This window comes from Lethenteron reissneri, chromosome 61, assembly GCF_015708825.2.
Source record: "Lethenteron reissneri isolate LAM-NWPU_2019-01 chromosome 61, ASM1570882v1, whole genome shotgun sequence".
NCBI classification, from domain to species: Eukaryota; Metazoa; Chordata; class Hyperoartia; order Petromyzontiformes; family Petromyzontidae; genus Lethenteron; species Lethenteron reissneri.
Window position 1 is genome coordinate 6,476,069 of NC_083839.1, and position 136,105 is coordinate 6,612,173.

General features: G+C 53.1%; 5 protein-coding genes across 7 annotated transcripts in view; 3 read left to right on the forward strand and 2 right to left on the reverse strand.

Moving 5' to 3' along the window:
- Positions 1-5,087: 5,087 nt before the first annotated feature.
- On the reverse strand, positions 5,088-14,042 carry PYM1 (PYM homolog 1, exon junction complex associated factor). Its single transcript, XM_061576706.1, has 4 exons — positions 13,839-14,042; positions 11,657-11,750; positions 7,513-7,813; positions 5,088-6,023 (listed from the first exon to the last, which is right to left on the reverse strand). The coding sequence occupies exons 1-4, from the start codon at positions 13,867-13,869 to the stop codon at positions 5,784-5,786; spliced, it is 666 nt and encodes a 221-aa protein (XP_061432690.1). The 5' UTR covers positions 13,870-14,042; the 3' UTR covers positions 5,088-5,783.
- Positions 14,043-24,444: 10,402 nt separating this feature from the next.
- On the forward strand, positions 24,445-42,232 carry LOC133358398 (myosin light polypeptide 6-like). 2 transcript variants are annotated; one of them, XM_061576717.1, is made up of 7 exons: positions 24,445-24,702; positions 35,676-35,703; positions 37,475-37,618; positions 38,354-38,527; positions 39,044-39,121; positions 40,333-40,374; positions 41,658-42,232. In XM_061576717.1, exons 1-6 carry the CDS (start codon positions 24,556-24,558, stop codon positions 40,359-40,361), a joined length of 600 nt encoding a protein of 199 aa, XP_061432701.1. In that variant the 5' UTR covers positions 24,445-24,555; the 3' UTR covers positions 40,362-40,374; positions 41,658-42,232. The 2 variants fall into 2 exon arrangements, with proteins under 2 accessions (XP_061432701.1, XP_061432702.1); XM_061576718.1 differs by lacking the exons at positions 24,445-24,702; positions 35,676-35,703 and adding exons at positions 34,856-34,987; positions 35,276-35,300.
- A 19,262-nt stretch (positions 42,233-61,494) lies between these two features.
- LOC133358374 (insulin-like growth factor-binding protein 2) lies at positions 61,495-68,043 on the reverse strand. The gene is given in 5 exon segments (XM_061576679.1): positions 61,495-62,073; positions 63,189-63,329; positions 64,423-64,781; positions 67,410-67,557; positions 67,559-68,043. Coding segments are annotated over 5 exon segments (1,065 nt in total). The 5' UTR covers positions 67,832-68,043; the 3' UTR covers positions 61,495-61,929.
- An 8,052-nt stretch (positions 68,044-76,095) lies between these two features.
- On the forward strand, positions 76,096-99,017 carry LOC133358332 (zygotic DNA replication licensing factor mcm6-A-like). Of its 2 annotated transcripts, none has more exons than XM_061576601.1 (18): positions 76,096-76,328; positions 79,054-79,200; positions 79,304-79,417; positions 80,355-80,442; positions 81,224-81,385; positions 81,981-82,146; positions 82,685-82,830; positions 83,154-83,304; positions 83,698-83,839; positions 84,116-84,257; positions 84,487-84,594; positions 84,834-84,989; positions 86,142-86,270; positions 86,403-86,564; positions 88,285-88,405; positions 96,539-96,775; positions 97,118-97,257; positions 97,729-99,017. In XM_061576601.1, exons 1-18 carry the CDS (start codon positions 76,231-76,233, stop codon positions 97,852-97,854), a joined length of 2,535 nt encoding a protein of 844 aa, XP_061432585.1. In that variant the 5' UTR covers positions 76,096-76,230; the 3' UTR covers positions 97,855-99,017. The 2 variants fall into 2 exon arrangements, with proteins under 2 accessions (XP_061432585.1, XP_061432586.1); XM_061576602.1 differs by having other exon boundaries at positions 88,285-88,404; positions 96,547-96,775.
- A 33,740-nt stretch (positions 99,018-132,757) lies between these two features.
- LOC133358268 (transcriptional regulator ERG homolog) overlaps positions 132,758-136,105 on the forward strand; it is a gene marked incomplete at its 5' end in the record, with an annotated part of 16,119 nt that continues 12,771 nt past the window's right edge. The window contains 2 exons of the mRNA XM_061576506.1: positions 132,758-133,021; positions 135,556-136,049. Of these exons, the coding sequence (XP_061432490.1) occupies positions 132,758-133,021; positions 135,556-136,049 (758 nt within the window). The remainder of the gene's footprint in view (positions 133,022-135,555; positions 136,050-136,105) is intronic.

The window sequence follows — 136,105 nt, forward strand, 5'->3', positions numbered from 1 at the left end:
ACCTTCTCTCGCTACCACCACCACACCCAGTGGGCCTTCTCTACCACCACCACACTCAGTGGGCCTTCTCTCGCTACCACCACCACACTCAGTGGGCCTTCTCTCGCTAGCACTACCACCACACCCAGTGGACCTTCTCTCGCTACCACCACCACACACAGTGGGCCTTCCCTCGCTACCACCACCACACACAGTGGGCCTTCTCTCACTACCACCACCACACCCAGTGGACCTTCTCTCGCTACCACCACCACACCCAGTGGGCCTTCTCTACCACCACCACACCCAGTGGGCCTTCTCTACCACCACCACACTCAGTGGGCCTTCTCTCGCTAGCACTACCACCACACCCAGTGGACCTTCTCTCGCTACCACCACCACACCCAGTGGGCCTTCCCTCGCTACCACCACCACACCCAGTGGGCCTTCTCTCGCTACCACCACCACACCAAGTGGGCCTTCTCTCTCTACCACCACCACACACAGTGGGCCTTCTCTCGCTACCACCACCACACTCAGTGGGCCTTCCCTCGCTACCACCACCACACTCAGTGGGCCTTCTCTCGCTACCACCACCACACACAGTGGACCTTCTCTCGCTACCACCACCACCACACACAGTGGGCCTTCTCTCGCTACCACCACCACACCCAGTGGGCCTTCTCTCGCTACCACCACACACAGTGGACCTTCTCTCGCTACCACCACCACCACACTCAGTGGGCCTTCTCTCGCTACCACCACCACACCCAGTGGGCCTTCTCTCGCTACCACCACACACAGTGGACCTTCTCTCGCTACCACCACCACTACACGCAGTGGGCCTTCTCTCGCTACCACCACCACACACAGTGGGCCTTCTCTCGCTAGCACCACCACACACAGTGGGCCTTCTCTCGCTACCACCACCACACACAGTGGGCCTTCTCTCGCTACCACCACCACTCAGTGGGCCTTCTCCCGCTACCACCACCACACTCAGTGGGCCTTCTCTCTCTACCACCACCACTCAGTGGGCCTTCCCTCGCTACCACCACCACACCCAGTGGGCCTTCTCTCGCTACCACCACCACTCAGTGGGCCTTCCCTCGCTACCACCACCACACCCAGTGGGCCTTCTCTCGCTACCACCACCACACCCAGTGGGCCTTCTCTCGCTACCACCACCACACCCAGTGGGCCTTCTCCCGCTACCACCACCACACACAGTGGGCCTTCTCTCTCTACCACCACCACACCCAGTGGGCCTTCTCTCGCTACCACCACCACACCCAGTGGGCCTTCTCTCTCTACCACCACCACACCCAGTGGGCCTTCTCTCTCTACCACCACCACACCCAGTGGGCCTTCTCCCGCTACCACCACCACACACAGTGGGCCTTCCCTCGCTACCACCACCACACCCAGTGGGCCTTCTCTCGCTACCACCACCACACCCAGTGGGCCTTCTCTCGCTACCACCACCACACCCAGTGGGCCTTCTCTCGCTACCACCACCACACCCAGTGGGCCTTCTCTCGCTACCACCACCACACCCAGTGGGCCTTCTCTCGCTACCACCACCACACTCAGTGGGCCTTCTCTCGCTACCACCACCACACTCAGTGGGCCTTCTCTCGCTACCACCACCACACACAGTGGACCTTCTCTCGCTACCACCACCACACTCAGTGGGCCTTCTCTCACTACCACCACCACACCCAGTGGACCTTCTCTCGCTACCACCACCACACCCAGTGGGCCTTCTCTACCACCACCACACTCAGTGGGCCTTCTCTCGCTACCACCACCACACCCAGTGGACCTTCTCTCGCTACCACCACCACACACAGTGGGCCTTCCCTCGCTACCACCACCACACACAGTGGGCCTTCTCTCACTACCACCACCACACCCAGTGGACCTTCTCTCGCTACCACCACCACACCCAGTGGGCCTTCTCTACCACCACCACACTCAGTGGGCCTTCTCTCGCTAGCACTACCACCACACCCAGTGGACCTTCTCTCGCTACCACCACCACACCCAGTGGGCCTTCCCTCGCTACCACCACCACACCCAGTGGGCCTTCTCTCGCTACCACCACCACACCAAGTGGGCCTTCTCTCTCTACCACCACCACACACAGTGGGCCTTCTCTCGCTACCACCACCACACACAGTGGGCCTTCTCTCGCTACCACCACCACACACAGTGGACCTTCTCTCGCTACCACCACCACACCCAGTGGGCCTTCCCTCGCTACCACTACCACACCCAGTGGACCTTCTCTCGCTACCACCACCACCACACGCAGTGGGCCTTCTCTCGCTACCACCACCACACCCAGTGGGCCTTCTCTCGCTACCACCACACACAGTGGACCTTCTCTCGCTACCACCACCACCACACTCAGTGGGCCTTCTCTCGCTACCACCACCACTACACGCAGTGGGCCTTCTCTCGCTACCACCACCACACACAGTGGGCCTTCTCTCGCTACCACCACCACCACACTCAGTGGGCCTTCTCTCGCTACCACCACCACTACACGCAGTGGGCCTTCTCTCGCTACCACCACCACACTCAGTGGGCCTTCTCTCGCTACCACCACCACTCAGTGGGCCTTCTCCCGCTACCACCACCACACTCAGTGGGCCTTCTCTCTCTACCACCACCACACCCAGTGGGCCTTCTCTCGCTACCACCACCACACCCAGTGGGCCTTCTCTCGCTACCACCACCACACCCAGTGGGCCTTCTCTCGCTACCACCACCACACTCAGTGGGCCTTCTCTCGCTACCACCACCACACCCAGTGGGCCTTCTCTCGCTACCACCACCACACCCAGTGGACCTTCTCTCTCTACCACCACCACACCCAGTGGGCCTTCTCTCGCTACCACCACCACACTCAGTGGGCCTTCTCTCGCTACCACCACCACACTCAGTGGACCTTCTCTCGCTACCACTACCACACCCAGTGGGCCTTCCCTCGCTACCACCACACCCAGTGGGCCTTCACTCGCTACCACCACCACACCCAATGGGCCTTCTCTCGCTACCACCACCACACCCAGTGGGCCTTCTCTCGCTACCACCACCACCACACCCAGTGGACCTTCTCTCGCTACCACCACCACACAGTGGGCCTTCTCTCGCTACCACCACCACACCCAGTGGACCTTCTCTCGCTACCACCACCACACCCAGTGGGCCTTCTCTCGCTACCACCACACCCAGTGGGCCTTCACTCGCTACCACCACCACACCCAATGGGCCTTCTCTCGCTACCACCACCACACCCAGTGGGCCTTCTCTCGCTACCACCACCACACCCAGTGGGCCTTCCCTCGCTACCACCACACCCAGTGGGCCTTCACTCGCTACCACCACCACACCCAATGGGCCTTCTCTCGCTACCACCACCACACCCAGTGGGCCTTCTCTCGCTACCACCACCACCACACCCAGTGGACCTTCTCTCGCTACCACCACCACACACAGTGGGCCTTCTCTACCACCACCACACCCAGTGGACCTTCTCTCGCTACCACAACCACTCAGTGGGCCTTCTCTCGCTACCACCACCACACACAGTGGGCCTTCTCTCGCTACCACCACCACATCCAGTGGGCCTTCTCTCGCTACCACAACACACAGTGGGCCTTCTCTCGCTACCACCACCACACACAGTGGACCTTCTCTCGCTACCACAAACACTTTTACGCATTTTTCTTCCGCCCACCAGTTTGCACGATTTACATTTCAACACAGAAGATTGTACTTGGGGGGGGGCGCTGGACTTAGCGAAGGCTACAGGGGGTCACGATTGTTGAAGCAAGTCCGCTAAGCCGTCACCGTGGCAGCGTAAAAGCATCTCATTAACTCGGCGTGACGGAATCTCCCCCCATCGCCCATCTCCCGTTCCCATCTCCCGCACGCGCCCACCAATGCCCCCTTCTTCCCCCACCGCCCTCTTCAGGAGGCGAGTCTCAGCCCCGACATCGAGGGCCATCTCACCTGACCCTCACCCCACCACCGCATGCCGTGGGTCGTCAGGATGATTACTTCCGGCGGGGAGTCTGTTTGCTTTTGTAACGCATCAGGAATTAATTGGTCGTCTCTCACGACCGGTGACCGACTGCGTTTCTCTTCCAGAGTCAAAGCCCCGGCTAGCTGTACGGGTAGCCTGTGACTAAGAGGTACGTGTGGCCAGGCAGCTGAGCAATACGCGATCAGAACGCAGGCAGGAAGGGCCTCTTTCTGTTCCGACTACGATGCCAGTCGGGTCAACAGGCCTTGCGAACCGTTCGTTTCCAAGCAGCATTTGCTTGAGCGTCAAAAATCCAAAAAAAAAATTTCTTCTCCGGGTCTCATCAGCATGTTTGTTTCTTTGTACGGGTGTATTGGGACGTCACCTCACGTGTAAATGTGCAGACCCTGCAATTGCCTGCTCACGCTACCGCCCGCGGCAGGGCCTCCGCCGTACGGCGTGACCCTAAGATGTGTTCGGTCCACTCTTCCGCGCCGGTTAAACGCGTCGCGGGACGATGAATCACATTTCCGCAGTGCACATGGGGGGGGGGGGGGTTGCACTGGTCAATCGCACACGTGACAGTGGGTTGAAGTGAGTACGCCCACCCCTCTCTTCCAGCACGTGGGGTCAACGTGGGGGTCAACGTGGGGCTAAATGTCACCCTGAAGTTCACTCTCCGTGGATGGAGACCCCCTCCTCGCACCTGTGCACCTTTCACCTCACCCCTCTGCACGCAATGTCACGCGTGAACTCCGCGGAGATCGGTGGCAATCGACAAAGGCGACGGTGATGTTGATCCTGTACGAGAAAACTCATTATTAAACAATGGTGCTGTTTACCAACACCGCCGAGTCTGCGTTTGTGACCATCGCTCAGGCGCCAATTCTCGCGGCATCGCTCCGTCAAGAGCCCAAATGACTTCCTGGTCAAATGAGCACCGAGACGGCGGCGCTTACCTCCTATTGAGAGCCCTCCGTGTACGTGTGTGTGTGCACAAGTACGTGCAGGAGCGTGCGTGCGTGCGCAGCCGTGTGTTTACAATTGAAAGGGCCGGAGGAATCCGCAGAGGTAAAACACAGCGGGGCGTGGCTGCCTCCCTTTATTTCTCGACGAGCAGCGGCGACCGAGACAGCCTTCAGCGCATCGCGACGAGGTGGGCCGGCTGCCGACCGAGGAGCGGCGCGGCGGCCCGTTCGGGAGACCGTGTGGTCAAGGAGGGGGGGGGGGCTCCGTGGGGGGCGGCGAGGACGATCGGCAGCAGCGGTCAACCGGTGGGTGGACCGGTCGACCGAGGTCGCAATCGGCGTCTTTCGTCACGATCGGTTACGCGAGAAGTTTCCAAAACCGCGGCTGACCCCCCCCCGCTTCCCCAACACGCTGCCTTCCGAAATGCTGGAAACCTCCACGCCATCCCCCCCCCCCGCCCCCACCCCGCCAAGCCACAACCGCACGGCGCGATGAGCTCAACGACGACGACCTCGTCAAGTGCCGCCCCCGTCGCCCCTCAGTCCAGCGGCGGACGCGATGCGACCGAGTGGAGCGATGATCGGACCGTGATTCGGCTTACTCGAGTAATCGCACGTGTCGTGGGGCTGTCGACCGAGCACGTGAAGGGCCCCCGGCCGGTGGAAACGCGACGCCGAGACGAGCGGCAGGAGGAGAGCGGGAGAACCGTGGCGGACAAAGGTGAAATAAAGTAAAAAAACAAGAAAAAAACGCGACTCTCCAGAGACAACGGATCCGGACTTTCTTCCGCCTGGCAGAGTTACTCCAGCGATGCCAGCTCCTGTTCCAACGCGGACTTCCGGGCCAGCTTTTCCTGCTGTTCCTTGCTGGGCTGGAGCAACTCCCCGCACTGGATCTTCTGCTCCAGTTCCTCGATCTGTCTCAATTTCTTCTTCAGATTTTTGATTCGTTTCGCCAAATCCGAGGCGCCCGCCGCGTGGGGCTCCTCGGTGGAGGCGGGTGCCACCGCTTTCCGCTCCTCGCCCGGGTCTCCAGCATCCTGACGAAGACGGGAGGGAGGGCGCGCACACGAGGTCCTTTTAAGCGCGGACGTGGAAGCGGCAGCAAAAAAACTAAAACCCCTCCCTAGGTCTCAAGACTCCCATTGGGGAGGGGGCCCTGCTAGGTTTAAGGAGAAAAGCGACGACCGCAATGAGTTTAATTTGGGGAAAATTCAGACCGTGGTGCCGGCAACCAGAGGTCGCAAACGGGTTTTGATTCCTTACCCGTACCCGGCCGCACCAGAGTCGCAAACCGGTACCCGTACCCGGCCGTACCCGTACCTGGCCGGGTACGGGTAGGGTACGGGCATCGGGTACCTGATTGCGACCTCTGGGATGAAGCCATGTTGCAGGCGCGGGTGGGTTGATTCTAGGAACTTGAATTGTGAGAAGAGACAAGACGTTGGGAAATGAGTGACAAACAGTTACTCACCAGTGACTCACGGCCTACCCGTACCCGTACCCGGCCGCACCAGGGTCGCAAATGGGTAGGGTACGGGTATCGGGTACCCGGTTGCGACCTTTGCCGGCAACACAATGGCCGGCCCCTCTTTTAAAGACGTCACGGGACCTTTTAACATCCACCGTGAGTGGAGGAGGCGGCGCCGAGTGTGTTGTGGTTAATTCCACGCCGCGGTGTTAACCAGGGTGGCCCGCGGAAAACAAACTGCAAACTTCTACCGCTCGACCTCGCGCAGAAAGTAATGTTCATCACACGACAGTCAAACCGGAAGTTTTAAATATCAGAGCAGGAATTTAGCCAATGTGTGTGTGGCACAACCAAAATCAAACGCGACGCTCTTTTATCGCGCGGTCACTGGTGACCGTACTGAGACCGGAAATTCGCTACACTTGAGCGCTCATGTTAGTCATAAGTAATATTTTTAAAAAATGTTTTAAAACTCGCTTTAATGTAGCGTACTAGTAATGGCAGAACTCCACGACTCCAGGAAGTGGCCCCGAAGCTTGCCATAACGTAAGGGACCGTGGCCAATTACAGCCAACGTCAGTTGAGCGTGGACAATTAGACCCAAGCCGAAACATAACATATAAAATATCTTTTTCAAAAAAATATAATTTTTTTTTTATGATACAATATAGTATTGTCATCAGTATGACATAAGTATACCAAGTTTGCAGTCGATAGCACATTAGAAAGTGGGTTAAAATTGAGTTATAAGATTTGAGGACAACAACAACAGACAGAATGAGTTAATAAAAAGCACGTAAAAAAATCAGCCAATGCGAGTTCATGGGAACTCTGTGCGGGTCCATGGGTGTCACCATCCACTCGCTACACTTGAGAACCCGGTTTCACCACAGGCGGCCGACACCCGCACTCGAACCCAGCGTCTCAGCGGCACCGGCTCAGCACCGCCGTGACTGCCGAGCCACCCGGCCACCTCGGCTCTCTCTGTGGTTTAACGGTAGAGCCGGCGAGCGGGAGCGACTAGGAATGGTGGTTGCGGTAGTTGCGGTGGAGCTCACCCGTTCGGCGATGCTGCTCCTGTGCAGAGCCTCGCTCAAGGCCGCGGTGTCATCGTCCCCACCGCTGTCGTGGGCAACGTCGTTCTCATCGTGCTCACCGCCGCCCTCGTGGGGCTCCTGCTGCTGCTTGCGCTTCTCTTTGCGTCGAAGGTTCTTCTTGGCGGTTTTGGAAAGCGCGGCGCCGCTGGACTGGTCGCCCTCCTGCTGCGATTTCTGCTTCAGTTCGTCGGCGGCAGCGACAGAGAGTCCCGGCGGCAGGCTCGGCTTGCTCTTGTAGAACTTCACGTACTTGTTCTCGTAGCTGTGCGGTGCCAATGACAAAGCAGCCACGCAGTCGTGCGGTCAGTCAGTCACTCCTTCAACAACACCAAGGAGCACACATATGTAATGCGAGCAAGCATTGAGGGGGGCGGAGTCTGGGTCACATGAGGAGAGGGAGGAGTTAGGGTCACGTGGGGGAGCGGATTTAGGGAGAGAACCGGAAGGGGATCGGGAGTTGAGACTGAGTGAAACGGGAGGAGGCCACGCTGGGCAGTACGGGGAGGGTGGCGCGATCGCCACGCGGTGGGAGATGTCGACACCGTCAGCCATTGGTGTCAGGGCGCAGAGGGCTAGCGGGCTGTGGAAGGCTTTGCCGTGAGCGAGGAGGAGCAGTGTGGCTGGAGAGCGCAGCAGCAGGGTGGCTGCAGGGCGGAGCAGCAGTGAGGCTGCAGAGCGGAGCAGCAGTGTGGCTGCAGGGTGGAGCAGCAGTGAGGCTGCAGAACGGAGCAGCAGTGTGGCTGCAGAACGGAGCAGCAGTGAGGCTGCAGAATGGAGCAGCAGTGTGGCTGCAGAGCGGAGCAGCAGTGTGGCTGCAGAGCGGAGCAGCAGTGAGGCTGCAGAGCGTAGCAGCAGTGTGGCTGCAGAGCGGAGCAGCAGTGTGGCTGCAGAGCGGAGCAGCAGTGAGGCTGCAGAGCGTAGCAGCAGTGAGGCTGCAGAGCGGAGCAGCAGTGAGGCTGCAGAGCGGAGCAGCAGTGAGGCTGCAGAGCGTAGCAGCAGTGAGGCTGCAGAGCGTAGCAGCAGTGTGGCTGCAGAGCGGAGCAGCAGTGAGGCTGCAGAACGGAGCAGCAGTGAGGCTGCAGAGCGGAGCAGCAGTGTGGCTGCAGAGCGTAGCAGCAGTGAGGCTGCAGAACGGAGCAGCAGTGAGGCTGCAGAGCGGAGCAGCAGTGAGGCTGCAGAGCGGAGCAGCAGTGAGGCTGCAGAGCGGAGCAGCAGTGTGGCTGCAGAGCGTAGCAGCAGTGAGGCTGCAGAACGGAGCAGCAGTGAGGCTGCAGAGCGGAGCAGCAGTGAGGCTGCAGAGCGTAGCAGCAGTGAGGCTGCAGAGCGTAGCAGCAGTGAGGCAGCAGAACGGAGCGGCAGTGTGGCTGCAGGGCGGAGCAGCAGTGAGGCTGTGGAGTGATCGTCGGAGGAGACGCGGGCCTGAGCGAGGACGCCGTGTGAGCGAGATTTATACGAACCCAAATAAAGGACAACGGAGATCGACACTGAGAAAGAGTCCTTTATTACACATGTACAGTAAAAGCTTGGATTGCGAGTAACATGGTCTGCGAGCGTTTTGCAAGACGAGCAATTTTTTTTTATTAATTTTTATTTGATAAACGAGCGAGTTCTTGCAATACACGTAGTACGTGATCACGCTTTGTCTGCCGAGCGTCACGTGATCATAACGAGTGCTTTGGATTACAAACACATTTCTGGAATGAATTATGCTCGCAATCCAAGGTTTTACTGTATAGGATTACTCAGGGCTGCGATAACGCGGCACGTAGCTATCAGCTGACGCTACGGGGGATACAACTGGAGGAGAAGCGGGAAGAGAGAGGCGGGGCGAGGAAGAGAGCGGGAGTCGCGGGGAGAGAGAGGTGCATGGAGATGGCCGTGTGGAGCCAAGCCGGAGCGAGAAATAAAGAGGGTAACATACTTTTTGATTTAAAGCTTTCGTGACTGCAGGGATTCATATTCTTGGTTCTTTCGGTAAAGTCACGTAGAAGGGAAATAATAAAAATATTAAACAATACAAATTCTCACGACGTTTCGACTGCAACACAAGCAATCATCATCAGGTGTAAATCCACAGCAAAGAAAATTGCTGTGGATTTCACACCTGATGATGATTGCTTGTGGCAACACATAGGATGGACGTTTTGATGATGATTGCTTGTGTTGCCGTCGAAACGTCGTGAGAATTTTTATTGTTTTATATATTTATATTTTATTATTTCCCTTCTACGTGACTTTATCGAAAGAACCAACAATAGGGTTGATACTTGTGGATTTCATTACACAGACTGTACTCCTGCCTCCCGTATCTGCCCCCACGCATTATGTGCAGGTGGATTGTCTTGATGATTTATTCACGATAAAAGTGTTTTTGTTGTTGCGTTAGATCGTGCACATGTAAATGTATTGTTAAACCCGCCACCACCCAACACTGCCAACCAGGAAGAGCTTGTCACCTAAACACAATGTGCCAATTAGTTACTACTATCATTTCCTGCCTAAAATATTTAAAATTCACTAATACATAAGATGGACTTTTAATTTATGTTTTACAATAATGTCTAAGTGTATTGTATTACATTGCTCTGTTTTTACTTTTTCATCTTTTCTTGTTTCATTGTATGTAATGGCAGAGATTAGGGATTAATAAAGTACAACCATAACCACAATCATATAAACAGAAATCTATTTTACAGCAATATATTGGGGGGGACATTTTGAGCATATTTTAATATTGGGGGGGGATGTGTTCCCCCTAATATTATAATTACGGGCTTGGAGTAAATCCACAACATTTCCAACCTTTATTACGACTAATATAATAACAATAATATATGGTGGCGAAAGCCTACGTGTGAACTGATCATTCATCTTCTTGGTTCTTTCGGTAAAGTCACGTAGAAGGGAAATAATAAAATAATAAAAATAAAACATAATAAAATATTTATTTTATTTTATTATTTCCCTTCTACGTGACTTTACCAAAAGAACCAAGAAGATGAATCCCTGCAGTCACGAAAGCTTTAAATCGAAACTTGATCATTTATTGTTACTTATTTGTCTCACAATGATGCTCACGATAATTATTCTGTGTTGTTTTTTATAGTCATGCGTCTACTAGCAAAGGGCCCTGCTTATAAACAGCTGGCAGCTCATCAGCGTTGGCTCAGCAAGCCTCACTTCTGTTGAGACACTGAATATCAAAACGGCCCACAGTTTGCTTGTTCTGAACCCATGCTGCTGAAATTGACTCCCAGAAGGCCGAGCAACTGATGGGATACGTAGACATTTAATTTCTTTCATTTGCTAAGAAAGGATATGGGAAGATGGCGAACGATCAAATATATAATCTGACCGATAACACTGGTCAACAAAAAAAAAAATCTGGCCTGGACTTTTGCAGCCGTTTTAGACTATTTTCAGGGTGCTGATTCCAAATCTGGTCTCAGATTTAATTTCTCTATCACATCTCATTTTATGCTATCGGCATACCCCATTTTCATGGATTTTACCCGAAATTAACTCTGTCACTTATGATTGCAAGTTGCTGCGAGTCAGTGACTGCATTAGTGTTAAAATACGGTGCTGTATTTTTAGGATAGTGTGTTTAAAATATAGTTTTATGTAGATATCCACATTTATTTAATATTTTTTTTCTGCAGTTTTTATTGAAAATGCAATATTTGATATCTCAAAAAACTGATGGGATAGACAAAAACTGATGCCAGATTTGGAATCAGCACCCCAAAATAACCTTTAACCCGTTGGAATACCTTATGCCAGAAAAAGTATGTTGACCAGTGTAATAGAAACACAGAATTCATTCGAAACTCTTACAAAGCAGTGCAACCCAATCATCAGGGACAGCTAGTGACGTATGGGACGTTAGCAATGGCTAGCGATGGTTTGCTATGGTTTGCGATGGTTCGTGATGGTTAGTAATGACTAGCAATAGCTAGCAATGGTTAGAAATGACTTGCAATGGCTCACGATGGCTTCGGATGGTTAGCAATGACTAGCGATGGTTAACAATGGCTAGCGATGTTAAGCGATAGTTACCGATGATTAGCGATGGCTAGCGACGGTTAGCGATGTTGGAACTCACACGGGAACTTCCTCCGGTGGCACGTAGCCCTCCTTCACCCTCCGCGGTTTCCTCCACGTCCCGTCGGCGCGGCGCGACGCGGGGATAAACTTCCCTGCGGAGAGACAGAGAGAGAGAGCACGCCAGCGCTGACGTTTCGCAAACAGGCGGACAAGCGGGCGAAATCGCCTCACTCACAAATCCATGCCATCGTCGGCCACACGGCAGAGGTTGCAAACGGGTTTTGATTCCTTACCCGTACCCGGCCGCACCAGGGTACATGTACCAGTACCCTACCCGATACCCGTACCCGGTAGGGTACGGGGGTAGGGTACGGGTACGGGCACCCGATTGTGACCTCTGGGATGAAGCCATGTTGCAGGCGCGGGTGGGTTGATTCTAGGAACTTGAATTGTGAGAAGAGACAAGACGTTGGGAAATGAGTGACAAACGGTGACTCACCAGTGACTCACGGCCTACCCGTACCCGGCCGCACCAGGGTCGCAAACGGGTACCCGATACCCGGCTGGGTAGCCGGGTATCGGGTAGGGTACGGGTATCGGGTACCCGGTTGCGACCTCTGCCACACGGCCTCCCCTGCTGGGAGTGCATCATTTCAGCGGCGTTGGGCTCAACACCAGCAGGGCTCGGCACCGGTTTCCACATTCAGGGTCTCAGCAGCAGCAGCGTCAGGCTCGCTTGAACCAAAGCTGACCAACTTCCAGGACAACTCTCCACACGTCTGGGGGGCAACGTGGAGGAGTAGACCAAACGCCCCGAACCCCCCTCTCCTCGCGCCCACCCCAACCTTAGAGCTCCCTCTGGTGGAGGCCCCTTCAGACAGCAACGGCGTGCGCGGCACTTGCGGGGCTGTGCCTCTACCCAGGCCCCAAGAAGTGATTCCGGAGGGAACTCCTCACCGTCGGTCTTGAGGGGGGCACGGGGCGAGGAGGGGGGGGGGGCAAGGGGCACAGAACGAGGTGGGGGGGGGGGGCACGGGGCGAGGAGGGGGGGGGGGGCACGGGGCGAGGGGGGGGGCAAGGGGCACAGAACGAGGTGGGGGGGGGGGGCATGGGGCGAGGTGGGGGATATGGGGCGAGGTGGGGGGGCACGGGGCGAGGTGGGGGGGACGAGGGGGGCACGGGGCGAGGTGGGGGGAGCGAGGGGGGCACAGAACGTGGGGGGGGGGGCACGGGGCGAGGAGAGGGGGCACAGAGCGAGGGGGGGCACGGGACGAGCGCACGAGGCGAGGGCACGGGGCTAGGAGGGGAGGGGCACAGGGCTAGGAGGGCACGGGGCGAGCAAGGGGGGCACGGGGCGAGGTGGGGGGGCGAGGGGGGCACAGGGCGAGGTAGGGGGGGGCACAGGGCTAGGAGGGGGGGGGGGCACGGGGCTAGGAGGGCACGGGGCGAGCAAGGGGGGCACGGGGCGAGCGAGTTGGGGGGGCGAGGGGGGCACAGGGCGAGGTGGGGGGGGGCGAGGGGGGCACAGGGCGAGTTGGGGGGGGGGGGCGAGGGGGGCACAGGGCGAGTTGGGGGGGGCGAGGGGGGCACGGGGCGAGGTGGGGGGGGGCACAGGGCGAGTTGGGGGGGGGCGAGGGGGGCACAGGGCGAGGGGGGGCGCACGGGACACGGGGGGGGGGCGAGACCCCCACCTCACCTCGGGAGCTGAAGCAGGCCCACGGGTTGTACTGTATTTCTATGCTTCCCGCTCACACTGCCAAGCGCGGTGAAGTGATGGTCAAACGAGCCCGTCGGGACCGACACGGCGTGTGGAGCAGTGGTTTGACGCAAAACTCCCTAAACTAAACCGCACACGTCGTGTGTTAAGACATTATAAAGCCCCCCCTTTACTGGCTAAACCCTACTAATGTCTAATTTCACCCAGAAAAGGGGGTCCCACGTTGTTTTAACTCGGGGTCCCGTACCCCTTCCACACGGACCCCACCGGCGGCCCAGGGAGCGACTCCCCCGGCCAAGCCGAGCAGGAAAGTGCCGGGGCCCGAGTGCGGCCTAGCTCCAAACCGACCCGCGCACAACAGAATCTCGCATCCCCAGACCCCCTAAGGGGGTCCCCGACTCAAGCGTGGGGCCCTGGGGGTTCCAGGGTCCCCTTGGCGGGTCCCCTTGGCGGGTCCCCTTGGCGGGTCCCCTTGGCGGGTCCCCTTGGCGGGTCCCCCTCGCCCCCCAGCGGGATAACTCACCAGCATCGCTCTCCTCGTAATTCGCGGCCATGAGCGCCCGGAGCGACCCGGAACGGGAAAAGGAGGGCAGCCAATCCCGGTGCCAAACAGGGACCCCCTTTCTCTCCTGCAGGGGTCCCTGTTCCTTCAGCCTGGACCCCCTTTCTCTCCTGAAGGGGTCCCTGTTCCCTCAGCTAGAGACCCCCTTTTCTCCTGTTCCCTCAGCCTAGACCCCCTTTCTCTCCTGCAGGGGTCCCTGTTCACTCAGCCTGGACCCCCTTTCTCTCCTGCAGGGGTCTCTGTTCACTCAGCCTGGACCCCTTTCTCTCCTGCAGGGGTCTCTGTTCACTCAGCCTGGACCCCCTTTCTCTCCTGCAGGGGTCTCTGTTCACTCAGCCTGGACCCCCTTTCTCTCCTGCAGGGGTCTCTGTTCACTCAGCCTGGACCCCCTTTCTCTCCTGCAGGGGTCTCTGTTCCCTCAGCCTGGACCCCCTTCTCTCCTGTTCCCTCAGCCAGAGACCCCCTTTCTCTCCTGCAGGGGTCCCTGTTCCCTCAGCCTGGACCCCCTTTTCTCCTGTTCACTCAGCCTGGACCCCCTTTCTCCCCTGCAGGGGTCTCTGTTCCCTCAGCCAGAGACCCGCTTTCTCTCCTGCAGGGGTCCATGTTCCCTCAGTCAGGACCCCCTTTCTCTCCTGCAGGGGTCTCTGTTCCCTCAGCCAGAGACCCGCTTTCTCCCCTGCAGGGGTCTCTGTTCCCTCAGCCAGAGACCCGCTTTCTCTCCTGCAGGGGTCCATGTTCCCTCAGTCAGGACCCCCTTTCTCTCCTGCAGGGGTCTCTGTTCCCTCAGCCAGAGACCCGCTTTCTCCCCTGCAGGGGTCTCTGTTCCCTCAGCCAGAGACCCCCTTTCTCTCCTGCAGGGGTCTCTGTTCCCTCAGCCAGAGACCCCCTTTCTCTCCTGCAGGGGTCCCTGTTCACTCAGTCAGGACCCCCTTTCTCCCCTGCAGGGGTCTCTGTTCCCTCAGACACGACCCCCTTTCTCTCCTGCAGGGGTCCCTGTTCACTCAGGACCCCCTTTCTCCCCTGCAGGGGTCTCTGTTCCCTCAGACACGACCCCCTTTCTCCCCTGCAGGGGTCTCTGTTCCCTCAGACACGACCCCCTTTCTCTCCTGCAGGGGTCCCTGTTCACTCAGTCAGGACCCCCTTTCTCCCCTGCAGGGGTCTCTGTTCCCTCAGACACGACCCCCTTTCTCTCCTGCAGGGGTCCCTGTTCACTCAGTCAGGACCCCCTTTCTCTCCTGCAGGGGTCTTTGTTCCCTCAGACACGACCCCCTTTCTCCCCTGCAGGGGTCTCTGTTCCCTCAGCCTGGACCCCCTTTTCTCCTGTTCCCTCAGCCAGAGACCCCCTTTCTCTCCTGCAGGGGTCCCTGTTCCCTCAGCCTGGACCCCCTTTCTCCCCTGCAGGGGTCTCTGTTCCCTCAGCCAGAGACCCCCTTTCTCTCCTGCAGGGGTCTCTGTCCCTCAGCCAGAGACCCCTCTCGTTCCCTCAGCAGAGACCCCCTTTCTCTCCTGCAGGGGTCCCTGTTCCCTCAACCTGGACCCCCTTTTCTCCTGTTCCCTCAGCCAGAGACCCCCTTTCTCTCCTGCAGGGGTCCCTGTTCACTCAGCCTGGACCCCCTTTTCTCCTGTTCCCTCAGCCAGAGACCCCCTTTCTCTCCTGCAGGGGTCCCTGTTTCCTCAGCCTGGACCCCCTTTCTCCCCTGCAGGGGTCTCTGTTCCCTCAGCCAGAGACCCCCTTTCTCTCCTGCAGGGGTCCCTGTTCCCTCAGCCAGAGACCCCCTTTCTCTCCTGCAGGGGTCCCTGTTCCCTCAGCCTGGACCCCCTTTCTCCCCTGCAGGGGTCTCTGTTCCCTCAGCCAGAGACCCCCTTTCTCTCCTGCAGGGGTCTCTGTTCCCTCAGCCAGAGACCCCCTTTCTCTCCTGCAGGGGTCTCTGTTCCCTCAGCCAGAGACCCCCTTTCTCTCCTGCAGGGGTCTCTGTTCCCTCAGCCAGAGACCCCCTTTCTCTCCTGTTCCCTCAGCCAGAGACCCCCTTTCTCTCCTGCAGGGGTCCCTGTTCCCTCAACCTGGACCCCCTTTTCTCCTGTTCCCTCAGCCAGGGCCCCCTTTCTCCCCTGAAGGGGTCCCTCAGTCAAGGCCCCAGCTACCCCCGTGGGTATCATTGCTATGGAGGTGGAGACACTGGGGATGGAGCCGACATTGCTGGGAAAGGATCTATTTGTTTCTATTTCTTAATTTCTTACATTTCACCTGGAAACACCAGAGCCTCGCATGTTCGTGTTTTTGTTCTGGTCGCTTTATAAACGTTATTGCTGTAACTTGTGTTTGCTTTGTCTGTTGGGAGCCAGCTCAACACTTGCGTAACGGGCCCTAAAGGGCCGTCCATAAATGACGTCACGCACCTAGGGGGGGAGGGGGGGGGGTGAGACATTTGTGACGATGTGTGACGAGGGGGGGGGGGTTTAGAAATGTGACGTCACATCAAAATGCGCAACTTTAAATAAATATAGACAACACGTTCTACTTAATTAAATAGACTTTTTTAATAAATGTTTTCTCCTACAACATCAGAGTGCAGCGCCGCATTAAATACGCACTACAATGACAATAGTTTAAAGCGATTTGAAGCATGTTTATATATTTTTTGGGGGGGGGCAGAGCTTTGTGACGTCATATTTGAGGGGGGGGGGGTCTGACTTTTGTGACGCCGTGTGACGAAGGGGGGGGGGGGTCAAAAATCGTCCAAAATCGCGTGACGTCATTTATGGACGGCCCCTTATACAAAGATCAAGGCACCAAACGTGATGCTTTGGCCGGGGCAGTCGCGTTGGGTTCGTAATTCCAACGTTTCGTTGTTCCCCCGTGAGGCTTTTGCGAAGATCGTAACTTTGTCCCACGTTTCTTTAAACCAGTGGTTCTTAAACTGGGGGTGCGAGACGGAGCCAGATTTCGTTTTAGAAGGTAAATCGTCGAAAATACTATTTAAGCACGGGCACGTAAGTACAACTACTTTGTTTCATCAAACCTATGTGTTTATTAACGTTCCACTTTGTTTTTACCATTGAGAACCAAAGGAGTTGCAAGGTTGCAGTGAAGGGTTAAGAACCACTGACTAAAAATGTTCCGTAAGGAGGCGGGGCTACCCAGCCAGTGGGCGGAGCTACCTGGGCAGGGGGCGGAGCTACCTGCGCGGTGGGCGGAGCTACCTGCGCAATGGGCGCAGCTTACCTGGGTAGTGGGCGGAGCTACCTGGGTAGTGGGCGGAGCTACCTGGGCAGTGGGCGGAGCTACAAGAGCAGTGGACGGAGCTACGTGGGGAGGGGGCGGAGCTACAAGCGCAGTGGGCGGAGCTACGTGGGGAGGGGGCGGAGCTACAAGAGCAGTGGACGGAGCTACCTGGGCAGTGGGCGGTGCTACAAGCGCAGTGGGCGGAGCTACAAGCGCAGTGGGCGGAGCTACGTGGGGAGAGGGCGGAGCTACAAGACCAGTGGGCGGAGCTACATAACCAGTGGGTGGAGCTACATGACCAGTGGGCGGAGCTACAAGCGCAGTGGGCGGAGCTACAAGCGCAGTGGGCGGAGCTACAAGACCAGTGGGCGGAGCTACAAGCGCAGTGGGCGGAGCTACATGGCCAGTGGGCGGAGCTACAAGCGCAGTGGGCGGAGCTACAAGCGCAGTGGGCGGAGCTACATGGCCAGTGGGCGGAGCTACAAGCGCAGTGGGCGGAGCTACAAGCGCAGTGGGCGGAGCTACAAGCGCAGTGGGCGGAGCCAGCGTCAGGCAGGGCCAGGCCAGGCACACGCATCTCACTTACATGCATCCTCTCCACGCCGTGGCGTTGTTCGTCCATACTTCACCTCGCTGGTCAGTGCGGGTTGATGCAGAGCGGTGGAGCAGCAGTACCAGTGCAATGGATTTCAACGTAGCCCCGCGGCAGCCTATAACACCTGTTATGCATCCAAGCGCGAGCCAGGCTCCAACCTGCTTAACTTCCAAGGTTTCACCAGAGTCACATAAAATGTTGCACATCCAATCAGCCACACAACCTTCTCGAGGTGCATAAGTTCAGCAGCATTAAATTTCGATGTAAAGCTTTCGTGACTGCAGGGATTCATCTTCTTGGTTCTTTCTCCCCGACAGACCTGGTCTTCATCTGATGACGGCTGCTTGCGTTGTGGCCGAAACGTCGTGAGAATTATTTTATGTTTTATTTTATTATTTTTATTGTTTCAGCAGCATTGGTTCAACACGAGCAAAACTGGACTACCGGTTTCAATATCCAGTGTCTCATCAGCAGTCAGTCTTTGCTGGAACCCCTTTGTTGGTGAACTGCCAGATGTGTGAGATGCGGGTCTTAGTTTAACACGAAACTATCATTACAGAATAATGAGTGAGCAGCGTTGTGGAGAATATAAGCAACAGATATCAAAGTTACTTATATTCCTTGAAACTGTTATGATTGCTTTGTAAATAACTAAATCTATATTATTTTAAAACCCCGAGGCACTATTCGGCTCTTGAGTTGCTTTGGCTCGCAGCATTCGCTCACTTTAAATGTGCCTTGCGCAGCCGCTTCGCGTGTGTGTCCTTGTATGTGTGTGTGGTTGTGTGTGTGTGTGCTGTGATATCCAGTGTCTCCAGCCCCCCACCTCCTCTGCTCCCCTCCTCCTCCACCCCCAGGGGAATCGCTCCCTCCCCAGTGACGGACACGCGTGGGGAGCGGTGGTGTAGCGGTTAGCGCTACGCTGCGACACGGGTTCGATTCACGCTCACGGCCAACACCAGTGACGATTATCTGAACCCGTCCCGGGCCTCCCCTAGGTCGACTCGGCCTCAAATGAGTACCTGGTGCGGTGTGTAAACATCGCCACCGGGGAGACAAAGGCGGTCGGGCGTGGTGCTGGCCACCCACCCCCTCGTGTACCGTTACGGCCTTCATGGGTGCTCGCTAACAGCACTTGCCCCTACAGTCTGTTAAGGCTACACGGGGGATCTTTATCTTTGTGTGCTGTGATATCAGTGTCTCCAGCGTCCACCCCCCCCCCCCCTCTGCTCCCCCCTCCTCCACCCCAGGGGAGTCGCTCCCTCCCCAGTGACGGACACGCGCAGGTTCCCGTCTATACACGGGCATCTCAAGGCAACCGCGCCACCTGATACCCCGGGGACTATATTTGACTCCGTGATGCCTCAAGACAATGTCTATAATTACAACTCGCTCCGCACTCCATCGCGCACTCTGCTGCCCCACACCCTCTCCCCCCTCTGCCCCCCCCCTCCGCCCCGCTTATTCTGCCCCCCACGATGCGTCGTATCATGCACAGACCCCCCCCACACACACACACACACTGCCCCCCACGCACTCGCCAAAGTGAAAGCCACACTTTGGAAATGTTGGGTAGGGCTTGCTATTGTAATTTCAATTATTGCTCTATGTATAGGCTCGACTCCCTCCCCCTCCCCCCCTATAAGAATGTGGAATTTCCACCAACGGGAGATGAGAACCGCCTCGATTCTAGATTTGAAGTTTTCGTGACTGCAAGGATTAATACTCTTAGTTCTTTCGGTAAAGTCACGTAGGTAAAAAATTCAATTGAAATTAATAAAAAAATAAAAAAATAAAAATCACGACGTTTCGGAGGCAACACAAGTCTCCGTCATCAGGTGGGACCGTCACGGCCAGATTTGCTGCATCAAGTATTTAAAGGTTGCGTCATCAGCAGCATCAGCATCATCAGCAGCATCAAGTGATGCAGCAAATCTGGCTGTGACGGTCCCACCTGATGACGGAGACTTGTGTTGCCTCCGAAACGTCGTGATTTTTATTTTATTAATTTTAATTTCATTTTTTACCTACGTGACTTTACCGAAAGAACTAAGAGTATGAACCGCCTCGATGTCCATTGAACAGAAAATCACTCGGCCGTCAACTTTCGTAATTTTTTGGCGACGAAATTCACTTGAAAAGAGGAACGCATGGGTTGCCTGTGGTTGCTGGGTAGACTGACCCACGCTGTGTTCGACCACTACACCACAGGTGACGCGACTCACAAACTCACTCAACCGCCTACTCGCTCACTCGCTCGCTCACTCACCCATCGACTCACCCACCACTCTCTCCGCTTCTTCGCTCACGCTGCACCACGGTGGAATTCCCTCCCGACGTCTCTTCCCCACCCCCCCTCCTCCCTCCACCACCAAGTTCTCAACAACAATAAACTTGCTCCATTCTCTTGCTACGACTTTGATAGTGCTCTTTTGTTGCTGGCCGCTTTGGCGCGTTGGGCCTTCACGTCTGCGCTCAGACGAAAGCTTGTGTTGCCTCCGAAACGTCGTGATTTTTATTTTATTTTTATTGAACTTTTATTAATTGTAAAAAAAAATGTACCTACGTGACTTTACCGAAAAAACCTAAGAATAAGACACGCAGTGTATCAGTTGCGCTCAGATACCGACTGCTGACTCTGCCACGAAGCCTTATGCGTGCGGTATTTAAAGGTTGCGTCATCATCAGCATCAGCAGCATCATCAGCAGCAGCGCTTGTGTCGCCTCGTCGAATGTAGAAACCACGCGGACTCGCAAATAGCGAGACGCAGACGCGGTGCAGCAGCTCTTTCTCCTACGTCAGCAGTCTTCCTGCTGTGTTTGTTTCGCACCTGATGACGTTTGCTTGTGTTGCGATCGAAACGTCGAGATCTTTTATTTTTTTTTCTACCTGCGTGACTTTACCGAAAGAACCAAATAGTATGGAGTGCTCTTGCCAATGGAACATTTGGGTAATGCAGCAGCAGCAGCAGCAACATCATTTGTTTCATAAGCATGCATCGGCTGACCGAGACCCGATCGATGACCCACAAACGCGGCTGCGTGATATTGTTCTGGAAAGCCCATGGTCTGATGGACTGATTGATACCTTGAGGTGGTCCTGGGTGGTAGCAGAGAAATGTATGTTGCTTGTGCGCAGTTTTTTATCCAAAGTATCAAAAAAAACATTTGTTGGAGGAGTCTTATTAGACGCATCTTCACACGACACCCACGGTAGCCGCGCCTGCTTCTAAGTCCTACAACTTTGCTCCGTCTCCCACCTTGTCAAGGCTCCCACCTCCCACGAACCTCGCACCCACTGCCCATCTCACACCCATCTCCCACTGAACTCCCACCCACTGCCCATCTCACACCTCCCACCATCTCCCACCCACCTCCCATCTCATACCCCCCACCCACGTCAAATCTCCCACCTCCCACGAACCTCCCACCCACTGCCCATCTCACACCCATCTCCCACTGAACTCCCACCCACTGCCCATCTCACACCTCCCACCATCTCCCACCCACCTCCCATCTCATACCCCCCACCCACGTCAAATCTCCCACCTCCCACCCACTTCTAATTTCACATCTCCCACATACTTCGCATCTTCCACCCATCTCCCTCTGACCTCCCGCCGATCTCCCACCCATCTCCCACCTCCCATCTCGCACCCACATCCCATCTCCCATCTCGCACCCACCTCCCCCGTCTCTCATCCACCACCCACATCCCTGGACATGCCACCAACGTTCCTGGAAGGGTCCGCCGCGGCATTGATGTCATCGTGACTGGATTTACGGATTCCTCGCCCTGACCAAGACACGTGGGGAGCGGTGGCGCAGCGGTTAGCGCACCGAGAGATGAATTCCCGACAAGCCAAGTTCCACGACGAATATCAGTGGGCTAGTGACACCTGGACCGGTCCTGTACCTCTCTTAGGTCGGTTCAGCCTAAAATGAGTACAATACTTGGCGCGCTGTGCAAACGTGTGGTATTGTGCTGCGACTTGAATGCCTTAATAGGTGCTCGCTGACAGTGATGCAATTTTCCAACCGGCACCTGCACAATGAACTAATTGCATCGCTCCATCTCCTCAAAGTACGCGCTCTCAAACGCATTCCATTCCTTTGCTGTTGCTCCCGTTCTATGTCAGAGGCTGCTGTTAACACGCTTTGTCTATTCAATGTCGGACGCATTCAATTGTAAGCGATGATAGCGGACTGAATGGGCAATCACGTGCGCTGAAATGAAACTCGCTGAACGCGAATTGTTTTCCCAGGGGTCTGATGAAACCGCAGACGTTTGAATAATAAGATTGTGTATTCTTCGTCATCATCATCATCATCATCATCAATCAATCACGGCGTGGTTATGTACCCTACGCATGCAGTCAGTGTAATCTCGAATCATTGACTCATCGTCGGTAACCGTTTTGAAAATCGAAACCCATAGTCAAAAAAACAGGAATTGTTCCCTTAACGAACCAGCGGTGTCTAAATCGGCCTCGGTGGAGGAGGCTCGTGAAGGACGCTACTGGGCAGTCGGAGACAGTCGCCATCCAGCAATAACGGAGGGCAGAGGAGCGACGCTCACAACAGAGAGCGGAGCGCCGGGCGGCTAAAACGCAGCGAGTTGGCGCAGTGGGGAGCACAGGCGGTGCGTCTGCCAGTCGTGCCATGCAGTCAACCCATGGCACCACCCGTGACCCTCTGCCAGGGAGCATCCGACACTGCACGGTGCACAGAGTCTAGCACAACCGCCGTGGCGACATCACCACCGCTTAGTGGCGAATGACGGCTGTTGTTGTTGTGCATATTATGGAATGACGTCCCTTGTAACCTAGTGGCAGTGCCTTAAGCCGATATAATCTGTATAATCCAAGCCTGCCTCCGATAGCAGCGTTCCGTTCAAATATCGAGTGAGCGTTTGGCCACTCAAACGCCACCTGCGGAGGTCCACGGATTTACGATGCGTTGCGCGTTCGCTGCGTGTCCGCAGACAGCCCCACTACCCCCCTTGCAAAACGAAACGTCCCGTCGCATGGGACCTTCCAAGTGCATCGTCAAACAATGATGTGAAGGACAACGGTCGCGTTCGGCAGTTAAGAGATACGTGGAGGAGAGAGGAAATTACATAGAAAACAGGGGGAACATAGACATAGAGGAGGGATAGGGGGTACAGAGAGAGGGGGGGTAGAGAGAGGGGGTACAGAGAGAGGGAAGGAGTAAGAAGGAGGAAAGCAGAGCTTAAAATCTTTCGTGAAATCTTTCATTTACAAAGGAAGGGGGGGGGCACATAAAGCAAAGCATTGGAGAAAACAACGAAATGATGAACGAAGCAAAGTGCCGACTACACCGAGCATCTTCTTGTTTCCTCTGATCGTAAAAAAGGAGAGAAGCGAGGAGAGGAAGGCGAGGCAACGCAACTAGGAGAGACAACGAGAGGGTAAGGACAGAGAAGGAGGGAGGCAAAGGGGAGAGGGCAGGAGAGATAATAAAGGTGACGAGAGTGGAGAAAGGAGTGACTAAGTGAGGTGAGGATACGAGGAGAGAGAGAAGGAGACGCGAGGTAGGGAGGCGATAACAGGGGGAGGAGAGGAGACACGGGGGGGAGGAGGAGGAGGAGAGGGGACAGAGGAGGAGGCACGCGAAGGAGCGAAGATGAGCGTGGACAGGAGCTGAGAAGAGACGGGAGAAGATCAGCAGAGAGGCGCGGAGATAGGAGAGTGGGATAGAGTGGGACTGGGACAGAGTCGGATAGAGTGGGACAGAGAGGAGGAGGTGGAGAGAACGAGGCAGGCGAGCGGCAACCCGCTCGAGTTGACTCTCTCGTTACGCAGACATCGACATCAGGAACCGCGGGCGCTCTCAAGTGCGCAGTGAGGGGACAGGGGACCGTGCAAAGGGGTCCGGAGAGAATGGAGTCTCTGGGGACGGTTGCTCGGGGTCTGCGGGGCACGAGGTCTGGGGAAGGGGGGGGGGTGCCCAGCGGGGGCTCGTTCCGAGGTTATTTCTGGAGGCTCTGCGATGGGGCTGATCTCATTCGCTCGCTACGCGTTGGCACCAGGTGCCGTCCCTGCTCCCCCTCCCTGCTCCCCCTTCCTGCTCCCCCTCCCTGCTCCCCCTCCCTGCTACCCCCTGCTTCCCCCTGCTCCCTCTCTCTCTCTTGCTTCCCCCGACCTCGTGGCTCCGTGCGAGCGCACAGGGCGCGCGCGAACAAACACTCGGAAACTTCATCGGCGCAACGAAGCGGTCACTCGCGAACCGCGGTGGATGTCCGCGTCTCGTGATAGGATCCGAATATTGACGCTGGGAATCTCCGCCGGAGATGTCAACCGCGGAGCTCCAATATACGTTGAACTTCTTGTCTCTCACACAGACACACGCACACACAGACACACACATAGACACACACACAGACACACATAGACACACACAGACACACTGGCACCACGAGCACACTCAATGAGCTCCACCACACCCCGCACGCGCGAGCGACTCCCCTCCCCACACATCCAGCACCATCCACCGCAGCACATCCCCCTCCCATCACCACCACCAGACCCCCCCCCGACCCCCCCCACCCCCCCCCCCCAAGTCCTCGCCATATTTAGCCCAACATTATGATCCCCTTGGAAAGCGCCGTCCAATAGAGACGCGAGATTTCCGGCGCCTCCCTGGTCGAACCTATAAAACGCAGGTGAGCGGCTCGCAAAGGCCCAGGGTAGCTTCGGTTGGTTCGTGCTGTTGCTGCTGCTGCCGCGCCTTCGTCCCTCCCTCCGTGGACACTTCCCCCCCACCCCGCCCTCATCGCCGTGTCCGCGTCTCGCTCGAACGTGTCGCAAGAGTTGATTTTGTGAGAAGCACCAGAGGCCATGGCACCCAAGAAGGACGTGAAAAAGCCCGAGCCGGCAAAACCCGCGGCAAAGGCAGCGGCACCCGCCGCCGCCGCTGCTCCGGCACCGGCCCCAGAGCCCGCGCCTCCACCACCCCCGGCCAAGATCGATTTCTCCACCGTGAAGGTACCGAGGGTTGGGTTGGAGAGGCGGCGGTGGGGGCGGGGGTGGGGGTGGTAGTGCAGGTAGAGGGGAGGTGGAGGAGGGGGGGTCCGGTTCTTAGGATGGGAGGGAGGAATATGGGGTGGGGGGCGAGAAAGAAGGGCTGAAAGATTGACGCGGAGGAGGTTGTGGCGGTGGGAGAGAGAGGACGGGCGGACGGACGCAGAGACTCGCAGACGAAAGAGACGGAACGATGGGCAGACGGGCGAATGGATTGGATGGACGGGGAGAGCGGGGGCACGGCACGATGGACGCAAGGGATGCACAAAATGACCGACAGACCGATGGGCAGACGGACAAAACGATGATGAGCTACACACGAGCCGAGGGATAAACTGACCGAGGAGGCAAATTTGCCGAGCGAATAAGAGGATGGACACGGGAGGGCGGCAGGACGTGTGCCCGGGCTGGTGGCAGGACGCGTAGGCAGAGGGTGCACGTTGGGACCCGGGTGTTCTTTGACGAAACGACGAACAGTCAGTGTGGAGGGGCTTGCCGGCACGAGCGGCGAGGAGAGTTAGAAACTCACGCAACGCGCAGATCCACGTTACGATTGCGACGACGACGAGCAATGTTTTTGTTGTGCCGCTCACCACGCGGGCCGAACGAAACATCAATCGCGCGTGGCGACAGACGGACGCGCGGAATGACAGCGCCACGCCAAGAGAGACTTGCGAGCGGACGCGCGGACAGAGAGACGAACGAGCGGACAGAGAGACGGACACGCAGACACGCGGACAGAGCGGCAGACACGCAGACAGAGAAACAGACACGCCGACACACAGACACACAGACAGAGAGGCAGACGCGCAGACAGAGAAACAGACACGCCGACACACAGACACGCGGACAGAGAGGCAGACGCGCGGGCAGAGAAACAGACACGCCGACACACAGACAGAGAGGCAGACACGCAGACAGAGAAACAGACACGCAGACACACAGACGCGCAGACAGAGAGGCAGACGCGCAGACAGAGAAACAGCCACGCCGACACACAGACACGCAGACAGAGAGGCAGACACACAAACAGAGCGGCAGACACGCCGACACACAGACACGCGGACAGAGAGGCAGACGCGCGGGCAGAGAAACAGACACGCCGACACACAGACACGCAGACAGAGAGGCAGAGACGCGGGCAGAGAGACGGACACACGCGCACAAGAGGATGTCGCTCAATGCGGAGAGATTTGGCGGCGTGGAGAGAGGTGGGAGGGTAGTGACGGTCGGGTGAGGTGGGGGGGTCTTTGGGGAGAGAGTTCAGTGGGACGAAAGCTTGAGAGACGGCCGCCCCGTGGCTACGAACTCTGGACGCCTTGTCCGCTGCCTCCAGACCAATAGACGACAAACTCCACGGAATAGTAGCCGCGCAAGTCCGCTCTGTAAATTCCCTTCACACACTAAAAAAAAGGCAGCGTGGCTTTCTCTGCGTCTCGCGCCTCCCTCGCTCCCACCTTGGCAGGCTGTAGAATGAGGCTTTGCTCGCTGATGAGCTCCAGCGATGGTGAAAACCCGTGGACACGCTCGGCGTTCCTCCGTGACAGCCTTACAGCTTTGCTCGGCTGAGATTAATTGGATTAACACGTAGTATTAGGACTTTTTTCGCGACCGATATTATCCGCAATAGAGAATTTCTGTTGTTTCGGTGAGATCGCGTTGAACATTTAATGCGTCGTGAAAAACCCGCCGCCTAAAACGGCACAGCCGATGAGTAAACGTCCGTGGCGTGAACACAACGTAGCAACGCGTTACGAGGTGCAGCGCACCGCTGCGTTGCAGAGTAAAACCCCCGACAGTTCGAGCGACGTGGCGATTCGCCAGCAATTAGCCCTTACAATTCTGTTGGGGGAGGGAGGCTGGGAGGCGGGGAGGTTACGCGTGACATTAGACGAACGCGCATCGACACCACAGACTCGTCACGAAGTGAACGGGTGCGCCCGTGTGCAGGGAACACCTTTCACTCGAGGGGTGGTGTGGGTAATGGAAGGGGGGTCCCTTCCCTTTATACCGGGGGTAGCAGAGTGGGTGGTGGTTTTTGGGGAGGAGGTAGTGATGTGGGGAGGGAGTGACCCGCTGCTCTGCTCAATGACGTCGGACACGTGACACAGGTTGTGCATGATGTACGGACACGTGACACATGTGTGCTTGATGTACGGACACGTGACACATGTGTGCTTGATGTACGGACACGTGACACGTGTGCTTGATGTACGAACACGTGACACAGGTTGTGCTTGCTGTACGGACACGTGATGCGCGCTGTGCTTGCTGTACGGTCACGTGGCAATGGCTCGTGCATGCTGCTATTGCTGCTGTGACTGTTGGTGCTGTTGTAATTATAAATCCCTGGTCTCGCGAAGCGATTTCAGAGCCGGTCCAGACTCAGACATTGACCCCGACACACCGGCGTAAGGCACTACCACGAGAGTACATGGTGGGTCTGCCCGTCATAGTAATGCCATTGTTCCAGATATTTCTATGACCCCCCTCGGAACAGATTCACAGTAAACAAGACGAGATGGACGTGGCGTGTCAAAGTAACCCCCGCTGCAGACGCCGATTTACCGGACCTTTGCGGCTGCAATGCATGAACGAGCGAGTGAGGCTAACTTCACGTCGCTGATTGATACGCGCCACGCTGAGTCACACACGACACGGGCGCGGTGTCGAACTTATCCGAGCTGCTGCTGCTGCTGCTATAGCTGCTGTCAAAGCCAGTTGCTATCGCGCTGCAAAATCGCTAAAAGTGCGGACCGGGATTTGTAGAGTTTGCCTCGATCTGGTCATGCGACGCTGTGGTTGCTGCGGAGAAGTGAGAGAGTCCCGTGAGCTGTCAACGCATACGACACGAGTGTGTGACCGATCCGAACCCTGTCGCGCCGCTAACTAATTAATTAATGGAGAAGTTAAGAGGTGAAAATAAAAACAAATCATCACTCAACTCCCACACCCCCCATCTCCCCTCTCTCCCTCTCTCTATCTCTCTCGCCCTCCGTACAACCACGTGACCTTGACCGTGACCTCCTCAACCCAGCCCACGCGGTGACCCCCTCCCCCCAACCCCAACCCCGTACGATAGGAGGGAGGTCTCCACTTAGGTCACGAGTGCCCGTGGCAAGCCTTGCGTTCACCTGCCGGGCCTTCGCTCGACCCACACGGTGATCCTTCACTTTGCCTAGAGGGCCCAGCGTCGGTCTGGGAGAGTCCGTCAACTTTCCGATTGGATGGCCCCTCGATCCTCCAGAAGATCCATCGCCTTCCTTGCTTGGTCCTTCGCCTTTCCCGGTGGATCCTTCAACCTTGAAAAGTTCTTCGTTTTCCAAGAACTCTTCCTGGTGGTACGTGTTTACAAGATGTCCTTAATTCCCGGTGCCTCTTTCGTTCCTGGTGCTCCTTCTGAACTGGAGGTCCTTCAGAACGAGGTCCTTCAGAACTGGAGGTCCTTCAGAACTGGAGGTCCTTCAGAACTGGAGGTCTTTCAGAACTGGAGGTCCTTAATTCCTGGAGGTTCTTCAGAATTGGAGATCCTTCATTTCTGGTGGTCCTTCAGAACTGGAGGTCCTTCAAAACTGGAGATTCTTCAGAACTGGAGGTCCTTAATTCCTGGAGGTTCTTCAGAATTGGAGGTCCTTCATTTCTGGTGGTCCTTCAGAACTGGAGGTCCTTCAAAACTGGAGATCCTTCAGAACTAGAGGTCCTTCATTTCTGGTGGTCCTTCAGAACTGGAGGTCCTTCATTCCTGGTGGCTCTTCATTTCTGGTGGTCCTTCAGAACTGGAGGTCCATCAATCCTGGTGGTCAGGCTCTTTTCCTGGTGCTCCTTCATTCCTGGTGGCTCTGCATTCCTTGAAGTCCTTCATCATTCCCGCTGATGCTACGCCCCATTTGATTTTTTCTGTCTCTCTCTATCTCAACAATGAAGCTGCGAGCTTAGCGCGTGTCTGGCCGCGTCACCCCTCCCGGCTGTATCGCGCAGCGGCCAATTCGCAGAAGCATCTCGACTCCGACCTAATTAAAAGCGAGTCTTCTTCTCACGAGCTGAGAATTTTTGGTTATTTATTTTTTGTTTCTGTTAAGTTGAAATATCTCACCTTTTAGTTTTCAGTTTCATTTATTTGGTGTAGCCCTGTGAGCCATGCGGCTCTTGACTCGGGTGCAACTGCAACAAACAAGAACATGAACAAGGAACATATTCAAGGAAATTACAGAAAAGTCTTCCAGAAAAAGCACCGTATATCAACGTTGTGTGCAGAAATCCCAGTGGGATGCAAGTCAAACAATAACAACTATAAGACAATTTATATTAAAGTTATCAGTCCAATTCTGTACTACAAGAAACAAATATGGCTAAACCAAAACGTTTTGGAAATCACCAAAATAAAGCTATAAAAACAATCTAACAGTGATCGTAGGAACTGTGATTCAAATTTAACAATAAACGATATACACACAACGCGTACGACCAAACTTTGCAGCCATAGCTGGCAGCACGAGTCACTCCATAACAGCAGGAGCATCAGTAGGCGTATCAAAATCACTTGGAAAGTCGCCTTGAGATGGGATGTCTCAGACGTCTGCTGGACGTCCAAGGGCCTCAGCGACGACACGAACCGTGAGCCCTGCCACCCCCTTGACCCCCCCTCCTGCCCACTCGTGCTCCGTCATCTCCACCGCGCGCACCTTGCAGTTATCCCCTTCGAAAGCGCCGTCTTGTCCAGGCTGCCGGGGGTCGCCACGACGCAGTTTTCTCTCTCCGAGCGTCGCGCGCCGCCTGGCGTCCGAGTCGAGTTTCTCGTCGGCCGTGGCTGAGACCCAGAGGTCGCAACCGGGTACCCGATACCCGTACCCTACCCGATACCCGGGTACGGGTACGGGTAGGCCGTGAGTCACTGGTGAGTAACCGTTTGTCACTCATTTCCCAACGTCTTGTCTCTTCTCGCAATTCAAGTTCCTAGAATCAACCCACCCGCGCCAGCAACATGGCTTCATCGGCCAGAGGTCGCAATCAGGTACCCGATACCCGTACCCTACCCGTACCCGCTCCCATTCAAGAAAGGCGTTACACTCTTAAACATATCCCCCCCCACCACCAACTCTGACGGCGCCGTTTGTTGCTGGCCGCCTCACGTGTTGGGCGAACAGAGCAGCGCCCCTGTTTTTTAGTTGTTGCGAAAGCGAGAGCCATCGCTCACAAGCCAGCTTTCTCTCGCGGAGAGCATCACTCTCCGCTGGCGGGCGCGCGGGGGGGGTGGGGGAACGGGGCAAGCTACTCGGTCTACCGCACGGCGCAGGGTGCGCGTGCGAGCCGTCAGTGGCGAGACCGAGGGGCCAGAGGTTCGGACCTCTTCCCCCTTTGAGCGGAAGGCTTCTCTTACCCCGCGGCCACGCGAGGAGCGGTGGCGCTTCGGTGGGGCGATTCCGAAACGCGTTGGATTCGGATGTTCCGAGGGAATGTTTTCCACGTGGCGGTGCTGATTCAACAAGATCGTGCGACTTTTTATGTTTTTGGAGGTTTTTTTTGTCGCACGGCGAGGATTATTCACGTTGCCGTCTGTGCAATCGGTGCTGCTTCAGGCACTTGAAGCGTTCTGCAGCAGCAGTTGCCCCGTGGCCCGAAACGTCGGACGGGCAGCAAAGCGCGGCACTGTAGTCACAGGTAACGCGCTTTTCGAATTTAGTTTCTTTGAGAAACACAAACGCAATAGTAATAATTAGTAGTGGCGGTGTTACTTATTGCGTTTGTGGACCCAGGGAAGCATCACCGTTAGTCTCAAGGGGCTTTTTTCAGGAGGGTCCTGCCAAGTGTCTGAGACAGCAATCTTGGCGGGTGTGATTTTACAAATGCGACACTTTTTTTTAAGGGGGGGGGGGGGGCATATGAATTAAAGAAGAATCATCTTCTTGGTTCTTTCGGTAAAGTCACATAGAAGGGAAATAATAAAATAATAAAAAATTAACATAATAAAATAATATAATAATATAATATAAAATAAAATAATAGAAAATAATATTTTATTATGTTTTATTATATTATTTTATTATTTCCCTTCTACGTGACTTTACCGAAATAACCAAGAAGGTGAATCCCTGCAGTCACGAAAGCTTTAAATCGAAAAATTAAGAAGAATCATTCAACAACAAACCAAAAAAAACACACGTGCAAAAAATCCAACCCCCCCTACTCCGCTGTATCAGTTGCGCGGTCTTATTATTCTTATTATTATTATTTTCTGCGGCTTAATATCCGGCAGATTAAAGAGGCCAACTTTAAATTTGCAAGTCCATTCAATTGACTGTTCGGAGGCGGCGTGGATCTTCGTCCAATTCATCCTTTAAAGGAATGGAGAGAGAACGCAGGGGGGCAGGGATGTTAACGACCTCGCCTGGTATGCAGGAGGTCGTGGAGTTCGAAACCGACCCTGACGCCTGCTGCTGCTGTAAATTTGGAGCTTGCGTGTCTGTCTCCCCGTGGTCGCGTGGAATTTTCTCCCAGTCCTCCGGTTTCCACCCCCCCCCCCCCCCCCCCACATATTTTTAAAGATGCGAGGACTCGATTTAAAGCTTTCGTGACTGCAGGGATTCATCTTCTTGGTTCTTTCGGTAAAGTCACGTAGAAGGGAAATAATAAAATAATAAAAATAAAGCATAATAAAATACAATTCTCACGACGTTTCGGCCACAACGCAAGCAGCCGTCCTCAGGTGAAGAACAGGTCTGTCGGAAAGACAGCGATTTCGATTTGAAGCTTTCGTGACTGCAGGGATTCATCTTCTTGGTTCTTTCGGTAGTCACGTAGAAGGGAAATAATAAAATAATAAAAATAAAACATAATTAAATAATTCTCATGACGTTTCGGCCACAACGCAAGCAGCCGTCCTCAGGTGGTGAAGAACAGGTCTGTCGGAAAGACAGCAGTCTGAATGAACGCTGTCTCTCCGAGAAGATGCGAGTACTTAGCTGCTATAAACGCCCACAAGTTAAGCCGCCACGCCGTTGATTGAGCTATCATTTGTGGTGGCCAGGTGGCTTCTGAAAAACTAGCTACACGGCTCGGAGGGCCCACACCTGGCCAATCAATTTGATACAACATCGTTGTTTGTTTTGTGGACAACGTGGTCGACGGTTTTTTTTTTGGGATTCATGGCCGCACTCGTGGTGGTGGTGGTGGACCAGAGGTAGACGCGATGTCACCCGAGGCTTTCGCGCAAAAGCAAAACATTTTATCTTTAAAAAAAAAAACGCCGTCCTCCTGTGTAACTGCACGCGACTAGGCGCCGTTCCTCTTGCGAGGCACCGCGATGCAATGGCTCAGCAACGCCGGGGCAAGTCACGAGTGGCGGTTAGAGTCCCGTTTGCGAGAGGGACGAGGCGCTGGTCGCTCGTTCGATCTCCCAGCGCGGCAATTAAACCACGGTGGTGCAAGGTTCTAAAATCCCGTGACCCCCACCCCTCTGGACAACAGGGAAAAGTAGGCCAAATACCCTCCCATGGGGCGCTCTCCAGAGCTCTCTCAAGTGGTAGGCCCTTCCGCAAGCAGTGGCGTGAGTAGAGACATTGCAGAGATGCGCCTTTACCTGATGGGTGCACGCAAGTTCTGCGGTTCGTGTAGTCGAGCGCTTTCTGGGAGGGGGGGGTAGGTGGATCACGCAGAGATCGGACAGCTGCTACGAGACTCCCGGCGCCGCTGTAGGCCCCGCGGTGCCCGGCAGGCGGCAGTGCAGCAAGCAGGATCGTGCACGCTATGTGCGGCTTCCTGAGCGCTCGTTCTTGTACGCGTGCCGTGGATGTCCTCGGGGTTCCACGAGCGCCAACGCTGCTCACGAGCAAGCTGAGAAAGCCAGCGTCTCGCATGGGAGCCCGGGGCCCTGTCACCAGCCTTGCGGTTGCGGTGGTGAGTTTGTGGCACTATTGGCGTTGGTGAGCTGTGGTGAGCTGTGGTGAGCTGATTATTTTGCTCTACGTGTAACGAACACCGCGGCAGCCCAGAGAGAAAACCCCCCACGACGCGGGCGAAAGCACCACGCTCCCCCAATCCCCTCGCTTAGACGGGCGAGGGAACCTACTTGCTCTCTTGCCACATACAGGCACCAGCGCGTGCAGGGGGGCGAGGGTCTTTGCGGGATGTGGCTGTGAACTCGACGCGAGGCTGCAACCCCAGGAGAGGGCATCGTGGGGAGGCTGCGAGATTGGGATGAGAGAAGGGGGGGGGTGTTCAGGGGGGAGGGGAGGGGGGAATTGACTCTGTCACTTTCCCAGGCACCCAGTGTCACAATAGGTGCCCCCCCCCCCCACCCCCCACTAATTCGGGCTCACAGCTGAAGTCCCTCGCTCTGAGACTCGAGGCGACGCTTCCTTAGATGGGTACGCGACGCGTCGCGCCAGAAACCCGACTCGAGCCCCCCCTCACCCCCCCATCGACTTACCCCCCCCCCCCAACTCTCCTCTACACGCACACCGGTCACTCCGTGGGAGAAAGTTTCCAAGGATAACGCACGAGACACCATTTGACAGACGTCGCAGTCACCCGATTCTGTAGACCGGCCCGTCTCTGCGCAGAGCCCACGCTGGCACGACACGCCATGAAAACGAGACTGTGTTCGAACTCGTCGTTCGATCCTCGCAACGATGCTTTGTCAATTCTAGATTTGAACCTTTCGTGACTGCAATGATTCATATTCTTAGGTTTTTTCGGTAAAGTCACGTAGGTAAAAACATTAAAAAGTAAAATAAAATAAAAATAAAAATCAGCTGTCGTGGCAGTGACGGTTCCACCTGAAGACGGAAGCTTGTGTTGCCTCCGAAACGTCGTGATTTTTATTCTTTTTTTATTTTATTTTTCAATGTTTTTACCTACGTGACTTTACCGAAAAAACCTAAGATGCTTCGTCAACCCGCCCCGACCGGCGCGGTGAAGTATGGTCAAACAATCGCCCTTCACCTACACCGCGTGGAGGCAGTCGTCCACAACGGACTGACGAATAACGGAGCGCAATGCTCATGGAGCGCACGCCATGTCACGTGGCTTTCCTGTGGTCCATGCAACACTGAAATGACAGCACAGATAATGCATTTGAGCTACAGCGAGTCTCAAGACTCTTTTGCAGGAGGGTCCTGCTACATTGGGATATTTGACCAATGTCCTCGTTGCTGTAATGCGGATACGCGGATTGCAACGCACACACGAGGCTTGCAGCTGCCTGGATAGGTCAGGAGCCACCTGTTCCGATAACGCGGACACAGCTTCCCGGACACAGCGTGTGAGCCTCGTGGTGTGAGACTCCACGTGCGAGACTTGTGGTGTAAGTCTCCACGTGTGAGTCTCGACGTGTGAGACTCGTGGTGTAAGTCTCCACGTGTAAGTCTCCACGTGTGAGACTCGTGGTGTAAGTCTCCACGTGTGAGTCTCCACGTGTGAGACTCGTGGTGTAAGTCTCCACGTGTGAGTCTCCGCGTGCGAGGCACCGCGTGCGAGCCTCATGGTGTGAGACTCCAAGTCGTGGGTCTGCGCCGCCGCCTCTGGCGTGGCCGTTACTTTGAACTTTGCAGCTCGCGTCGCCGCGCTCAGTTCACGGCCGAAGGGCTCCTGAACGCCACGGCCCTGGGGGGAGGGGGTGGCCGTCTCCTCATTATTGACACCAAGGCAATCATCGCCCAGACGCGATCATCGTGAGCGTCGCTCGCCACCGCTGCGCGCCCGAAGTGGAGCGGACCCAACGCAATGAACCAGCACCATTTGCGGAGTTGTTCTGCGGGTGATAACCATGCTCTGCCATGAGCACGTGGAATTTCCACCGTTGGCTCGAGGCAGCGCCGCGTTTGGAGATGCACCCCGTTCCCGTGGCCCTCTGCCCTCAAGCGCCTTATCCGATTCTGCTGACCCTCGGGGGACTAAAAATGTCCCGCGCGGACGCAGAGGCCCAAGTAAAGCCTCAAGGGATCAAGTTTCTTCCGCGGAGATGCCACCCTCCTCCTCCACCGCCCTCCCCACCTCTCTCGGCTTCCTCGCACGCCCCCCCACCACCACCGCCCGTGGGCGCAGTAGAAGGGGGAGGGTCCCTTGCGCCCCCCCCTCGTCTCCGCCTCTCACCCGAGGGCCCCCACCTGTTCCCCGAAGCCCCCCCGCGTCGCCCCTTTAAGAGGCGGGCGCGTCGCGCTGGTGGCAGCAGTCGACCGTGGCACTCTGAGCAGGAGAGAGGGATCAGATCGGAGCCGAGACCCAGGGGCAATCAAGAAGAACCGAGACCATGGTGGGTGCCTGCGCCACCGCAGCGGACACTTTTCATCTCGATTTGTTTTCGTCGGGGAGTGATTTTATCCCCCACTTTTTTGTTTTTTCACAATTTGAATTTCTTTGCGTTATTTTTTTAGAATTTTTTTTTACTTTGAAACTTTCTATATTAAAAAAAAAATCGATTTCAGCGGCTTTGGCTCCTCGTGAGCGCCGCTCAGGAACGATGCGTTGACAGTAACGGTGGCGATGTGTCTGTGCGGCTCTGTCTGTGCTCTCTGTACCACTTCTCCGCTCGCTCCCACAGTCGTTCACCGCGGACCAGCTTGAGGGTGAGTGGCGAACTTCCCCCCTCCCCCTCTCCCCCCCCCCTGCCCCGTCCCTCGTCGTGTCGTGTTCCCCGTGGCCTCCGCCTGCCTCTCGCCAAGCCCTGGGGTCCCCCCCCCCCCATCCCTGGGAGTGGGGGGGGGGGCAGGGGGGCGGGGTATTGGGAGAAACCAATTACAATTCCAAACCGAATTTCAATGGGCCCGAGTCCCTGAGATATAGGCGGAAATTCCACATTGCTACGACGGGACCCAGCGGCTCCCCCCCCCAATTTCATCTGGCCCCCCACTTGGTCGGCGAGAGGCACGCGGCGGGGGGGGGGCTAAGTAGCCCACTCCGGCGCGCGTTCATCCATCCCTGTGCACCATGGTCTCTTGCAGATCGAGTTCTCCAAAGATCAATTGGAAGGTAAGTGGGTCCGGCCCCCACTCCCTACTACCCCCCCTACTACCCCCTCCCCTACCCCCCCCCCCACTATCCCCCCCACTCGCCCCCACCTCCCCCCCGACCCCAAACCCCCCTCTGGGCATGAGCGGTTCACTCCGCGGAATCAGAAGCCTTCGTGAGACACGAGGTCCCCCCTTGCACGGGGCATAGAGCCGGGAGGTCAGAGCGAGTCGCTAGCAACATCGAGTCGACAGAGAGACAGAGAGAGAGAGCGAAGTTGCTTGGACGTCGTCACGCCTCTGCTTGGAGGCTTAGGAGAACGAACGGAGGGGTGCGGCTGGGCGAGATTCAGGAGGTAGCGACAGCCAAGGTTGTGATCGCGTCCCAGGAGGTTGTCTGGGGCGGGGGGGGGCATTGCGACGATTGCGAGAGGCCTCCATCCAGCAGTGGAATTAGATCGTGGCCGGTGATCTCAAGTTTGCGCTGCGCGTCTGTGAGCGCTCTGCAATCCGGACCCAGCCACCAGAGTTCCCGTCTCGCTCGCGGCCGACATCAGTGGCGCACATGCGACTCGGACTTTAGTGAGCAGCCGGTGCCGCGTGTGAACCCATCAGCGGCCCCATGGGTCTCGCGAACAGCACTTCACTTGAACTGCCCGCGTGGGCTACGCGGTAGGATATCTTTGCGTTCTAGATTTGAAGCTTTCGTGACTGCAAGGATTCATACTCTTAGTTCTTTCGGTAAAGTCGCGTAGGTAAAAAATGAAATTAAAATTAATACAAATAAAATAATAATATTATTTTATTTTTGTTCATTTTAAAAAATGAAATAAAAATTAATACAAATAAAATAATAATAATATTTTCTTTTTATTCATTTTAATTTCATTTTTTACCTACGTGACTTTACCGAAAGAACTAGGAGTATGATATCTTCGCGATTGTTAGGGGCTGCGTTAGGGGCAGTTGTTAGTGTTGGCTATCGACTAGGCTGGGCGATCTTTCCCTTTTCGTATTCGCGTCTTGAGTTCCTCTCTCTCTCCCCGCTGGCTTTGTCTACACCGCGACTATGGCACCTCGGTTGCGTTTCTCACTTCTGCCTATCCACCCCAACTCCGTTGCCGCTCTCCCCTCCATCGCTCCATCACCCCCCCCCCCACCGTCCTTGACTCCCTCCACATCTCCACACTCTCCCCCATCTCTCACCGTGTCTCTCCTCTCTCCCACATCTCCCACTTGGACTCCTCTGCCCTCTCTCCCCCATTCCGTCTCTCTCTCTCTTCGTGTCTCTCTCTCCCCCGTCTCGTCCGTCACATTTCACTCCCTCCCCTCCCTCCTTCGCTCCATCTCCTCTCCATCCTCCATCTCCTATCCCCTCCCTCGCTCCCGTCTCTCTTTTTTTTTACGATCAGTGGAAACAAGAAGATGCTCGGTGTATTCGGCACTTTGCTTCGTTCATCATTTCGTAATTTTTTTTTACTTAGCTTTATATAAACTCCCACCTCTCGCTCACTCTCTCGGTCACTCTCTCGCTCACTCTCTCGGTCACTCTCTCGGTCACTCCCTCGGTCACTCCCTCGGTGACTCTTTCGCTCACTCTCTCGGTCACTCCCTCGGTCACTCTCTCGCTCACTCTCTCGGTCACCCTCTCGGTCACTCTCTCGCTCACTCTCTCGCTCACTCTCTCGGTCACTCTCTCGCTCCCCCATCTCCTCCCCATCCTCCATCTCCCCTCTTCTCACGATGTCTCCCCCTCCCCCTTCACCCACACCCCCCCCCCCCCCCGCGTGTAGAGTACAAGGAGGCGTGGACCCTCTTCGACAGGCGTGGAGACAACAAGATCACGCTGAGCCAGGCCGGTGACGTGATGCGCGCCCTGGGCCAGAACCCCACCAACGCCGAGGTCGCCAAACTCCTCGGGAACCCCAAGCCTGATGGTACGGGGCGTACCCCCTACACCTACCCACGCCTACCTCCTACCTCCTACACCTACCATAACCCACACCTACCTCCTACACCTACCCACACCTACCCCCCCCCCACACCTACCCCAACCCACACCTACCCCCCTACCCCAACCCACACCTACCCCCCTACCCCAACCCACACCTACCCCTTACACCTACCCACACCTACCCCCCCCTACACCTACCCCAACCCACACCTACCTCCTACCCCCTACCCCAACCCACACCTACCTCCTACACCTACCCCCCCTACCCCAACCCACACCTACCCCCCTACCCCAACCCACACCTACCCCCCTACCCCAACCCACACCTACCCCTACACCTACCACACCTACCCCTACACCTACCACACCTACCCCCCCTACCCCAACCCACACCTACCCCCCCTACCCCAACCCACACCTACCCCCTACACCTACCCACACCTACCCCCCCCCCCTTACACCTACCCCAACCCACACCTACCCCAACCCACACCTACACCTACCCACATCTACCCCCCCCCTACCCCAACCCACACCTACTCCCCCTACCCCAGCCCACACCTACCCCAACCCACACCTACCCCAGCGCACACCTACCCCAGCCCACACTGAGTGAACCCGCGTTCTGAGTGGCCACACTCTCTCGCTGAGTCACCGATTGACCACGTGATGGACTCCCTCACTCACCCCACCCCCACCCCACCCCCACGGTCCCCAGACTTGGCCAACAACACGCTCGACTTCGAGCAGTTCCTGCCCATCCTGCAGACCCTCGCCAGCGCCAAGGACAAGGGGACCTTCGAGGACTTCGTGGAGGGTCTGCGCGTCTTCGACAAGGAGGGCAACGGCTTGCTGCTCGGCGCTGAGCTGCGCCACGTGCTGGCTACGCTCGGTGCGTGATCGTGGTGGTGGTGGCGATGTGGTGATGTGGTAATGATGATGATGAGGATGGTGGTGGTGGTGATTCCAACGTCGCTAAGCTGCGACACGTGCTGGCCACGATCGGTGCGTGATCGTGGTGGTGGTGGTGATGTGGTGGTGATGATGATGGTAATGATGATGGTGATTCCAACGTGGTGGTGGTGGTGATTGCGATGTGGTGGTGATGATGATGATGGTGATTCCAACATGGTGGTGGTGATTGCGATGTGGTGATGATAATGATGATGATGGTGATTCCAACATGGTGGTGGTGGTGGTTATGGCGATGTGGTGATGATGATGATGGTGATTCCAACATGGTGGTGGTGATTGCGATGTGGTAGTGATGATGATAATGATAATGATGGTGATTCCAACGGTGCTGAGCTGCGCCACGTGCTCGCTACGCTGAAAGCGTGATCGTGGTGGTGGTGATGTAATGATAATGATGATGGTGATTCTAGCGATGGCGATGTTTCGTGTGCAGGTGAGAAGATGGTCGAGGAGGAGGTAGAGACGCTTCTCGCGGGACACGAGAACGCCGACGGATACATCAACTACGAGGGTGCGTCTCGCATGCACCACGCTCTGATGATGATGCTGATGATGATATTGGTGCTCAGTGCTGCTGATGATGATTGTGGTGCTGTTGATGATGATGGTCGTATTTGTAAGGATTCTGCTGCCGACGATGGTGATGCTGATGATGATATTGGTGCTCATAGTTCTGATGATGATGATGATGATTGTGGTGCTGCTGATGATGGTCGTATTTGTAAGGATTCTGCTGCTGACGATGGTGATGCTGATGATGATATTGGTGCTCATAGTGCTGATGATGATGATGATTGTGGTGCTGCTGATGATGGTCGTATTTGTAAGGATTCTGCTGCTGACCATGATGATGCTGATGATGATATTGGTGCTCATAGTGCTGATGATGATGATGATTGTGGTGCTGCTGATGATGGTCGTATTTGTAAGGATTCTGCTGCTGACGATGGTGATGCTGATGATGATATTGGTGCTCATAGTGCTGATGATGATGATGATTGTGGTGCTGCTGATGATGGTCGTATTTGTAAGGATTCTGCTGCTGACCATGGTGATGCTGATGATGATATTGGTGCTCATAGTGCTGATGATGATGATGATTGTGGTGCTGCTGATGATGGTCGTATTTGTAAGGATTCTGCTGCTGACGATGGTGATGCTGATGATGATATTGGTGCTCATAGTGCTGATGATGATGATTGTGGTGCTGCTGATGATGGTCGTATTTGTAAGGATTCTGCTGCTGACGATGGTGATGCTGATGATGATATTGGTGCTCATAGTGCTGATGATGATGATTGTGGTGCTGCTGATGATGGTCGTATTTGTAAGGATTCTGCTGCTGACCATGGTGATGCTGATGATGATATTGGTGCTCATAGTGCTGATGATGATGATGATTGTGGTGCTGCTGATGATGGTCGTATTTGTAAGGATTCTGCTGCTGACCATGGTGATGCTGATGATGATATTGGTGCTCATAGTGCTGATGATGATGATGATTGTGGTGCTGCTGATGATGGTCGTATTTGTATGGATTTTGCTGCTGACGATGGTGATGATGATGATATTGATGCTCAGTGCTGATGATGAAGATGATTGTGGTGCTGCTGATGATGGTCGTATTTGTAAGGATTCTGCTGCTGATGATGATGATCGTGGTAATTATGCTGATGGTTATGACGATGCTTATGGTCTCAATTGTCTTCATATTCCCCGCAGCCTTCATCAAGCACATCCTGACCAGTTAAGCGACTCAAGGAGGTGAGGCTACAGCGCGGGGAGCTGCTCACCCTCACGTCCCTCACACACGTGGCTTACTTGCTGTGACGTGAACTTATCCATCATCGGCTGGCGTGACGTCATGATTGTGATGGACCCTGTGTCTCCCTCCCCCAACCCTCCATCCCTCCCTTCCTCCCTCCCCCATCTCCCTCCCTCTCTCCCCCATCTCTCTGCTTCCCCCATCTCCCCCCTCTCTCCCCCCAATCCCCCTCCCTCTCTCCCCCATCTCCCCCCCTCTCCCCCCCCCTCTCTCCCCCAACCCCCCCCCCCCCCCCCCCCCTCTCTCCCCCATCTCCCCCCCTCTCTCCCCCCATCCCCCTCCCTCTCTCCCCCCCTCTCTCCCCCCTCTCTCCCCCCCATCTCCCTCCCTCTCTCCCCCAACCCCCCCTCTCCCTCCCTCTCTCCCCCAACCCCCCTCCCCCTCTCCCCCCCCTCCCCCCCTCTCTCTCCCATCTCCCTGCCTCCCCCATCTCCCCCCCCTCTCTCCCCCATCTCCCTCCCTCTCTCCCCCAACCCCCCCCCTCTCCCCCCCCCTCTCTCCCCCATCTCCCTCCCTCTCTCCCCCCATCTCCCTCCCTCTCTCCCCCAACCCCCCCCTATCCCCCCCCCTCTCTCCCCCATCTCCCTCCCTCTCTCCCCCCCATCTCCCTCCCTCTCTCCCCCAACCCCCCCCTATCCCCCCCCTCTCTCCCCCATCTCCCTCCCTCTCTCCCCCAACCCCCCCCTATCCCCCCCCCCTCTCTCCCCCATCTCCCTCCCTCTCTCCCCCAACCCCCCCCTATCCCCCCCCTCTCTCCCCCATCTCCCTCACTCTCTCCCCCAACCCCCCCCTCTCCCCCCCCTCAACCCCCTCTCCCCCCCCCCTCTCTCCCCCCTCTCCCCCCCTCTCTCCCCCCCATCTCCCTCTCTCCCCCAACCCCCCCTCTCTTTCCCTCTCTCCCCCCAATCCCCCTCCCTTTCTACACCCATCCCCCTCCCTCTCTCCCCCATCTCCCTCCCTCTCTTCCCCAATCCCTCTGTCCCCCATCTCCCTGCCTCCCCCCATCTCCCCCCCCCCCCCTTCTCTCCCCCATCTCCCTCCCTCTCTCCCACATCTCCCTGCCTCCCCCATCTCCCTCCCTCTCTCCCCCAACCCCCCCCCCCCTCTCCCTTCCTCTCTCCCACATCTCCCTGCCTCCCCCATCTCCCACCCCTCTCCCCCCCCCGCTCTCCCTCCCTCTCCCCCCTCCCTCTCTACCCCACCCCCCTCCCTTTCCCCGCAGAGCTGGATCGGCGAGCGGAAAATCCGACTCCGTCCCAGACCTCGGGCCCGGCCCCTCCCGCACCCCGACTCCCCCTGGCCCCCACCCCTCCACTCGACATCACACACACGCACACCGGCAAATTATTAAATTATTTTTCTATACAACTCCCCCGGACACCGCTGGGCAAAAAAAAAAGTCTACAACAGCGAGAGCCGGGCTGAGATGACCATCACGGGCCCTGGCGAGAAACCACCACGATAGCAACAACAACACAGAGCAGCAAACAACAACAACAACAACTGCCCTCGAGAGAGAGAGAGAGAAACGAGCAGAGACCTCTGCATCACCACCCCCCACCACCACCCACGACGCACGATCCGGACGATCCCACGCGCGATGTCACCTCGACGAAGTCTGCGCGGCGGCCGTCAGTGGCGGCGAGGAACGTGAACCCCCCGCCCAGCCCCCCCCCCCCCCCACATCTCCCAACTTCCACCACGCAGGAGAGGGGAGCAACGTAGGGGAGCGGTGGGTGTCCAACGCGCTCCGACGCGGCGCCGGAACTCATTCAATAAACCTCGTGTTTACGCAAAGCGTGCCTCCTCGCGTCCGTGTGCCTGTGCGTGTGTGTGTGGCTGTGTGTGGGTGTGTGTGTGGCAGTGTGTGGCGGTCTGTGCCTGTGTGTGGCTGTGTGTGGCTGTGTGTGGCAGTGTGTGGCTGTGTGTGTGTGTGGCTGTGTGCCTGTGTGTGGCTGTGTATGGCAGTGTGTGGCTGTGTGTGTGGCAGTGTGTGTGTGGCAGTGTGCGGCAGTGTGTGACTGTGTGTGCCTGTGTGTGGCTGTGTATGCCTGTGTGTGTCTGTGTGTGACTGTGTGTGGCTGTGTGTGATTGTGTGTGGCTGTGTGTGTCTGTATGTGACTGTGTGTGTCTGTGTGTGGCTGTGTGTGACTGTGTGTGGCTGTGTGTGATTTTTGTGGCTGTGTGTCTCTGTGTGTGCCTGTGTGTGGCAGTGTGTGGCTGTGTGTGTGTGCCTGTGTTGTGTGTGGCTATGTGCCTGCGTGTGGCTGTGTGTGCATGTGTGTGGGGCTGCGCTACGAACCTGGCGACCCGGGTTCGATTCCCGCCCACGGCCAACGCCATGTGACGATTATTTGAACCGGTCCTGGGCCTCCCCTAGGTTTAATCAGACTACAATGAGTACCTGGTGCGGTGTGTAAACATCGTCACTAGGGAGACAAAGGCGGTCGAGCGTGGTGCTGGCCACCCACCCCCTGGTGTGCCGTTCTGGCATTCATAGGTGCTCGCTAACAGCACTTGCCCCTTCAGTCTGCTAAGGCTACACGGGGGTTCTTTGTCTCTGTCTTTGTGCCAGTTTGAGTGTGTGGCATTGTGAGTGTGTGCCATTGTGGTAATTGCCGCTCACTCAGAGGAGGAGTTGGAGGCGCTGCTGCTGGAACTGGAGTGTGCCACTAAGAGGTGGGGCCTTACCATCAGCCCCACCAAAACTAAGCACTTGCCTGGGTATTTTGTACCATCGGATACTCTACCCCCACAACTCCCAATCGGTGATGGGGCAGTTGTGGAGAGAGTAGTTTCCCATACCTGGGCACTGTGCTCATGACCAGCTCTGGTTTGACAGCAGAGGTCTCACTCCCAATCAGTCCAGCGGCAATATATTTTCATCGGCTGCGTAACGCTGTGTGGAAGCTACCTGGTCTGTCGCTCCGCACGAAGCTTCGGGTATTCTCGGCCACAGTCGTTCCCTCCCTTCTCTTCGCTTGCGAACCGTGCAGCCCTCTTCTGGAACATCTGCGCCGGTTCGAAATATTCCGGCTGGTCTGTCTACGATCCATCCTGGGTTTAACCAGGCTGGAATGTGTGAGGAGCTCACAAATCCTTGAAAGATCTGGACAAAGTCCCATCGGCGAGCTCCTCCGGCAGGCAAGGCTGCGTTGGCTGGGTCATGTAACCCGCATGCCAAGCCACCGCATGCCTAAACAGCTTTTGTTCGGCCGGATCGAGGGGGCTAAACGGGCGCGGCACGGGCTAGAGATGAGATGGAGTGATGTGGTACAGGAGGACGTGGAGCTGAGTGGACTTGCCGATGACTGGTACCAGCGGTGTCAAGATCGGCCTCAATGGAAGAGGCTCGTGAAGGACGCTACTGGGCAGTTGGAGGTAGTCGCCCTCCAACAACAACGGAGGGCGGAGGAGCGACGCTCACAACAACGAGCGGATCGTCGGGTGGCTAAAGCACAGTAAGTTGGCACAGTAGGGGACACATGTGGTGCATCAGCCAGTCATCTCGGTCATCTCAGTCAGCCGACCCGTGGCACCTGCTGGGTCTGCCCCGTGACCTCCTGCCAGCGGCTGTTCGACACTTCACGTGGCCTCAAGGTGCACATAGCCTGGCACAAGCGTCTTGGTGACGTCACCGCCACTTAGTGACGAATGGCGGTTGTTGTTGTGTATATGTGTGTCACTGTGAGTGTGTCACTGTGTGTGTCAGTGTGAGTGTGTGTCAGCGTGAGTGTGTGTCAGTGTGAGTGTGTGTGTGTCACTGTGTGTGTCAGTGTGAGTGTGTGTCAGTGTGAGTGTGTGTCAGCGTGAGTGTGTGTCAGTGTGAGTGCGTGTCACTGTGTGTGTCACTGTGTGTGTCAGCGTGAGTGTGTGTCAGTGTGAGTGTGTGTGCCACTGTGAGTGTGTGTCAGTGTAAGTAGTTGCTCGTCAAATCAGTGAAAAAGTACATATGTAGTAGTAGTAGCTACTACTACATATGTAATAGTAGTATGTAGTAGTAGCTACTACTGTAGTCGGAGCTACTACTACATATGTAGTAGCTACATATGTAGTAGTAGCTCCGACTACATATTGCTACTACTACTTATGTCGTTGTAGCTACTACAAAGGTAGTAGTAGCTACTACTACATATGTAGTACATATGTAGTAGTAGCTACTACATATGCCAGTCGGCCCACAACACAGTTAGACACTAACCTGGTTGACCACGTATTTCAAAATACTTCTAAGACTGTGTTGTTGGCCGTGCAGTTTGCATCACATTATGTTTCTAATGTTTGTTGAGTTCTCTCGTCTCACATCTTCCTGCTGTATTTGCCTCCGTGCACTTTGCCGTTTCTCTGTGTAACGGGTTCCGGAGACACTTGTAGAGGTAACTTCTTTATTACAATACAACACTCCAACAGTCCAACTCTCCAACAGTCCTGATACTCTGTTACAGCCTAGGTACACAGCCTAGATCCACTACTCTGGCTACGCTCTGGACTCGCCCTCACAAGGTCGTAGAGTCGGGAGTTCCAGAGTCCCAGCGCTGGCTCTCACAGCATCCCAGGGTCTTCATATGGCTGGTCGTGGGTCTTGGGTCTTGAGTCACAACTGGCCCTGATCGTCCAGGAAGCTCCGCTTATATGCCCAGTCCCCAACGAGAGGTGGGGCCGTGTGCGCCACCAGACATCCCACAGAGCACACACAGCCCCCCCCCCCCCCCCCCCCGTTGGCGGCGCCCAGGGGATTAAGCGTCTGGACCCCCTGGGAACCCAGAGCCCCCAGCAGCCCCTCCCTTCTTATGTCACTACATCTGTGTGCTCTGCACGTGGTGTCCTTCCCCTGTGTGTTCTCGCTGTGTGTTTTACCCCATTTCCACCTGACGATGAGCGCTTCAGTTGCGTTCGAAACGTCGTGATTTATTTAAGTTCAATTTTATTTGCTTCAAATCGCTGGAAACGATTGTCATTGTAGTGCGTATTGAATGTGGCGCTGCACTCTGATGTTGTAGGAGTGTTGTTATGACAATTAGTGTTGTTATAACAATTCTATATTTATTTAAAGTTGCGCATTTTTACGTAACGTCACATTTCTCAACCCCCCCCCCCCCTTCGTCACACGGCGTCACAAATGTCTGAACCCCCCCCCCCCCATAGGTGCGTGACGTCATTTATGGACGCCCCCCTACCGCTACCCCCCCCCCACCACCGCGATGGCTCCCACAGTCGTCGTCGTCTCCCGAGAGGTGGCGTAGGAACCAGGGGACCCTCACCCCCCCCCTCCCCTGGCCAGGAGGGGAAGGGGGGGGGGGGTTGATGGTGACTGAAGGGCGGAGTGGCAGCCAGACGGAGGGGGGGCGCGTCTCGAAGGTCCCCCCCCACCCCCCCACCCCCCGAACCCCCCACCCCCCGAACCCCCCCCCCCCCCCCACCCCCCCAACTCCCCTGACGAGTTGCCTCACGGTGGACGCTGCCGTGACGAGAAGCTCAGTTGCTGAAGTGGCCACGGGAGGGCGCCCGACACTCGCCTGCAACACGCCCCCCCCCTCCACACCCCCTCCCCCTCCACCCCCGCCCCCTCCACACCCCCTCCTCCACACACCCCCCTCCCCGCCCCTCCTCCACACCCCCTCCCCGCCCCCCCCTCCACACTCCCCCTCCACACCCCCTTCCACCCCCCCCTCCACACCCCCCCTCCACACCCCCTCCCCCTTCCACCCCCCCCTCCACACCCCCCCTCCACACCCCCTCCCCCTTCCACCCCCCCCTCCACACCCCCCCTCCACACCCCCTCCACCTCCACCCCCCCACCTCCACACCCCCTCCTCCACACACCCCCCTCCCCGCCCCCCCTCCACACCCCCTCCCCGCCCCCCCCCTTCACACCCCCCCTCCACACACCCCCTCCCCGCCCCCCCTCCACACCCCCCCTCCACACCCCCCCTCCACACCCCCCCTCCACACCCCCTCCACACCCCCCCCCCCTCCACACCCCCCCTCCACACCCCCTCCACACCCCCTCCACACCCCCCCCCCCTCCACACCCCCTCCACACCCCAGCCTCCACTACCTCCACCTCTACACCCCCCTTCACACCCTCCCTCCACACCCCCTTTCCACGCCCCCCTCCCTCCACCCCCCCCTCCCCCCGATTTTCCACAAATCCACGGCACTCGTTCACGGATCGAATCTTTCACCGCATCGTCCTGACCGCGATGTTGAACATCGTCGTCGTCAACCACGCTCGATCCACCCCTGGTCTAGAGCCTCCGTCTAGCCGGTCCCGCTTCCCTCCTCCCCCGGGCCCCCTCCACCCCAGCCACCCACCCCCCCCCGCCCGGTGTTTTCTCCCCAGGGCTCTGTGCCCTTGCGACAAGAACGCGCCCCGAGTCGCGGTTGCCACCACCTGGGGGTCGCTCTGACTCTTCGTTGTTGTCGTCGTTGTCTTTCTACTCAGATTTACCTCCGAGGCTTGAACGCGAGCTGCACAACCTCCTCCGTCAGCCCCCCACCACCCTCCACCCCCCTCCACCCCCCCACCACCCTCCACCACCCCCCACCACCCTCCACCACCCTCCACCACCCCCCACCACCCCACCACCCTCCACCACCCCCCACCACCCCCCACCCCCCTCCCCCACCCCACCACCCTCCACCACCCCACCACCCTCCACCACCCCCCCACCCCCCTCCACCACCCCACCACCCTCCACCACCCCCCACCACCCTCCACCACCCCCCACCCCCCTCCACCACCCCCCACCCCCCTCCACCACCCTCCACCACCCCACCACCCCACCACCCTCCACCACCCCACCACCCCCCACCACCCTCCACCACCCCACCACCCTCCACCACCCCACCACCCCCCACCACCCCCCACCCCCCTCCCCCACCCCACCACCCTCCACCACCCCACCACCCTCCACCACCCCCCACCCCCCTCCACCACCCCACCACCCTCCACCACCCCCCACCACCCTCCACCACCCCCCACCCCCCTCCACCACCCCCCACCCCCCTCCACCACCCCACCACCCCCCACCACCCTCCACCACCCCACCACCCCACCACCCTCCACCACCCCACCACCCTCCACCACCCCACCACCCCCCACCACCCTCCACCACCCCACCGTTCATATTTTGATGGTATCATGTGGTAATGCTCCATCACACGTTTAAAATCGATTTCACAGTGAATATTGAACTGAAGCTTGACTTTAAAAAAATTAGTCACAAATCGAATCGCAATATCTGTCAGAAAAATCGCAATTAGAAATGTTCCCCAAATCGTTCAGCCCCAGTGGTTGGGGTGGGGTGGGGGGGGGGGTCTGGTCAAGGGGGGGAGGGGATGCACCTAGCAGGGCCATTAATTCGTTAATTGCGTGTTGGTATAATTCACGAAGATCTGAGTTTCTGGCGCATTGGTTTACCGCGTTACGTTGTGGCCCCCAGTCACCTGAGTTTGATTCCAGGCCGTGGCCGTCAGCGGTGAGTTGTGCGTAAGCCCGGTCGCTCCTGAACATCCATCCACCGTTGCCTATCCGTGGCGACCCGCGTGGTGAAGTTATGGTGAAGTTATGGTGAAGATATGGTGAAGTTATGGTGAAGTTATGGTGAAGTTATGGTGAGTGAAGGAGGAGGAGGAGAGAAAAACCCGCGTGACAAAGAACTCGGACGTCGTCACGACTGCATCTGTCAACCTGAGTTCACATCCAGCTCATTGGGCCTTCGGTGGGGGGTGTGGGGGGAGTCAAACAGCGGTCAATCCTACTATGGGTGGATGGACTTGCCCCCACCATGGGCACGCGGAATTTCCACCACTGCCTCAAACCACTCGCTTGAGCAGCGAGGATGATTGTCGACGCCGGTCTAGAGGCTGCTTGAATGACCGAGCATCATCTTCCGACATACACCACTCCGTGTTCCTGATGCCACGTGGTAAAGAAATAAAAAGTGCGTGTGTACACGTGTGTTGAACGTCTTTCACGCCGCAACGTAGCCAACCGCGCTCATCGGAGGCACGGAAATAGTTTGGGGCCGTCCATAAATGACGTCACGCACCTAGGGGGGGGGGGGGTCAGACATTTGTGACGATGTGTGATGAGGGGGGGGGGGGGTGGTGAGAAATGTGACGTCACATCAAAATGCGCAACTTTAAATAAATATAGCCAACACGTTCTACTTAATTAAATAAGCTTTTTAATAAATGTTTTCTCTTACAACATCATAGTGCAGCGCCACATTAATTACGCACTACAATGACAATAGTTTAAAGCGATTTGAAGCATGTTCTTTTGGGGGGGGGGAGCAGAGCTTTATGACGTCATATTTTAGGGGGGTCTGACTTTTTGTGACGCCGTGTGACGAGGGGGGGGGGGGGAAAAAAATCGTCCAAAATCGCGTGACGTCATTTATGGACGGCCCCTTTGGTGGGGGCGGGGGGAAGAGACAGACATTGAAAGGAGGAGGAAGCGAATTTGCCTGCAGATGTGAGCAGGCATCGCTTTCCGCCAGAGGTCGCTAACGGGTTTTGATTCCTTACCCGTACCCGGCCGGGTACGGGTAGCCGGGTATCGGGTAGGGTACGGGTATCGGGTACCCGGTTGCGACCTCTGCTTTGCGCTGTTGGCATCTCGCAGAGAGACGGTTGAAGCCGCGCGCTCCGAGAGATTTGAGCTCCCTTCGACTCTCCGAGCGCTCCGCACGCGACGATCAGCGAGTTGGCACCTCGACGAATTGCGTCGATAAAAGGTCGGGGGGGGGCACCACTCCCCCCCCCGCCCCCCCCCGTGGCTTGCCACAGACGGCAGCAGGGGGGCGCTGACGTCAACTCAAAGAACAATTTAGTGAGATTACATCGAAGAAACGCACCGACTTCTATCTTACGACACCTTTGAAGGAGCTGTCCGTTGCTGATCACGTGACGGTGTGTGGCTTTGGGCCTGCGCTGGGCCACTGCGTTAAACATAGCTGAATAAATACGTAATTATATTTTTTTAATTCATCGCTTGTGCTTTGGAGGCAATGTTGGTGGATCACTTAACATATCGGAACAAGGGGGTGCACGTAATTAATTTATTTTTGGATTTTAATTGTAAACTCCTGAAAAGAACTTAATAAAGGTGCTCAGCCTTCATCGCCTGGCGTCCCGGCGACGCGCCTCCTCCTCCTGCTGACTCCCCGGGTGGTGGGCAAGGGGCAGCGGTGGGGGGGGGGGGGGGGGGGCAGCGGTGGGGGGGGGGAGGGGGCAGCGGCGGCGGGGGGGGGCAACGTGCGGGCTTAGCCTAGGGCTAGCGGCCCCCATGACCCCCGTGACCCCTCGTTGCCCCCTCGTGCTGTGCGCCTCTGCCACGTGCGCCGTGCCCATGTGCTTGCGCAGCGAGCTGCGTCGGTGTATCGCTTGACGCAGCCAGCCACCTTGCAAAGGTACAGCTTCTTAAGGCGGTGGGGGGGGGTGAGGATAAAAGTTCAAGGCGCAGCCCTGCATGATCGAGGTTATTATTCTTGTAAGGGCTTGAGGAAAGATCTTGATGACGACGATTGGAGGAGGGAATTCGAAGGTGGAGCAATGTGAGGGTGAGTGAGTGAATGCGTGAGTGGGTGACTTGAGTGTATGATTGGGTGAGTGTGTGGGTGTGTTGTTATGACCTGCAGTGTGGTAAGTGGATGAGTGAGTGAGTGGATGAGTGAGTGGGTGACTGAACGAGTGACTGATCAAGTAAGTGGGTGTGTTATTATGACCTGCAGTGTGGTAAGTGGGTGAGTGAGTGGGTGACTGAGCGAGTGAGTGAGTGACTGAGCGAGTGAGTGGGTGAGTGAGTGGGTGACTAAGCGAGTGAGTGGGTGACTGAGCGAGTGAGTGGGTGAGTGAGTGGGTGACTGAGCGAGTGAGTGGGTGAGTGGGTGATTGAGCGGGTGAGTGGGTGACTGAGCGAGTGAGTGGGTGAGTGAGTGGGTGACTGAGCGAGTGAGTGGGTGAGTGAGTGACTGAGCGAGTGAGTGGGTGATTGAGCGAGTGAGTGGGTGACTGAGCGAGTGAGTGGGTGAGTGAGTGACTGAACGAGTGACTGATCGGGTGAGTGGGTGTGTTTTTGTGACATGCAGTGTGGTAAATGGGCCAGTGAGTGGGTGAGTGAGTGGGTGAGCGAGAGGGTAAGTTGGTGAGCAAGTGAACGGGTGAGTGAGGTGAGCGAGTGTCTGTGTTGTGAACTGCAGCGTGGTGGTGGTGGTTACGCTGTGTGTGGATGAGACGAAACAGCCAGCGTCAACATCGATGGAGTAATTCAAGAAGTTCACGGGAACAGCGTCTACGCCAGTAGCCAGAGAAGAGCAAACGGACCCCGCGGTGAGCGAGTGAATGGAGTGAATCCGTGAGTTTCGGCTCATCAATCACGCCGACTGATTTCCATCAGGTGCAGCGAAGGCCGAGGGAGGGGGGGGACTGGGCGATGATGTCAATGTCCATGTTTTACTTGGCCGCGTTGGGGCCGTAGTGGCCGCCGTGGCAGCCCCCCCCCCCCCCACTGCCCCACCACGTGCCTCAAATGTGGTTCTCATTTCCTACAAGCGACGTCCGCTGTAATTGGAGGCGACGGGAGCGTGGAGCCAAGTGGAGGCCACGTGGAGCGAGCGCGACTCGGCGTCCGTGCAGATGCTCGTCAAAGCGCGCAGTTTGCCAGCGCCCGGCTCCTCGGAGCCAAGAAACCGTGAGGTGGTGGGGTGGGCGGGGAGGTGAACCTGAACGTGTTTAGAGGTGTATTGGTCTTCTTGGTTCTTTCGGTAAAGTCACGTAGAAGGGAAGTAATAAAATAATAAAAATAAAATAATATTATATTATTATATTATTTCATTATGTTTTTTTTTTACTTCCCTTCTACGTGACTTTACCGAAAGAACCAAGAAGATGAATCCCTGCAGTCACGAAAGCTTTAAATCGAGGTGTATCGGTATTATTGTTTTGAGAGGAGTGGAGGGTGTGGAGTGGGGTTGGGGAAGGGAGGCATCTCGCCAGCAATTCGCCAGCGCTGGGATGAAGTTCATCTGCTGCTGCTGCTGTTCGGCCTCCGGTCGGCTCGTTCAATGCTGCAGCACCGCGACGGCGATCCGCACACAGCGTGGGCTGCGTCCTGATGTCGCCCTCAGATCATCGCCCACAGATCGTCGCCCGTAGCGTACACCTCCAATTGTTGTGCTTACACGGCTCGGTGTCAGCCTGCTCCCTTTCGAGTTCTCTCTTCGGGGTAAAAACAAATCGACGAGGGTAAGGCTACCACGATATAATTGACCACGGTACGATATGCAGCTACACGATATAATTACCCACGATACGATATACAACTTTACCATATAATTGGCCACGATACGATATGCAACTTCACGATATAATTGGCCACGATACGATATGTGCAACTTCACGATATAATTGCCCACGATACGATATAGAACTTCACGATATGACGATTACCCGTGATATCGGCGCTCCGTTAAGTAATGCCCCTTGAAGTTATGCAATCGCAGAAATCAGTGTGGCCGATGGGACGGGGGGGACTTTATACTGGTAGGAACCTCCTGGTTACACCAGCCCACAGGGGATTATTGTTTCCGTCGGTCCGTCGTGCAGGGAGGGGCTAGGTGGAGAGGGAGGGGCTGGGTGGGGAGGGTGGGGAGGGGCTGGGTGGGGAGGGTGGGGATGGGTGGGGTGGGGAGGGTGGGGAGGGGCTGGGTGGGGAGGGTGGGGAGGGGCTGGGTGGGGAGGGTGGGGCTGGGTGGGGAGGGGCTGGGTTGGGAGGGTGTGGAGGGGCTGGGTGGGGAGGGTGTGGAGGGGCTGGGTGGGAAGGGGCTGGGTTGGGCTGGGGGGGAGTGGGAGCGGTGGGGCCGGGTGATGAGTTGGCTGGTCACCCCGTGGTGCCCTTATAAAACTCAACGTTTAACCTACTCACGCCGGCTTGTGCCCGCCCTCACAGTCGGCCATATTTGCGGAATACACCACGCCGCCGTTGACCCTGGCCATTGACCGAGCAGGAGTGTGTTTTATTCTATGCGGGGGACATTTGAGTAGGAGACGAGTATTGAACAAAGCATCTGGCGTTTTTCGGACAGGAGAAAAAAATCCCACCACCTGCCACGGTTCCACGAACCAACTCATCACCCCCCCCCCCCCCCGCTCGGCCATACTGAGCGCCAGTGGTTCCGCGGATCACGGGGTGGGGACGACTGGCCCTGTGCGTGACGCTCGTGAACATGATCTTGGTGACGCTGTGCGGGCTGTCCACGTGCTCCGAGGGAGTGCTGCGGTGGAGCACGGCAGCCTCGGAGAGGTGCGCTCCTCTCTGCGTTCCTGTTTCTCGAGAGAAATTCACGGGTTGAGGGTGGGTGCTGGTGGGTGTTGGTGGGTGTTGGTGGGTGTTGGTGGGTGTTGGTGGGTGTTGGTGGGTGTTGGTGGGTGTTGGTGGGTGCTGGTGGGTGCTGGTGGGTGTTGGTGGGTGTTGGTGGGTGTTGGTGGGTGCTGGTGGGTGTTGGTGGGTGTTGGTGGGTGCTGGTGGGTGTTGGTGGGTGTTGGTGGGTCCTGGTGGGTGTTGGTGGGTCCAATCGAAAGGTCGCCTGCTTCGGGTACGTCCACCTATTAACACGTCTGGCGAGCGTGGAGGAAGAGACCAATGGCAATTATAACCGGACCAGGACACGCTGCTGGCGGTGGGACTGTGTCGCTCGGCTGGCCTGGGAACGCCTAGGAATTCCCCAGGAAGAGCTAGAGTCTGTGTATAGTCGTGTAGTAGTGTAGTGTATAGTGTAGTGTATAGTAGTGTAGTGTATAGTAGTGTATAGTAGTGTATAGTGTAGTGTATAGTAGTGTAGTGTATAATAGTGTATAGTGTAGTGTATAGTAGTGCATAGTGTAGTAGTGTATAGTGTAGTAGTGTATAGTAGTGTATAGTGTAGTAGTGTATAGCGTATAGTAGTGTATAGTGTAGTAGTGTAAAGTAGTGTAGTAGTGTATAATGTAGTGTATAATAGTGTATAGTAGTGTATAATGTAGTGTATAGTAGTGTAGTGTATAGTGTAGTAGTGTATAATAGTGTGTAGTGTAGTAGTGTAAAGTAGTGTATAATAGTTATAGTAGTGTATAATGTAGTGTATAGTAGTGTGTAGTGTAAAGTAGTGTAGTAGTATAAAGTAGTGCATAATGTAGTGTATAGTAGTGCAGTGTATAGTGTAGTAGTGTATAGTAGTGTGTAGTGTAGTAGTGTAAAGTAGTGTATAGTAGTGTATAGTGTAGTAGTGTAAAGTAGTGTATAATGTAGTGTATAGTAGTGTAGTGTAGTAGTGTATAGTAGTGTAGTGTATAGTGTAGTAGTGTATAGTAGTGTATAGTGTAGTAGTGTAAAGTAGTGTATAATGTAGTGTATAGTAGTGTAAAGTAGTGTATAGTGTAGTAGTGTAAAGTAGTGTATAGTGTAGTGTAAAGTAGTGTATAGTAGTGTAGTGTATAGTGTAGTAGTGTAGTGTATAGTGTAGTAGTGTATAGTGTAGTAGTGTAAAGTCGTGTAAAGTAGTGTATAGTGTAGTAGTGTATAGTGTATAATAGTGTATAGTAGTGTATAGTGTAGTAGTGTAAAGTAATGTATAGTAGTGTATAGTGTAGTAGTGTATAGTGTAGTGTATAGTAGTGTATAGTGTAGTAGTGTAAAGTAGTGTATAGTAGTGTATAGTGTAAAGTAATGTATAGTAGTGTATAGTGTAAAGTAATGTATAGTAGTGTATAGTGTATAGTGGTGTATAGTAGTGTATAGTAGTGTATAGTGTATAGTGGTGTATAGTAGTGTATAGTGTATAGTAGTGTATTGTATAGTGTATAGTGTAGTAGTGTAGTGTATAGTGTAGTGCTGGACTCCGTTGCCAGGGACAGGGAGGTGTGGACCGCCACCACCCAACACGCCGCCGCCTTGACCCCCGCCAGCACAAGCGGACTGATCAACGAGCGATCGTTCGACGTTCCCCGCAACTCACACCGAGGTCGCCACGAGCGCGCTGAGCAACGGAATCAAAAACACACACACACACAAACGTGAGCGCCCGCGGCGTCGCGTTGCTGCCGTCAAGAGACCCGCGCGGTCTCTCGCGCTCATTTATATTTTTGCCGCAGATAAATCATCGCTCGGAGGAGGAGGAAAAAAATAAAATAAAAAAACACGCGAAGTGAATGACTAAACGTGAGGCTCGGCTAGGGGTCTCGGCGGCCTCCGAACAATTGCTCGCTGTGTCCGTGCCAGCCGTTGTCTCAACACAAAGGGCCCCAATGTTTTGCAGCTTTTGCTCTAGAGCGAGGCTTTCTTGGCTTTTTGCTGGACCGTTCTAAATTTAAACATCGCGTTTCGAACATTTTATCTTGACCCTCATTCTCCCCGTGCCAAAACGAAAAAAAAAACTGCCGCGTCTGGCTCCAGCGAACATCTGGAATCGAGCGCTTTTAAGATTTAAAACTAAATTGAGAGCGATAGAGAAGGGAAAAAAAAACAAACAGCGACCGGGAGGCCAGGCAGCGGTGCACGAGGAGCGCCGTGGTTGCGGTGGTTGCGGTGGTTGCGGTGGTTGTCGTGGTTGCGGTGGTTGCGGTGGTTGCGGTGGTTGTCGTGGTTGCGGTGGTTGCGGTGGTTGCGGTGATTGCAGTGGTTGCGGTGGTTGCGGTGGTTGCAGTGGTTGCCGTGGTTGAGGTGGTTGCCGTGGTTGCGGCAGTTGCGGTGGTTGCGGTGGTTGTGGTGGTTGCGGTGGTTGTCGTGGTTGCGGTGGTTGCGGTGATTGCAGTGGTTGTCGTGGTTGCGGTGGTTGCGGTGGTTGCAGTGGTTGCCGTGGTTGAGGTGGTTGCCGTGGTTGCGGCGGTTGCGGTGGTTGCGGTGGTTGTGGTGGTTGCGGTGGTTGCAGTGGTTGCGGTGGTTGCAGTGGTTGCGGTGATTGCGGTGGTTGCGGTGGTTGCGGTGGTTGCAGTGGTTGCGGTGGTTGCGGTGGTTGCAGTGGTTGCGGTGGTTGCGGTGGTTGCAGTGGTTGCGGTGATTGCGGTGGTTGCGGTGGTTGCGGTGGCCACTCTCGGCTCTGCGAAGCTGCCCATGCTTCGATTTAAAGCTTTCGTGACTGCAGGGATTCATCTTCTTGGTTCTTTCGGTAAAGTCACGTAGAATGGAAATAATATTTTATTATGACTTGCCCACGCTTCTTCACGAGCGAGCCGTCCCGCCGAGAGCATGCGGCTTGCGGTGGCTGCCTGGCACCAGCGGCCGCCGACTGCCCGGAGGTTCGGGCAGAGCGAACGGCAGCCGCGGGGTTCCCGGTACCCTGAATCCGACCGAGCGTGGCAACACCGAGGGGCAGAAGCCGCGCGCCCCACGGGACCCGTCGCGCTTAGCCACCACTTATTTTTCTCAGAATCGGTGGACAAAGTTAATTTATTACCCGCCTTGCAATATTTTTATTTTTACTGTTTAATGCGGTGGCTCGCACAGCCCGGCGGCTCCAGCCCCGTGCCTGCCAGCCGGGAGGAAACCGCGGCGATGCCGAGGTTGGGACTTGGGATTGAGGACTCACCTTGCCGGCAAGGCGCCGGGGGTTCGCTCAGCAGCCGGGTGCTAGTGACGGCCACCCAGCCGCGCGCTTCGCAAGGCCGGGGTCAATCGACGCCGTCCTACTCGGCTGTTGGCGGCTTAAACGCTCGGGCTGATGACAAAAAAAAGAACCTCGCTTTAAGCGGTAGCAGTTTTCACGATCGATTAGCGATTACCAAAAATCGGTCATCGATTGCAGCGGACCAGCCACCAACAAGAAGGAGCTCGTTTGGCCCAAATCCACCCTGACCAGACGTGCCATTATAAAAGCTGGGAGTACCCACGTTACACCCCACCACATGGGATATGGCGATCGACTGCTGCGTAATCAATACTGCTGATCGGGCAGAGGTGGAGTTTGAAGAAAATTGCACCGTAGTTTCGCCTGCCGCCTGCCGCCTGCCGTGCCGGGAGATCGATTCGGACCGACAGACCCGCGGGCGGCAGTCGAGTTACTCACCGGTGACTCATGGCCTACCCGTACCCGGCCGCACCAGGGTCGCGGCCGGGTACCCGTACCCGGCCGAGTACGGGTAGCCGGGTATCGGGTAGGGTACGGGTATTGGGTACCCGGTTGCGACCTCTGCCGCAGCCAGAACGGCACCGCGTGCCGGGGTCCCACGCGGCGCATCGCCGCTCCCTTCCACCGCTTTGCTGAACCCTACCGAACGCCGCGAGGGCCACAGCTCGCTGCTGCGGCCTTGTTGGGGCCATACAAAAACACGCACACACACACACACATGTTGTTCCCGTGCCAGTGCATCGCCAGCAGGCCCGTCGCCCTAAAAGGTCGAGTTGCATCGTTCAGGGAGCCGAGCTCGAACCGATTTGGCAGCACGTGCGTCGACTCTACGCGGGGGCTGCGGGGCAAATGAAGGCGCCAAACTCCGGTCGATGAATAAACAAAAGTCACGTTTATTTGACGAGAGCAGCAACGGAAATCGAGCGCACCACACGTCCTCGGCGCGCCTGTGTTACGCCGAGCCCACCGTGGTCCTATCGTAACGTGAACTGGTTCACCGGCGTAGCAGCGACGGGCATCTCCGCGTCCGCTTCGAGTGCGGGAACGCGCGTGCGAGCGGCACGCTTGGTTATTTCCCCAGCGTTCTCCCCCCCGACATGAGCTGAAAAAAGTGCTGGGCTCTTCTGATGCCATCAACACAGGATGCAGGCAGAAGAACACAGCAACGAAAATATAATAATATATGGTGGTGGTGGTGACGATGGTGATGACGATGGTGACGATGTTGATGACGTTGGTGACGATGGTCATGACGATGGTGACGACAGTGATGACGATGGTTATGACGATGGTGACGATGGTGATGAAGATGGTGATGATGGTGATGAAGATGGTGACGACAGTGATGACGATGGTGATGACGATGGTGACGATGGTGATGAAGATGGTGACGATGGTGATGATGGTGATGACGATGGTGACGATGATGATGACGATGGTGACGATGGTGATGACGATGATGACGACAGTGATGACGACGGTGATGAAGATGGTGATGACGATGGCCACACACTCGCCGGCAAGCGCTGGGGGCATGTCACGGTCGCCTCATCCCCACGGGGCTGTTGGGGGAACGCGCCGAGCGGACATCAACAAAAGGGCACCGTCGAAGTTTGAAGGCGTGAGTGAGGGAGTGAACGCGTTTTGCCGAGCTCGGCCAGAGGTGATGGGAGGGAATTCCAATGTGGAGGAGACGGATAATTGTTTCGAACCGAAGTGCAGTGGCTGAGTGGGGTTTCAAGTGAGTGGGGTGAGCGGGCGAGCGAGCGAGTGAGTGAATGTGTTTGTGACCTGCAGTGTGATGGATGAACACAGTCGAGATGAAGCAGTCTCGTGGACAGAGTCCTCGGCGCCACGAGTAGAGGAACGTGGCAAGCGACATTCGTGGGAACGATGACTCTGCCTCGCTGCGATCCGTGAGTCAGCAACAACTTCCACGCGGGACCGAAGATTGTTGCCCAGACCCCGGGAGGGGAGCTTACAAAACTTAATCATGAGGTGGAAGAGAGAGAGAGAGGAGAGACACGAAGAGCCTGCGGTTTGTTGTGCTTGGCCGTGTCGATTTCAGGGGCCTTTGTTTGGGTTTTTTGGCAGGCGCAGTGCGGCGTGCGCGCCACGTGGAGGCAGCCAACTTTGCCGACCGCACGGGACTCCACTCCAGCACCCCCTCCCCGCACGCGGGAAGCCACCCCGACACATTACGACACATTACGCAAATCATTCATTGCCGCGGGTGCCCTACAGAGTCATCGGCGTTCGCTGTCGGTGTTAACTGGCGGCCGGAGCTGAGCGCAGGCAGCGGCTGCTGTGACGCTACTGGGGGGCTGGGAGCCTGTTGGGGGGGGGGGGGGCTGGGAGCCTGTTGGGGGGGGGGGGGGGGCTGGGACCCTGTTGGGGGGGGGGCTGGGAGCCTGTTGGGGGGGGGGCTGGGAGCCTGTTGGGGGGGGGTCTGGGAGCCTGTTTGGGGGGGGGGGCTGGGAGCCTGTTGGGGGGGGGGGGCTGGGAGCCTGTTGAGGGGGGGGAGCTGGGAGCCTGTTGGGGGGGGGGGGCTGGGACCCTGTTGGGGGGGGGGGCTGGGAGCCTGTTGGGGGGGGGCTGGGAGCCTGTTGGGGGGGGTCTGGGAGCCTGTTTGGGGGGGGGGGCTGGGAGCCTGTTGGAGGGGGGGCTGGGAGCCTGTTTGGGGGGGGGGGCTGGGAGCCTGTGGGGGGGGGGGGGCTGGGAGCCTGTTGAGGGGGGGGGCTGGGAGCCTGTTTGGGGGGGGGCTGGGAGCCTGTTGAGGGGGGGGAGCTGGGAGCCTGTTGGGGGGGGGGGCTGGGAGCCTGTTGAGGGGGGGGAGCTGGGAGCCTGTTGAGGGGGGGGAGCTGGGAGCCTGTTGGGGGGGGGGGCTGGGAGCCTGTTGAGGGGGGGGGCTGGGAGCCTGTTGGGGGGGGGAGCTGGGAGCCTGTTGGGGGGGGGGCTGGGAGCCTGTTGAGGGGGGGGGCTGGGAGCCTGTTGAGGGGGGGGGCTGGGAGCCTGTTGAGGGGGGGGGCTGGGAGCCTGTTGAGGGGGGGGGGCTGGGAGCCTGTTGAGGGGGGGGGGGCTGGGAGCCTGTTGAGGGGGGGGGCTGGGAGCCTGTTGGGGTGGAGCTGGGAGCCTGTTGAGGGGGGGGGAGCTGGGAGCCTGTTGAGGGGGGGGGGCTGGGAGCCTGTTGAGGGGGGGGGCTGGGAGCCTGTTGAGGGGGGGGGGGCTGGGAGCCTGTTGAGGGGGGGGGGCTGGGAGCCTGTTGAGGGGGAGGGCTGGGAGCCTGTTGAGGGGGGGGCTGGGAGCCTGTTGAGGGGGGGGGGGCTGGGAGCCTGTTGAGGGGGGGGCTGGGAGCCTGTTGAGGGGGGGGGGCTGGGAGCCTGTTGAGGGGGGGGAGCTGGGAGCCTGTTGAGGGGGGGGGCTGGGAGCCTGTTGAGGGGGGGGGCTGGGAGCCTGTTGGGGTGGAGCTGGGAGCCTGTTGAGGGGGGGGGCTGGGAGCCTGTTGAGGGGGGGGCTGGGAGCCTGTTTGGGGGGAGGGGGCTGGGAGCCTGTTGAGGGGGGGGGCTGGGAGCCTGTTGAGGGGGGGGCTGGGAGCCTGTTTGGGGGGGTGGAGCTGGGAGCCTGTTGAGGGGGGGGGCTGGGAGCCTGTTGAGGGGGGGGCTGGGAGCCTGTTGAGGGGGGGCGGGCTGGGAGCCTGTTGAGGGGGGGGGGCTGGGAGCCTGTTGAGGGGGGGGGGGCTGGGAGCCTGTTGAGGGGGGGGGGGCTGGGAGCCTGTTGGGGGGGGGGGGCTGGGAGCCTGTTGGGGGGGGGGGGCTGGGAGCCTGTTGAGGGGGGGGGGGCTGGGAGCCTGTTGGGGGGGGGGGGCTGGGAGCCTGTTGAGGGGGGGGGGCTGGGAGCCTGTTGAGGGGGGGGGGGCTGGGAGCCTGTTGAGGGGGGGGGGGGCTGGGAGCCTGTTGGGGGGGGGGGGCTGGGAGCCTGTTGGGGGGGGGGGGCTGGGAGCCTGTTGAGGGGGGGGGGCTGGGAGCCTGTTGAGGGGGGGGGGCTGGGAACCTGTTGAGGGGGGGGGCTGGGAGCCTGTTGGGGGGGGCTGGGAGCCTGTTGAGGGGGGGGCTGGGAGCCTGTTGGGGGGGGGGGGCTGGGAGCCTGTTGAGGGGGGGGGGGGCTGGGAGCCTGTTGAGGGGGGGGGGGCTGGGAGCCTGTTGGGGGGGGCTGGGAGCCTGTTGAGGGGGGGGCTGGGAGCCTGTTTGGGGGGGGGAGCTGGGAGCCTGTTTGGGGGGGGGCTGGGAGCCTGTTGGGGGGGTCTGGGAGCCTTTTGAGGGGGGGGGGCTGGGAGCCTGTTGAGGGGGGGGGGCTGGGAGCCTGTTGAGGGGGCGGGGGGGCTGGGAGCCTGTTGAGGGGGGGGGGGCTGGGAGCCTGTTGAGGGGGGGGGGGCTGGGAGCCTGTTGAGGGGGGGGGCTGGGAGCCTGTTGGGGGGGGCTGGGAGCCTGTTGAGGGGGGGGGCTGGGAGCCTGTTGAGGGGGGGGGCTGGGAGCCTGTTGAGGGGGGGGGGGCTGGGAGCCTGTTGAGGGGGGGGGGGCTGGGAGCCTGTTGGGGGGGGGGGCTGGGAGCCTGTTGAGGGGGGGGAGCTGGGAGCCTGTGAGGGGGGGGGGGCTGGGAGCCTGTTGAGGGGGGGGAGCTGGGAGCCTGTTGGGGGGGGGGGCTGGGAGCCTGTTGAGGGGGGGGGCTGGGAGCCTGTTGGGGGGGGGGGCTGGGAGCCTGTTGAGGGGGGGGCTGGGAGCCTGTTGAGGGGGGGAGCTGGGAGCCTGTTGAGGGGGGGGGCTGGGAGCCTGTTGGGGGGGGGGCTGGGAGCCTGTTGAGGGGGGGGAGCTGGGAGCCTGTTGAGGGGGGGGGCTGGGAGCCTGTTGGGGGGGGGGCTGGGAGCCTGTTGAGGGGGGGGGCTGGGAGCCTGTTGAGGGGGGGGGCTGGGAGCCTGTTGAGGGGGGGGAGCTGGGAGCCTGTTGGGGGGGGGCTGGGAGCCTGTTGAGGGGGGGGCTGGGAGCCTGTTGGGGGGGGGGCTGGGAGCCTGTTGGGGGGGGCTGGGAGCCTGTTGAGGGGGGGGGCTGGGAGCCTGTTGGGGGGGGGGGCTGGGAGCCTGTTGAGGGGGGGGGCTGGGAGCCTGTTGGGGGGGGGGGGCTGGGAGCCTGTTGAGGGGGGGGGCTGGGAGCCTGTTGGGGGGGGGAGCTGGGAGCCTGTTGAGGGGGGGGGCTGGGAGCCTGTTGGGGGGGGGGGCTTGGAGCCTGTTGGGGGGGGGAGCTGGGAGCCTGTTGAGGGGGGGGCTGGGAGCCTGTTGGGGGGGGGGGAGCTGGGAGCCTGTTGGGGGGGGGGAGCTGGGAGCCTGTTGGGGGGGGGTTGGGACCCTGTTGAGGGGGGGGGGCTGGGAGCCTGTTGGGGGGGGGCTGGGACCCTGTTGGGGGGGGGGCTGGGAGCCTACTGGGGGGGGGGGGCTGTATTTCTATCTGCACCATATCCGGTGTTGCTGAACTCCGGATCCTGCTCCGTGTATCCATCAGCCCCGAGCCCAGTAAGTTGAGATGTCACATTTCTCTGGCAGCGTAGCGAGCGAGTCTACGCGTAGCGCAACCGCCGTTCGATTCCCCACGGAGCGGCCCGGAGGGAGGCACGGAGAGCCGAGGCAACGCAACAACGAGCATTCGAACTCCGCAACCCTCTCTCTCCGCACAATAAGCCATCGCCCCTCATCTCTTCACGTCAACAAGTGTCCCCCACCCTGCCCCCCACCGTCTCGCAACCCCCGCTCGTGGCCTGCAGCGACAACGACCGCCGTCGAGGGAGGAGACCCGAGGGGGCGCGGGGGGGGGGGGGGTCGTGCACCCCCACTCCGAAGCGTCACTTGCGGTTGGGCGTCTCGGGTCCGCGCCGCGCGGCGCAGTCGAGGTCGCCGCGCACGACGGGCGAGCCAGGCGCGTGCACGCCCGTGTCCGCGTGCACGCACCAGCACTCGCCTCGCTGCCCGCTCAGCGACGTGCGGCACTGCGCGCGGCGGCGGCGCGAGCCGCAGCACGCCGGGGGAGGGGTGGGGAGGGGGGTGGAGAGGGAGGGTGGGTGAGGGGGGGGGAGGAGAGGGAGGGGTGGGTGGGTGGGAGGGGAGGGAGGGTGGGTGGACGGGAGGGAGGTATGGAGGGGAGGGAGGGTGGGAGGGAGGGTGGGTAGAAGGGAGGGAGGGGAGGGAGAGTGGGGAGGGAGGGGAAGGTAGGAGGGAGGGGAGGGAGGGTGGGTGGAAGGGAAGGTAGGAGGGAGGGGAGGGAGGGTGGGTGGAAGGGAGGGGAGGGAGAGTGGGAGAGGAGATGGGAGGGGAGGGAGGGGAGGGAGTGGAAGGTAGGAGGGAGGGGAGGGAGGGTGGGAGGGGAAGGTAGGAGGGAGGGGAGGATGGGAGAAGAGGGGGGAGGGGAGGGAGGGAGGAGAGGGAGGGGAAGGTAGGAGGGAGGGGAGGGAGGGGTAACGTCACGCAACGAGCAGTAACAACAGGGGCTTGCCACCCTCGGCTGGTAGAGGCCGTCACAGATGAATGAATGAGTGAGCAAGCGAACGAACGAGCGAGTGGACGAGTGGGTGGGTGGGTGAGTGAGCGAGTGGATGTGTGGGTGAGTGGGTGGGTGGGTGTGTGGGTGGGTGGGTGGGTGTGTGAGTGAGCGAGTGGATGTGTGGGTGAGTGGGTGGGTGGGTCAGTGGGTGGGCGAGTGGGTGGGTGGGTTAGTGGGTGGGTGGGTGAGTGGGTGAGTGGGTGGGCGAGTGGATGTGTGGATGGGTGAGTGAGCGAGTGGATGTGTGGATGGGTGAGTGAGCGAGTGGATGTGTGGGTGGGTGAGTGGGTGAGTGGGTGGGTGGGCGAGTGGATGTGTGGGTGGGTGAGTGGGTGGGTGGGTGAGTGGGTGGGTGGGTGAGTGGATGAGTGGGTGGGTGGGTGAGTGGGTGGGTGAGTGGGTGGGTGGGTGGGTGAGTGGATGAGTGGGTGAGTGAGTAGGTGAGTGGGTGGGTGGGCGAGTGGATGTGTGGGTGGGTGAGTGGGTGGATGTGTGGGTGGGTGAGTGGGTGAGTGGGTGAGTGGGTGGGTGGGTGAGTGGGTGGGTGAGTGGGTGGGTGGCCACCTGCTTGGCGTGGTAGAGGCCGTCGCGGCTGCAGTTGGGGATGTAGAGGAGGTAGAGCTCCTCCAGTGGGACGCGCTCCTCGCGCGAGCGCCGCTGCAGCCGCTCGATCTTCTCCACCACCGCCTCGAGCTCCTGCAGGCACTGAGCAGCAGCAGCAGCAGGAGCAGCAGTAGCAGGAGCAACAGCAGCAGCAGGAGTATGAGCAGCAGCAACAGGAGCAGCAGCAGGAGCAGCAGCAGTAGCAGGAGCAACAGCAGCAGCAGGAGCAGCAGCAGCAGCAGGAGGAGCAGCAGCAACAGGAGCAGCAGCAGTAGCAGAAGCAGCAGCAGCAGTAGCAGGAGCAGCAGCAACAGCAGCAGCAGCAGGAGCAGCAGGAGCAGCAGCAGGAGCAGCAGCAGCAGCAGCGTCCACCAGCAGCACTTGAGCAGCGGCACTACCAGCACCGGTGTTCATTGCGTGCTCGTGAAGGGGTCGAGGGGATGGGTGGTGGGGTGGGTGGTGGTGTGGGTGGTGAGGTGGGTGGTGGGGTGGGGTGGGTGGTGGGGTGGGTGGTGGGGTGGGGTGGGGTGGGTGGTGGGGTGGGGTGGGTGGTGGGTGGTGGGGTGGGGTGGTGGGGTGGGGTGGGGTGGTGGGGTGGGTGGTGGGGTGGGTGGTGGGGTGGGTGGTGGGGTGGGGTGGTCCAGGACTGATTCTGATTTCACTCCCACCGACTGCTGTTAGCCGGTTGCCGGGAATCGAACCGGCGTGGCTATAATCTTCATATTTCGATTTAAAGCTTTCGTGACTGCAGGGATTCATCTTCTTGGTTCTTTCGGTAAAGTCACGTAGAAGGGAAATAATAAACTAAGAAAAATAAAACATAATAAAATACAATTTTCACGACGTTTCAGCCACAACGCAAGCAGCCGTCCCCAGGTGAAGAACAGCGTCCATTCAGACGCTGTCTTTCCGACAGCCCTGTTTCGGGCGCAACACAAGCGTCCGTCATCAGGTGGGAAATCATGGCCTGCTGCCCCAGCAGCTTATGTTGCGCCCGAAACGTCGTGATTTATTGTATTTTCTACCCACGTGACTTTACCGAAAGAACCAAAAAGCACGGCGTGGCTACGTTCGCTGCGCTGCGCGCTCCCCACTGCACCACCGCCCCGGCTCGCTGCAACCTGCACCACCCAGACCCACCCCCCCACCCCACCCCTCCTCACAGGTGGCAACCAACCCCCCGGCACCCACTCACCGGGCCGTGCCTCCCCCAGGGCTTCACGTGCCGCGGGTTGGCGCTGCCCTCCGGCAGGGCGTTTGGCCGAAAGTTCGCGTGCTGCCTGCCGGCTTGCTGCTGCTGCTGCTGTTGGGGGAGGCTGCGTCCACCGCCCTCCCTGCTGCCGTTGTGCATGCGGCGGCGCTCCTGGCCCTGCTTCTGCACGCGCTCCCGATGCACCGCCACGGACTTGCCGTCGTCGGGATGCGAGGTCCGCGCCGGCAGGGGCAGCGGCTGGGGTTGCGCGGGTCCTGCTGCAGGGGGGGCTCCTGCACCGTCGACGTTGCTCGCGACGTCCGCGGACGAAGCCTCCTCGTCCTTGTCCGTGTTGTTCGCCTCTGCGCCACGGGCACCGTTAAACATTCCACCATCTCCTCCACCACCTCCTTCACCTCCTCCTCCTCCTCCACGCAGAGCCCTCTCTTGAGAGACCACTTCTACGTTCCGTGTTTAGACCCCCCCCCCCCCCCGTCTCTCTGCTCTCTGTGTGGAAACCTGCGTTTATATGCGAATGAGGATGGAGTTAATAAAATAATAAAAATAAAACATGATAAAATCATTCTCACGACGTTTCGGCCACAACGCAAGCAGCCGTCCTCAGGTGAAAACCAGGTCTGTCGGGGAGACAGACAGAGACGCTGTCTCCCCGACAGACCTGGTTTTCACCTGAGGATGGCTGCTTGCGTTGTGGCCGAAACGTCGTGAGAATTATTTTATTATGTTTTATTTTTATTATTTTATTACTTCCCTTCTACGTGACTTTACCGAAAGAACCAAGAAGATGAATCCCTGCAGTCACGAAAGCTTTAAATCGATAAATGAGGATGGAGTTACTGATGATGATCATGACGGAGTAGCGATAGTGAATGAAGCCTCACAGAGCATTTGGGCACAATTGTAGTGGTGGTGGTGGTGGGTTCGTGCCGCGCGTCGTTCTTGTGCGTGCGCTCGAGAGGGAACCTCATTCAAGAGCCGAATGGCTCACAGGGTTATTCCTAATAAATGAACTTGAACTCATGGGAATCGCACTTTTGAGGAGGCCACACAGCCCAGGCGCTCGGCTCCCAGACACAACGACCAACCCCCGTGACGCCGATCGTTATTGCCCGCAGTGCAAGGTTAATCATTACCCGTGTCAACATGTTTACGAGCGCTCTCGCCGTCATCGCTCAAAGGTCCAAGTGATTTCCCCTCTCTATATTTAAGGCCCCGTCACAGAGACGGCCTCTCTCTTTGTGCCGATACGTGTTCTCTCTCTGTGTGTATCTTTATGATGTCTGTCTGCTTATATGTCTGCCTATAGTTTTCTGGTTAGATTTTTGTTGCTATTTCTTTTATACCTGACGATGAAGATTGCTTGTGTTGCAATCGAAACGTCGTAGTATGCTATTATTTAATTTATTATTTTATCTTTATACGTGACTTTACCGAAAGAACCAAAGAATAATTCCTGCAGTCACGAAAGCTCCAAAATTAAGATTGAATGTTTTTTGTAGTTAGATCGCGTCAGTATAAATGTGTCGTAGCCCTACACCACCCGACACAGCCAATCAGCAAAGGATTTGTCACGTAATCAAGACGCCAATTAGTTCCTAGTATAGTGTGTGTGGTGCAGTGTGTAGTGTACTGCTTCAGCCCAGCGGCGTGTTGGAGAGCAAATCCACAACATTTACAATTTGAGTACGACGTTTCGCTGGTAATTACATCCAGCATCATCGGACGATTATCAATAATATTGGTCGCGAAAGCCTGCGCGTTAAACTGATACTCCCCCTCCCCGCACCCCCTGCTCAGATGAGCGGTGCCCATCAGCCGCGGCGAATATTCCGCAAGCCCGTGTGCGAGCCCAACCGGTGCTCGATCAATAAAAAGGATACGAACCGGCAAATCGCGAGTCGCTCCCTCTAACCCCTCGCTGATCAACCTGGGCCCTGTCTGCGCACTCCCCCCGAGTGCGCAGTTACACCTAACCTGGCACAGCAGTCATCCCATAGCTGCTGCTGCTGGGTCTGTCCCCTGACCTCCTCCTGCACGTAACCTGGCACAGAATTCAACCCATGGCACCTGCTGAGTCTAGTCCCGTGACCTCCTCCTGCACATAGCCTGGCACAGCAGTCATCCCATGGCTGCTGCTGGGTCTGTCCCGTGACCTCATCCTGCACATAGCCTGGCACAGCAGTCAACCCATGGCACTACCTGGATCTGTTCCGTGACCTCTTATTGCACCTAGTCTGGCACAGCAGTCAACCCATATCACCTGCTGGGTCTGTGACGTGACCTCCTGCACCTAACCTGGCACAGCAGTCAACAATTGACACCTGCTGGGTCTGTCCCGTGACCTCCTCCTCCTGCACCTAGCCTGGCACAGTAGTCCACCCATGCCACCTGCTGGGTCTGTCCCGTGACCTCCTCCTCCTGCACCTAGCCTGGCACAGCAGTCAACCCATGGCACCTGCAGGGTCTGTCCCGTGACCTCCTCCTGCACCTAGCCTGGCACAGCAGTCCACCAATGGCACCTGCTGGGTCTGTCCCGTGACCTCCTCCCCCTGCACCTAGCCTGGCACAGCAGTCAACCCATGGCACCTGCTGGGTCTGTCCCGTGACCTCCTCCTCCTGCACCTAGCCTGGCACAGCAGTCCACCCATGGCACTTGCAGGGTCTGTCCCGTGACCTCCTCCTCCTGCACCTAGCCTGGCACAGCAGTCCACCCATGGCACCTGCAGGGTCTGTCCCGTGACCTCCTCCTCATGCACCTAGCCTGTCACAGCAGTCCACCCATGGCACCTGCAGGGTCTGTCCAGTGACCTCCTCCTCATGCACCTAGCCTGGCACAGCAGTCCACCCATGCCACCTGCAGGGTCTGTCCGCAAATATCGCCCAGGTGGATCTGGGCCCTCGAGGGAGTGCTCAGCGGGAGCACCGCGTCCCACCCAACCCCAAACCCCTAACCGAGCCCCACCGCTCACCGCGCTTGGCGCTGCTGGTGCAGATGCCGCGTCCACGCACCAGCGAGTGCAGGGGTCTCTCCTCGCCGGGCCGCGGGTAGCAGCGGAGACCCATGCCGCAGCGCGGTGTGTACACCCCGCACGCCTCGCCCTGGCGCGCCGCGCACACCCGCGCAGCACCCGCAGCCCGGCTCCCGCGCCAGCTCGGGGCACCACGGGGGCGCCGTGGGGCAGCGCGACAGCGTCTCGGTCGAGCACGGCGGGCAGCCGAAAGCGGACTGCGTCTGCGTTGCGTCGACGAGCAGCGATGATGACGAGGAGGAGGACGAGGAGGAAGAGGAGGAAGAGGCGGCGCGTAAGCACGGAGCGCGTGCCACGGCCGTGAGCAGCACGAGGGAGCTCAGCAGGAATCTCGACATCGTCGCCAGCGTCGTCACCGACATCGTCGGTCGTGCTGCTCGCACGAGACCTGCTGACAACAACAACAACGACGACCACCTCCTCCTCCTCCTCCACTGGATGACGGGGAGATGGCAGGCGAAGTCGCCACGGCGTGCGCGCGCGCAGGCCCCCGCCCCTCTCTCCTCCCTCCCCCCTCCTTCACGCAGCCGCGCAGCTCGTGGAGACGGCGATCCTGGGGATGGGACACGGCCGGGTGGAGAGAGGGGGAGGAGGTGGCAGGGAGGGAGGGGGAGGAGGGGGCTGGGAGGGAGGGGGAGGAAGAGGCTGGGAGGGGGAGGAGGGGGCTGGGAGGGAGGAGGGGGCTGGGAGGGAGGGTGAGGAGGGGGCTGGGAGGGAGGGGGAGGAGGAGGCTGGGAGGGAGGGAGGGTGAGGAGGGGGCTGGGAGGGAGGGGGAGGTAGAGTCTGGGAGGGAGGGGGAGGAAGAGGCTGGGAGAGAGGGGGAGGAGGGGGCTGGGAGGGAGGAGGAGGCTGGGAGGGAGGGGGAGGTAGAGTCTGGGAGGGAGGGGGAGGAAGAGGCTGGGAGGGAGGGGGAGGAGGTGGATGGGAGAGAGGGGGAGGAGGTGGCTGGGAGGGAGGAGGAGGAGGGGGCTGGGAGGGAGGGGGAGGAGGAGGCTGGGAGGGAGGAGGAGGAGGGGGCTGGGAGGGAGGGGGAGGAAGAGGCTGGGAGGGAGGGGGAGGAGGTGGCTGGGAGGGAGGAGGAGGAGGGGGCTGGGAGGGAGGGGGAGGAGGAGGCTGGGAGGGAGGAGGAGGAGGGGGCTGGGAGGGAGGGGGAGGAAGAGGCTGGGAGGGAGGGGGAGGAGGTGGATGGGAGAGAGGGGGAGGAGGTGGCTGGGAGGGAGGAGGAGGAGGGGGCTGGGAGGGAGGGGGAGGAGGAGGCTGGGAGGGAGGAGGAGGAGGGGGCTGGGAGGGAGGGGGAGGAAGAGGCTGGGAGGGAGGAGGGGGCTGGGAGGGAGGAGGAGGCTGGGAGGGAGGGTGAGGAGGGGGCTGGGAGGGAGGGGGAGGAGGAGGTTGGGAGGGAGGGAGGGTGAGGAGGGGGCTGGGAGGGAGGGAGAATGAGGAGGGGGCTGGGAGGGAGGGGGAGGAGGAGGCTGGGAGGAGGGGGCTGGGAGGGAGGGGGGAGGAGGAGGAGGCTGGTAGGGGAGGGGGCGGAGGGGGCGGAGGGGGCTGGGAGGGAGGGGGCGGAGGGGATGGGAGGGAGGGCGAGGAGGGGGCTGGGAGGGAGGGGGAGGAGGGGGCTGGGTGGGAGGGGGAGGAGATGGCTGGGAGGGAGGGGGGGAGGTGGATGGGAGGGAGGGTGAGGAGGGGGCTGGGGGGGAGGGTGAGGAGGAGGCGTAGTGGGCGAGGAGGGTTTTCGCCCCCCCCCCCCCCCGGGCGAGGTGGGCTGGGTGGGGATGGAGGCACCACGCCGAGTCTCGCGGTCCGCCTCAGTCGACGCTGGCGGCGTCACTCACCACAACGCTGCAGTGGGGGGCTATGAGGGGGGGGGGGGCGTTAGGGTGGCCTGCGGTGGAAGTGGAGGGAGGGGCTCAGTGCCGGATAAGTTAGTGCGGGGCATGTCGCATATGATGTTATAAAAGGGCCCTAAATGCAAAAAAAAATCACGTAGATATTAAAACAGAAATGTTTTACTCGCATAGTAAAGTAATTGTATTTTATCATTTGCTATACAGCCAGACAATACCACAAATCGCTCGCCTTAGACACACGGCCATTCATAAAAGTTGAAGGCGGTATCGTACTATAGTAATAAAGCACGTGCAGGATCACCGAATCAAAATTGATGGCTTGAAAGAAAGCATTTAGCGCGTGGCCCATGAAAGTACGGGGCCCGTAGCTACTACGTATGTTGTAGTAGCTGCATATTTAGCATCTACTACATATGTAGTATATTTAGCTATATATAGCTAAATTTCGATTTAAAGCTTTCGTGACTGCTGGGATTCATCTTCTTGGTTCTTTCGGTAAAGTCACGTAGAAGGGAAATAATAAAAGAAAAAAACATAATAAAATATTAATTTTATTATGTTTTATAAATTAATTATTTTATCATGTTTTATTTTTCTTTTTTTATTGTTTCCCTTCTATGTGACTTTACCGAAAGAACCAAGAAGATGTAGTAGCTACTTTTGCTACTACGACTGCCACCGAGGGTCGCTTTCATTTCCCCGGAGGAGGAGAATAATAATAATAAAAACCACCACGTCTGCGCATGGCTCTGGTACAATGTCACCGTTGTTGTTGCTGCTGCTGCTGCTATCATCACGGCGTTTGTTTTACCCAGGGAAAGCCTCACTGGGTCTCAAGACTCCTGCCAAGTTCTCGCGGCAGGCAGGAAAGCTATCGACGTGCGAGATAAGTCGGTTGGGCCGTGATCAGACTCGTGAGACACTCCCTCCGCCAAGCCCACGAGGTTCTGACGGGCAACAAGAAGAAGAGCGTTCATTGTGCGTGGAGGGAAGGAGCGTGGAGGGGGAGAAGGGATCCCTTACTGGGAGCAGAGTCTAAGCCCGAACTCCCCCCCCCCCCCCCCGTGCCTGCCCTAGCAATGCCACTTTGCGAAACAGCGCCGCAGGCAATGCCTGGGGCATCTCTCAGCATCCATTATTATAGAATATTTTTAATTATGATTAAACAAGGACCCCGATACAAAGCGCCAGCGACAGTCGGGGTGGGATGGGGGGGTTCATCTATCCATTATACTGGTAGGAACGAAGTGGACCAGACCACCAATAGATTAATGTGTCCGTCCGTCCGTTTAAACCTGTCTGCGATAACTCTCTTAGCGCTGCGTGTATGACCTATCCGGACGAGTCTAATATATTAGCGAGGAAGTTGAAAGCAGGGGGTGGTTGATCTTGGATGATTCTAGATTTGAAGTTTTTGGTGACTGCAAGGATCCATTCTCTTGGTTCTTTCGGTAAAGGCACGTAGGTAAAGAAAATAATAAATAAAATAAAATGAAAGATAAAAATGAAATATAAATAAATCACGACGTTTCGATTGCAACACAATGATGATGGTTGCTTGTGTTGCAATCAAAACGTCGTGATAAAATTTTATTTATTTTTATATTTTATTTTATTTCTTTTATTATCTTTACCTACGTGACTTTACCGAAAGAACCAATCTCGGATGATGGTTGGCACAGGCGGACCGCCGTGCTCCATGTCGCTTCACGTTGTGATGGAGGCTGCGTTGCCAGACGCTAAGTGCAGGAGCTTCCAGTTTACACGGTACGGATATAGCAAGGCTGTAATTGTAATATATATTTGGGGGGACACATCCCCCCCCCAATATTCAAATATGCTCAAAATGTCCCCCCCTCCCAATATATTGCTATAAAAATAATAATAATTGCTATGCTATGTAAATAAAAAGAACAATTTGCTAAACCTTGGCCACAATATCTGGACTTGTCTTCATGTAAATCAATGCATCGATTTCTGTTCATATGATTGTGGTTATGTTTGTTCTTTATTCATCCCTAATCTCTGCCATTACATACGATGAAACAAGAAATGGTAAAAAATATGAAAACAGAGCAATGTGATACAATACACTATTAGACATTATTGTCAAAAATAAATCAAAAGTCCATCCCATGTGTTGGTGAATTTTTTTTATATTTTAGGCAGGAAATTCGTTTTACAATTTAGATATTTTTCTGGGTTGGGACCCCCAGACACCCTGGAAGATTTGGTCCCCCCCCAATGTTGACTCCATGGCTATGGCCTTGGTATATAGTAACCCCGCCCTTTCACCAGCCCGCACGAACCAACAAGGTGAAGTATGGTCAACTAACCGTCAAAACCGACGCAGCGTGCAACATTCCTTGTCCGTGGCATCAGGGCCGGATTAATGTTCTTGGAGGCCCGAGGCGCTTCTGATTCTGAAGCCTTCTGTGAACACATTCCTGCGGAGGGAGCTGGTAGGAACGTTGGGTTGCTCGGTCAATGGCCAGGGTCAACGGCGGCGTGGTGTATTCCGCAAATATGCCCGACTGTGAGGGCGGGCACAAGCCGGCGTGAGTAGGTTAAACGTTGAGTTTTATAAGGAAACCACGGGGTGACCAGCCCATCCCCACCCAGCCCCACCCTACCTACCCAGCCCCAACCTCCCCACCCAGCCCCTCCCCACCCTCCCCACCCAGCCCCTCCCCACCCTCCCCTCCCCACCCAGCCCCACCCAGCCACTCCCCACCCTCCCCTCCCCACCCAGCCCCACCCTCCCCACCCAGCCCCTCCCCACCCTCCCCTCTCCACCCAGCCCAACCCTCCCATTTTTGGATGCACGACTGACGGACGGACACAATAATCCCCTGTGGGCTGGTGGAACCAGGAGGTTCCTACCAGTAAGACTCTCTGCAACTGATACTGCTGCCACCCCACCACACTACCTCTACGGTCGCTTGTGTCACGCGTAGCACAACGACGCATTGTCTCCCCTTGTTGCACTATTACCCTCTTGAGAAATGGGATTAGGGGCCGTCCATAAATGACGTCACGCAAATTTGGACGATTTTTTTACCCCCCCCCCTCGTCACACGGCGTCACAAAAAGTCAGACCCCCCCCCTTAAATATGACGTCACAAAGCTCTGCCCCCCCTACCCCCCCAAAAAACAATATTTCCATTTTGAAAATAAAACATTCTTCAAATCGCTTTAAACTATTGTCATTGTAGTGCGTATTTAATGTGGCGCAACACTCTGATGTTGTAAGAGTGTTGTTATAACAATTTGTGTTGTTATTACAATTATATATTTTAAATTATTATTATTTTATTTCTATTATTATTATTTTATTTTTTTATGTTTTACCTACATGACTTTACCGAAAAAACCTAAGAGTATGAATCCTTGCAGTCACGAAAGCTTTAAATCTAGAATTCTATATTTATTTAAAGTTGCGCATTTTTATGTGACGTCACATTTCTCAACCCCCCCCCCCTCGTCACACATCGTCACAAATGTCTGACCCCCCCCCCCTCCTAGGTGCGTGACGTCATTTATGGACGGCCCCTTATGCGAAAAAAACTATTTGAAGATGTTATTTGCTGATATTAGCAATGAAACAAATGACAGAGAAGTTCATCTCAGGTGTTAATTTCTCTCTCGCCTTGTAAAAAAAGCGATTCACATTACTGCCTCTTTGTTGTACACACTGTGCATATCCTCGCTATATAAATACAATTATTCAAGAAGATATCTTGGTTAGTAAAAAATTTGAATCATACACACATACTAACAAAAAAACGTGGTCAACATTTTGTTTTTATCATAGCCCCTTTTAGTTTTCGTTGGCCCTAGGACACGGTGACTATAATCTTACCTTTGGAGCTTTCGTGACTGCAGGAATTATTCTTTGGTTCTTTCGGTAAAGTCATGTATAAAGAAAAAATAATAAATTAAATAATAGCATACGACGTTTCGATTGCAACACAAGCAATCATCATTATACCTGATGATGATTGCTTGTGTTGCAATCGAAGCGTCGTATGCTATTATTTAATTTGTTATTTTTTCTTTATACGTGACTTTACCGAAAGAACCAAAGAATAACACAGTGCCTACTTTGGCCTATTGGGATAATACTGGTAGAAACCCACTGGTTCCACCAGCCCACAGGGGATTCTTGTGTCCGTCCGTCCGTCGTGAAGGGATGGGCTGGGTGGGGAGGGAGGGGCTGGGTGGGGAGGGTGGGGAGGGTGGGGCTGGGTGGGGAGGGGCTGGTCACCCCGTGGTGTCCTTATAAAACTCAACGTTTAACCTACTCACGCCGGCTTATGCCCGCCCTCACAGTCGGACATATTTGCGGAATACACCACGCCGCCGTTGACCCTGGCCATTGACCGAGCAACCCAACGTTCCTACCAGCTACCTCCGCACGAATGTGTTACAGCCCAACGTGGCATCTGGAACAGAAATTGGCACTGACATCGCTCACGGCATTACGTGGCCGGGGCTGAGACGCGCATTCCCAGCGATGTTCTGGAATGGACTAGGGACGTTGACTTGCGGTGCAAATGCAGTCGAGTCTACGCCATACATTGCCCACGGGGCACAACGGAATCTCGTCGTTGGAAAATCCTTGCTGGTTTTTTCCAGGATTTTTCTGTTGCGTGCAGTCACTTTAAGATTCTATATTTGAAGCTTTCGTGACTGCAAGGATTCATACTCTTCGGTAAAGTCACGTAGGTAAGACGGAGACTTGTGTTGCCTCCGAAACGTCGTGATTTAATTTAGTTATTTTTTATTGTATTATTACTATTATTTTACCTACGTGACTTTAGCGAAAAAACCTAAGAGTATCACTTTTAGATGTTTCTTGTTCATGTTTTTTTTTTGTTGCGGTTGCACCCGAGTCAAGAGCCGTATGGCTCACAGGGTTATGCCTAATAAATGAAATTGAAAATAAATGAAACTGAAACTCCGAAAAGCCATATTCTTTGGGTCTGTCGGTAAAGTCACGTAGATGGTTCAAAGAAATTTACCAAAAAACACTACGACGTTTCGATCGCAACACAAGCGATCGTCATCAGCAGGAAAGAGGAAAAACACGTGGTCAACATTTTTATCATTAGGGACCGTCCATAAATGACGTCACGCACCTATGGGGGGGGTAGTCAGATTTTTGTGACGTGTGACGAGGGGGGGGGGGGGTGAGAAATGTGACGTCACGTAAAAATGCGCATCTTTAAATAAATCTAGAATTGTTATAACAACACTAATTGTTATAACAACACTAATTGTTATAACACTAATTGTTATAACAACACTAATTGTTATAACAACACTAATTGTTATAACAACACTAATTGTTATAACAACACTCCTACAACATCAGAGTGCAGCGCCACATTAAATACGCACTGCAATGACAATAGTTTAAGAAGTATATTTAATAAAGTAGAACGTGTTGTCTATATTTATGCACTCTGATGTTGTAGGAGTGTTTTTATAACAATGAGTGTTGTTATAACAATTATATATTTATTTAAAGTAGCGCATTTTGATGTGACGTCACATTTCTCACCCCCCCCTCTCTCGTCACACATCGTCACAAATGTCTGACCACCCCCTAGGTGCGTGACGTCATTTATGGACAGCCCCTATACACTACACTATACACTACTATACACTACACTATACACTAATATACACTACACTATACACTACTGTACACTACACTATACACTACTATACACTACACTATACACTACTATACACTACGCTACTCTACACTATTATACAATACACTATTCACTACACTACTATACACTACACTACTATACACTACACTATTATACAATACACTATTCACTACACTACTATACACTACACTATACACTACACTACTATACACTACACTATTATACAATACACTATTCACTACACTACTATACACTACACTATACACTACACTACTATACACTACACTATTATACAATACACTATACACAACACTATACACTACACTATACACAACACTATACACTACACTATACACAACACTATACACTACACTACTATACACTACACTATACACTACACTACTATACACTACTATACACTACACTATTATACAATACACTATTCACTACACTACTATACACAACACTATACACTACACTATTATACACTACACTACTATACACTACACTATTATACAATACACTATTCATTACACTACTATACACTACACTATACACTACACTATTATACACGACACTACTATACACTACACTATTATACACTACACTATACACTACACTACTACACACTACACTATACACTACTATACACTACACTACTATACACTACACTACTATACACTACACTATACACTATTATACACTACACTACTATACAGTACACTATACACTACACTATTATACACTACTATACACTACACTATACAACACTATACACTACACTATACACACTGCGCTATACACTACGTTGTAAAATTCTCCACTAATCGATGCCCCAGATTCGACTCTCGCGTAACGTGCAATTCTTAGAATCGATTCCTTGACGAAGACACAGCCCGGCGATGCCGAAGAATCGACTCCTGCGTTAAGTACCATCCCGAGAATCGATTCCTTGACGTTGTATTTAATTTATTAAATCGAAACCTAAGAACGAGAGTGACGCCACGCCCCCCTCCACCACGTCAACGTCACGTGCTACGAAATGCGCGCGGCCCATTGGTTGAATTTGGCGGGAACTTGACCACGTGACCCGTTTTGGCGCGAAATCGCCTGTGCGGTGACGAAAGAGATCAACGCGGCGATTCCATCTTTCTCGTCTCCTCCAACCTCGTCTCCTTCACCACCTCCTCCACCTCGTCTCCTCATCAACCTCCTCGGCCATCGCGAGCCATGGATGTGCAGGAGCCTGTTCAGGGCCACGCTGGCCAGACGGTGAAAGATGAGTTGGCCGAGAAGTGTCAGAAACTCTTCCAAGACTTCCTTGAGGAGTAAGTGGGGCCTCTAAAAAGCTCTCGTGTCACTCCACTGCTTGATGAATGACCTGGTGCCGTGTTAACCCATTTCAGGTTTACTCCGTATTCTTGTGCAGGGAAATTGAGTTGTCAGGTCCATAGGGCCCGTACAGCCGTTTCAATACAGGCACACACAAATAAATGTGTCTTTGTGTTTCTCCCTTGTGATGGGACTTTGTAGAGTGAACGTTGATATTTATAAGGGTACGGGGTGGCCAATAAGGTATTTAATTGGTCTGTAATAAGGTAGGCACTGATCAGGGGTTGACAGGTGTGAGAGTGTGGGTGAGTGTAGTAGTGGTGAGTGTACTAGTGGTGAGTGTAGTGGTGAGTGAGTGTAGTGGTGAGTGAGTGTAGTAGTGGTGAGTGTAGTGGTGAGTGAGAGTAGTAGTGGTGAGTGTAGTGGTGAGTGAGTGTAGTGGTGAGTGAGTGTAGTGGTGAGTGAGTGTACTAGTGGTGAGTGTAGTAGTGGTGAGTGTACTAGTGGTGAGTGTACTAGTGGTGAGTGTAGTAGTGGTGAGTGTAGTGGTGAGTGAGTGTAGTAGTGGTGAGTGTAGTGGTGAGTGAGAGTAGTAGTGGTGAGTGTAGTGGTGAGTGCTAGTGGTGAGTGAGTGTAGTAGTGGTGAGTGTAGTGGTGAGTGCTAGTGGTGCTGATTGTCGATTTGGTCGTGTGTGTCTCCCTTGTCATGGGACTTTCTATGATGAACGTTGATATTTATAAGGGTACGGGGTGGCCAATAAGGCTTTTAATTGGTCTGTAATAAGGTAGGCACTGATCAGGGGTTGACAGGTATGAGAGTGTGTGGGTGAATGTAGTAGTGGGTGAGTGTAGTGGTGAGTGCTAGTGGTGAGTGTAGTAGTCGTGAGTGTAGTAGTGGTGAGTGCTAGTGGTGAGTGCTAGTGGTGGTGAGTGTAGTGGTGAGTGTAGTAGTGGTGAGTGTAGTGGTGAGTGAGTGCTAGTGGTGAGTGCAGTACTTTAGTAGTGGTGAGTGCTAGTGGTGCTGATTGTCGATTTCTTTGTGTGTGTCTCCCTTGTCGTGGAACTTTCTATGATGAACGTTGAAATTTTTAAGGGTACGAGGTGGTCAATAAGGTCTTTAATTGGTCTGTAATAAGGTAGGCACTGATAAGGGGTTGACAGGTATGAGAGTGTGTGGGTGAGTGTAGTAGTGGTGATTGTCGATTTGTTCATGTGTGTCTCCCTTGTCATGGGACTTTCTATGATGAACGTTGAGATTTCTAAGGGCACGGAGGCTGACGAAATCATATCTGAATTGGTCTGTAATAAGGTAGGGGCACTGATAAGGGGTTGACAGCTTATGGAGGAGTCTGACCGCACAAGTAACTTCACGACGCGCCGCGAGTGTAAGAAGATTTTATTTGCCGCTGATGTTTAAATCGTGACACTGGAATTAAGTTTCGTTTGCGTGAGCGGTCTCAGTCACTAACGTGGCAAATGGAACTCGGGTTGCATATCTGTTAATCCCTTATCAGTGCCCGAACTAACTTATTACAGACCAATTCATACCGTATTGGTCACCCCGTGCCTCTTATAAATATCAACGTTCATCTTACAAAATCCCATCACAAGGGAGAAACACAAGCAAATAGACAAATATCATGTTGCTAAACAAAAACTGTTTTATGTATTTATTTTGACAATTGGTGTCAATGATGCTGCTTATGATCTTGCACGCCGATGCTGCTGTTTGCTTGATATGTGGATGCACAACACAATGCTACGGGGAATCGCTACTGTCCAGAGGTTAAAAAAGCTGTCCCATTACTTTTTTTATTTGGCCGTACGATTTTTTGTTATTGAAGCAGCAGCAGCAGCTGTGGGCTGCATAGGGAGCGGGGGTGTTTGTGTCGAGGGAGACCATAAAGTAACTACTGTATTCATGTACAATACAACTCCACATAGTGTATGTTGAACTTCTTTCACACCATACGTAGCCAACCGTGCTCATCGGAGGTGCGGCGGAAGGCCAACAAACTAAACACAAAAAGCTATTAGAAAGAAATGAGTTTCAATCGAGTTGATTCAAAAGTGCATAGCTCCAGTGGCTTCCTAATATCGGAAGGAAGAGCGTTCCAGATGGCCGCAGAAGCTTATCTGAAAGCGCACGATGCAGTCACCGTTTTTGTTCGATGGCTTCGCCACAAGCAGCTGTGAGGAAGACCCCAGTTCGCGTGATGGTTTATGCTCCTTGATGAGATCAGCAAGGTTTCGTGGTTCATTTGTGGCAAGCCTAAGTAATTTTTCACCTGGCTAAATGAACTGTAATAACATTGGTGGGGAAATAAGATTTTTTTTATTATTATGTCATGAGAAATCGTATCGTGGGGGAGTTTGGTCTGGTTGGCTTGGAGCACAAGTCGCTCTCATTGACTGAACGAATGATAGGGGTGGGGACGTTTCCTCTGCCGGCGTTGCAGCGTGTTTTCGCTCGTAAGCGCTGATTTTATTTTTGGTAAGCATTTTTCCAGGACAAAGAGCACACTATAACTAATCAGCATTCTAATACAGGGTCGTGTTAATAGAGGTCTGCCTGTAAAATAAAACACATTGATGAGCACCACACCCCATGCTTGCCCCTCACCCTCGCTCACCCGTGCCCTTCTCAAGCTCACCGTGCCCCTCGCTCACCCGTGCCCCTCGCTTGGCACGACCCTTTTGTCCGTCTCCTCTGCGGAGCAGGTTCCAGACGGCAGAAGGCGAGAGGAAGTATGTTCGAGACGCCGAGGAGCTTGGCCGCCCCGAGCGGAACACGCTGGTGGTGGACTTCACGGACCTGGAGCAGCACAACCAGCAGTTGGCCACCACTGTACAGGAGGATTACTACAGGTGCCACTGGCCGTCCCACCAATTATCAGAGAACCAACCAATTTCCAGATTGAGCCAGCCGATTCTCAGACGGCGTAACCTGCCGTGTGTCTGTGTGCCGCAGGGTCTACCCCTACCTGTGCCGTGCCATCCGTAACTTTGCCCGCGACCACTGGAAGGACATCCCGCAGGCGAAGGAGTTTTACGTGGCCTTCACGGAGGTGCTCGCCAGACACAAGTGGGTGCTGCGTGCTTCTCCCTCTGCGTACCTCCCAGTGTCTCAAACGGGCAACGCTGCTCTAGCCCAACCCTGCCCTTGTCTCCCTTAACATGGTTCGAGTGCATCTGTCAGCAAGTGTCAGCGGTGCTGCGTGTTAGTTTTCCCAACGATTATTGTAACACGTCACTTCTCACTAAAAGCTGCAGATGAATATTCTGACTGGGTCTGTGATCGTGAAGTTCGGTGAGTGATCGGCTTCCTGCTTTATTAAGAAGAAATTCGACTTGTAACTTGCACAATTTTGCAAACAGACTCAAGCGACCTGAAGTTTGTCGATGTTCTTTATTGATGTCATGCGAGTGTAGCATTGCAGTAGTCGAGTCGGGAACTCAGAATCATAATATTTATTTATAGTGGAGGAATCCGATGAGCTGTAAAGTTATTTTTCACCGATATCCACTAGGGGCGGGTAAGAACGTTACAACAACAAACAATACAAAACACGATAATAGTGCAAAGTACAAAAAGGTAAAATAAATCACCCAAATACATACAAATAAAACTAAACTATCCCCATGATGGTGTTGGCTACAGTGGTCAGGAGTGTCGGACGGATGTCCCGCAGAGCTCTTGAGGTGGTAACGTCATGCACTCACTCGACTGTCTACTGAGAGATATTGGATGAGTTCTCCCACTGAGGATTTTAAGCGCGGGAGAATGGCCGATGGTGGAGCCAGTGATGGACAATGCTTGAGGAAGTCTGGCTTCCGGCCAATAAAGGCAGTCGTGGTGACCGCATTGTGTTGAGCCAGCGGTGGGTTTCCTGCAGACCGGCTCCTGCTGTAGAACGGTGCTAGAGTTGCCGTCGGCGTCCCAGTCCTGCGAAGAGAGAGAGAGAGCAGAGACGCAGCCGTTTGACTCGGGTCTAAGAGCTTCCTTTTTGTCTTCTCTCCAGGATCCGAGAGCTGACCACCACCAAGATTGGCACCCTGCTGCGCATCAGTGCGCAGGTTGTGCGCACGCACCCCGTGCACCCCGAGCTGGTAAGAGGCCCTGCCTGGCCAGCGACAAGCGGCGCGTCCGACTCCGTAACGATTTTACAGAGCCTTATAATTGTAGTTTTTGGTGAACGTGCAGTTTCCCAAAAAGTTAGCAAACCCATCCCAGTTCCGTCGCAGTTGCGCTGTGAGCGTGACTGGACGAGATGGCCGTTTGTAACTCTTGCAGAGCCAGTGTGACGCTTCACGTTGTCGAACTGCCCACAGAAAGCGATTATCGCAGAGCGACTTTCGAGATCCCTTGGGTCCACAATAGTAGGAGGCAGCAGATTTCTCACCCACCCTGTCGCCAACAGTAATGTTTGTCATGTGACAGTCAGCCTGTCAATTTTTTAATTCTCAGAGCTGGAATAATTTCCCAATTTAGTACAGAACCAGATTTTATTTGATGCTTTGTGCGGTTGTTGGTGACCAGTGGAAACTGAATCGGTTTATTCACAGGGAGCTGCCTGGATTTGAACCCAGGATCTCGGCGGTGCCCAGTTTGCATTGTGACCTCTGAGTGACAGGACCATCTCCCACCGACATTTGACTGCCAGAGCAAACAGGGAAAAGTTGGCTGTGAATCCAACAGTCCTCGTGTAACATTGTGGATTCACTATCGATCCAGAGCCTTGGAAGTACCCATTTCGGCCTTAAGATTCTAGAATGCATCGTTCATTGGTTTATCGCTCCACTCAATCGAGCTACGGCGGTGCTCCCGAGTTGCGGATCGTGGCTCCTGCGTGTTTGCTGATGGTGCTGTGGGTGCCTGGGCCTTGTCCAGGTGAGCGGCACCTTCCAGTGCCTCGACTGCCAGTCGGTGGTGCGTGACGTGGAGCAGCAGTTCAAGTACACGCAGCCGACCATCTGCCGCAACCCCGTGTGCGCCAACCGACGCCGCTTCCTGCTCGACACCAACAAGTCGCGCTTTGTCGACTTCCAGAAGGTGGGGGTGCCTCTCCTCCCCCCCCACCACCGCCAATGCTACGACGTCCGCACGGCGGCAGGGGGGGGGGGGCGGCGTGTGGGATAGTTGAATGCGTCTGTGCAAGGAGACGTTAACTCTTAGACGGACAATAAGATGGTGCAGATCTTGGGTAGTGGAACCAATGTGTTCCTCCTTGTACAGTGCCGGCCTTAATAGGCGCTCGCTAACAATACTCGCCTAAACAGTCTGTTCCAGACTACACGGATGATGTTTGTGTGTTTCGTGTGGAGCGGTAGTGTAGCGTATGGCGCGCTGCACTATGAACCCGGCGACCCGAGTTGGGTTCCCTCTCATGGCCAACACCAGTGACGATTATCTGAACCGGTCCTGGGCCTCACCTAGGTCGACTTAGCCTCAAATGAGTACCTGGCGAAGTGTGTGAAAACATCGCCACTGGGCAGACAAAAGGCGGCCGGGCGTGGTGCTGGCTACCCACCTCCTCGTGTACCGTGCCGGCCTTCATAGGGGCTACTCTCTAACACGGGGGATCTTTGTCTCTTGGCAAGTGCGGTGGTTGACGGTGGTACGTGCGTGTGTGCCGCGCGTGGTGCAGGTGCGCGTGCAGGAGACGCAGGCGGAGTTACCGCGGGGCAGCATCCCGCGCAGCGTCGAGGTGGTGCTGCGCGCCGAGGCGGTGGAGACGGCGCAGGCCGGCGACCGCTGCGACTTCATCGGCACGCTCATCGTGGTGCCCGACGTCGCGCAGCTCTCCACGCCAGGTCGCTCGCCCGACCCTTACAAAATTGTTGGGAAACAATTAACCCGTAAAAACAAAGTTTTTCACTGAAAATCCTTTATATGCGTGGCGGCTAGAGTCCTCTGGCTTGAGATGGCTGCCACCTATGGGTCAGATGATTGTCTGCCAGTATTAAGCAATTGGTAATTAAATATAAAAAAAATTGTCCTATAAAGTGTAACATTTTGGGGAAAAAATTTCACGAACATTAATTGTCACGCACAACGAGTCTGTGTGGAAAATGTCAGTTCGATTGGATCACGGGAAGTGGGTTAAAAAACGACCGAAAGATTTGCACGGTCCTAAGCTAGCAAGCAAGCGAACTTAATGTAAAGGATTTTAAAAAAGAGCCGCCTTGCACACAAACCGAAAATCCCGCGCAATTAGATTTTTTTTTTATATATAGCGTGTTCTTGATTAAGCGCCGTCTGCGCCGCGCAGCTCGCCGTCTCTCGTGCCCCGCTGACCGCCTGCGACACGTGGCTCCCCCCCCCTGGCTGTGACGTGCGACCTCGGTGCAGGTGTTCGTGCCGAGACGAGCTCGCGGGTGACCGGGCGCGACGGCTTCGAAGCGGACGGCGTGCGTGGCCTCAAGGCGCTGGGCGTGCGCGACCTCTCCTACCGCCTGGCCTTCCTCGCATGCCACGCAGAGGCCACCAACCCCCGGGTACATCGATTGGTGCCGCGTGCGGTCGCGTCGGTCGCGCCGCGGTGTTTGCCGTTGCGTCGATCGCCGTCGTGTTGATCGCCGTCGTGTTGATCGCCGTCGTGTTGATCGCCGTCGTGTTGATCGCTGTCGTGTTGATCTCTGTCGTGTTGATCGCTGTCGTGTTGATCGCTGTCGTGTTGATCGCTGTCGTGTTGATCGCCGTCGCGTCGATCGCCGTCGCGTCGATCGCCGTCGCGTCGATCGCCGTCGCGTCGATCGCCGTCGCGTTGACCGCCGTCGTGTTGACCGCGCTACGCGTGGCGTCTCTGTCGTTGGCGCAGTTTGGAGGCAAGGAGATCAGAGAGGAGGACCAGTCGGCCGAGAGCATCAAGAACCAGATGACGGTGGCCGAGTGGGATAAGGTGTTTGAGATGAGCCAGGACAAGAGCCTCTACCACAATCTGTGCTCCAGCCTCTTCCCCACCATACACGGTGCGTCCCGATAATCCCACTAATCCCACTAACACCGCTAACCCCGCTAACCCAGCGCGCGCGTCCGGAGGTGATCCGAGCGACCGCTGGGAGGCCGAGTGACCCGACGAGATGTGGACTGTGAAATGCGCTTGTGTTGAATGTGGAGCGATCGATGTGGGAAGGGGGGGGGGGTTGGTCCGCGACTTCATTTCGACCAAGTGTGATGTCTGCAATGGATTAGTTGACGGACATGGCGACAGTGATGACGGTGGACGCGACGGGTGACGGTGAGCGTAGATGGGGGTCTCGGGGGGGGGGGGGGGGGGGGGGGACATCACGCGTGCGGGCGAGCGGCGGGGGGCGTGGGATACGATCGCTGATGTTGACGAGGGTGGCGACGTGGGCCTGCAGGCAACGACGAGGTGAAGCGCGGCGTGCTGCTCATGCTGTTTGGCGGGGTTCCCAAGAAGACGCTGGAGGGGACGTCGCTACGTGGAGACATCAACGTGTGCGTGGTGGGGGACCCCAGCACGGCCAAGAGCCAGTTCCTCAAGTGAGTGCGCGGGCACGTGACACTCAGTGTGTTGGATACTGGGTGTTGCACGCCGCGCCACGTACGTGTGACGCGCTGTGCGTGTGTGACGTTGCTGTGTGTGACGTCGCTGTGCGTGACGTCGCTGTGTGTGACGTTGAGTGCGCGTGACGTCGCTGTGTGTGCGTGACGCGCTGTGCGTGACGTCGCTGTGCGTGTGTGACGTCGCTGTGTGTGACGTCGCTGTGTGTGACATCGCTGTGTGTGACGTCGCTGTGCATGCGTGACGCGCCGCAGGCACGTGGAGGAGTTCTCCCCGCGCGCCGTCTACACGAGTGGCAAGGCGAGCAGCGCTGCGGGCCTCACGGCGGCCGTGGTGCGCGACGAGGAGTCGCACGAGTTCGTCATCGAGGCCGGCGCGCTCATGCTCGCCGACAACGTGAGCTTCCTCGCTCGCACCGGCACTCGCCTCTCGCTCGCGGCCTCGAACGACTTGCCGGCGTGGAGACGGAAGGCGGCCGGTTGCGGTGGCGGTGGCGGCACTGCCCTGTCATCCCCCGTGCCGGCCCACGAAGGCGCTCGATGACGGCGCTTGCCCCGACGGCCTGTGTGCGCCGCACAGGGGATCCTTTGCCATTTTGGTTGTACGTGTGTGCGCGCGCGTGCAGGGCGTTTGCTGCATCGACGAGTTCGACAAGATGGAGCCGCGTGACCAGGTCGCCATCCACGAGGCCATGGAGCAGCAGACGATATCCATCACCAAGGCCGGGGTGAAGGTACGTGTCCCGGGTCCGTTAGCTGCACATCGTCAACTCATCCCTTCGCGGCCGATGAAACGAGTGCCACGCTACGGGTTCTAGCGGCGGGCGGAAGAGCCCGGTCCCCTCCGAGGGGGGGGATGGTCAAGTTGTAGGCAGTTTCAAAACCGCTCCCCGCCAGGGTTTTGAGTGTGGCCGCCCCGTTTGTGGTTCCATCTCGCGCCGACATCCGCTCGTTGTGACCCCGACCCCCGCAGGCGACGCTGAACGCTCGCACGTCGATTCTAGCGGCCGCCAACCCCGTGGGGGGTCGCTACGACCGCGCCAAGTCCCTGAAGCACAACGTCAACCTGTCGGCGCCCATCATGTCCCGCTTCGACCTCTTCTTCATCCTCGTCGACGAGTGCAACGAGGTGGGAGGCGTCCCCAGCACCCACCCCCCACACGCGTGCTTGCCCCCAACCGCTCGTGCAAGCTACGCGGGGGATCTTTGTCTTTTACTAGTGCTTGGCGTGTTATGAAACCGGTGACCCGAGTTCGATTTCCCCGCCACGCTAATACCGACGACGTTTACCCCAGCTGTCCCGTGATCGGGGGGGCGGCTCTCTTGCGCGTACGCTCGCGACCTCGTTGCTGACAACTCGGAACGTGAAATGTTCCTGCTGCTTCTCCGCGCGGGGAAATCGGCCCTACGCATTCCCTTGTTCACGCGGATTTCCCGTTGTGCAGATTCCCTGTGACAACGGGGTTCGAGAGTGAGGGCCATTGTGCAAGGTCACGCTTGTGTGGGGCCCGTACATTCTTGGACGCCCAGACCCTGGTCGCAGACTCAGGGGTATGAATGATACTTGTTCATTGTCTACGACGAGGCTATTATGACCGGTTAAGTGCCACGGCTCTAGAGCGAGTGGTTCGCAATCAGAAGATTGCGAGTTCACAGCCTAGTCTTGGGGTTGACTCTTCAGCTCATCGTCAATCCGCGGGTCAATAATGCGAGTACAACTTTTTTCTTCTTCTTGGTTCTTTCCGTAAAGTCACGTAGAATTGAAATAATAAAATAATAAAAATAAAACATAATAAAATAATTCTCACGACGTTTCGGCCACAACGCAAGTAGCCGTCCTCAGGTGGAGAACAGGTCTGTCGAGGAGACAGTCTGAATGACAAGCCCCAGGCTTGGAGCGACTATTTAAGCTGGGATGGAGGGGCGAAGAGCGCCTTGACAACATTATTTGCATATCAAGAGGAATTTAGCATATTTATGGGAAATGCAGATATGCGATTAGTACTAATTGTGAAATGCGTAGGAGGTTTGGCGAGGGGTTTAAAGTCATTATGCCCGTGCATTATGCAGGATTAGCAGCATCAAAGGGAAGGGATAGGGGTAGCATTAATAAAGGGAAGGAGTGTTAATAGTATGTAGCTGCAGTAACTACTTTGTTCATCGCCGGCTCGGGTTAACGCAAGATGAGCGCACCGCCTCAATGGCAATTTGAGTCCCTCTGGACTCTCGTTCACTGCCCTTGACACGGCCATCACGAGCATGCTTGCACGTGCGCACGTAGGTGACGGACTACGCCATCGCGCGCCGCATCGTGGACCTGCACTCGCACAAGGAGGCAGCGGTGCAGCGCGTGTACTCGCTCGAGGACATGCGCCGCTACCAGCTGTTTGCCCGGCAGTTCAAGCCCAAGGTGCGCCACCCACCCCCCACCACACCACCCTTTCCTCCACCCACCGCTCCCCTCCCAGCCGCCCACAATCCCCGACGGTCGCGGCATCTGAAGCGTGCGTCGGCCCGTGTCGTCCCGTGTCGCCGCGCGCAGATCACCAAGGCGGCCGAGGACTTCATGGTGGAGCAGTACAAGCGGCTGCGCCAGCGCGACAGCTCGGGCATCACCAAGTCGGCGTGGCGCATCACCGTGCGCCAGCTGGAAAGCATGATCCGCCTCTCCGAGTCCATGGCGCGCATGCACTGCTGTGACGAGGTGCGGCGGTGCTGGTGGTGGTGATGTTGTTGCAAGTGGGTTAGTCCCACAACTTTGGCAGCTTCTGAGTGTTAGATTATACACTGGTCAACACACTTTTTCTGGCATAAGGTTATTCCAACGGTTTTAAGGTAATTTTGGTGGTGCTGATTCCAAATCTGGCATCAGTTTTTGTCTATCCCATCAGGTTTTTGAGATATCAAATATTGCATTTTCAATAAAAACTGCAGAAGAAAAATATTAAATAAATGTGGATATCTACATAAAATTATATTATAAACAAACTATCCTAAAAATACAGCACCATCCTAAAAATACAGCACCATATTTTAACACTAAAGCAGTCACTGACTCGCAACAACTTGCAATCATAAGTGACAGAGTTAATTTCGGGCAAAATCAATGAAAATGGGGTATGCCGATAGCATAAAATGAGATGTGATAGAGCAAATCTGAGATCAGATTTGTAATCGGCACCCTGAAATTAGTCTAAAACATCTTCTTGGTTCTTTCAGTAAAGTCACGTAGAATGGAAATAATAAAAATAAAACATAAAATAATTTTCACGACGTTTCGGCCACAACGCAAGCAGCCGTCCTCAGGTGTAGAACAGGCCTGTCTCTTTTATTATTTCCATTCTATGTGACTTTACCGAAAGAACCAAGAAGATGAATCCCTGCAGTCACGAAAGCTTTAAATCGAAATAGTCTAAAACAGCTGCAAAAGTCCAGGCCAGAAAAAAAAATTCTTTTTTTTGTTGACCAGTGTTATTTTTGCTACTGTGTTAATGTCCAAATGGTACGCCACTTTTGTTGAACTATCGTTTGTGGTCAGGTCGCTTTTGAAAAATCGGTGAATACCTCGGGTGGGCATTGCCTGGCAGGATGGAGATGGTTTTAGTGTTGTATTTGTTTGCGTTTGTGTGATTTGTTTACTTTTTACTTTGCACTCCTTTCGTGTTTTTGTGCTGTTGTAACGTTCTTACCCGCCCCTACCCGGCCCCTACTAGGCATGTGTGAAAAAGAGCTTCATAGCTCATCAGATTCCTCCAGGAGAAATATTCTGATTCTGGAATATCATGCGGTGTTTTCCAAATTATCCTCGTAACACACACTTTGGGGTGTCACTTCCAATGTTGCTGTCACTGGAGAGAATCTGACCTCGTTAGGAATTGGTCAGTTAAGTTGACACACGCACACACGAGTGACTGGAGCGTGACCAATCCCGTTGTGGATGACAAAGTTAGTTCTTTACGCGTACGTCCTAACACCGTGTAGCTATTTCATTAGCATTTCCTCCCTCCATGAGAAATGTGTATCAATAATTTATCTCCCGATCACGGCCGCAATTGGTTGCCGTATCGTGCCTCACAGTGAAAGTCGTAAGTTAAACCAGTGACCGCCCACGTCTTTTCCAGTGTCTTGTTACACACGCGCGTTGCAAGTTCTATTGTGTTATGATTGTTATTGGGATCAAACATCGAAATGGAAATTTTTGCACTTTCTGTGCACAGCATGGGAGGACGGGTTGCGCTTTTTCCGTAAGATTTTATTGTTTTCGTACGTGATGTTCAGATTTGTGTGCAATGAATTTTAGGTGTATCTTGTAATTGTGTTGTTTGTTGCGGTTGAACTCAAATCAAGAGCCAAATGGCTCACAGGGTAAAATCCTGATAAATGTAACTGAACTGAAACTGAAGCTGCGTCTCTGGGGGCTTTAGGTGCAGCCCAAACACGTGAAGGAGGCCTTCCGTTTGCTCAACAAGTCGATAATCCGTGTGGAGACGCCCGACATCAACCTGGATCAGGACGAGGACTACCATGCGAGCGAGGAGGCCTCAGGTCAGCGCTCCATGCCGCCTTCACCACCCCAAGCGGGAAGCAACGGTGCCATCACCATCATCAAGACCACCATCATCATCATCAAAACGACCATTGCCATCATCAAAACCACCACCACCACCATTGCCATCACCAAAACGACCACCACCATTCCCATCATCAAAACGACCACCATTGCCATCATCAAAACCACCACCACCACCATTGCCATCACCAAAACGACCACCACCATTGCCATCATTAAAACCACCACCATTGCCATCATCTAAACGACCACCATCATTGCCATCATAAAAAGGACCACCATCATTGCCATCATCAAAACGACCACCACCATTGACATCAAAACGACCACCACCATTGCCATCATTAAAACCACCACCATTTTCTTGGTTCTTTCGGTAAAGTCACGTAGAAGGGAAGTAATAAAATAATAAAAATAAAACATAATAAAACAATTCTCACGACGTTTCGGCCACAACGCAAGCAGCCGTCCTCAGGTGAAAACCAGGTCCGTCGAGGCGACAGAGTCTGAATGAAACAGCACACGAGCTTGGAGCATATATATAAGCTGGGCGCATTGACAAAGGAATTTGCATATCAAAAGGAATTTAGCATATTTATGGGAAATGCAGGAATGTGATTAGTACTGCATATGCATGTGCATTATGCAGGATTAACAGCATCAAAGGGAGCTGCAGTTACTGCTGCTGCTGCAGTTGCTGCTGCTGCAGTTTCTGCTGCTGCTGCAGTTTCTGCTGCTGCTGCAGTTGCTGCTGCTGCTGCAGTTGCTGCTGCTGCTGCAGTTGCTGCTGCTGCTGTTACTGCTGCTGCTGCACTTGCTACTGCTGCTGCAGTTGCTGCCTTATCCATTTTAATATAACACTATGTATTATTCTACCCACCCTAATGTGTATCACACTGCTATATGTTTACTATACAATTACGACACCATACATTACTCTGCACACTGCACCATGCCAGTGAGTGGAACGCGGTCTGAAAGTCACCGTAAACGTGAACACAATCAGTTAAGATCCGAAATGGTTTATTACGTCCTTCCAATGATTGCTAAGCCAGAATCCATCTTCTCGGTTGAAATTGTCTCTGTGTTTGTATATGTGGATCGCCTCATGAACGAATCTCTCATGATAGCCAGATGGCTTGCAGAGAACCTCTGTCTTGGAGAAGTCAATATCATGTGAGCCCACTGAGTTGTAACAGTGATCTGCCACGGCTGAGGTGTTTGTCCTACCGTGTTTCAGGTCTGCCTTATGTTCACGGATGCGGTCCGAGACATGTCGTTTGGTTTCTCCAATGTAACTGCTACCACAGAGGCAACTTAGTTTGTAGACGCCAGGGTACTGTATTTTTCGATTTAAAGCTTTCGTGACTGCAGGGATTCATCTTCTTGTTTCTTTCGGTAAAGTCACGTAGAAGGGAAGTAATAAAATAATAAAAATAAAACATAATAAAACAATTCTCACGACGTTTCGGCCACAACGCAAGCAGCCGTCCTCAGGTGAAAACCAGGTCCGTCGAGGCGACAGAGTCTGAATGAAACAGCACACGGGCTTAGAGCATATATATAAGCTGGGCGCATTGACAAAGGAATTTGCATATCAACAGGAATTTAGCATATTTATGGGAAATGCAGGAATGTAATTAGTACTGCATATGCATGTGCATTATGCAGGATTAACAGCATCAAAGGGAGCTGCAGTTACTGCTGCTGCAGCAGTTGCTGCTGCTGCAGTTTCTGCTGCTGCTGCAGTTGCTGCTGCAGTTGCTGCTGCTGCTGCACTTGCTGCTGCTGCTGCACTTGCTGCTGCTGCTGCACTTGCTGCTGCTGCTGCAGTTGCTGCCTTATCCATTTTAATATAACACTATGTATTATTCTACCCACCCTAATGTGTATCATACTGCTATATGTTTACTGTACAATTACGACACCATACATTACTCTGCACACTGCACCATGCCAGTGAGTGGAACGCGGTCTGAAAGTCACCGTAACGTGAACACAATCAGTTAAGATCCGAAATGGTTTATTACGTCCTTCCAATGATTGCTAAGCCAGAATCCATCTTCTCGGTTGAAATTGTCTCTGTGTTTGTATATGTGGATCGCCTCATGAACGAATCTCTCATGATAGCCAGATGGCTTGCAGAGAACCTCTGTCTTGGAGAAGTCAATGTCATGTGAGCCCACTGAATTGTAACAGTGATCTGCCACGGCTGAGGTGTTTGTCCTACCGTGTTTCAGGTCTGCCTTATGTTCACGGATGCGGTCCGAGACATGTCGTTTGGTTTCTCCAATGTAACTGCTGCCACAGAGGCAACTTAGTTTGTAGACGCCAGGGTACTGTATGTCTGGAACCACATCTTTTACAGACGGGACCAGATCACGGATTTTATGTACTGTGTTGAATCGGACCTGGATCTTGTGTTTAATCAGGATTTTGGAGATCTTTTTTGTGACCCCAGCAATGTAGGGTAAGGTGATGGTCTTGAAAGGCTCCTCAACAGGATCCTTCTTGATGGTTGGAGTGATGGCTTTGCGGATTGTGTAGTCGGAGTAACCATTAGCCTTAAGAGCTTCGGCGTACGTGTTTGAGTTCACTGGAAATGTGTTCATGGTCGGAGATGCATTGGGCTCTATGATATAGAGTCTTGATGAGGGAATTCTTCTGGGATGGATGGTGGTGGGAATCCGGTTTTAGATAAGCATCCGTGTGGGTGGCTTTCCTGTAGACAGAGTGGCTCATTGAACCATCAGGTCTCCTTTTGATTAGGACATCCAAAAAGGGTAGCTTGCCATCATTTTCGACTTCCATGGTGAATCTGATGGCTGGGTGTATGGAATTGATGTGGTCGAGAAATTGGTCTAGAGCAGGCCGGCCATGTGGCCAGATGACAAAAGTGTCGTCTACGTACCTCTTCCATAAGGTCGGGCGTAGAGTGGCAGTCTGGATGGCGTCCGTCTCAAATTTCTCCATGAAGATGTTGGCTACAACCGGAGATAGGGGGGAGCCCATTGGGGTGCCCTCAATTTGCTTGTAGAAGGTTCCATTCCAGGTGAAGTATGTATTGGTTAAGCAGTGTCTCACCAGGGGGGGTACCCCAGCATTCAGTCCTTGATGAACCAAGTCTTCAATGATTGCGATGGTGTCAGGCACAGGCACCTTGGTGAACAAGGAAACCACATCAAAACTGACAAGCAGGTCGTCTGGGGACAGGGCAATCCCCTTGATTGTCGATACCAGGTCAGTAGAGTTTAGTACTGCAGAGGTGGTTTTTCCAGTGAAAGGCCGTAGGATTTCGGACAAAAAACGAGCCAGTTTGTAAGTGGGGGAGTTGATAGTAGAGACAATGGGACGAAGAGGTGTATCTTCTTTATGTATCTTTGGCAAGCCGTACAATCTTGGTGGCCTGGCTGCAGAAGGTTTCAACGAGAACTGTTTGGTCTGATCAATTAATGCGGTTGAAGCAGAAATGATGTTGTTGGTTTTGGAGACGAGGCTGTTGGTGGGGTCTCTTTTTATTTTTGTATAGCTGCCATCGTTGAGTAGTTCTTGAATTTTGTTGTTGTATTCTATTTTGTCCATGATGACAGTGGCATTGCCTTTGTCGGCTGAGAGGATGACAATGTCATCCCTCTTTTTTAATTGAGCTAATTCAAAACGCTCATCTTTGCTGATGTTGCTAGCTGGCATCTTAGCGTTTTTGAGGGTTACAGAGATTTCAGATCTTGCTACGTCTGCAGCGATGTGACTCAAGCCCTTGAGAGCTACATCTACTCGAGCAATTATATCATTAACTGGTATGTGTCTAGGTGTGACTGCAAAGTTTAGTCCTTTAGCTAAAACGGATTTCAAACCTTCAGAAATAGGACTGTTACTGCGATTAATTACGACTTTGTTAACATCTAGCTTTTCAATGTGTGGGTCCGGTTTCTTGTTTGAGAGGCGGTTGAATTTGGAAATCAAGTTGTCCTTACATTTAGTCGACATAGCGGCAGCTGAAGAGGCAGTCATTTTTTCCACATGTTCCCAATCCGATGTGGACATTGTTACACTCAAAGATAAGTGTGATTTGTAGAGTGTCTTGTCTAACTGATCTAGTTCGGTGCGCGTAAGTCTGATTTTCTCTGAGATAAGAGCTAAGCTAGTTCTAGACAGAATTCGTTTCGCATTAGAAGAAGTTACAGCAGCAGATGTTAGTGTAAATGCGTTTGGTATTACCTTAGTCGCGGCATCTCTTCAGAAAGGTGAGAGACTCGATTAGCTGAGCCTTCTTATCCCGGAGCTTGTTGAAGGATCTCAAAGTTATGTGGAAACCCTCCCCGTAGAGGCGGTTAAATTTCGATTTAAAGCTTTCGTGACTGCAGGGATTCATCTTCTTGGTTCTTTCGGTAAAGTCACGTAGAAGGGAAGTAATAAAATAATAAAAATAAAACATAATAAAACAATTCTCACGACGTTTCGGCCACAACGCAAGCAGCCGTCCTCAGGTGAAAACCAGGTCCGTCGAGGCGACAGAGTCTGAATGAAACAGCACACGAGCTTGGAGCATATATATAAGCTGGGCGCATTGACAAAGGAATTTGCATATCAAAAGGAATTTAGCATATTTATGGGAAATGCAGGAATGTGATTAGTACTGCATATGCATGTGCATTATGCAGGATTAACAGTATCAAAGGGAGCTGCAGTTACTGCTGCTGCTGCAGTTGCTGCTGCTGCAGTTTCTGCTGCTGCTGCAGTTGCTGCTGCTGCTGCAGTTGCTGCTGCTGCTGTTACTGCTGCTGCTGCACTTGCTGCTGCTGCTGCAGTTGCTGCCTTATCCATTTTAATATAACACTATGTATTATTCTACCCACCCTAATGTGTATCACACTGCTATATGTTTACTATACAATTACGACACCATACATTACTCTGCACACTGCACCATGCCAGTGAGTGGAACGCGGTCTGAAAGTCACCGTAAACGTGAACACAATCAGTTAAGATCCGAAATGGTTTATTACGTCCTTCCAATGATTGCTAAGCCAGAATCCATCTTCTCGGTTGAAATTGTCTCTGTGTTTGTATATGTGGATCGCCTCATGAACGAATCTCTCATGATAGCCAGATGGCTTGCAGAGAACCTCTGTCTTGGAGAAGTCAATATCATGTGAGCCCACCGAGTTGTAACAGTGATCTGCCACGGCTGAGGTGTTTGTCCTACCGTGTTTCAGGTCTGCCTTATGTTCACGGATGCGGTCCGAGACATGTCGTTTGGTTTCTCCAATGTAACTGCTACCACAGAGGCAACTTAGTTTGTAGATGCCAGGGTACTGTATGTCTGGAACCACATCTTTTACAGACGGGACCAGATCACGGATTTTATGTACTGTGTTGAATCGGACCTGGATCTTGTGTTTAATCAGGATTTTGGAGATCTTTTTCGTGACCCCAGCAATGTAGGGTAAGGTGATGGTCTTGAAAGGCTCCTCAACAGGATCCTTCTTGATGGTTGGAGTGATGGCTTTGCGGATTGTGTAGTCGGAGTAACCATTAGCCTTAAGAGCTCGGCGTACGTGTTTGAGTTCACTGGAAATGTGTTCATGGTCGGAGATGCATTGGGCTCTATGATATAGAGTCTTGATGAGGGAATTCTTCTGGGATGGATGGTGGTGGGAATCCGGTTTTAGATAAGCATCCGTGTGGGTGGCTTTCCTGTAGACAGAGTGGCTCATTGAACCATCAGGTCTCCTTTTGATTAGGACATCCAAAAAGGGTAGCTTGCCATCATTTTCGACTTCCATGGTGAATCTGATGGCTGGGTGTATGGAATTGATGTGGTCGAGAAATTGGTCTAGAGCAGGCCGGCCATGTGGCCAGATGACAAAAGTGTCGTCTACGTACCTCTTCCATAAGGTCGGGCGTAGAGTGGCAGTCTGGATGGCGTCCGTCTCAAATTTCTCCATGAAGATGTTGGCTACAACCGGAGATAGGGGGGAGCCCATTGGGGTGCCCTCAATTTGCTTGTAGAAGGTTCCATTCCAGGTGAAGTATGTATTGGTTAAGCAGTGTCTCACCAGGGGGGGTACCCCAGCATTCAGTCCTTGATGAACCAAGTCTTCAATGATTGCGATGGTGTCAGGCACAGGCACCTTGGTGAACAAGGAAACCACATCAAAACTGACAAGCAGGTCGTCTGGGGACAGGGCAATCCCCTTGATTGTCGATACCAGGTCAGTAGAGTTTAGTACTGCAGAGGTGGTTTTTCCAGTGAAAGGCCGTAGGATTTCGGACAAAAAACGAGCCAGTTTGTAAGTGGGGGAGTTGATAGTAGAAACAATGGGACGAAGAGGTGTATCTTCTTTATGTATCTTTGGCAAGCCGTACAATCTTGGTGGCCTGGCTGCAGAAGGTTTCAACGAGAACTGTTTGGTCTGATCAATTAATGCGGTTGAAGCAGAAATGATGTTGTTGGTTTTGGAGACGAGGCTGTTGGTGGGGTCTCTTTTTATTTTTGTATAGCTGCCATCGTTGAGTAGTTCTTGAATTTTGTTGTTGTATTCTATTTTGTCCATGATGACAGTGGCATTGCCTTTGTCGGCTGAGAGGATGACAATGTCATCCCTCTTTTTTAATTGAGCTAATTCAAAACGCTCATCTTTGCTGATGTTGCTAGCTGGCATCTTAGCGTTTTTGAGGGTTACAGAGATTTCAGATCTTGCTACGTCTGCAGCGATGTGACTCAAGCCCTTGAGAGCTACATCTACTCGAGCAATTATATCATTAACTGGTATGTGTCTAGGTGTGACTGCAAAGTTTAGTCCTTTAGCTAAAACGGATTTCAAACCTTCAGAAATAGGACTGTTACTGCGATTAATTACGACTTTGTTAACATCTAGCTTTTCAATGTGTGGGTCCGGTTTCTTGTTTGAGAGGCGGTTGAATTTGGAAATCAAGTTGTCCTTACATTTAGTCGACATAGCGGCAGCTGAAGAGGCAGTCATTTTTTCCACATGTTCCCAATCCGATGTGGACATTGTTACACTCAAAGATAAGTGTGATTTGTAGAGTGTCTTGTCTAACTGATCTAGTTCGGTGCGCGTAAGTCTGATTTTCTCTGAGATAAGAGCTAAGCTAGTTCTAGACAGAATTCGTTTCGCATTAGAAGAAGTTACAGCAGCAGATGTTAGTGTAAATGCGTTTGGTATTACCTTAGAGTCGCGGCATCTCTTCAGAAAGGTGAGAGACTCGATTAGCTGAGCCTTCTTATCCCGGAGCTTGTTGAAGGATCTCAAAGTTATGTGGAAACCCTCCCCGTAGAGGCGGTTAAATTTCGATTTAAAGCTTTCGTGACTGCAGGGATTCATCTTCTTGGTTCTTTCGGTAAAGTCACGTAGAAGGGAAGTAATAAAATAATAAAAATAAAACATAATAAAACAATTCTCACGACGTTTCGGCCACAACGCAAGCAGCCGTCTTCAGGTGGAGAACAGGTCTGTCAAGACTCTATCTACTTGACAGACTCTGTCTACTTGACAGACTTGTTCTCCACCTGAGGACGGCTGCTTGCGTTGTGGCCGAAACGTCGTGAGAATTATTTTATTATGTTTTATTTTTATTATTTTATTACTTCCCTTCTACGTGACTTTACCGAAAGAACCAAGAAGATGAATCCCTGCAGTCACGAAAGCTTTAAATCGAAATTCTCAAGGTTGTCGTGGAATCGCGACGTGAAATTTCAACCTGTAACGCGCAATACAGTGATCGCAGACAAGATAGAAGGGCAGCAGCGGCGGCCGCAGTCAAGTGGCGAGCCGGTGATACCAACAATTTCCCAAGCTCTACGGTCCCCTATATATATTGAGATGTTTTCAACCAATTGATGAGTTTGTGTGTGAGGAAACCAGAGCACCGGGAGAACACCCACGCACGTGATGGGGACAACTTTCTATCCCGTACAGATCAAACAGGTGGAGGTTAGCGTGGTACCGCCTTCTCCTCGGTGCTTGATCGCGGGCCGCGTGCATAGCCACGAGCTGGAATATACACGCGGAGTTGCCGTTTCGCAACCAGAATGTTCCGCAACAGACTTTTCTGACTTTGTGGCACCACCCCCGCTCTCCCAGACGGCGTCGACGGCGTAAACGGCGTAAACGACGGCATAAACGACGGCGTAAACGACGGAACGAACGGGGGAACGAACGGGGGAACGAACGGCTCTGTGCACGCGGCCGACCCTGAGAGTCCCCCGCAAAAAGTGGGGGCCGCCCCCCCCACTCCCGCCAAGGCCTCTCTCCGTCTCTCCTTCAGCGAATACCGGCGCCTCTCCAACCTGCTGGTGCTGCACCTGCGCCGCATGGAGGGTAATGATTACGACGATGGCGGTTTGCTTTTGGCGAAACGCCCTCCCCAGTGCACACGGTCACGCGGCGCTACCCGTTCCCCTGGTACCTCGTTGCTCGCCACACGTGCGCCCCCCCCCCCCCTGATGCCCTCTCTGGGAATGAATCCTGGCCCTCGGTGGCCCCTTGGTAGAATGGTCTCAGTATGACGAGGTCTTGCTGATCGTGTGGTGCTGGGCTTGGTGGTTACAGCGATGTGATGTGCTGGTTGTAGTGATGTGGTGGAAGTTGTGTGCCGTGTGCATGACTAAGCTGTGTGCTTAACTACCAGCGGTGTGCGTGACCGTGCGTGTTGCCCCGCAGAGCTGGAGGATGTGTCGGTGCGCAGGGGGGAGCTGGTGGAGTGGTACCTGAAGGAGATTGAGAGTGAGATCGAAACCGAGGCTGAGCTGGTCACCAAGAAAACCGTCGTGGAGAAAGTGATCTACCGGCTAGTGCACTATGTGAGTAACAACAACTGCCATTCGCCACTAGGTGATGGTGACATCACCACGGCGTTTGTGCCAGGCTAGGTACACTTTAAGGCCACGTGAAGTGTTGAATGCCCACTGACTGAGATGACTGGCTGATGCACCACCTGTGCCCTCTACTGCTCCAAATTGCTGCGTTGTATCCGCCCGGCGCTCTGCTCGTTGTTGTGAGCGTCGCTCTCTTTTGCCCTCCGTTGTTGTTGGAGGGCGACTACCTCCAACTGCCCCGTGGAATCCTTCGCGGGCCTCCGCCACAGAGCTCCACCATGCTCGCCGCCACCACTCGCCACTAACCGCCGCTGCATCACTACTGCGCAGCACATTTGAATGTACACATCTACGTGTGTGACTTCCTGCGTGCGTGTTTGTGATTGCACAAGTATGTGATTGCACATGTGTATGTCTGTATGTATCTGTATGCGCGCGCGTGCGTGCGTGCGTCAGGATCACGTTCTGATCGAGATCGCTCAGACCGGGCTCGGACAGCGGCGTCGAGGCGAGGGCGACGAGGTGGTGCAGGAGGAGGACCCCTTCCTCGTTGTCAACCCCAACTTCGTCCTGGAGGACTGAGGAGACCCCGCTCCACCTCTCCCCTCCACTCGCCGACACGCGCCACCTCCACCCACTTGCTACGACCAACTCCTCCGCACGCAGCCTCCACCTCCCGCTGAAGCCCTTCTCTCTCCTAATTAACCCCGACTTCTCCACCCACTGTCTTTCCGTGCGGTGCGGTCAGCCGTCGAACCTCATGGCTTTGCTCTGCAGCGCCGTTGGTACCGCGAGTGGCCGCGTTGCGTGCCGAGCGAGCAGCAGAGGCAGTGACGTTGGCTGATGCAGGACCGCGTGGGCACGACCGCGTTGCGTTGTGCAGGGCAGGTGGTCTGCCACGAATGGCGCGTGTGGCTGTGTGTAGTGTGGTGCGTCGTGTGGGTGCGTAGTGTCGTATCGTCGTGCAGCGGTTAGCGTGTTGTGATACGAACCCGGCGACCCGAATTCGATTCACGCTCGCAGCCAACACGAGTGAGGATTATCTGAACCGGTAGTGGGCCTCCCCTAGGGCCACTCAGCCAAAAATAAGGGATTCGTGCGGTGTGTGGACATCGCTAGTAGGGGACAAAGGCGGCCGTTTGTGGTGCTGGCCACCCACCCTCCCCCCTTCGTGTGCCATGCCGGCCTTCATAAGTGCTCGCAAACAGCACTTGTCCCAACAGTCTGCTCAGACTATGTTGGGAAAGCATCGTATCGCAGTGTGTGCGCGTGGTTCGTTGCGGACTGAAGGTGTTGTGATTCACGCGCTGCGTTCACAGTCCTTGCAGCCCGATTTAATGATGTGCCTGGCCGCAACGCAGAAATGTTGAGTGGCGAGCGGAGTTTGACCCGGCTTGGGCCTCTCCGAGATTGACTCGAAAACGAGCACTGGGTATGTTCGGTATTGTTCTGTGGAGCCCATGGCTGCAGGGCGTTTTTTGGCCAAACTGCCCCGTCGTGTGTCGTGCCAGCCTTTCATAGATGATGCCCTCTCTCTGACTGTGCTCGCCCTTGTATTCTACAAGGCCAGACCTGGATGTTTTTTCTCTGCGTCTCTGCTTCTGATTGACGTGGCCACGTGTTGCTTTGTTTGTTTCGCGTCTTCGTTGTGATTTCCTGGGTCACTGCACCAATGCGTGACATGTTACCTGTCCCGGTTGTCTGTATTCGAGTTTGTTTTTTTCAACTGCAGTTTCAAGTAATAAAGGCACACGATGCAGCCATAGACACAATCGTTATTTTTTTTTTAAATATCAGTGGAACCCTACATCCTACAGACTCCAGCCATATACCTACCGTTCGACTTGTCTCACCGAGACACTTTTAAGGCTACATAGAACTTGTTTTAAATACCATTTTGCTTTTTTAGGCTTCTCAATTGTTTTCTCTTTCATTTCCAGAGTCCCAATGCCACTTCCAGGAGTCGGAATTCCACATCGGGGGGTCCGAATTGCAACGGCATGGAATTGGGACTCCCGAAATAGCTGTAACTCTATTTAGGGTTAGGGCTTTCGGGTGAGGTGACTACGTGTGGATTCAGATTAGGGTCAGAGCTATAGGGTTGAGATGGTTATATGTGCACTGCAGGTTAGGGCTATAGGGTTGAGGTGGCTATGTGCACTATAGGTTCTACAAAAGTCACGTGATGCCCTCTTGCGGGCAAATGCACAACTGCAGCTTCTCCAATGCAAGGAATAAAATAACTGAACAACAGCCTCCACATAATGTGAGTGGTCCTACTCATTCCATCAGCTGCACAAACTGCATCTCATCAACTGCATTGATTCAACACAAGCAAACACCCTGAACAGGCTTGGTCAGCAGTCGGGCTTGCTTGAACGAGCACTGGAGAACTGCCAGATGTTATTGGCAGGCAACCAACTCTTCGATGTGGGTCCTAGTTTAGCAGTGGCCTGGCCCTGCTGCTACCAGCTGCAGTGCACGGAGACGCAGCACCCTCCCGTGGGGGAATCTGTGGCTGCAGATTAGTGGAGTGGAAGCTGCGTTGGAAGCGGTGCACGAACGCAATTGACAGCAAAACACACTCGACACATTCGTCAATAACATCGTGTAGGTCTTAAGAGAATGACTACCAGCGACCAGAGGTCGCAACCGGGTACCCGATACGTACCCGGCTGGGTACGGGTACCCGTTTGCGACCCTGGTGCGGCCGGGTAAGGGTAGGCCATGAGTCACTGGTGAGTAACTGTCGCTCATTTCCCAACGTCTTGTCTCTTCTCACAATTCAAGTTCCTAGAATCAACCCACCTGCGCCTGCAACATGGCTTCATCCCAGAGGTCGCAATCAGGTACCCGATACCCGTACCCTACCCGGATACGGGTAGGGTACAGGTACCCGTTTGCGACCCTGGTGCGGCCGGGTACGGGTAAGGAATCACAACCCGTTTGCGACCTCTGCCAGCGACCCTTCGGAAAGTGGTCCTGTCCAAAACAGCGTCTCGTTACTTCACCAGCGGGCAACAACCTTTCGGCCCAGTAGCCGGGTTGGTTCGTGGCTTCGTCCCGTGACCTCTTGGTGGTGATGGCAGTGGAAATGGGACTTGAACCCTGGGATGAGGAGGCGGCCTCGTTCGCTTAACAACCGAACCAACACGGACACCCGCCCTGGCACGGTCGCCGTGGTGACGTCCCCGTCACTTAGTTGCGAATGGCGGGTATTAACACATTCCTGCTGCGGAGGGAGCTGGTAGGAACGTCGGGTTGCTCGGTCAATGGCCTGCAGGGTCAACGGCGGCGTGGTGTATTCCGCAAATATGCCCGACTGTGAGGGCGGGCACAAGCCGGCGTGAGTAGGTTAAACGTTGAGTTTTATAAGGGCACCACGGGGTGAACAGACCCTCCCCACCCAGCCCCACCCCGCCCCTCTCTGCACGACGGACGGACGGACACAATAATCCCCTGTGGGCTGGTGTAACCAGAGGTTCCTACCAGTATTATTACTGGCCTTACAGCCCGTCCAAGGACGGGTGTACTGCAGTAAATATGACTTTGTAGGATGATAATCGGTTGAACAGGTATGCGTGGTGACGTCACCACGCTCAGGTTGATTGGAGCGCTTCCTGCGTGGTGACGTCACCACGCTGAGGTTGATGGGAGCCAGGTTGCGTGATGACGTCACCACGCTCAGGTTGAGGTTGATTAGAGCACCTGCGTGGTGACGTCACCACGCTAAGGTTGATTGGAGCCAGGTTGCGTGATGACGTCACCACGCTCAGGTTGATTCGAGCGCCGCTGCGTGGTGACGTCACCACGCTCAGGTTGATTCGAGCGCCGCTGCGTGGTGACGTCACCACGCACAGGTTGATTAGAGCACCTGCGTGGTGACGTCACCACGCTCAGGTTGATTAGAGCGCGCCGCTGCGTGGCGACGTCACCACGCTCAGGTTGTTTGGAGCGCCGCTGCGTGGTGACGTCACCATGCTCTGGTTGATTGGAGCGCCGTTGCGTGGTGACGTCAACACGCTAAGGTTGATTGGAGCCAGGCTGCGTGGTGACGTCACCACGCTTAGGTTGTTTGGAGTGCCGCTACGTGGTGACGTCACCACGCCAAGGTTGATTGGAGCGCCGTTGCGTGGTGACGTCACCACGCTCAGGTTGATTGGAGCACCTGCGTGGTGATGTCACCACGCTAAGGTTGATTGGAGCCAGGCTGCGTGGTGACGTCACCACGCTTAGGTTGTTTGGAGTGCCGCTACGTGGTGACGTCACCACGCTAAGGTTGATTGGAGCACCGTTGCGTGGTGACGTCACCACGCTCAGGTTGATTGGAGCACCTGCGTGGTGACGTCACCACGCTCAGGTTGATTGGAGCACCTGCGTGGTGACGTCACCACGCTCAGGTTGATTGGAGTGCGCCGCAGATGAAATCGATGCACTTGCTGCTCGTAGTGTCCCACAAGGGAGGTGTAGTCCTCTTAAAGAGATCTATAGTCTGAGAACAAATACCGTACTATCATCCTACCTTTCAGAAGCACTGATGGAGGCCAGTTACTGACAGATGCGCGTGATATCTACGGAGAGATGGACAGAGGGTTTCTCCACTTAGCTCAACCAAGTAAAAAAAAGCACATTGGAAACACATTGATCCAAACCCAACAAGTCAACCCCATGAAGAGTACCAGTGAGTGAGTGGTGCATGGACAAGATGGAATTCCACCACAAGTGTACAAACGCGGAGGCGCGGAACTGAAGTCCATCCACGCTCCTCGAGTGCGATCATGGAACAAGAAGAGCGTCATATTCTTGGTTCTTTCGGTAAAGTCACGTAGAAGGAAAATAAGAAAGTAATACAAATAAAACAATACAATTCTCACAATCAATCATCATCAGGCGTGAAAACCACAACGACTATTTTTTTTTTTAAATCACAGCAAGAAAAAAAATTCAAACATTTTCTTGCTGTGGTTTTCACACCTGATGATGATTGCTTGTGTTGCAATCGGAACGTCGTGAGAATGTTATTGTTTTAAGTTTATAATTTTATTATCTTACCATTTGCCTTCTAAGTGACTTTACCGAAAGAACCAAGACTATGAATCCCCGCAGTCACGAAAGCTTTGAATCGAAATAAGAAGAGCTTCCCCAGAAATGCAAAGATGCCCTCGTTATTATTACAATAGACGAGCGCACAGGTGACAGAGCAGACTGCGAAAGCCATCGTGGTAGCTCACTTCTGTCAACATCGGGGGAAGATCCTTGCCAATTTACTCCTGAAATGGCTGAAAGTCATTGCGGAGCGAGTCCTACCTGAGAATCAGTGTCCTAGCTGAGAGTCAGTGTGTGGTTTTCGTGCAGGAAGATCAACAAATGACACGATTTTCACCCTCAGACAAACAGGGAAAAGCGGCTGAACAGCAACAATATCTTTTCGTGGTTTTTGTCGATTTCTCAAAAGGCATTCGACGCGGTGGACAGAACCACACTCTGCAAAAGTTCTAAGACCCTATGGATGTCTAGAGCACTTTGTAAACATCATCTGGTGGTTTCATGCTCAACATCAATGCAGAAAAATTAACCCGTAAAAACGAAGTTTTTCACTATAAATCCTTTATATGCGTGTTCAATGGGCCACAACCCAGCCCACATTGGTCTTTGAAACGGGCGGCTAGAGTCCTCTCGTCCTCTGGCTTGAGATGGCTGCCACCTATGGGTCAGATGATTGTCTGCCACCATTAAGCAATTGGTAATTAAATATAAAACAAAAATTCCTAAAAGGTGTAAAATTTTGGATAAAAAAAATTTCACGAAAATACATTGTCACGCACAACGAGTCTGTGTGCAAAATGTCAGCTCGATTGGATCACGGGAAGTGGGTTAAAAAACGACCGAAAGATTTGCACGGTCGTAAGCAAGCAAGCAAGTGAACTTAATATAAAGGATTTAAAACAAGTAAACCCGTAAAAACAAAGTTTTTCACTATAAATCCTTTATATGCGTGGCGGCTAGAGTCTTCTCGTCCTCTGGCTTGAGATGGCTGCCACCTATGGGTCAGATGATTGTCTGCCAGTATTAAGCAATTGGTAATTAAATATTTAATTTGTTTTCCCTAAAAAGTGTAAAATTTTGGGAATTTTTTTTTTCACGAACATTAATTGTCTCGCACAACGAGTTTGTGTGGAAAATGTCAGCTCGTTTGGATCACGGGAAGTGGGTTAAAAAACGACCGAAAGATTTGCACGGTCGTAAGCAAGCAAGCAAGCACGCAAGCACGCAAGCAAGCAAGCAAGCGAACTTAATATAAAGGATTTAAAAAGAGAAAAGCCTATCAGCATCAACACCAGCAACTGCACAACACAAATCCCATTCAGTAGACGAGTCACACTTTACCAGAGTGCGGCCCACACTTCTGCTCAAGGGCTGGCCTCACATCACACCAGCGGGCAGGAAATGCGATGAACAGCCGAAGAATGTTAAATCCCCCCATAGACTTCAATGTTAAAGACTCCCATAGACTTCAATGTTAAAGACTCCCATAGACTTCAATGTTAAAGACTCCCATAGACTTCAATGTTAAAGACTCCCATAGACTTCAATGTTAAAGACTCCCATAGACCTCAATGTTAAAGACTCCCATAGACTTCAATGTTAAAGACTCCCATATACTTCAACGTTAAAGACTCCCATAGACTTCAATGTTAAAGACTGCCATAGACTTCAATGTTAAAGACTCTCATATACCTCAATGTTAAAGACTCCCATATACTTTAATGTTAAATCCCCCATAGACTTCAATGTTAAAGACTCCCATAGACTTCAATGTTAAAGACTCCCATAGACTTCAATGTTAAAGACTCCCATATACTTCAATGTTAAAGACTCCCATAGACTTCAATGTTAAAGACTGCCATATACTTCAATGTTAAAGACTACCATAGACTTCAATGTTAAAGACTCCCATAGACTTCAATGTTAAAGACTCCCATATACTTTAATGTTAAATCCCCCCATAGACTTCAATGTTAAAGACTCCCATAGACTTCAATGTTAAAGACTCCCATAGACTTCAATGTTAAAGACTCCCATAGACTTCAATGTTAAAGACTCCCATAGACGTCAATGTTAAAGACTCCCATAGACTTCAATGTTAAAGACGCCCATAAACTTCAATGTTAAAGACCCCCATAGACTTCAATGTTAAAGACTCCCATAGACTCCAATGTCAAAGACTCCCATAGACTTCAATGTCAAAGACTCCCATAGACTTCAATGTTAAAGACTCCCATAGACTCCAATGTTAAAGACTCCCATAGACTTCAATGTTAAAGTCTCCCATAGACTGCAATGTTAAAGTCTCCCATAGACTTAAATGTTAAAGACTCCCATAGACTTCAATGTTAAAGACTCCCATAGACTTCAATGTTAAATCATTCCTTTGACTTCAATGTTAAATCCTCCAATATACTTCAAGTTAAATCCTCCCATAGACTTCAATGTTAAAGGCTCCCATAGAATCCAATGTTAAATGCTCCCATTGACTTCAATGTTAAATCCTCCCATAGACTTTAATGTTAAAGGCTCCCATAGACTGCAATGTTAAATCCTCCCATAGACTCCAATGTTAAAGGCTCCCATTGACTTCAATGTTAAATCCTCCCATAGACTTCAATGTTAAAGGGTCCCATAGACGTCAATGTTAAATCCTCCCATAGACTTCAATGTTAAAGGCTCCCATAAACTTCAATGTTAAAGGGTCCCATAGACTCCAATGTTAAATCCTCCCATAGACTTCAATGTTCAAGGCTCCCATAGACTTCAATGTTAAAGGCTCCCATGTGTGGTCAAACAACCCTCATAACTGATACGGCGTTGAGGCAGTGGATGAACAAACGGACACGAATTTTTGCTTTTATATTACTCCACTGCAACAGCGTTTACCCACAATGCAATGTGGCATCAACATTGTAGGATTGTTCTAGATTTGAAGTTTTCGTGACTGCAAGGATTCATATTCTTAGTTTTTTTCGGTAAAGTCACGTAGGTAAAACATTAAAATTAATAAAAGTAAAATAAAATAAAAATCACGACGGAAGCTTGTGTTGCCTCCGAAACGTCGTGATTTTTATTTTATTTTACTTTTATTAATTTTAATGTTTTACCTACGTGACTTTACCGAAAAAACCTAAGAATATTGTAGGATTGTACTTTTTCATATAAATGACTTTATTTAGAACCTTTTTTGTCACTGAATGCTTCGTCTGTTACTCAATAGCTGATCGAGGGTATCTATCTATACGCCCATCCATTAGAAAGCATTTGTTAAATCTAATTATCACCAGGCCCCATGGTGTAAAATGCAGTCACCAACTCTATCTCTCTGACTTTTTCGTTTACTGCACGTGCTATGAAGAAGGGTCGTTTCCCGAAACGTCGCCTTTGGTATATTTTTCCTTTTAAAGCCACAGTGTTATTGACGGATGTGTTAAGTTCAAATTATTGGGCGATTGTGCACCAACACCAAGGCAGCAGCGAGTTTTTGATTGCGTGGCTGTCTGTCATCCAGTGCCGCTGTACAGGCAGCGGCGAGTGTTGATGGATCACCACACACGAATGTTGTCAAACACCCATCCCGTGGGGCGTTCAGTAAGAACCAGAATTCTGGCTCGCCAGGAGACAACCGTGCAGCAAATATGGACTCCCGTCTGTTCTATCTGCATTGGATAGATCGTAATGAACGTTTTTGGGTTAGATCGCGTTATTTATAAATGTGTCGTAACCTTTCGATTTAAAGCTTTCGTGACTGCAGGGATTCATCTTCTTGGTTCTGTCGGTAAAGTCACGTAGAAGGGAAATATTAAAATAATAAATATTAATAATAAAAATAATATTTTTTCTTATTTTATTATTTCCCTTCTACGTGACTTTACCGAAAGAACCAAGAAAATGTGTCGTAACCCTCCACCACCCGACACGGCCAATCAGAAAAAAAGTGTCACGTTGACAAAAGACAAAATAGTTCACTACTTTAGCCCACCGGTGTGTTGAAGAGTGAATCCACAACATTTACAATTTTTGAGTAGTACGACGTTTCGCTGGTAATTACATCCAGCATCATCGAGCAAATTTCCCGATGATGAATAATATTGGTCGCGAAAGCCTACGTGTTCAAATGGGATGGATCGTTGACCCTTCACACGCGCGGCGGGTTTTCTCCGAGCGCTTTGCTTTCCTCCGACAAGTTAAAACTCACGAGTTTGCTGAGAAACACCCTCATATACAGAGGACCCCCAGAGCGTGCACAATTATCGGTAGCGCCGATTCACCGTCTGGCTGCTGCTGCTGCCTTCCCGTTCAGAATCAGATTGTTTATTTACGCCGGAGGAATCCGATGAGCGATAAAGCTCTTTTTGTACAGATGTCCAGTTGTTCCACAGATGTCCAGTTCGTCTGTGGTTCCTCTGAGTCCCCCCCTCCCTCTCCCCTCTCTCTCTCTCTGGTGTTACAGAACGAGGAAAAAGATGCTGCAAGGTGACACTGACGGCTGCTCTGTGCTTCCAGTGTTCAGGGGCCTGCTCAAGGCGCGGCTCCGGCTGGAGCACGCCATGTACCACACACACGTGTCGGTGATGTGTCTCTGTCTCTCTCTGTGTCTCTGTCTCTCTCTGTGTCTCTGTCTCTCTCTGTGTCTCTGTCTCTCTCTGTGTCTCTGTCTCTCTCTGTGTCTCTGTCTCTCTCTGCTCAAGACGCGGCTCCGGCTGGAGCACGCCATGTACCACACACACGTGTCGGTGATGTGTCTCTGTCTCTCTCTGTGTCTCTGTCTCTCTCTGTGTCTCTGTCTCTCTCTGTGTCTCTGTCTCTCTCTGCTCAAGACGCGGCTCCGGCTGGAGCACGCCATGTACCACACACGTGTCGGTGATGTGCAGCGCGTCTTCTTCGAGCGCTGGGGAGCCGGACAAGCCCCTCTCTGCAGCAGCGTGGACGGCACCTCGTGGTGTTCACCTTCTGAAGCGCTCGCTCGTCACCGTGGTGTGCGCGATGACCACCACCACCACGTGGCTTTTATTTCGTGTTGTGCGCGGTGCATTTAGAGCCACAGCGCGTGGATTTGTAGCGTTTATTTTCATTTGTGTTGCTGGTGACTTTGTGTATTTCATATCGGAATCGCCTCCAGTGCTGTTGCTGCTGGCAGCAATAAAAGTGGTTTAACAGTCAATAAAATATTTTAAAACACTTTTTTTTAAACACGCTTTAATGAAATGTACTGTCCGAGCTGCCCCTCCCCCTGCCCCCTTCCCCCATCGCCCCTCCCCTCCTTCCACATCCCCCGCCCCTCGGCGTGGCTCCCCGAGGCTTTTCGTGACGTAAGGGACCACGTGGTGATTTACAGGCAACGTCAGTTGAGCGTGGACAATTAGAGCCGTTTAAAAGATTGTTTAAAAAAAGATATAATTTTTAATGATAGAATATAGTATTGTCATCAGTATGACATACCTACACCAAGTTTGCAGTCGATACGACATTAGGAATACGGTTTAAATTGAGTTACAATATTTTTGGATACAACACATACAGTAAGTTAAATAAAAGCGTGTAAAAAGTTTTAAAATATATGTTTTGGATTTTTTTTATGATAGAATATCGTGTTGTCATCAGTATGACAAACCTATACGAAGTTTGCAGTCGATTGCACATTGGGAAGTGTGTAAAAATTGAGTTACAAGATTTCTTTTTTGAGGATACAACAGACGAAGTGAGTTAAATTTCGATGTAAAGCTTTCGTGACTGCAGGGATTCATCTTCTTGGTTCTTTCGGTAAAGTCACGTAGAATGGAAATAATAAAATAATAAAAATTATACAAATAATAAAAATAAAACAGAATAAAATATGTTATTATGTTTTATTTAAAGTCACGTAGAATGGAAATAATAAAACAATAAAATTTCTTTAAAAAATATAAGAAAAATAAAAGTAATAAAAAAATTTTTTATGTTTTATTTGTATTATTTTATTATTTCCATTATACGTGACTTTACCGAAAAAACCAATTAGACGAAGTGAGTTAAATAAAAGCGTGAAAAATGTTTTTATCTTCGAGAGCGAGTGTGGAGGCGGCTGCGATGGGCCGGTGTTACGAGTTGACTTTGCTATTCGTTGTGTCACCGTGGAGTTGGGTGTTTCCGCCGACGTCTATTGACCCTGGCAATAATTCACGGCACGCGGAGCGGCTCGTGATTAAATCGGGGAGCGGAGAGTCAACAACAGTCGATGCCTCGGCCAGGCGCTCATGAAGTCACCTCTGGTGTGTGACTAGGAGAGCGGTGGCGCTGTGGTTAGCGCACCGCTGCGACGAACCGGGCGACCCCGATTGCAAATCTCGCGCACGCTCGCGGCCAATAACAGTGGCGAATATCTTGCAACCGCTGCTGGGCTTCCCCCTAGGTCGACTCGGCCTCAAATGAGCACCTGGTGCGACGTGTGAAATATCGCCACCGGGGAGACAAAGGCGGCCGGGAGTGATGCTTGCATTCCGGTCTTCATGTGGTGCTCGCTTACAGCACTTGCCCCTACAGCATGTTACACGGGGAATTTATGTCTCTATGTCACACGCACACGTTGCGTGTGAGTGTGGCTTTTGTGGAGCGGTGGCGCAGTGGTGCGCGCGCTGAACTGTGATCTTGGCTTCTTAAGTTCGACTCTCGAACATTTACTAAATCAGTGCCAAGGGTTTTATGAACCTCTCCTGGGTAGAGCCCCTGCATCGACTCAAACTCGATGAAACAATATCAGAACTGGGGGAGACAAAGGCGGCCGGGCGCGGTGATGAATTACACAACCCATTCGTGAAAGGTGTCCCTCTTAATAGGTGCTCGCTAACAGAACACACATCAGCAGTGTTGTTCCACCCTTGTCACTGCAGTATTCATATATCTGATCGGAACGTCACAGCAGGTGACATTCACCGAGTCGCTGTTTTATTATTTGAGCTCATCGATTAACCTCCAGCAAACAAAAAGGTGAAGAGTGCGAATAGAAGTGTGGGTGGATTGAGAGATGCACACATTATTTTTTATTTTATTTCTACCTACATGACTTTACCGAAAGAACCAAAGAGTATGCGCACGGCACTTGGATTTTTTGTCGCACTTTCCCGATGCGCTTCTGCGGCCGTCTGGAACGTTCTTCCTTCCGATATATTATGGAAGCAACTGGAGCTATGCACTTTTAAATCATCATCAAGATTTTTAACTCATTTATTCAGAACTGCTTTTTTGCGTTTAATTTGTCGTAATTTTCCCCGCCGGTACTTCCGATTAGCACGTTTGGCTACGTGCGGTGCGAAAGAAGTCCAACACACGGTGTGTGTCTGTATATATAAGTACAGAGTGGGGAGCGGTAGTGCAGCGGTTAGCGCGCTGCGCTATGAACCTGGCGACCCGGGTTCGATTCCCGCTCACGGCTAACACCAGTGACGATTATCTGAACCGGTCCCTGGGCCTCCCCTAGGTCGACTCAGCCTTAAATGAGTACCTGTTGTGGTGTGTAAACATCGCCACTGGGGAGACAAAGGCGGTCGGGCGTGGTGCTGGCCACCCACCCCCTCGTGTACCGTTCCGGCCTTCATAGGTGCTCGCTAACAGCACTTGCCCCTACAGTCTGTTAAGGCTATACGGGGGATCTTTATCTGTATAAGTACAGGACACGTCCCTGGCTAGAAGAGAGGGGTGACCGCTGTTCGGGACTAACCACGGAAGCAGCAGCAGCCAAAAGTAGGGACAAGCGTCCGAGAGTGGGGCCCACCGAGGAGATGAAGCGATTAAATGAGCACGTGAGTGCAGCAGGTGGCAGGCATCATGAATCCATTGTAGCTGTCTCGTGTATGAATGATTACTTCTAATAATGAGCACAAAGGAACCCATTAAGATGCTAATCGGCAAAGGCACAATCGGCTCCAAATCCTCCCTTGCCACACCCAGCAGCGGAGAGAACGTGGTTTACTGCTGCTGATGTGGTACAGGATGATGTGGAGCTGAGTGGACTTTGCCGATGATCGGTGCCAGCGGTGTCAAGATCGGCCTTTGTGGAGGAGGAGGAGGCTCGTGAAGGAAGATGCTGCTGCTCCTGGGCAGTTTTGGAGGCAGCAACAACGGCGAGCGGAGGAGCGACGCTCACAACAGCGAGCGGAGGACCGGGCGGATAAAACGCGGCAAGTCGGTCAATCTGCCAGTCAACCCATGGCACCTGCTGGGGTCTGTCCCGTGACACGTGGCCTCAGCCTCCAAGTGCACCTAGCCTGGCATAATCGCCGGGGTGGCGTCACAGCCACTTCGCGGCGAACGGCGGCAGTTGATTGTTGTTGTTGTTGTTGACAAAGCTGATGATGGGCAGGAAAGGTGAGAGTTGCAGGAGGGGGGGGTGGGACCTGTTGAGCAATCGTCGCCATCATCATCATCTTCGGCAGCAGCAGCAGGCGGTGTTTATGGCGTCACGGCGAGTGTGACACGTGGCGCGTGGAATATTGTGGCCGGGATCGTAAAGGGTGATGACGCAGCGAGATAAGGGGCCGGGTAGCCGACGAGAGGAAATTGCAGGCGCTGCACTATCTCCGTTTTAATACTTGCCCTATTATTCCCCTCGGCTTCTCCCCCCCCCTGCCCGCCTCGGCTCGGCTACAAAAGACAAAGATCCCCCCCTCCCCCCGAATAGCCTCAACAAACTGTTGGGGCAAGTGCTGTGTGACAGCGCGGTCTGTGAAGGCTTCATGTTCTTAGGATTTTTTCCCGGTAAAGTCACGTAGGTAAAAATGTTAATTAATAAAAGTAAAATAAAAAATAAAAGGCTGGCACGGCGCACGAAGGGGTGGGTGGCCAGCACCACGCCTGACCGCCTTTGTCTCCCCAATGACGATTTTTTTTATACACACGGCACCAGGTACTCATTTGAGGCTGAGCCGACCTAAAGGAGGGCCGGAGACCGTTTCAGATAATCGTCACTGGTGTTTGCCGTGAGCGGGAATCACAAAGACAAAGATCCCCCATATAGCCGTAATAGACTGTTGGGGCAAGTGATGTTAGCGAGTGGCGCCTATGAATGTCGAAACGGCATCGATGGGGGTGGGTGTCCAGAACCACGCCTGACCGCCTTTGTCTCCCCACTGACGATGTTTCTACTACACACCGCACCAAGTACTCATTTGAGGCTGAGTCGACCTAAGGGAGTCCCAGGACCGGTTCAAATAATCGTCACCGGTGTTTGCCGTGAGCGGGAAACACAAAGACAAAGATCCTCCGTATAGCCTGCAACAGACTGTTGGGGCAATGGTAAGGGCAGTTAGCCGGGCGGTAGCGGTGGTGGCCAGAGGTCGCAAACGGGTTTTGATTCCTTACCCGTACCCGGCCGCACCAGGGTCGCAAACGGGTACCCGTACCCGTACCCGGCCGTACCCGTACCCTACCCGGGTATCGGGTACCAGATTGCGACCTCTGGGATGAGGCCATGTTGCAGGCGCGGGTGGGTTGATTCTAGGAACTTGAATTGTGAGAAGAGACAAGAAGTTGGGAAATGAGTGACAAACAGTTACTCACCAGTGACTCACGGCCTACCCGTACCCGGCCGCACCAGGGTCGCAAACGGGTACCCGTACCCGGCTGGGTACGGGTAGCCGGGTATCGGGTACCCGGTTGCGACCTCTGCCGTAGTCCAGCACTGTGGACGAGCAGCAGCGAGGGTTGGTGGACCACCGCACGACTGTTGTGAAACCCCCTTCCCTTGGGGCGTGTCGAGGACGAGCCCAATGCCCCGGCTCGCCAGCAGAAGGCGGTGCAGCGAGGTGTGGACCGATCGCCATCTGTTTCCATCGGAGCGGCGATTGAGCGTTGGGAGGGGGTCGGGTGTACAGGTGCTCCGGTTCAATCACCGCTTGAAACATGAAGACGACTCGTCACTTCTTGGGCTGAACACGTCTTACGAATATTAAAAAAATCAATGCAGCAGGACTTTCCGTACGAAGAGCCCTCTGGCTCAGGGTGGATTTCCTCCGTCAATAAATTCGCTCGTTTCTCGGTCCGCGTGTCCTGGCGAGGGTCGTGGCGGCAGCAGCGTGCTGAGTCGTGGCGGGCCATGCCTCCCTGTCCCTGGCTACAGACTCTACTACACTATACACTACACTACTACACTATACACTACTACACTATACACTACACTACTACACTATACACTACACTACTACACTATACACTACTATACACTACTACACTATACACTACTATACACTACTACACTATACACTACACTATACACTACTACACTATACACTACTATACACTACTACACTATACACTACACTACTACACTATACACTACTACACTATACACTACACTACTACACTAAACACTACTATACACTACTAAACTATACACTACTATACACTACTACACTATACACTACACTATACACTACACTATACACTACTACACTATACACTACACTACTACACTACTACACTATACACTACACTATACACTACTACACTATACACTACACTACTACACTACACTATACACTACTATACACTACTTTACACCACTACACTATACACTACTACACTATACACTACTACACTACACACTAATATACACTATACACTACTACACTATACAATACACTATACACTACTACACTATACACTACTACACTATACACTACTTTACACTACTACACTACTACACTATACACTACTACACTACACACTAATATACACTATACACTACTACACTATACAATACACTATACACTACTACATTATACACTACACTATACACTACTACACTATACACTACACTACTACACTACACTATACACTACTATACACTACTTTACACTACTACACTATACACTACTTTACACTACTACACTATACACTACTACACTATACACTACTACACTATACACTACTCTACACTACTACACTATATACTACTACACTATACACTAATATACACTATACACTACTTTACACTACTACACTATACACTACTACACGATACACTACTTTACACTACTATACTATACACTACTACACTTTACACTACTACACTATACACTACTATACATGACACACTACTTACTATACACTACTATACACTACACTATACACTACTATACACTACACTATACACTACTACACTATACACTACTATACATGACACACTACTTACTATACACTACATTATACACTACTTTACACTACTACACTATACACTACTATAAATGACACACTACTTACTATACACTACATTATACACTACTTTACACTACTACACTATACACTACTATACATGACACACTACTTACTATACACTACATTATACACTACTTTACACTACTACACTATACACTACACTATACACTACTATACAATACACTATACACTACTACACTACTATACATGACACATTACTTACTATACACTACACTATACACTACCTTACACTACTACACTATACACTACTACACTATACACTACACTACTACACTACACTATACAGTATACACTACTACACTATACACTACTATACATGACACACTACTTACTATACACTATACACTACTACACTATACACTACTATACATGACACACTACTTACTATACACAGACTCGATCTCTTCCTGGGGAAGTTCCAGGGCGTTCCCAGCCGAGCGACACAGTCCCACAGCCAGCAGCGTGTCCTGGGCCGGCCCCGGGGACTTCGCCCAGTGTCAAAATTATTATTATTCTTGGTTCTTTCGGTAAAGTCACGTAGAAGGGAAGTAATAAAATAATAAAAATGAAACATAACAAAATAATTCTCACGACGTGTCGGCCACAACGCAAGCAGCCGTATTCAGGTGGAAAACAGGTCTGTCGAGAAGGCAGAGTCTGAATGTGCGGCTGCTTGCGTTGTGGCCGAAACGTCGTGAGAATTATTTTGTTATGTTTTATTTTTATTATTTTATTACTTCCCTTCTACGTGATGACTTTACCGAAAGAACCAAGAAGATGAATCCCTGCAGTCACGAAAGAAGCTTTAAATCGAAAATTATTATTATTGTTACTATGAATGCTGGCACGGCAGCACACGAAGGGGTGGGTGGCCAACACCACGCCAGGCCGCCTTTGTCTCCCCAGTGGCGATGTTTTTACACACCGCACCAGGCACTCATTTGAGGCTGAGTCGACCTAGGGGAGGCCCACGACAGGTTCAGATAATTCGTCACTGGGTGTTGGCCGTGAGCGGGAATCGCGAAGTCGGGTCTCCGTATTCGTAGTGCAGTGTGCTAACCGCTGCGCCACCGCTCTCCACCGCATGTACACATACAAAAGTAACAAAAAAGATCCCCCGTGTAGCCTTAACAGACTGTTGGGGCAAGGGCTGCTAGCGAGCACCTATGAAGGCCGGCACGGCACACGAGGGGGTGGGTGGCCAACACCACGCCCATCAGTCTTAATTTGAGGCTGAGTCGACCTAGGGGAGGCCCAAAACCGATTCAGATAATTGTCACTGGTGTTGGCCGTGAGCGGGCTACAAACTCAGGTCGCCGGGTTTGCAGCTCATCGCGTTAACAGCTAAACAACCGCTCGTAAATACACTCACCCACCCACCTAGCCACCCACCCAGCCATCCACTCATCCACTCACCTGGCCATCCACTCACTCACTCACCCACTCACCTAGCCCATCCATCCACCTAGTCACCCACCCACCTAACCACCCACCCAGCCATCCACTCACCTGGCCATTCACTCACTTACCCACTCACCTAGCCCATCCATCCACCAAACCATCCACTCACCCACTCAGCTCATCCAGCCATCCATATCTACCACTCTCTACTTCCCACTCACCCGTCTGTCTACCCATCAACCCACCCACCCGTTCACTCACCCCATCCACACCATCACCTCGCATCTCCCATCTCCCCGCTCATCCATCCACCCACCCACTGCCCCCCCCCCCCCGCACATGGCCCCCACTCCCTCCCCTCCCACAGCACCCCCAACAATCTACAATCTACACCACAATAATGTGCGTGCGTGTGTGTGTATGTAGAATGGTTTCCTGGCAACTTGGGAGAGATGGCAGTGACAGAGCGGATAGGGAAAGCGACCACCATCACCTGCTACTGCTGCTGCTGCTGGCAGCTTGTCCTGTATGTGGACCGTGAAGGACCTCTCCCATCTCACCAGCACTCCCTAGAGCTGTCGAGGATGAGAGCCGTACGAGGAGTAGTCGGGCTGTAGGGTAGCGCAGGTAAGAGCGGGCGATGATGAGACGCCACGCTCTGTGAGCACAGATGGGTCACCGCTCTGCTGTACGGAACAGCAGCAGCTGCCTGTAGGAGATGCAGCATCAGCTGTGTGTCTGCCTGTAGGAGATGCAGTAGCAGCAGCTGTGTGTCTGCGTGTAGGAGATGCAGTAGCAGCAGCTGTGTGTCTGCGTGTAGGAGATGCAGTAGTAGCAGCTGCCTCTGCGTGTAGGAGATGCAGTAGCAGGAGCTGCGTGTCTGCCTGTAGAAGATGCAGCATCAGCAGCTGTGTCTCTGCCTGTAGGATATGCAGCATCAGCAGCTGTGTGTCTGCGTGTAGGAGATGCAGTAGCAGTAGCAGCAGCGTAAGGCCGGAGAACTTCTGGAGATGTGCAGAGGAGATGGATAGGGGTGGGGCTAGGGACTTGTTCTGTAGATGTGGACGAGATCAATATGCTGGATGCTGCCATGCAGCGTGGCTGAGTCGACGCTTGCGATAGATACTGAGTGGTATGGTATAGCCGTGCCCCTATAGATCTGCATGGTAGACCAGTGCTACTTGAGATGCTCCTAGAGATGTTGATGTGGCATATGGTATAAACTCGTGCTGCAGCAGACGTGGATATGCTGGATGGTATAGCGACACTGCTAGTGACGATGCTACAGACGTGACCATGCCGAATGGGATATCTGCACTGCTCTAGATGTGGATGTGCTGTCTAGTATAGCCGTGCCGTTACGGATGATGCTATAGATGTGGATGTGTCGTGTGGTATAGCCGTACCGCGATAGATGTGGCTATGCCGTATAGTTGTACCGCTGTAGGTGTGTGCTGTGTATAGGATAGCTATACTCGAGATGTGGGTCCAGGCCGGCTGTAGAGCGTCGCTATAGACTCCGGCGTACTCTCAACCGGGGTGTTCATAATGAGGGCGAATTCTCATCCCGAATGCAGCGCTTACACGACGTGTAACTTCATGGTCAACATGTACCTGTCGACAGGTGAGTGAGTGTGTGCGTGCACTTGTGTGTGCGCATGTGTGTGTGTGTACACGTGTGTGTGGACGTGTGTGTACACGTGTGTGTGTGTACGTGTGTGTGTACATGGGTCTGCCCCGTGACCTCCTGCCAGCGGGCGTTCGACACTTCACGTGGCCTCAAGGTGCACTTGGCCTGGCACAAGCGTCATGGTGACGTCACCGCCACTTAGTGGCGAATGGCAGTTGTTGTTGTTGTGTACACGTGTGTGTGTACACGTGTGTGTGTACACGCGTGTGGGGAGCGGTAGTGTAGCGGTTAGCGCGCTGCGCTACGATCCTGGCGACCAAGGTTTCGATTCCCGCTCACGGCCAAACACCGGTGACGATTATCTGAACCGGTCGTGGGCCTCCCCTAGGTCGACTCAGCCTCAAATGGTACCTGGTGCGGTGTAGTAAACATCGCCACTGAAGAGACAAAGGCGGTCGGGCGTGGTGCTGGCCACCCACCCCCTCGTGTACCGTTCCGACCTTCATAGGTGCTCGTTAACAGCACTTGCCCCAACAGTCTGTTACAGGCTATACGGGGGATCTTTGTGATTCCCGCTCGCGACCAACACCGGTGACAATTGTCTGGACTGCTCATGGTCCTCCGCTAGGTGGACTCCGCCTCAAATGAGTACCTGGTGCGGTGCGTAGGAAACATCGCCACTGGGGAGACAAAGGCGGTCGGGCGTAGTGTTGGCCTTCATAGCTACTACTCGCTAACAGCACTTGCCCCAGCAGTCTGTTCAGGCTACGTGGGGGGGATCTATGTGTAAGTTATAATCTGTGTGAGTGTGTGGTCTAATCCACGTTAGTTTTACATGTACAGAGATTCGATACTCCGTCAATGCGTATTTAACGTACCATATATCTAATTCGTCCACCCCACTTCATAAGTTACGTTTTGTATTTTTTGCGCAATTGCGTTGCCGTATCACAACAAGGTGATGACTTTCTCTCTCTGTGTTCCGTAAATTGATGCGTGTCGTATAGTCTGTGTAGGTGGATCCACGTGTGTGAGTGTGTGGTATCCCCTAGGTCGACTCAGCCTCAAAATGAGTACCTGGTGCGGCGTGTAGTAACCATGGCCACCCACCCCCTCGTGTGCCGTGCCGGCCTTCATAGGTGCTACTCGCTAACAGCACTTGCCCCAACAGTCTGTTACAGGCTATACGGGGGATTGTTGTCTTTGTTTGTTCACGCTAAGAACCTTTGCTTCCTGAGTTCGATCCCCGCTCAGGGCCAACACCAGTGCCGATTGTCTGGACTGGTCCTGGGCCTCCCCTATGTCGACTCAGCCTCAAATGAGTAACCTGGTGTGGTGTGTAAACATCGCCAAAAGGAAGACAAAGGCGGCCGGCCGTGATGCTGGCCACTCCATCCCTTCGCGTGCCGTGCCGGCCTTCATAGGTGCTCCCTAACAGCACTCGCCCCAACAGTCTGTTACAGGCTATACGGGGAATCTTTGTCTTTATTTATTCGCGCTAAGAACCTTTGCCTCCAGAGTTCGATTCCCGCTCACTGCCAACACCGATGATGATTAATCTGAAACGGTCCTGGGCCTCCCATAGGTCGACTCAGCCTCAAATTAATACCTTGTGCGGTGCGTAGCAAACATCGCCACTGCGGCATAGACGAAGGCGGGGGAGGGGGAGTCTTGGACTCGTGGCGTCATCGTGAAGCGGGTAGCGACTTACGAATCGGTGCTGCTCATAACACTCCCTCCTTGCACAGTCACGGCCGCAATAGGTGCTCGCTAACAGCACAAGAGCCCTCGCACGTTCTGTTCAAGCAGTGTGGGTCTTCTTAACCTGGGGTGGATCACGCACCTCCTAGGAGGTGGGGGGGGGGGGTGGCGAGACGTGGCCAGATTTTCTTTTTAGAAGGTAAATCATCGAAAACACAAATTAAGCACGAGGCGCATAAGTTACAACTTAACTCTGTTTCATCTTCTTGGTTCTTTCGGTAAAGTCACGTAGAATGTGGCCGAAACGTCGTGAGAATTATTTTATTAGTTTTATTTTTATTATTTTATTATTTCCATTCTACGTGACTTTACCGAAAGAACCAAGAAGATGAATCCCTGCAGTCACGAAAGCTTTAAATCGAAATTTAACTCTGTTTATTAACATCACGGCCGTAGCCATGGAGTGAACATTGGGGTGGAGGGGACCAAATCTTCCAGGGGGTGTGGGGGTCCCCCCCCCCCCAGAAAAAAATCTAAATTTGAAAACGAATTTCCAGCCTAAAATATTTTAAACAATTATTAACACATAGGATGGACTTTTTAATTGTGTTTTACAATAATGTCTAATAGTGTATTGTATTACATTGCTCTGTTTTATATGTTTTACCTTTTCTTGTTTCACTGTATGTAATGGCAGAGATTAGGGATTCATAAAGTACAACCATAACCACAATCATATTAACAGAAATGTGTCCCCACCAATATTTAAATATGCTCAAAATGTCCACCCCCACCCAATACATTGCTATAAAATAGATTTCTGTTTATATGATAAATAAATAGGGAATGTGTCTCCCGCAACGTATATTATAATGACGGTATTGGTTAACATTGCGCACTTTATAGCATTCGAGAACCTAAGGGGGAATTTTGATTTAAAGCTTTTCTGACTGTAGGGATTCATCTTCTTGGTTCTTTCGGTAAAGTCACGTAGAAAGGAAGTAATAAAATAATAAAAATAAAACATAATAAAATAATTCTCACGACGTTTCGGCCACAACCCAAGCAGCCGTCTTCAGGTAAAGAACAGGTCTGTCGGAAAGACAGCGTCTGAATGCTGTCTCACGACGTTTCGGCCACAACGCAAGCAGCCGTCCTCAGGTGAAGAACGGGTCTGGCGGAAAGACAGCGTCTGAATGCTGTCTTTCCGACAGACCTGTTCTTCACCTGAGAACGGCTGCTTGCGTTGTGGCCGAAACGTCGTGAGAATTATTTTTATTATGTTTTATTTTTTTTATTTTATTATTTCCCTTCTACGTGACTTTACCGAAAGAACCAAGATGAACCTAAGGGGGTTCAAGGCGGCAGGTTAAGGACCACTGCGTTGAAGGTGATGATGTGTCAGTGGGTCTCATGCGTTCCGTTTCATCGTAAAACTTCTACAGAAATGACCTCCACGCAGTTTTTTCCTGCGTTTTTTTCTGTTTGCGCATAGTCACTTTAAGATTAAAATTTCGATTGAAAGCTTTCGTGGCTCCATCGATTCATCTTCTTGGTTCTTTCGGTAAAGTCACGTAGAAGGGAAATAATAAAATAATAAAAATAAACATAATAAGCTAAAATTCTCACGACGTTTCGGCCACAACGCAAGCAGCCGTCCTCAGGTGAAGAACAGAGCTGTTTGCGTTGTGGCCGAAACGTCGTGAGAATTTTCGCCTAATACGTTTTATTTTTATCATTTTATTATTTCCCTTCTACGTGACTTCACTTTAAGATGTTTTCTTGTTCATGTGTTTGTTTTTTATTTGTTGCGATTGCACCCGATTCAAGAGCCGAATGGCTCACAGGGCTCTACCAAATAAATTAAACTGAAACTGAAACACGCGAAAGCGCTGTCGTAACCTTTTGCGAGTTTTGCAGGGCGATCCATTTACAGACACCCCCACTCCCTCACCCTTCTCGACCATCCCAATGAATAATCGTGAAAGTGATGTGCTCGGCAACTTACAGGGTGGAGACTGTTACAAGAAGCAGTGCTTGCATTGATATTGGTGGGAAGACGCTTAAAGGTTGTTTGAAATGCAACGGTTTCAGATCCTCTGTGGTTCCTCCAGATGCATTTTAGTGGGGTGTCTACAAACGGATCGCCCTGTAATTGTGTCTTATAACAAAGACCAAAGATCCCCACCCCGGGATAGCCTCAGCCGACTGTTGGGGCAAGTGCTGTTGGCGAGCGTCCTTTGTCGGCCGCCACAGAACACACCGTCCTAGGTCGTCATTTGACGCTGAGTCGACCTAGTAGAAGCGCCGGACCGGTTCAGATAATTATCGTCGCTGGTGTTGGCCGTGAGCGACACTCCGACTCATGCCGCCGGGTTCGTAGCGCGGCGCGCTAACCACTGCGCCACCGCTCTCTGTCCGATAACACAAACACACATGGCATATGCAACTTATAAGTAACCGATGTGTGCGTATTTGAATGATAAGCTAAGTGTCTGGTGTATGGTCTTACGTCTCATCGATATACGTAGATCGATCAAGCGCGTCCGTGATTTGTGCGCGTATAGCTATTGCACAAAGTGCACCTAGCCTGGCACAAGGCACTTCGTGACGAGCGGCGCTCGTTTGGGTCAATTGCCGGACGAAGGCTTCCCCCACGCCGTGTCGATCATCGTGGAAGTTTTTTGTTTGCCATACTTCACCCCCCTGGTCAATGGTTGAAACATCGTCGAACGACTGATGTCAAAGCCCCTAGTGAGTGCTCAATTGAAGTTACGTAGCAGGTCGGGTTCAATGAGCGATGCGCTAACCAGTGCGCCACCACTCCACCTGACTACACGACACAATGTACACGCGTGTGTGCGTTGTGCGTGTGTGTGATGCACGTGTGTGTGTGTGTGATGCACGTGCGTGTGTGTGTGATGCACGTGTGTGTGATGCACGTGTGTGTGTGTGTGATGCACGTGGTGTGTGTGTGTGTGATGCACGTGTGTGTGTGTGTGATGCACGTGTGTGTGTGTGATGCACGTGTGTGTGTGATGCACGTGTGTGTGTGTGTGTGATGCACGTGTGTGTGTGTGATGCACGTGTGTGTGTGATGCACGTGGTGTGTGTGTGTGATGCACGTGTGTGTGTGTGTGATGCACGTGTGTGTGTGTGTGTGATGCACGTGTGTGTGTGATGCACGTGTGTGTGTGTGTGTGATGCACGTGTGTGTGTGTGTGTGATGCACGTGTGTGTGTGATGCACGTGTGTGTGTGTGTGATGCACGTGTGTGTGTAATGTACGTGCGTGTGTGTGTGTGATGCACGTGCGTGTTTTATTGCTCCGAGTCGGGTTCCGGACCTCGGAAACTCCGCTTCCTGAGAGTGGGGGAGGAGGGGAGAGACCCCTCACACCCCCCGCCCCCCGTATCACCTCCTTCTACCTCTTCCATGAATATCTCACACCCTCCGCTACCTCATCACTTTCCACCCTAGCCCCCTCTAAACCTTCTCATCCTAACACCCCTCACCTCCTCCACCGCACCCATCACCTCCTCGCACTCCTCACCCTCACCTCACCTCCTCCACACACTCCTCCTCACCTCGTCATCACCTCCTCCCCACACTCACCACATCTCCCTTCTTCAGGCAACCATCGCTTGTTGACAATCGACGGCTTCGTGGCAGCGGCTATCTGTGCGGCACGGACACAGCGTGACATTCAGAATCAGGATAAATGTGCTTATCCTGGAGGAATCCGATGAGCTATGAAGCTCTTCTTGTCACAGATGTTCAGTAGGGGCACGGGTGCAAGAACGTCACAACAACAAGCAGTACGAACACACGATAGTCGATTTAAAGCTTTCGTGACTGCAGGGATTCATCTTCTTGGTTCTTTCGGTAAAGTCCCGTAGAATGGAAATAATAAAATAATAAAAATAAAACATTATAAAATAATTATTTACCGAAAGAACCAAGAAGACACGATAGTCGTGCAAAGTATAAGAAAGTTATTTCGGTAAAGTCACGTAGGTATAAAATAAAATAAATTAAATCACGACGTTTCGGGCGCAACACAAGCGTCCGTCATCAGGTGGGACAACCACAGCAAGAAACAAATGCTGAAGTAGGGAAATTGTTTCTTGCTGTGGTGGTCCCACCTGATGACGGACGCTTGTGTTGCGCCCGAAACGTCGTGATTTAATTTATTTTTTTCTACCTACGTGAATTTACCGAAAGAACCAAAGAGTATGGATCCCTGCAGTCGCGAAGACTTCAAATCTCGAGTACAAGAAATGTAAACGAATCACACAAACACTAACAAATACAACACGAAACCATCCCCATCCTATACCAGGCAAAGCCCCACTGAGTTATTCACTTATTTTTAAGAAGCGACCTGGCCACAACATGATAGCTCAACAAAACGGGCCATCACTGTGGACATTTATAGCATCAAAATAATAAAAATAATCCCAATGGATGTTTCTAAATGTGAAGGGGAAAACTGGAGAACCCAGAGAGAAAAACAATCCACGTGGAGAATATACAAACTCCAAATGTACGGGTGTCAGGGTCGGGATCGAACCCTGGACCTCCTGCAGACCAGGCGAGGAAGTTAACATCTCCCTACCGCTCCCCACATCCAGTGCCTGGAGCTACAGGCACCACAATGCCTACTCCAGCCAAACACAGCGGTTTGTAAAATAAAACAAAACTAACATATTCGGTCTTCTTGGTTCTCTCGGTAAAGTCACATAGAAGGGAAATAATAACATAATAAAAATTTAACATAATAAAATACAAATTATAGTAATAGGTTTTTACCCTTTCAACTGGTACAAAAACTGACACCTTTATACAAGGCATCATGTTTGCAATAACCACAACACAAGCCGTCAAAATGCAAACAAAAAAAAACAACTCTGATGATGATAATGACATGCACTGTCCTTGAAGTTGATTGGTCCACACCTGAGACAGCTTTTCTTAGAGCCTAGTCTCCATTGGTGTTGGACCAGATGACGCCAAAAGGCGTACAACTCAAAAATCATTATCATCATCAGAGTTGTTTCTTTATGTTTGCATTTTGACTGCTTGTGTTGTGGTTATTGCAAACATGATGCCTTGTATAAAGGTGTCAGTTTTTGTACCAGTTGAAAGGGTTAAAACCTATTACTATATTTTGCCACTGGTAAAGGAGATGTCTCATAGTAGTAAAATAAAAATTCTCACGACGTTTCGGCCACAACACAAGCAGCCGTCCGTCAGGTGAATAAACACAGCTGTCGGAAAGACAGCTGCGTGTGTCCTCAAAAGAGTACCTGGCGCGGTGTGTAAACATCGCAACTCGGGAGACAAAGGCGGCCGGGCGTTGATCTCGTATTCCGTTGCGGTCTTCATAGGGTGCTACTCGCAAACAGCACTTGCCCCAACAGTCTGTTAAGGCTATACGGGGGTCCTTTGTCCTTATGTCTTATCTATGATCATGTAGATATTAGGGTTTGGTCATTATAATTGTTGTTTTTCCAAAACCGGTAACCCGAAATGTATATTGTATTCGGATGTGTCTTGTAAGTGTATAAATATTGTCGCAATTATTTTTATTTGTGACGAATTTCAACCCTCTTTCTCTCTCTATGTAATAATTATACAATTTGTAACGCGCGCAAATGCATTGCTTCATCCCTTCTGAAACATCGCTATGCCGTAGATGACTCAGTCAACATGATGTACATAAATTAGATTTGTACACGTATGTCCATCGAGCCGTATGTGTGTGTGTCTATATATGTACGGTCCATATATTGTGTAAATATCGCCGCTAGGGAGACAAAGGCGGCCGCGCGTGGTGCTGGCCACGTACCCCTTGCAGGGATTCATCTTCTTGGTTCTTTCGGTACAGTCACGTAGAAGGGAAGTAATAAAATAATACAAATAAAACATAATAAAATAATTCTCACGACGTTTCGGCCACAACGCAAGCAGCCGTCTTCAGGTGGAGAACAGGACTCTGCCTTCTCGACAAACCTGTTCTCCACCTGAAGACGGCTGCTTGCGTTGTGGCCGAAACGTCGTGAGAATTATTTTATTATGTTTTTTTATTATTATTTTATTATTTTCCTTCTACGTGACTTTACCGAAAGAACCAAGAAGATGTATAGTTCATGTTTTGTGTATTATGTATTACAAGTTATTTATACATTTTAATGTTACATATCATTATAAATGTTGAAATTATATATCTGTATTTTACACGTAATCTATGTATATATGAATACCATACATATACTTACATAAATTACACACGTGTGTAACATCACAATTGTGTATGTGCGTGTGCGTACCGTCTGTGTTTTATGTATATATGTGAGGTGAGCGGTGGCGCAGTGGTTAGCGCACTGCAAGGATTCACGGTTCGATTCTCGCGGCCGCCCGGATTAATACTGCGCCCAGGATCGGTTATTTAGCCGTGGCCGGAAAAGTGCGCAAACCACTGCGCCACCGCTCATCTTAAACACACTAATATATTATAATTGTTACATAAATGTATGTACATGTTTGTACAGGTATTTATTACTGGTAATTATAGATATGCGGTGGTGCAGTGCGCCAAACCACTGCGCTACCAGCCCAGCGAAGAGATTTCGATTCTCGCTCAGGAACCAATACATAACAGCTGGTCAACAAAAAAACAGCTGGTCAACAAAAAAAACATTTTCTTTCTGGCCTGGTCTTTTGCAGCTGTTTAAGAATAATTTCAGGGTGCTGATTCCAAATCTGATCTCAGATTTGCTCTATCACATCTCATTTTTATGCTATCGGCATACCCCATTTTCATTGATTTACCCGAAATTAACTCTGTCACTTATGATTGCAAGTTGTTGCGAGTCAGTGACTGCTTTAGTGTTAAAATACGGTGCTGTATTTTTAGGATAGTGTGTTTATAATATCATTTTATGTAGAAATCCACATTTATTCAATATTTTTCTTCTGCAGTTTTTATTAAAAATTTAATATTTTATATCTCAAAAACCTGATGTGATAGACAAAAACTGATGCCAGATTTGAAATCGGCACCCCAAAATTACCTTAACAGCGTTGGAATACCTTATGCCAGAAAAAAAGTGTGTTGACCAGTGTTATCTGAACCGGTCCTGAGCCTAGCCAAGATCGACTCAGCATCAAAAGACTACCTGGGAGACAAAGGCGGCCGGGCATGCTGCCGACTTGCCCAGTCTGTTAAAGGCTACGGTTATATGCGTGTGCACGTGTGAATTCGTGTGGAGCGGTGGTGCATTGGTTCGTTAATGACATAACGATGATCACCTCTAAGCAGAGGTCGCAATCGGGTACCCGATACCCGTACCCTACCCGATACCCGGCTAACCGTACCCGGCCGGGTACGGGTACGGTTACCCGTTTACGACCCTGGTGCGGCCGGGTACGGGTACGGGTAGGCCGTGAGTCACTGGTGAGTCACCGTTTGTCACTCATTTCCCAACGTCTTGTCTCTTCTCACAATTCAAGTTCCTAGAATCAACCCACCCGCGCCTGCAACATGGCCTCATCCCAGAGGTCGCAATCGGGTACCCGATACCCGTACCCTACCCGTACCCGGCCGCGTACGGGCAGGGTACGGGTACGGGTACCCGTTTGCGACCCTGATGCAGCCGGGTACGGGTAAGGAATCAAAACCCGTTTGCGACCTCTGCCTCTAAGAACCCGGCGACGCTGAGTTCGATTTCTGAACCGTGTCCTAGGCATCCACTTGGTCCTGTATATGCCTGCCTGGTTGCGGTGTTTAAACACCGGTACTGGGGAGACAAAGACGGACGGGCTTTGTTTGGTTTTTTTTTGCTTGGTGCGGCCACATCACTTGCCAGGTCACTACGAAGTTGCAGAGAGAGGATTGTGGGTCGCGAGCTGTTGCACGTGACCCGTGACCCGGCACGGTGGAGGCAGTGAGGGTTGGTGGAACGCACCGTGACTTTGCCAGGGAGAAAAGCGGTGCAGCAAATCCGCGGACTCCGCCTCTACCATTTGTATGGGGATAGAGGGAGCCGGCGTCGACAACCGAAACAACAACGAGGCTTTTTTATTGTTGTTGCGAATTCGGTAAAAACGAACCCTTATTCAGGCGGTCCTGAATTAATCTCATCACGGAACAGCTCCTTGGTGAGCCGCGTGCGGCCTTGGAGCCACAGGTTGCCGACCCCCTGTCCATGGTAAACTGGACTCCCATGGTAAACTGGACTCCCATGGTAAACTGGACTACCATGGTAAACTGGACTTTCATGGTAAACTGGACTTCCATGGTAAACTGGACTACCATGGTAAACTGGACTCCCATGGTAAACTGGACTTCCATGGTAAACTGGACTTTCATGGTAAACTGGACTCCCATGGTAAACTGGACTCCCATGGTAAACTGGACTTTCATGGTAAACTCGACTTCCATGGTAAACTGGACTCCCACAGTAAACTGGACTTTCATGGTAAACTGAACTTCCATGGTAACCTGGACTTTCATGGTAAACTGAACTCCCACAGTAAACTGGACTTTCATGGTAAACTGGACTTCCATGGTAAACTGGACTTTCATGGTAAACTGGACTCCCATGGTAAACTGGACTTCCATGGTAAACTGGACTTTCATGGTAAACTGGACTCCCATGGTAAACTGGACTCCCACAGTAAACTGGACTTTCATGGTAAACTGAACTTCCATGGTAACCTGGACTCCCATGGTCAACTGGACTTCCATGGTAAACTGAACTTCCACGATAAACTGGACTTCTATGGTAAACTGGACTCCCATGGTAAACTGTACTTCCATGGTAAACTGGACTTCCATGGTGAACTGGACTCCCATGGTCAACTGGACGTCCATGGTGAACTGAACTTCCATGGTGAACTGGACTTTCATGGTAAACTTGACTTTCATGGTAAACTGGATTTCCATGGTAAACTGGACTTCCATGGTAAACTGGACTCCCATGGTAAACTGGATTTCCATGGTAAACTAGACTTCCATGGTAAACTGGGCTTCCATGGTGAACTGGATTTCCATGGTAAACTAGACTTCCATGGTAAACTGGACTCCCATGGTAAACTGGACTCCCATGGTAAACTTGACTTCCATGGTAAACTGGATTTCCATGGTAAACTAGACTTCCATGGTAAACTGGGCTTCCATGGTGAACTGGACTCCCATGGTAAACTGGACTTCCATGGTGAACTGGATTTCCATGGTAAACTAGACTTCCATGGTAAACTGGACTTCCATGGTGAACTGGACTCCCATGGTAAACTGAACTTCCACGATAAACTGAACTTCCATGGTGAACTGGATTTCTATGGTAAACTTGACTTCCATGGTGAACTGGACTTCCATGGTAAACTGAACTTCTATGGTGAACTGAACTTCCATGGTAAACTGGACTCCCATGGTGAACTGGACTCCCATGGTAAACTGAATTTTAAGAGCCGCACCGCAGCCCTGAAAGAGCCGCAAACGGCTCCTGAGCCGCAGTTTCGCCGACCCCTGGGATAGAGCGTTGCCCCCTCGCACGCCGTGGGGTTTCTCCGGGCGCGAGCGAAATGAGGATGATGATGTCCGACGTTTCGCTGCGCTCGCTGAGAGCAATAGATTCCTCGCAATGTCGAGAGACAAGACGGATGGATGGGCGTGCGGTGAATCGGAAACCGCGCTACGCAAGGGTTGACGGATCATATGAACGAACTCCCACAGCCAAAGGGCTTTGCGAGGCGCTCGGCGTGTCTGCAGGGAGTCGAACTCAGAGTTGCCGACTTCGTAAGTAAATAAGATCGGCTGGCCAGCGTCGAACGCCAGCAGCAAGCCGGCAACCTTTGTAGAATCTAGGGACAAATGTTAGCGCTGCTGCTGCTGAGTTTATTCATAATAAAGCTTCTTGGGTTAGATCGCGTAAGTATAAATGTGTTGGAGAGTAAATCCACAACATTCACTCTGCAACACACCGGTGGGTTGAAGTAGTAACAGGTAGTCCTCTACCAATGGTACCTCATTTGCCAGTAAAAAATATGATAATTGTTTTTTTACCCTTTTATCTGGCAACAAAACTGACACCTTTTTTACGAGTCATGTTTGTAAATGCTTACCCCGAGCTCTCATACTCTGATGGTGCATTCTATACATTATCAGAGTTATGTTTTTTGTTTGCATTATGACTTCAGGTATTGTGGTCTATGCAAACATGACTCCTTGTAAAAAAGGTGTCAGTTTGTTGACAAATAGAAGGGTAAAAAAACAATTATCATATTTTTTACTGGCAAATGAGGTTTCAATGGTGTAAATGCTTACTCCGAGCTCTCATACTCTGATGGTGCATTGTCTTTGAGTTGTGCGCCTTTTGGCGTCATCTGGTCCAACCCATGTGAGACTAGGCTCTAAGAAAAGCTGTCTCGGGTGTGGACCAATCAACTTCAAGGACAGTGCACATACATTATCAGAGTTATGTTTTTTGTTTGCATTATGACTGCAGGTATTGTGGTCTATGCAAACATGACTCCTCGTAAAAATGGTGTCAGTTTTGTTGCCAGATAAAAGGGTAAAAAAACAATAATCAGGTATTCCTCTACTTACGATGGAGATGTGTTACGACGACCCCATCGTAAGTCGAAAATATCGTAAGTCGAAGATGGCCTAGCCTACCCAGGCGTCTTAAAGAATGGTGATACTTTAGCAAAACAGAGCAATTTACAGTACCATACTGTATAAACTATATACTCTTCTTGGTTCTTTCGGTAAAGTCACGTAGAAGGGAAGTAATAAAATAATAAAATAATAAAACATAATAAAATAATTCTCACGACGTTTCGGCTACAACGCAAGCAGCCGTCTTCACGTGAAGAATGAGACACTGCCAAGCTTGGAGCTTATATATAAGCTGGGTTGGAGGTGGAAGAAGAGCGCCTTGACAAAAGAATTTGCATATCAAGATGAATTTAGCATATTCATGGGAAATGCAATACTGTAAAATGTAAAGTTAAAAAAACAAGGTAAATCCTTAGCCTACCTATATGAACTGCAATTTAATAGAACGTTTTTGTTCAGGAAACAATCCTATCTGCTATGAAAACTTTTAAAAATGCATTGAACGTATCGTATCGTGGTGACCTTGAAATGAAATCGCTAACGCTACGTATCATACATGCATTTAACGTATCGTAACGTATCATATTGTACTCTACTCACCAAGATTATGTCCGTCGTCTGCACACTTGAACGATGTTTAGGTTGTTGATGGCAATTTTGTCGTATCGATATCGCCATCGTAAGATCGAAATATCGTAAGTCGGACCATCGTAACCCCGGAGACTACCTGTACTTTGCGTTTTGTTTACGCGACAAAGCCCTTACTGATTGTCTGTGTCGGGTGGTTGGAGGGTTACAACACATTTATACTTAGGCTTTCTAACCCAAACACCTTCATTATGAATTTGTATTGTTCGCGAAAGCCTAAGGGTGTTAAACTGCTGCATTTAGTTCTAGATTTGAAACTTTCGTGACTGCAATGATTCATATTCTTAGGTTTTTTTCGGTAAAGTCACGTCGGTAAAAAATTAAAATTAATAAAAGTAAAATAAAAATAAATAAAAAATCACGACGTTTCGGAGGCACTGAAGACGGAAGCTTGTGTTGCCTCCGAAACGTCGTGATTTTTTTTATTTTAATTTTTATTTTACTTTTATTAATTTTAATTTTTTACCTACGTGACTTTACCAAAAACCTAAGAATATGCTGCATTTAGTTCGAAACGTCGGACATCGTTCCGAACAACACGGGGCAAAACCAGGCAACGCATCGGAGGGGATATTTGTGTGCGTATTGACATACACACACACGTATGTGTGAATGTTATATATGTACACAGTATACACACGTGTGTGTGTGTGGATATGTACGCGTGGGGAGCGGTGGTGTAGTGGTTAGCACGCTGCGCTACGAACCTAGCGACCCGAGTTTGATTCCCGCTCACGGCCAACACCCAGTGACGATTATCTGAACCAGTCCTGGGCCTCCCCTAGGTCGACTCAGCCTCAAATGAGTACCAGTGCGGTGTGTAAACATCGCCACTGGGGAGACAAAGGCGGCCGGACGTGGTGCTGGCCACCCACCCCCTCGTGTGCCGTTCTGATTCTCGCTAACAGCACTTGCCCCAACAGTCTGTTAAGGCTACACGGGGGATCTTTGTCTTTGTCTGTGATTGCGTCTCAGAGCCCAAGTACGAGGGGGGGCACCAGGTCCGGGACGGTTCTGGGTGGGGGGTGGGGGCCACGCACCCCCACCACAAAGGTGAGCAACACAACACATCAACACAACACATCAACACAACACATCAAAACTACACATCAACACAACACATCAACACAACATCAACACAACACATCAACACAACACATCAACACAACACATCAACACAGCACATCAACAACCACATCAACACACATCAACACAAACCGGCACATCAACACACATCAACACAAACCGACACATCAACACAAACCACCGACACACCAACACGTTAACACACATCAACACAAACCGACACACCAACACATCAACACCAACACACACCAACACAAACAGACACACACAAACACAAATCAACACAACAGACACAAACACACATCAACACAACAGACACCAACACACCGACATCAACAGAACGACAAAACCAGCCGGCGTTCGCTAAGTGCTGGCGACGTCACCACGGCGCCGTGCCAGGCTAGGTGCACATTGAGGCCACGTGAAGTGTCGAAGGCTCGCTGTTGGCAGGAGGTCACGGGACAGACCCAGGTGCCATGGGTTGACCGACTGAGATGACCGGTAGATGCACCAGCCATTGCTCGCTACTATGCCAAAGTGCTGAATTTTATCCACCCTGCGCTCCGCTCGTTGTTGTGAGCATCGCTCCTCTGCTGTTGTTGGAGGGCGACTGCCTCCAAATGCCCAGCAGCGTCCTTCACGAGCTCTCCGCCAGTCTAGGGCAAGTCCACTGAGCTCCACATCCTCCTGTACCACGTGAGGCTCCATCTCTTCTCCAGCCCGTGCCGCGTCCGTTTAGCCTCCGCTCTCCTGCCAAATAGAAGCTATACTTTTCGATTTAAAGCTTTCGTGACGGCAGGGATTCATCTTCTTGGTTCTTTCGGTAAAGTCACGTAGAAGGGAAATAATAAAATAATAAAAAATTCAACATAATAAAACTATTTTATTATGTTTTATTTTTATTATTGTTTTATTATGTTTTATTTTATTATTTTGTTATTTCCCTTCTACGTGACTTTACCGAAAGAACCAAGAAGAAGAAGCTATACTCTTTGGTTCTTTCGGTAAAGTCACGTAGGTGAAAATAAAATTAAAATAACTAAATAACGACGTTTCGGAGGCAACACAAGCTTGTGGAACAAACCCCAGCAAAAAAAAATGACTGTAGTGAAATTTTTTTTTTGCTGGGGTTGTTCCACCTGATGACGGAAGCTTGCGTTGCCTCCGAAACGTCGTGATTTAGTTAATTTTTAATTCTTATTTGATTTGATTTTCACCTACGTGACTTTACCGAAATAACCACGAAAACTTCAAATCTAAAAATAGAAGCTACTTGAGTATTCGCGAGCTTGGCGTGGGGGCTCCGTGACCCAACCAACGCAGCCTCGCCTGCCGGAGGAGCTCGCAGAAGTGAACAATGTCCAGATCTTGAGACGTTTTTTTTAGCTCCTCACACCAATCCAGTCTGGTTCAACCCAGGATGGATCGTAGAGCCGGCCAGCCTTAATGTTTCAAATCGGCGCAGATGTCCCGTTGGAAGGGAGGGTATGATTGTGGCCAAGAAGACCCGGAGCTTCGTGTGGAGCGATTGGTGAGGTTCCACACAGCTGATAATGCCGCTCATTACACCCATACACACACCTGTGCACACCCTTGTATTCTACTTATACAAAGACAAAGATCCCCCAGTATAGCCTTAAGAGACTGTTGGGCAAGTGCTGTTAGCGAGCACCTATGAAGGCCGGCACGGCACACGAGGGGGTGGGGTGGCCAGCACCACGCCCGACCGCCTTTTTCTCCCCAGTGGCGATGTTTACACACCACACCAGGTACTTATTTCAGGCTGAGTCGACCTAGGGGAGGCCCAGGACCGGTTCAGATAATCGTCACTGGTGTTGGCCGTGAGCGGGAATCGAACCCGGGTCGCTAGGTTCATAGCGCAGCGCGCTAACCGCTACACTATCGCTCCCCACACCTGCACACACACACCTGCACACACACACCTGTACACACACACACACCTGTACACACACATACCTGTACACACACACACCTGTACACACACACCTGTACACACACCTGCACACACACACCTGTACACACACCTGCACACACACACCTGTACACACACACACCTGTACACACACACACATACACACACACCTGTACACACACACACACACACCTTACCTGTCCGCAGGCAGCGGGCAGATCCAGCTGTGGCAGTTCCTGCTGGAGCTGCTGTCGGACGCGGCTAACGCGCACTGCATCACGTGGGAGGGCACGCGCGGCAAGTTCAAGCTCACTGACCCCGATGAAGTGGCGCGCCATTGGGGAGCGCGCAAGGCCAAGCCCAACATGAACTACGACAAGCTGAGCCGCGCTCTGCGCTACTACTACGACAAAAACATCATGAGCAAGGTGCACGGCAAGCGCTACGCCTACCGCTTCGACTTCCAGGTGAGCGGTATTTGGGGGAAATCGGAGAAATGTACTCTTTTTTTCCGGTAAAGTCACGTAGGTAAAAAAATAAATTAAAATTAATAAAAGTACTTGGGAGGAAAAGGCGGTCGAGTGTGGTGCTGGCCACCCACCCCTTCGTGTACCGTTACGGCCTTCATAGGTGCTCGCTAACAGCACTTGCCCCTACAGTCTTTTAAGGCTATATGGGGGATCTTTGTGTTAATACACTGCTGCCCCCTCGTGGCGAGCGCTGACTATTGCACGCCGTGCTGATTGTGTGAGCAGGAGTCCTGTCATATTGAAAATTGTTGACTTAACGCTTTCGTGACTGCAGGAATTCACATTGTTGGGTCTTTCGGTAAAAGCCACGTGGATAGGTTAAAAGAAAATAACAAAAGTAACAAAAAACTACGACGTTTCGATCGCAACACAAGCGGTCAACGAGCCGACCAAGCACTTTATTTTTCACCGATCAGCTTCAGAAATGTGTATTGATACTTGAGGAATCCGATGAGCTATGAAGCGTCTTTTTTTCCGGGTTGTCTAACAGCACCTCGCCCCTATAACACCACGGGGGCGAGGTGGAACCTGCAGCTAGGGCTGTGGAGCCTCGAGAAATGAGGAAGTAGCCACCCACTGTGCGTGACGTGCATTCTGCCGAGGGGGTCTGAGAGGCGATCCAGAGTTGGAGGCCCAGGCAAAAGTGCGAGTTCGCGTTTTAAGTCAACGTTGAAACATTTCATGGTTCGTAAGTGGGGGTGTTCGTAAGTGAGGGTGTTCGTAAGTGTGGGTGTTCGTAGCTATGGGTGTTCGTAGCTATGGGTGTTCGTAAGTGAGGGTGTTCGTAAGTGTGGGTGTTCGTAGCTATGGGTGTTCGTAGCTATGGGTGTTCGTAAGTGAGGGTGTTCGTAAGTGTGGGTGTTCGTAGCTATGGGTGTTTGTAGCTATGGGTGTTCGTAAGTGAGGGTGTTCGTAAGTGTGGGTGTTCGTAGCTATGGGTGTTCGTAGCTATGGGTGTTCGTAAGTGAGGGTGCTCGTAAGTGAGGGTGTTCGTAAGTGTGGGTGTTCGTAAGTGTGGGTGTTCGTAGCTATGGGTGTTCGTAGCTATGGGTGTTCGTAAGTGAGGGTGTTCGTAAGTGAGGGTGTTCGTAAGTGAGGGTGTTCGTAAGTGTGGGTGTTCGTAAGTGTGGGTGTTCGTAGCTATGGGTGTTCGTAGCTATGGGTGTTCGTAAGTGAGGGTGTTCGTAAGTGAGGGTGTTCGTAAGTGAGGGTGTTCGTAAGTGTGAGTGTTCGTAAGTGTGGGTGTTCGTAAGTGAGGGTGTTCGTAAGTGGGGGTGTTCGTAAGTGGGGGTGTTCGTAGCTATGGGTGTTCGTAGGTGAGGGTGTTCGTAAGTGTGGGTGTTCGTAGCTATGGGTGTTCGTAACTATGGGTGTTTGTAGCTATGGGTGTTCGTAAGTGAGGGTGTTCGTAAGTGAAGGTGTTCGTAGCTATGGGTGTTCCTAGCTATGGGTGTTCGTAGCTATGGGTGTTCGTAAGTGAGGGTGTTCGTAAGTGAGGGTGTTCGTAAGTGAGGGTGTTCGTAAGTGTGAGTGTTCGTAAGTGAGGGTGTTCGTAAGTGTGGGTGTTCGTAAGTGAGGGTGTTCGTAGCTATGGGTGTTCGTAGCTATGGGTGTTCGTAACTATGGGTGTTCGTAACTATGGGTGTTCATAAGTGAGGGTGTTCGTAAGTGTGGGTGTTCGTAAGTGTGGGTGTTCGTAGCTATGGGTGTTCGTAACTATGGGTGTTTGTAAGTGAGGGTGTTCGTAAGTGAGGGTGTTCGTAAGTGAGGGTGCTCGTAAGTGGGCGTGTTCGTAAGTGTGGGTGTTTGTAAGTGAGGGTGTTCGTAAGTGAGGGTGTTCGTAAGTGTGGGTGTTCGTAAGTGTGGGTGTTCGTAAGTGGGGGTGTTTGTAAGTGCGGGTATTCATAAGTGTGAGTGTTCATAAGTGTGGGTGTTCGTGAGTGAGGGTGTTCGTAAGTGAGGGTGTTCGTAAGTGTGAGTGTTCGTAAGTGTGGGTGTTCGTGAGTGAGGGTGTTCGTAAGTGAGGGTGTTCGTAAGTGGGGGTGTTCGTAAGTGAGGGTGTTCGTAGCTATGGGTGTTCGTAGCTATGGGTATTCGTAACTATGGGTGTTCGTAACTATGGGTGTTCATAAGTGAGGGTGTTCGTAAGTGTGGGTGTTCGTAAGTGTGGGTGTTCGTAGCTATGGGTGTTCGTAACTATGGGTGTTCGTAAGTGAGGGTGTTCGTAAGTGAGGGTGTTCGTAAGTGGGGGTGTTCGTAAGTGTGAGTGTTCGTAAGTGAGGGTGTTCGTAAGTGTGGGTGTTCGTAAGTGTGAGTGTTCGTAAGTGTGGGTGTTCGTAACTATGGGCGTTCATAAGTGAGGGTGTTCGTAAGTGAGGGTGTTCGTAAGTGGGGATGTTCGTAAGTGGGGGTGTTCGTAAGAATGTGCGTTCGTAAGTTGACGACCGCCTGGACTCTGTGTGCCTGTGCAGGGCTTGGCTCAGGCGTGCCAGGCTCCGGTTCCGGACCCCACCGCCTACAAACTCCAGTCCGCGCTCACCCCGCTCCACTTCGCCTCCAGCTTCCACAAGCTCAACCTGGTCAGTGGGGCCGCCCCGGTCTCTCCTCCCGCGCAGTTCACCTACCCGTGGGTCCACCATCACCACCACCACCATCACCACCACCAGCAGCACCTGCAGCAGCAGCAGCAGCAGCACCAGCAGCACCAGCAGGCAATCGTCTCTTCAGCTTCCGGCTCATCAGCTCTCGGTGTCCCGGGCTGTCACATCGGGTCCCCGACCTCCTCATCCTCATCATCGCCGGCCTCCTCTGCTGCCGCGGTCGCTGCTGCCGCCGCTGCGGCCGCCGCCGCCGCCGCCGCCTCCTCGCACCTGGCTCTGCAGCCGTCCCACCTGTTCGGGGGCCTGGCGTGCGCGTCGCACCTGGGCGCGTCGTCGTCCCACCTGGGCACGTCTCACCTGGGAGCGTCTCACCTCGGAACGTCTCACCTTGGAGCGTCTCACCTTGGAGCGTCTCACCTGG

Coding starts and splice junctions, on each gene's coding strand:
- PYM1 (XM_061576706.1), bottom strand. CDS start 13,869: ATGGCCGCGAATTACGAGGAGAGCGATGCTG. Junction 11,751..13,838: donor TTACGAGGAGAGCGATGCTG/GTGAGTTATCCC, acceptor GTCTCTCCGCAG/GGAAGTTTATCCCCGCGTCG. Junction 7,814..11,656: donor CCACCGGAGGAAGTTCCCGT/GTGAGTTCCAAC, acceptor GGCACCGCACAG/CTACGAGAACAAGTACGTGA.
- LOC133358332 (XM_061576601.1), top strand. CDS start 76,231: ATGGATGTGCAGGAGCCTGTTCAGGGCCACGCTGGCCAGACGGTGAAA. Junction 79,418..80,354: donor GAGGTGCTCGCCAGACACAA/GTGGGTGCTGCG, acceptor TCTTCTCTCCAG/GATCCGAGAGCTGACCACCA. Junction 88,406..96,538: donor TGCGAGCGAGGAGGCCTCAG/GTCAGCGCTCCA, acceptor CCGCTCTCCCAG/ACGGCGTCGACGGCGTAAAC.
- LOC133358398 (XM_061576717.1), top strand. CDS start 24,556: ATGGCACCCAAGAAGGACGTGAAAAAGCCCGAGCCGGCAAAACCCGCG. Junction 35,704..37,474: donor CTCCAAAGATCAATTGGAAG/GTAAGTGGGTCC, acceptor CCCCGCGTGTAG/AGTACAAGGAGGCGTGGACC. Junction 37,619..38,353: donor CGGGAACCCCAAGCCTGATG/GTACGGGGCGTA, acceptor CACGGTCCCCAG/ACTTGGCCAACAACACGCTC.